The sequence below is a fragment of the Phodopus roborovskii genome, unplaced genomic scaffold (assembly GCF_943737965.1).
Source record: "Phodopus roborovskii unplaced genomic scaffold, PHOROB, whole genome shotgun sequence".
Lineage (NCBI taxonomy): Eukaryota > Metazoa > Chordata > Mammalia > Rodentia > Cricetidae > Phodopus > Phodopus roborovskii.
Window position 1 is genome coordinate 11,041,507 of NW_026126517.1, and position 144,179 is coordinate 11,185,685.

The window sequence follows — 144,179 nt, forward strand, 5'->3', positions numbered from 1 at the left end:
TCCACAGTAGCTAGAGGAGGAGTATGGGTGTAGCGGCTGGCAGGGCAGGCCATGCGAGGCAGTGCCAGACAATGAAGGCCCTGTAAAGAGCAGGAAGGGATGTACTGCCTCCTGGGTCTCTGATTCAGGTACTGGATGTATAATAATGCCACTCACATGGGCACAGAAAAAAAATCTCCTTTTATTATTTTATTTTCTGAGAAGAACGAACCTGGGGGAATTTGTGAATTAAATTTAGGATATGCTGAGTTTATGATGTGCTTTTTTCAACCACATGTCTAGCAGACAGCTGAGTTATGCTCAAAGCTATGGGTGTTCAGGAGATACTTCATGGAATAAATATGCATAATAGAGAAAAAAGATGACCCACGAGGAATCGAGAGGCGTGCAAGAATTTAATGACCTTCATAGATGATGATGAGCCTGCAAAGGAACCCAAGGAAAAGATATTGAAAGGGGAGAAAAGATGAATAAATAACATCAGAGAAACTAAAGCATGAGGAATGGCTCAAATGTGTAGAGAAGTTAAGACTCCGTCTAAAAATGATGCCCAGTTTCAGAGATAGTTAAGTGTTTACAAACTCTTTCGGTGATGTGATGAGCCAGAATTCAGACTGGAGCTAATTAAGAAGAGTGGAGGTATAGAAATTTCAATTTTGAGTCCAGGCAACTTTTCCCAGGAGGAATGGCTGGAAAATGGCATGATCCGTGGCTAGAGATAAATGTTCAAGAGGGTATTTTGTTCCTGATATTTTAATGCTAATGAACATATTTCTACTTCCACCCAAGATGGAGTAGCAGAGACCAGATCTACCCTCCTGTTTGACATAACAGCATCAACAGGCAAATGAATGTTGAATATCTCTGATCGAAAATGCTTCACATTTCAGAGATTTTGGGATTTTGGAATATACGTATATACATAATGAAATGCCTTATGAATGGAGCATAAGTATAAATGCAAACACCATTTGTGTTCATATTAATCTATATTCATAAACAGGAGGTCCTAAGTATTGTTGCAGAGTATCTTCCATATGCCTGTGTTTTGACTATGACCTTGTCCATGAGGCCCACTGAGCCTTTTCTACATCTCAGTGTCATGTGAGTATTATAAAAGGTTTAAATTTGAGAGATTTTCTGATTTTTTATTTTTAGGTTAGGGATGCTTAATGTGTTTATGGGGGTGAGGTTTTCTCAAACAGTGAACAGAAAAGAAAAGAGGACATGGAGCTCAGAATCATGAATGGCCACAATTTATGACCTTGTTCATGCTTCCAGGCTGTCGTGCATGGAAGGATGGTGCATGTGCTGGGCTTAAGGCAAATCCAAGAGCCCAGCAAGTCCAATGGATCTAAAGTTTTCATGACAGAATAGCAATAGGGACAAAACTACCTAGAAGGGGAAGCACAGAAAACTTCAGGATGTCTTCATGAATATTCAGCAGTATGCCAATAGTCTCAGAAATACAAAATATTTAAGTGATGAGTCAGACCAGTGATAGGAAAGATCTATATGCTAAAACTGAAAAACATTATTGATAGAAACAGAATAAGGACTAAGTACAATTGGATGGAGAGAAGTGATACTAAAATATCTATCTACACGTGTTAGCAACATTCAATTACTGGGACAAAATACCTTCTAGAATAGTAGCTCTTAACCTGTAGGTCACAACCCCTTTGAAGCTTGAACAATACTTTCACAGGGGTCATATATCAAATATACTATATATCAGATACTTATATTATGATTCATAATAGCATCAAAATGGCAGTTAGGAAGTAGCAAAGAAAAAAAAATATGGTTGGAGGTCACCACAACCTGAGAAAATATATTAAAGGGTTTCAGGATTAGGAAAGTTAAGACCCTCTGTTCTGGAATCAAGTTAATGAGGAAAAGGTTTATTGGGGAAAACAGAGTAGCTAGAATAGCTCTGCCCATGGTAGCAGGAGCTTCCAGAGTGGCTTGCTATACCTTGATGAAGGAGAGATCTTAGGAAAACCTGGAGTCAGGTATGTTCAAGACCTGCCCCACCAGAGACCCACTTTTGCTAGGTCCCAGCCCCCAGAGTCTACAGTTTATCAAATAGCACTCAAGCACCTGGGGACAGTGTTCAAACAAAGGAATTTATGTGCAGCATTTCACACTCAAACCTTGACATTCCACCCTTGGCCCTCACAGGCACATGGTCATCTCATAATAAAAATGCACTTAGTACAACTCCAAAAGAATTTCTACTCTTAACAATCCCAGTACTCTTCAATAGTTCAATTTTTTCCCCCTGAGATTCAAGGCAAGTTCTTAGATGTGTCTACAAAGTCAAAACAAATACATACTTCCAATATATAATATCACATAGTAAGCATTTCCATTGCAAAAGGGAAGTATAGGAGGAGAATAAGGAAAGACTGGACCAAAGCAAGCTCAAAATGCATCAAACCCAGAATCTTGTGTCCAGTGTCTCAGGCTCATAGTGGCATCATCTGTGATATGATGGGCTTGGATAACTCCAATTCTGTCCCTTGCATCACATATGGCCTCTCTCTCTTGGGCCTGCTCCACATGTTGCATGCAGTTTTCATTAGCATGTTTACCACATGTTTACCTCATTCCCGATATTTCCAACACTCTAAAGTCTCTATTGAAACTTGACATTCAAGCCCACAACTTTACATATCTGCACTGTGGGGTCTTTCTTCAGAGGATCTGACCCTATCACAAATTGCATGTCAATGTTGTCTTTTTTTCTGGAACCTTGGTGCAGCCCTCAGTACTTGCAATGTTGTATTCTGGTGCCTGCAAAACAAGCACTACATGGACAATGTATAATTCTGCTGATAGGCAGAGAAGTAGCCTTGGTAACAACAGCCTATGAAGGTCTATGTAGATAGATCAGGAAAATCACTTCCATCTGTAGCCCTGTTCAAAAAAAGTGCCTCAGAGGCTATCTTTGTTCAAGACACTCTCCTTTCTAAATTAATTCACACTTTGACACCTTGGAGAATTTATTGGGGTGGGGTCTTGCCCTAAAGTTGCCTTTGCTGTTATCTGAGGTTACTCTTTATCAGTACTAATCTCTTTAACTACTACAGCCACATTGTCTGCACCTGCTTTATCCACTCTTTTAAATGGCTTTTCCTTGCTAAACTCCACATCCATTTTTATGTTCCACTTTTTGTTTTCAATACTTACCATGAATCTGACTGGAAATAGCAACGAGAAATTTGTGCTGACTTAAAATTTCCTCTGCCAAATAAATTAGTTAATTACTTTTAAATTAATCTCAAATTTTCAGGTGCTAGACAGAATGTAATAGGACTCCTTACCAGAATGTAGCTTGAATGGTCTCCACTCATTTTCCTTTTACACTCCCTGTTTCTGCCAGACAACTCACCAACAGTCCTTGCTTCCTCTTTTCTGTAGACAGTATGTCCCTCCAAACTTCCACCAGAATGGCTCATTAAGCCACATCTCTAGTCACATCTCCAAACTCTTCCACATCCCTCCTGTAAACTGGTCCTAAAGGCTTAGGAATCACATATTGTTGTGCATTGTAGCCATAACCCCATTTCTCAGCACTGATTTTCTCTCTCAGTGAGTTATATGTCACTGTAACAAAAATGTCCGACATAGCAATTTAATAAAAATAAATTCATGTTGGATCATATTAGTCCATCATGGTAGAGGAAGTATGTGGGTTCATGTGGTTCTGTTCATGGTGGCAGGAGCTTGCAGTATGAACTGTTATATCTGTGCACATGACAAAGCAAATAGCTTGGGAGAACTAGAGCCCGGTAACATAATTCTTCTAGATATGCCATAATCCCGAGGGTTTCATGGCCTCCCAAAACAATGCCACCAGCCAGAGACCAAGTGTTCAAACACGAGTCTATGGGAGATATTTCACAATCAAACTACATGACTACTTAAATTTATCTGTATATTAAACTACAGTCCAAGTCTTACCAAGTTTGTCTGTATAAATAAAGAAAGAAATCCTAACACACATATATTCTAGTGCATATACATGTCATCCTCAGATATTTTTTTTCAGGAATCTAGATGCAACCCTCAATAATCCAGTAACTCTTGTATTCTGGTGCCAACAAAAGCAGCGCTACACGGGTAATGCCTAGCCCTGCTCACAGATTGAAAAGTAGCCTAGCATTTGGGGGGGACGCATTAGCAACAGTCTCTGAGTATCTATGTGGATGAACCACAAGTCATTTCCATAAGTGGCTGTTCAAACAAGGTCCTGCCCTGTCCTGTAGGAAAGCTGCCTATACCAAACAGAATTGCCTGGAGAGAACGTATATGCTGCAGGGAACTCTGATCATGTGTGTATGGGTGTGTGTGCCCATGTGTGCATGTACATATATGTGTATGTGCATTTGAAGGCCTAAAGTCGATGGTAGGCGCCTTCTTCAGTTACTTCCTTCATTATTCTCTGAAATAGGGTATCTCAATTGAGCCCAGAGCTCACAGATATGACTGGTCTAGGTGGCCTGCTTGATTTGGGGATCCTCTACCTTTGCCTTCTGAATGGGGGTTTTACAGGTAGACTGCTGCACTGACCTGTAGTAGCATTTGTGTGGTTGTGGTGTTCTAAAGTCAGCTCTTACAGGGCAAGCACTTTAACCTTGGGTCATCTTCCTGTTCATATGCTCAAAGATTTTAAAATAGCACCCCCAAAACTTTAAAAAGAACAAAGAGGGGTAACATTATCTTAGTTCAATACTTAATATAAAACTATAGAAATTAAGACAGTGAGGTGTTAGTACAATGACAGAAAACAGACCAGAGAAACAGAATAGACAGTGTAGACATATTTCTCTCATACTTTTAACAGAAATCTAAAAGCACTTAGTATCCACAGAATAAATTTTATAACCAACAGTTGCTGAACAATTAGATAGCAATACTCAAAAGAAAGAGACTAAAGAACAAGAACTTTGAGATCTTCTTTGTTCCTTATACAAAATCTAACTCATAAGCAGATAGAAGGCCGAGTGACCTTATGATTCCTAGAAGAAAACAGAAAAATACCTTTATGACCTTGAGTAACACAAAAGTGTCATAGATATGATATGAAAGGAACAACCCATAAAATAATGAGGCTTCTGTGTATCAAAAGATACTGAAAAAAATGAAAGAGACAAAGGTATTTATAAACCACATATCTGATTTCTAGTACAGAGAATATGGGAAACCCTCTAAAATCTTAATGATAAGGAAACAACTCAGTTAATATGGACCAAAGGTTTGGAAAAACATTTCACAAAGTAAGATATACAGATAGCAGAATATCATCTGACTAGAAGTTCAACACAACTATTCATTAAGGAAATGCTTATTAAAATCTCAGTAGGACTCCTCCAAAGATGCCAAATATAGAAAGACATGTTGTCCAGTTGGAGAACTCTGTTAATTCTCATCTATTGCAAGAAGAAGCTTCTCTAATAAGGGCTGAGCAATGGCTCTGATTTATAGGTATAACAGAATGTCATCTACCAGGAGTCATTTTATTACTGTGTTCCTTTAGCTGAACAATAGTGTTAGGTTTTACCCTAGACCAGTGACCTATCAGGTCTCAGGTTTTTGACCCCTTTAGCAGTATCAAATATGGCTTCCAACTCATGAAGTGAGCCTTAAACCCACAAAAACAATAAATAAATAAATAAATAAATAAATAAATAAATAAGGTTAGTTACTCCCACAACATGTGTGCCATTGTTGCGCCAGTATAGCTTACAGACAGGTCACTGTTTAAGTCTCAGGGTTTGTATCTGGGTGATATTGATAATTACCTTCCTCCTCCAGTAACATGCAGAGTACCCTTGAGCACCATGAGTGCTAATAATGAGGAAGAAAGCACCTAGTCAAACACCAGTTCAGCTTCTCCCTGCTAGTTGGAATAAGTAAGTGTGATCCTCAGCAGTAGGGTCTTACCATCATGTTGTAGAGAGTTCTCAGTAGCCATGACAATAACCTGTATATTTGATGTATTCCATGGGACTTCTTTGGCTGAAAACTCAATAAAAGGAAATCCACTCCTGGCACTTGAGGTTTCCCTTGGCTAGCTGAGGCATTGTCTCTCCTGTTATTTAGTGACTACTATTAGATTCCTTTCATATATGTGTATATTTTAGAAAGCTTCTAAAGTAGTAGGTTTCCATGTGGTTTTTCAAGTGTCCATTAATATTAGTTGTTTCTGCCCATATTTCCCTCCTTTACCCTTCTCTTCCGACCCTTCACCTGTTTAACCCTCCTATTCAAGTTTCTTTATCTCTCCATCACACTATGTTCTATTTCCCCTTCCTTGTGAGATTCCCCTCTTTTCCCTGCTCATTTACTAGATACCTAACTTCTGTGTATTCAGATTGTAACATACATATCAAAAGTTTAAAAGCTAACATCTACATGTGAGAGAACACATGCAATATTCATCTTTCAGGGTCTGGGTGACCTCACTGAGAATGGATTTTGTTTGGTTGGTTGTTTTATTTTTTTTTATATAGCTTCATTTATTTACCTACACATTTCACAATTTCATTATTCTTAACAGCTGGATAATATTCCATTGTGTAAATGCACCACTTTTCATTATCCATTCATCTAGGGTGTTTCCACCCTCACGGCTCAGGGACCTATGAAGAAGAAGAGGCAGAAAGAGTCAAAGGAACAGTGTCTTCTATACACAACAAGCTAATGCACATATGAACTCACATAATTATAGCACCATACACAGCTTCAACCCAGATGGGATTCTACCATGGAGAGTGGGAACCAAAAAGCTATTTGCAAGTGGCACCTGCTGACAAAGGGAAAAATCAGTTCTCCAATGAAGTGTCACTGGATATATCATCCACACTCCAGGGCAGACCACAACAAAAAAATTAATTTCATGCATTTGGGGGTACTTTTGTTTTGTTTTATCTGGGTATTTCTTGTTTTGTTTTTTGCTTGTTTGTTTTGATTTTCGTTTTTGTGGGGTTTTGTTTTATTTTATTTTTATTTATTTAGAAGAGAGAAAGACATACAATTTATACAATTCTGTGGGTAGGAAGGTGGAGAGGATCTGGAAGTAGTTGAGGGAAGGAAAAATGACCAAAATGTATTGTATGAAAAAATAAATTAAAAAGAAAAATAACAAAAATATTTATAAAGGCAAACACACAGTAAGTGGGCCGAGTATGGTGTCATATACCTTTAATCTTAGAACTCTAGAAGTAGAGCTGCTACATCAGATTGCTGCTACCTCACATCCTGCCTGGTTGTACATAACAAGTTCCAGGTCATGCTAAATAGTGAGCCCTGTCTCAAAATAAAATTAAGTTAAAACCATAGTTAAAAAATTGTACAGACCTATGCACTCCAGGCAGAAAGAGTGAGCATCCTGTGTCAGTGAGGCTATGGAGAACAGAAACTCTCTCACACTGTTGGTAGGAATCAAAACTAATACAACTGCTTTGGAAAACAGTTTGGCAGCTCTGTAAGAAGTTAAACATAAAGTTGCCCAATTACCAGCCATTTTTAGGAACTTACTTATGAGAAAAGAATGCAGGGAGTACATTAACATCGACATAAGTTGAATTTATAATGGCATGAAAATGGAAACACCCTCAGTGTCCATCAACTAGTAAATGGATAAATTAATTTTGTTTTTATATACTTTAAAATGTTACTTAGCAATAAAAATAATTTATATACACAACATGAATCTCAAAATAATTACATTGACTTAAAGAAGCCAGACAAAATGTACATAGAGCATGAATCATTTCTATAAATCTTTAGAAAGCAAACTAATCTATAATGACAGAAGGCAGATTCATGGTTGTTTGGGGATGACAGGCAGGGAGGAGATAGAGGAAGGGATTAGAAAGGAGCATGAAGAAACCTTTTGGGATGTTGGATATATTCACCATCTTGATTATGGTGATGGCTTTTACGTGTGTGTGTGTGTGTGTGTGTGTGTGTGTGTGTGTGTGTGTGTGTGTGTGTATGCCAAAGCTTGTCAAATTATACACCTGCAATATTTAAAGTCTTATATGTCAATTTTCCATCAGTAAAGCTATTTAAAATAATACTTCTGAAGTAGGCACAGAGATTAAAAAGAAGGGATATATGGTAAATTTCCAGAAGTTGAGAAAGGGGCATCCAACACAGGTGGAAGGAGCAGTTTTACAAAGATAATGGCTTGTAGGCTTTGTAACAGGAAATTGAAATTGAAGGAGTCCCATCTCTGCCTGTGTGTTTTTTTTTTTTTTTTTAATTTTAATGAAGAGTTAGAAGCAGAATACTCTGCCAAACACGAGGCAGGGACATGAACTAGTCACTGCAGACAGAACACAATGTTTTTTTAAGTAGAAAAACAGTTTCCAGGAAGTGTCAGGGCGTAGCAAAGGAGGTTCATCATGAAGAGTGACTGCTACTCTTTACGTGATTAACTCCAGAGCAGCCAGACTCCCTCTGTACACAGTGACAGCAAAAATATAAGAGGGGACACAGATCTGATACCAGCAGTATGGAGAATTTAAGGTGAAATTGAAGCAAAAATGACAAGGCTAATATTGTCTGAGAATATGCACCTATGGAATTGGGATTCTGATGATACTTGAGCATGGTTATAGAGTACATGAAATTTAAAATGGAAAGAATTAAAAGTTATTATAAGACTGTTTGTTGCTGTCTGTTCATAATGACCAGAAAATAGAAACAACCCAGACATCCCTCAACAGAAGACTGGATTTAAAAAAAAAATACAATGGAGTATTACTTGGCCATTAAAAATGGCATAAAATTTACAGGTAAATGGACAGAACTGGAAAAAAATCACTCTGAGTGAGGAACCCCAACCCCAAATCCAGAAAGGCAAATATGTTATGTATCCTCTTATACGAGATATTAGCTATTAGTTGTTAACTCAATGATAACCACGCTATAATCTGTAGAACCACAGAGGATAGGTATAGAGTAAGAGACTAGGCAGACCTTGCAAAGCAAGAGAAATAGAATAAATAGTTATGGGTGGGCCGGGGCTAAAATGGGAGGGTCCAGTGGGGAGTGGGAAGAAAGAGAGGAATGAGGGAGGGAATACAGGGAGAAATGAACAGCTAAAATTAAGGGCCATTTTGGGCTATTATGGAAATCTAATACAGTAGAAGCTTCCTAACACACACACACACATACACACACACGCACACACACAGAGTTGATCTTAATAAAATCACCTAATAATGGGGGAGACAGAGTTCCAGGTAGACATCTTCTGTCACCAAATAAAACTTCCAGCACTAGGTTTGGGTTATATCTAATTGAGTTTTTGCCAAAGGGGTCCCATAGGAATCCACAAATAACCAGGCTGTTGCCAAGACAATAGGTTGCTCTCCACACATTGATAGCAAGGCTCTATTTTGCTAAAGACATCTATGCAACTCCTTGAACACAGTAAAGTCGAGATTGTGCCTATGAAGAGCCTTCACCCCTATATTCTAGAATCATTGGTATAGGAAGATACTTGGTATGTCACCAAAGAAGACAGACCAACCCAGCCACAAACCCTTTGATCTATAGAATATCCTGCCTGCAAGTTATGCTTGGGCAGTGGTGGCACCAAACTTGTGAGAGCAATTGACCAATATCTGATTTGACTTAAGGCCCATTCCATGAGAGGGAACCCATACCCAACACTGTTTGGGTAATGAAGAAGATGCTAGATAGCCTGGGAACCTAGGGTAAAACCAAATCCTACTGTTCTACAACAGAAAACGTAGTGATGAATGATTCCTAATGCTATACTCATAGATCAGTGTCTTGCCTAACCATCATTAGGGAAACTTCCTCCTGCAGCAGATACGAACAAATGCAGAGACACACAGCCAGACATTATGCAGAGATGAGAGACCTTGCAACATTCAGCCCTGTAGGGGATGACTCCATCAAATCCCTCCCCTCAGGGTTCAGGGAATCCAATGGAAGAAAAGGTGAAAAGAATGTAAGATCCAGAGAAGATAGAGAACACCAAGAAAACATGACCCTCTAAATCAACATGATCAAAGTTCTTATGAACTCACAGAGACAGGGACGGAATACATAGGGCCTGCAGAGGTCTGCACAAGGTCCTCTGCTTATATCTTATTGCTTCCAATTGTAAGTTCAGTCCCCAGTTTGGTGGTATGGAAGTAGTTTTTAAAACTTTAAGAAGCCGGACAATGGTAGCTCACACCTGTAATCCCAGCACTTGGGAGGCAGAGGCAGGTGAATCTCTGTGAGTTCAAGGCCACCCTGGTCTACAGAATGGGTCACAGGATAGCCAGGGCTGTTACATAGAGAAACCTTGTCTTGGAGGAAGAAAATCTTTAAGAGGTACAGCCCATTATTAAGCCATTATAATAACTGGTTTCAGCCCCATGGATTTGGCTTCTGATCACTCTCTGGCTTCTTATCTGGTTATTTTCCATTCCCTGCCACCCTCAAGGAAGTGACACAGCTAGGAGCTGCTCTCAAATGAGCCTGATATTTGTATTTCAGCTCCAAAAACTGTAAATTTCATTTCATTTCTAAAAGAACATGCATTATTTTGTTACAGTGACAGAGAAGAAACCAGAACTCACATCAAGGGTGACTTGCTCTGAGAGAGTGACGTTATGAAAGTCTACATTAAATATGTCATTAGAGTGTTTAGATACTGCAGACTGTGTCTCTGGAGCATGGTTTAACACATTCCTCAGCCTTTTGGTGTATGTGTGTGTGTATGAATGTATATGCATATATATGTACATATATGCACATATATATACATTTTTGATCCAGAAGTTTGATCAGAGTCTAGTTTGATTGCTCGGACAGAGTTCGTGTCTGATTATCTCCCTGAGGTTCTAACATCAATTGGTGATTATCACTCCCATCATTTCTCATTAGCTACAGGGGAACAGTTTTCTGTCACCAGTTATTAAGATGCAGAAGAAGCATCTTTTGTAGAAAACAAATGTCTCATATTTTCTCTTAATAATTTTCAAAAGCATGAGTTTGTTTCTTACTATCCTTCTATAGGGGATGAACTCATTTTACATTTTAAATTCTGAACACATGGATTTGTGCGTATCCTATGTACTTCAGCTCATGGTTATAGCTTCCTGGTTTCAATCCACATCATCCTCTTCAGTCAATGGAAACATCTTGGATCCAGCTCCTGTGTCCTCCTTTGGCATGACCTCATAGTGTTCTACAGCCCCACTGTTTTCTGGTCTAACAAGACATTCCAAGCCAAACTTGTGAAAGTCCCACACTGGATCTGAGATGAGTCCGCCTTTGAGACTACTAGTTGTTACTTGGAGGGAAGAAAGTTTAAAGAGGATCATCTTTGCACCCAGGCTAATACCAGCTACATTTCCTTAATCCATCTTCAAAAACTGAGTTGGCTTCTTCTAAAAGTTGACAATGGTGGCATTCTTCACTAAGAATGTCTGTGTCGGATTTACTAACTTTTACTCATTACTGTTATCAATACAAATATGAACCCAATATAAAAAGTGAGGTAGAGAAAAGGAGGTAATAACCAGAAACTCCTCTGGAGGAGTTGGGTGTGGGGGGAGAACCCACAGCCACAATCAACAAGGTAAGCCAGTCTGCCCAGCTGCACACTGGCAGGACTGGCCAACAGGAGAAACCTTAAATTTAGTGGGAACAGTTAGTGTGATCACAACCTCTTTTGCATGGCAAGTTAACATTAGACAAGAATATCATTGCATTGTTTCTTGTATTTCAGAGTGTATAATAGGGTGTCGTCTTGAGAAGGGGCTTATTGTTTAACACTGAGCTACTTACTATGAGGACTTAAAAACAAGGAACTATTGAAAGCCAGAGAACCTAGGGATACATTGCCATAGTAGATGAGTGAGAAATGGGACCACTGGCCCAACTCTCAGGGATACCCAGTGAGCCCATGGCCTGTAGATTCCTGAGAAGTTGAGAGCTTGAAGTTCTTGGCTGATGAGCTGTTACAGAGCTGCCTCTCTGTCTTTTGTGTTTGCATCTAGGCAGGACTCAAAGCTCTAAGCCTGGGCCCAAGGGATCATTTGTTAGATTTCTCCAGTCTGCTTGGAAAAGTAACAGAGACTGGAAGATAGAGAGAAATTCAGCAGAGAGATAGGGATGAGAGAGAGAGAAAAGGAGAGAGAGAGGGAGAGGGAGGGAGGGAGGGAGGGAGAGAGAGAGAGAGAGAGAGAGAGAGAGAGAGAGAGAGAGAGAGAGAGAGAGAAATACTGGAAATAAAAAGCTCAGTGACGAGACTGGAGAGATTCTTCAGTGAACAAGAGCACTGGATGTTCTCCCAGAGGACCTGGGTTCAATTCCAATCACCCACATGATTGCTCACAACTGTCTGTAACTCCCATTTCAGAGGATCTGACACTTCACACAGATATGCAGGAAAAACACCAATGAACATAAAATAATAATAATAATAATAATAATAATAATAATTAAATTTAAAATAGTTTTTTAACTTAATAAATCAAATTTCAAAAACTAAATGGCTAAATCAAACCAGGTAGAAAAAAGAATACCAGGGACACAAAAGAAGGATGAGCAGTTATTGCTTTCAGCTGGCAATAAAGAAAGTGGGAGAAAGGCCATCATTACCATAACATTCAAGATGCTAGGACATGATTAATAGACAAAACTTATAAATCTGTGGTATAGGAGAGGGAGCCAGAACACAGAAAAAAGGTATAGAACAGTCTATTAAATGGAATTGTAGCAGCATTTAACTTTTAAGTATAAGAAGCATTTAGGATACCAAATAGAAATGATCATGCTATACTACAGTTAAAATGGCCACCCAAACAAAGAGATACTAAAGAACTTGCCAAACTAAATGGGGAAAAGCCCATGAAGCTTCAACACTACACAAAAACTTCAGGCAACTGAGTAAAGTTGACAATGGGAGAGGTGACCTTCCCCAGGGAAGAACACACCAATGCTAAATAGTCAACCCTAAAACCGTATGCAGAGGTATGGATTCAACAAATTATATTAGGGAGTGTGTGTGTGTGTGTGTGTGTGTGTGTGTGTGTGTGTGTGTGTACAGGAGTGCACAGGAACACATGCTTCATAGTTTAATGTCAACTTGACACAAACTAAAGTCATATGAAAGGAGGGAAACCTCAATTAAGAAAATGCTTACATAAAATTAGGCTGTAGGCAAGATTTTAGGAAATTTTTTTAGTTATTAACAGAGGAAAGCCCAGTCCATTGTGACTTGTGCTATCCCTGGCCTGTTGGTTCTTTCTATTAAAATAAGCTGGCTGAGCTAGCCATGATGAGCAAGCCAGTAAGCAGCACCGCTCCATGGCCTCTGCATCAGCTCCTGCCTCCAGGTTCCAGCCCTGTTTGAATTTCTGTCCTGACTTCCTTTCATGAGGAGCAGCAGTGTGGAAGTATAAGCCAACTTGCTTTTGGTCATGGTGTTTCATCACAGAAGTAATAACCCTAACTAAAACGACAAACAAATACATTACATGCATGTAATAACAATTAATGAAAAAAAGAGGGCATGAATCTGAAGGAGAGTGGGGATGAAGGAGTATATGGGGAGGCAATGACTCTAAACTTCAAAGGGAAAAAAGAGGAGGAAGAAATGTAATTCAATTTCAGTCTCAGAAAATAAGAAAAATTAATAAATAGATACAACCTAAAAGATAAATGCCATGGGGACACACCAAATAAAAACTGTAATAAAGAAGGCAGAAGTTACTAATAAGGCAAACATGAACAACAGAAGACCTCTTGGCAAAAACAACAAAGGCAAGGAGACAAGGAAGTGATATATTTTAAGCTCTAAAACTGATATATTCCTTTCCCCTTCTGTGAGGGACCTTGTATGAATCTCTTAGGTTCCTCCTTGTATCCTGGTTTCTCTGGAGGTGTGAATTATAGGCTGGTGATCCTTTGATTTATGTCTAAAATCCATATATGGGTGAGTACATACCAAGATCTCCTAAGCACATTGGGAGTGGGGGTGGGCAGTGAGTGGAGAGGGTTAGGAGAAAGAGAAGGGGAGGAGAGGAGAACATGTGGCACCTGGAAAGACTACCATAAATGACCTTCCATCATAATGAGATTGACAACTAACTTACATGCCATCATAGAGCTCTCATCTAGTAGCTGATGGAAACAGAAGCAGATACCAACAGCTAAGCACTGAGCCAAACTCCTGGAATCCAGTTGCAGAGAGGGAAGAGTGATAAGAAAAGGGGTCAAAACCAGGCTACAGAAACCCACAGACAGCTGACCTGAACAAGGGGGAGTTAATGCCCCCCCCCAGACTGATAGCTGGCAAATCAGCATTGAACCAACTCAGACCCCCTGAATATGGGTCTCAGCTAGAAGCTCTGGGCAGTCTAAGGGACCTCTGACAGGATGTATCCCTGGTGCACAAAAGGACTTTGGGATCACCTTCCCCATAGAGGGATACTCCCCTAACCTAGAGGCAGGAGGGGAGGGCCCAGTCCCTCCTCCAAATGACATGACAAAGTTTGTTGACCCCTCCTGAAAGGCATTACCCTCCCTGTGGAGTGGGGGGGGATTGGATGGGAGGGGGGTCAGGTGGTATGGGAGGGAGGGAGAGAGAAGGAACTGGGATTAATCCCTTGGCAACCCAGATTACTATATCTAGAAAAGTTATCCTTCAATGTCAAAGGAGAAATAATTTCAATAATTAGCATAAACTAAAGCAGTTTAGGAACAGTGACTGAGTTCTACAGGTGAAACTTAAAGGCATAAATGTGTAGAAGAGGAAGAAAGATATATACAAATAAGAGAGCTCAGAAAATAGCAACACTTACCAGTAGTATAGAAAAGCCAATGAGAATCAGCAAATAGTAAAAATCTGTTAATTTAGTAATCTAGCAACATCTAAGATGAAAAGGGGAGAAATTAATATACTTTTTCAATAATAACTACATGGAAATGGTCTTAATTATCCAATTAAAATATGCAGACTGGCTGGGTGGATGGAAAAGCAAAATCCAAATATTTATTGTCAAGAAACTCACCCTACTGACAAAGAAGAAAAGGGTAGGAATTGTATATGTATATATAGACATGCATAATCACATACAAAAGAATAAAATAAATATTTTTAATGCTTAGGATAAACTATAAATGGAAATGACTTAGTAGAACCTTTGGAATGCAGAGAAGGTGTTGTAATAGGGATGTTTTAGCTATGAATATTAGAATTAAAATGTCAGATCTCAAGTAAATGACTTAATGATGAACCTCAAAGTCTTAGGAAAATAAAAGCAAGCAGAATTCAGAACTCAGAAAGAAATAAGAAGGATCGTATCAGAAATTAAAGAACAGAAAGAATCAGTGAAACAAGGAATAGGTTCTTTGAAAAAACAAATTAGACCAATAAGCTCAAATTAATAATTAGAGACAAAAGGGGGTTTATTAGAACATGTCAATGAAATCCAGAAGTTTTTTAGGGAATACTTTGAAAACATATATTGTAATAAATTGGAATATCTGGAATAAATCGAGACATTTCTAGACACGTGTGACCACACTGAACCAAGAGAACATCACCACACAATCAGTACAGCAACAAGCAATAAGATTAAAGCACTGATAAAATTCTCCCAGCAAAGGCCAGGCAGAATGAAGACACTGTTAAATTCTACAAGACCTTTAAAATACCTACCACCAATCTCCTTAAAATAGAAAACTGAATAAAAGTGAAAGGAACACTTCCAAATTCACCCTGTGGGGCCAGGGTTACTGTGATACCAAAATAGAATAAAGATACAGGCAAGCATGGCAAGAAGAGAAGGGATGGGGAGATTTTAGACGGCCTCTCTTACGAACACAAACACAAAAATACTCAATAAAACACCAGCAAAGCTGATTCAACAACACATTTGAAACACTTGCTCAAATTGTTTTATTGTAGATACAAGGAAAGTTCAACCTTTGCAGGTTGATAAATTTAACAGAGCACACAAATAGAATCAAGGACACAAGTCACATGATCTCAACAACAGATGCAGCAAAAGTCTTTGACAAAATTAAATATCAAAAAAAGCTAAAGGTAGGAGGATCTTGCCACAAAACAATAGAGACTGCATATAACAAACCACAGTCAACATTATAACAAATGGAAAAAAATTGAAAGCATTTCCTACAAAATCAGTAATGAGACAGTTTGTACTGCACTCTATGTACTCTTGTTGAACATTAGAGTTGAATTCTTACCAAAACAAGCAACAAAAGGAAATAAGGTAATGCTAATAGGAAAGGAAGAGATTAAACCAGCCTCGTTTTCAGGCATTATGATGCTATGTTGAAATGATCCTAAAGTCTGTCAGAAAGCTTAGATCTGATAGTTTAAACAACATATTTGGATATAAAATCAAAATGTAAAAAAATTAATAGATTTTTCTACATATCACCAACAAACATTCTGGGAAAGGCACTAGAGAAATCATTTCACCCACAATAGCCTAAAAAAAAAAAAAAAAAAAAAAAAAAAAAAAAAAAAAAAAGAACTTATCCAAGGAAGCTAAAGACCCCTACAAAGGACTTATAAAACACTGAGGAAAAGAGGGGTTACTAGAAGATGGAAAGACTACTTGTGTTTAGGGGTCAAAAGAACCAATACCCTGAAAATAACTGAAAGCAATTTGCAGGTTCAATGTAATCCCCATGAAAATTCAAATGACATAACACACAGAAATGGAAAAACAATACTAAAATTCACATGGAAGCAATGGCTGATCCCAAATGATCAAAGCAATCCTGAGCAAAAGTAATGCTGGAGGCATTGCAATATCTGATATCAAATTATACTATAGAATCCTGGAAGCAAAACCAACATGATACTGGCATGAAAACAGGTATGTAGACCAACAAAATAGAACAGAGGCCCCAGGAATAACTCAGCTAAAAACAGCTATCTGATTCTCAACAATGGTGTCAGAAACACACATTGGAGAAAAAACAACTTCTTTACCAAATGATACTGGGAAAACTGGACATCCACATATAGAAACTGAAATGAATCCCTATTTCACCCTGGGTAACACTATTTTAAATGGTTCAAAGACAATAGGAAGACTTGAAAGCACTGAACCATAGTCCATGGCTTTGTAGGACTCAAAAAGTTCTGAAATAACAGAACTGACTAAGAATTGCATCTGACTAAAAAGTTTCTTCCCAGAAAAAGAAACAATCAGAAGGGAAAGACAGCCTACAAAAAAGAAACACCTCCAGCAGCTGTCATACAGCGTAGTAAAACCTAGAATATATAAAGAACACAGAAAGCTAAGCACTAAAAGAACAATCTAATCAGTGCATGAATAAAGGAACTTGAGTGTTTTTAAATTTTATTTATTTATTTTACATCCCAACCATAATTTACATCCCTCCCTCCTCTCCTCCCAGTCCACCCTCCCCCTACTGACCTCTCATTTGCCTCACCTACCTCCATCCACTCCTTCTCTGTTACTATTCAGAAAAGGGCAGGACTCCCATGGATTTCGACAAAACATGGTATATCAAATGAGTTATTGTCAGGGTGAACAAGATACTCCCAAAACACTATAACCTATTGTCATTGCCCTTGTTGCCTCCCAGAACTTTAAGGTAAAGCCCTACCATTGAAGATACCAAACATGTCAAACACACAACTTGGAGTACTTGAGCTAGAAATGATCTGAAAGCTTCCTTCCTGGAGAATAGCTCTCACAATATCAGAAGATCCTATGCAAGTTACGAAAAAAAGAAAAAAAGCAATCAATAGACCCAACCATGACAGTGACTGACCCAACAATATATCCCCAATGGTGCAATAATGGTGCTATTACCCCAGGGCTAGCAATATTGCCTAGTGAGAAGTTCATGCCTGCTAGTCTAAACTTAGCTGATAACCCATGGCTGGAGAGGTCAGAAACCCTAGAGGAGAACCTACTGTTGCCATTTTCCTAAGCCAGGATAATTTCTCATCATATTCTAAATACCTATCTTTATATCCACAAGCAAGTTTAGCTCTCACCCCTCATCAAAGCAGCTTATTTTCAGCAGACAGAGGCTATTACAGAGATCTACAGCTGGTCAAAATGCAGAGATAAATTGCCATGAGGAGCCAACATCCAACTGGCACATCTACAATATGTCCCATACACATAAAGCTCAGAGTACAACATAAAATAGGAGACAGAGAGAATATACAGGCCAGAGGACCAGGGTGACAGCTGCTAAATGCTGTCTTCTAGACACGACAACAATACCATTCCCTAAACAAGACCTGTATAATGGAACACTAGACAACCTGTCAGTGCAGACACAAAGGAATGGCTGTTGAGAAAAGAGGAAACAGTCTTCTGTAGGGATGAGTACCCTGATACATTATCCAGTCCAAAATGGTCAGCCCTAAACATATATAAATAAGAGCAATGATAAATGGAGTCAAAAGAGAAAGAGAGAGAGTGTGTGTGTTTGTAAGAATAATAATAATAGAGAGGAGATCATGAACTTAACAGGGAGTCGCTTGCAGGGGACCCAAGGATAGTTAAAGGGTGGCGGGTGGAAATTATGTAAATACTAGACTCATGTATGAAATTCTAAAAGAATAAAAAATGTATTCTTTAGAAGTAAATAAAAGCAAGGCTAAGGCTGTAGCTCAGTTGGTAGAGTGCCCCTCTAGGATACACAGAGCAGAGCTCAATTCTCAGGGTCATATAAACTGGGATGCTGGCCCATGGCTGTAATCCCACAACTTGGGAAGTAGAAACAGAAGAATCAGAAGCTCAAGTTATTTTCTGCCACATGATAAAATCTACCCAGCTGGGAAAGCATGAGACCCCAACTGAAAAACAGAAATAAACAAAGAAGAAGCCAGAGCTCATCAGTTAAGAACATTTGTTTCGATTCTCAGCACCCACGTGGTGGCTCACAGCCATCCAGAACTCCAGTTCCAGCGGATCTGATGCTTCTCTTCTGACCTCTTCAGGCACTAGGTATACACATGATGTACAGGCATGCAATCAAAACACTCACACATATAAAATAAATATGTAAAAAAAATTAAAGAAGGAAAAACAGCAAATCAAAGATGCTATGGAGGAAACACCCATTATACACTGCTGATGGCTGTAAACTGGTACAGCCACTATGGAAATCAGTTTGACTTTCCTCAAAAGCTAAACATAGGAGCTAGAGATGGCTCCGTGGTCAAGAGCTTTTACTGCCTGTCCTAATTTGTTTTCTGTTGCTATGGTAAACACCAAGACCAAAGCGAGTTAGAGAGGAAAGGGTTTATCTGGATTACACATCCTACCACAGTCCATCAGTGAGGGAGTTAAGGAGGGGCAGAGGCAGGAACCAGAGAGGAAGGCTACTTATTGGCTTGCCTTTTATGGCTTGCTCAGTTTTCCTTCTTACACAATACAGGACCCAGGGTCAGCACTGTCCACAGTAAGCTAGAGCTTGTCACATCAGTCATCAATCAAGAAAATGTTCCCATAGGCCAGTCTGATAGAGGCAGTTCCCCAACTGAGATTTTTTTCTGCACAACTGCCCCTAGTTTGTGTCAAATCGACCAATATCCAACCAACACAATGGTCTTCCAGAGGACTAGGTTTAGCTCCTAACTCATAACCACCTGTAATTCCAGTACCAAGGCATCTGATGCTGTCTGGCTTCAAGGGGCACCTGCACAAACAAGGTACACACAAACAGACACACTTACATATATATATGTGTGTGTACTCATGCATATATTTTACAAATAAATCTGTAAAGCTAAAAGTACTACTATATGTTCTCCAGCTGTAATACTCCTTGGTATACCCACAAATGAATCAGTCAGCATGCCAGAGCATACCCCTCCCCTCTGCCATATCAAACCTGCTATTGTAGCAATATCGACAATGCCAGAGCTGTGAAAGCAATCTAGAAGTCATCAACAGATGAGTGGGTGGATAAAATGTGATATACAAATAATTAACTAAATATTATACACTCACAAAAAATAAATTCTGCCCTTTATGGAAAAAATAGAAGGAACCGGTTATCCTCAGAGTAAACTGAATAAACCAAACTCAGAAAGACAATATTATATGTTTTCTCTCATATAAAAAAAATCTAGATTTTTAAGGCAAAACCATGAAAATAGAAAGAGGAAGGTTTGGGAAGAGAAAGGGGAGCAGTGAGAGAGGGGAAAGGGACAAGAGAGGGTGCTGGAGAATGAATACTGTCTTTCACACACATACATGAAGTTGTCATAACAGAATTCCTATATTGTGCCATTAAAGTTCACCAATAAAAGTAAAAATTTGTTTTCTAATTCACCTTAATTTATCTCACAGATCCTTCATTACACCATGAACATATTTTTAGTTCTCCTAATGCCAAAATCAGGCTACCTTTGGAGCACCATGCATCAGCTGGTGTTTTATGTGGGGCTTGACGATGTCTAAAACTGACCTGATTCTGGGAGTTCCTATGCCACAGCTGCCTTCATGTGACGAAGTCTTTCTAAAGAAACTCATGCACACTGAAGCCTTTGGCTCCTGTGACCACACATCAGTGTTCCAGGGTCCAGACACACACAGATGCCTTGATAACAAAAGCCAAGATTTGCCAGCCCAGAAAGCAGTCATAAAAGCCATCTCTGGCTGCTGTGTCTCTGAGCATTCTTCATATTTGCACTGGGAACAGCTGTTTTAATTGGATTCTATAGAGTGAGGAGTTCATATCTTGTACTGTATTTGCCTTGAAGACAAACTGAAAACAAAGTACACGAGAAAAGAAAGTGGTGTCTGAAATAGAAACCAAAAAAGATGAAGACGTGGACAGTCAAGAAAGGAAAAGGTGGCCTGGGGTGTTTGAAGGTCAGAAAAAAGGTGACCCTGGGAATGGGATCAGATCATGAAGGCCCCATGGGACCTCAGAGGTCACTCCAAGGACATCCAGGGAAGAGTGGCCTCTGCATCTGTAGCTGTAACAAGGAACTCTACATTTTAGTGGTCCTCAAGTCCCACATCTTCCTCACATGTCACTCCCTCCCTGGTGCAAATGGCCACATCCTTGAACACTGGAAATAGGAAGTCCTGTTTCTTTGCTTCAGATCGTACTCTTCCCTCCAAGTTCATCCAGATGTTGGCACCTGCTTCCAAGGTTATTGCAAGTCTCTTCAGTACCCCTTAAACCTCTTGAGCCTCTGGACACATTACAGAAGAGGAGAGAAAGAACCCAGATTTGTCATATTATGGTGGCTGGGGTGAGCAGATTGCACCACAACCTATGAAGAATGATGCCCTTATTTCAGCCATATATGAGCAGAGGCAAAGGAAGTTTGCAGGGAGAGTGAGGCTGCACAGGGCCTGCCAGTTCCATGCCCCTTTATACTGGAAACAATATTCTTTAAGCAAGCTGCCAAAGCCTAAGGCCCTGGGGGATGCAGCAGAGCTATGCCAAGTAGCTGTACAAACTACCTAACCATATTAGGCCTCAGTTTCCCCATCTCTAAAAATGGACATGGCAATAATGCCTACATCCTTGGTCTGTTAAGGGGATTAATCTGACAGTGGTAAAGAAAATCCCCATTCCAGAGACTAGTGTGTTGTCAGGATGCTTAAAAAAAAAAAAAAACCCAGCCCATCTGGACTTTGCTGCTTTCAGTCAAGCGATTTGTAAAAGTGGGGATCCAAGTGCTTGGGAAGGAAGGCCACCTCCACCTGAAGGAGAGAAGGAACCGAGGGAATCTGGATAAAGGGAGCTGCTTTCTGATCCCACAGGGATGAGGATTCGGCCTGGCATATCTTGAAGTTCTTGGCAGGCATTTTTGAGCAGGTGCACAGCTGCCTCTCAGCCTGCCTCAAATTGTGTGTTCTCTAGTAGGCAAAACAAAGGAATGAACTCTAGACCCCAGCATCCTGAGGGAGCGATGACACATGTCTTGATGAACAGGGTAAATCCAGGCACCTCTGAGGGCCCTTGTTACATTCTTGAGCTTCAGGAGAGGCCTCTCCTTAGGTTTCGGGTGTTCTTGGCGGCCTCACTGACCTGGGGCACTATTTCCTCCTCCTCTCTCCCGTGCCTCCCCCACCTTATTAAAAAAAATGTTTAAAGGGTTTTGTCCATGAATGAACTTATTCATGAAGCAGGCATGATGACAGTTCGCAGAGTTAAATGGGCACTTTAACTGTGTGTCCAATAAATCCGCAACAAAAATAAACACAAGGGAAGAGGGTTTGGGAAAGAAAGGAGTCATGCAGGCTGGCAGGCAGAAAAGGAGGCTGTCACACTGATTTACACAGACCCTTAGAAAGCAAAGTGTCCTGCCTCTCCCTGGCCCAGTTGACCTGCAGGCCAGTTCAAAGCAGCCAAGCAGAGGCCAATTCCAGACCACACCTGGACGGTGTGTGAATAGTGGGCAAGCCATGATGAGTCCAATGCCCATCAGACAGACAAGAGCAAAAGGCAAGGAGGCAAAACCAGACTGGTGCAGAAGCACCTTGGGATCCACACCCAGATTACAAATGGCATTACCAGGATCTTTCTGACTACCCCAAATCACCCTCCACCCAGGATTTTGGAGACAAACTGGGATTAGAGACATTCAGGTGAACTTAAACACCTGTTGCTCCAGTGTTAATCACCACTCCAGGTGTATGAGGGGCCTACATAAGAACTTAACCCTTTCTTAGCCAGCCTTGCCTGGTAAGAACATGCTTTGGGGTGTATCTGCCATGAATCACCTTCCTTGCCCAGGAAAAATGTCATGACACAGGGGAAGGGAAAATGTCTATGTAGTGAAAACACAGCTGGAATCTTTAGCCCCATCAAGCTTACAGATTATAAATTTCTCTAGGATTTGAATTCATTTGAGGGCAAAGCTACCATCCCTTTTCATCTTTGCCCACCCCTTGCCCCCTACTTAGTGTTATTTTAGGACTAGGCACACAAAAAAAATGGATGTTAAAATGCTTGCTGGTTTGTGGCTGTGGCTGCTAATGGCTCTCTGGAACTCCAGATTTCAGGTTCTGCAAGCTCCAGAACCTCTTTCAGATAACTGCCATCTCCATCAGCTTCCACTCTGCAAAATGGAAAGTATGTCTCTGACTGTTGCCCATTCCAACCTTTGGAGCTTGGCTCCATCCTAAAGCCAAGCCTATAAGCATGGTTCAGACCTTCTTGCCTTCACCTTCTAGCCACTCTACCCAATTCTAGGGCTCATCTTGCCACTCCACCTCTTTTTATCACAGGCCAAACAGCCTCATGGCTTTCCACCATCTACCCAATATGATTTTGTTCTAGACAGATTTTAATTATATATATATATATATATATATATATATATATATATATATATATGTACTCAGCAGGCATTGTCTTTCCCCTGGGCCACACAATGCTCACACCATCCAGGACTCTTGATGGAAAGCACTTTGAGGATATCTTCAAACCCTGTCCAGACAGAATCAGTGGCCTTTGCCCTTCCCCACGAGGGCCTTCAACACAGATTCCCTGTCACCCATCTTTCTGCATGGATTATCCAGGGGAAAGTGACCCAGCATTATTTCATTGGGTCTGGGAGAATTTCAGTGGGCAGTGAAGCTCTTGTCTTTGACATTCTTGACTGAAAACTTCAGACAACCACAAACCCCATGGACAGAGGTGGGGCTCTGAGGATGGCCAGGGACCAGGAGAAGTACTTTATGATGAAGGCCCTCACGTTTCATGACTGTAAGCAATGCAAATTTCTGTAGATCCAATAATAACAATAACAATAATAAACAATGATGACAATAACTTAGCAGGAAGCCAGGAAAACACAGACCCTCTAATTGCACAGTTGCAGGCCTTTGGAGACCTCAGCAGAGAAAGAGGAAATGCCAGCACACAAACTGAGAAACAGCCTCAAGGGATTTATGCTCTAAATAGGGGAACAAAAAAGAATCCGTGTCCTTCTTGGGAAAATGGCAGGACGCAGCAACACTTACAAAAGGCGCATTAAGAAGAGGCAGGTGAGGGAGGAGTGAACAGGTTGGACAGGCAAGAAGGTGGGGTTAGTTACGGAGCACTCTTAGGAGGTGACTTCACACTGTCCTGCTGAGGTGTGAGAAAAAGGAGTAGAGAAAGGACACTGTCTCTTTGGCACAGGGCACACTGGGGTCCAGCTTCTCAAAGAGAGAGTCACCTGATCCAAGGAAGAGGGATGCCTCTGTGCCTGGAAAGAGTGTAGAGAGCAGTGAGGATCTTGGGAGGGGGTCTATGAGCACCAGCTAGTCCAGGACTTAGGTAGTACATCTATGAAATGCGTAGAAACCCTGAAAGGGGAGTTTCTGTACACAGTGCATTTCATCTCTGCCCCTAACACGTTCTACCCGTCTCTGATTCCTTTCAAACAGGGTGAGGAAATGCCTACAATTTTGAGAGGATTAAGTCTTGACCTAGCCACAGACTTAGGCAGGATGGAAAATTCCAAACTGGTATACTTAAGGCTTGTTTCTGATGAATCTGTTTAGATGAATTTGGGGGTTTACGGCTCATACTGTGAGACCCAATGCATTACTGAATTCCGTGTGGTTTGGGTGTATCTTAGCAAATCTTTAAAGATAGCATGGGAGCCATCTGCCACACACAGTGACCCAAAATACAATCATGTGGTTAGATGAACATCACTGACAGCCTACCGTGAGCTCTACAGCAGGAGTCTGCTTTCTGCCAGAAAGAATGCACTGTGGGAGCAAAGCCAGAGAAATCCCATCAGAAACCCTCAATGGGACCAACAGCATGCCCACCACAGGCCCTTGTCTGGGAGGAGAGAAGTCATGTTTATGAGGAAGATTCTGCAGGGCCTGGGATCCTGGCTTGGTCCTCAGACTGGCTCCTGAGCCACTGCAGGATTCAGAAAATGGCACTGGTCTCTCTCAGGCTAATGGGTTTGTATAACACTGAAATAATCAGCCCACCTCACAACCTAATTGAGTGGCTGTTGTGGGATATGTGTACACTGTGTGGAAATATATTGTGACTGATATAATAAAAAGCCAATAACTAGGCAGGAGAGGATAGGCAGGATTTCCGGACAGAGAAAGAGAAGTAATCTAGGCAAGAGGATTTCTACACAGACTTGGAGCAAGTTGGACGTGCCATACTGAAGAGAGGTAGCTCAGCCATGTGGCAGAATGCAGATTTAAAAATGAGTTAAGTTATAAGAGCTAGTTGAAAATAAGTCCAAGCAAAAGGTCAAGCTTTCATAATTAATAGTAAATCTCCATGTTGTTATTTGGGGCCTGGTTATCCAAAGATAGTCCAACATGAAAGCTTACTACAGGCAGCAGTAGGTGAATACTGCGGTGAAAAGGGTCACTCCTAAAGAGTGAAGTCAAAGTCTCTCTCTCTGTCTCTCTCTCTCTCTCTCTCTCTCTCTCTCTGTCTCTCTCTGTCTCTCTCTCTCTCTCTCTCTCTCTCTCTCATTTGTTTGTTTTGGGACAGGGTTTCTCTGTGTCTCCCTGGCTGTCCTGGAACTCATTCTGTAGACCAGGCCAGCCTCAACCTCAGAAATCCACCAGACTCTGCCTTCCAAGTTCTAGGATTAAAGGCATATGCCACCACTGCCCAGCTCAAAATCAAAGTCTCTTGAATCAGTTACGCCAAGCAGATTCTGAAAGACTTGCCCAAGCTCTTTTTTCTTCCTCCAGAAAAGTTCAAAACTTGATCAGAGGCCACCACTTACATTGAAATCTGAACAACCCTTGGTGACCATAGTCTTGTATTCCAGAGAAGGGGGAGAACACATTCTCTTAGCAAGGCCTGCAATTGACGACAGGAAGTTAAGGGGCACTAAGAAATGATAGGGGCATGAGGGTGCTGTGGGAGTCGCTCAGTTCCAGAATTGCTTAGAACAAGCTACCTACGATAACATCCCAGAGGGAACTTGTGAAGCTGGTGTCTGGATGCCTTTCACAGGTCCTAGGAAGCATGTGAAAAGGGAAAGACAGAGATGGAGGAAGAGCAGGGCGTGATTACAGACAAGGCATACTCCCTTTCTACTGCTGGGGAAAGAGACAGTAGTATGCCTGTGTTCATGTCAGTACTACTCACAATAGCGGAGATGGCTGTCAACCCTAGGGTCCAACTGACACATAGATAAAGAAACTGGCACATAACATACTTTTGGCACAAAAGTGAAAGAAATAGTATCATTTGGGACAAAATAAATGGATAAGTGGAAAGAGGGGACAGCTATAGAAGACAGCCATGACATGTCCTCTTACTTGGTATGTAAATGCTAAGGAAGTTGAGGGTATGATAGAAGTAGAGTGTAACCATGGTAATTACCAGATGTTAGGGATGGGTAACTAAGTGTGGAGAGATGCTGGGTAAAGAATACAAGATTTCATGGGGCTGGAGAGATGACTCAATGGTTAAGGGCACTGGCAGCTCTTCCAGAGGACCTGGATTCAATTCCCAACACCCACAAGGCAGCTCACAACAGTTTGCCACTCAAATTCTAGAGGATTCAATACATTCACACAGACATACATGCATGTCAAACACCAATGCACATAAAATAAAAGTAAATAAATCATTTTAAAAAAGATTTCAGTTAGGATGGATAGGTTCAAGAATCTATTGTACAACATGGTGATGGCAAGTTTTAGTATATTGAGTAATTAAAAGTTACTGAGAGTAGATTTTCATATTCTAGCCACAAAATAATGGTATATGAGATAATGCAAATGCCAATTTGCCTAATGTAGCCATTCTACACTGTGTGCAGATTTTAAAGTATCAGGTATAGTTAAGTATGTATAATCAATATCTGTTGATTAAAAAATAATAATAAAGGACCCGCCTAGCCCATCTTTGATTCATCAGAAAAAAAGAAAAAAAATGCATTGCCCATCTGAGGCTGGAAGATAAGCCAAGAGCTTGTAAGCAGAGGTACCCTTGGGCTGGGCCTTACCAAACACAAGGAACGATAATCCCAGGTCTTAAATTCACCAGTGAAATGTCTTCAACCCCTCCAGGCAAGAAACACACCAAAGAGGACGGGCCAAGGAGTAAGCTGGAGTCAGGAGCACCTGGCACCCAGCACGTGGGAAAAGCAGCATGTATGCACACAAACAGATCCGTAGGGTTGCAGTCATAGTCAGAGCACAGTAAAGGACATTGTGAACACCCAGGGTAAGAGGCAGAAAGCTCTCAGAGGAAACGGGCATCTCTCGAGAGTGAGGTCAACAGAATGGCCTCAGAGTCTAGCCCGGCGCCCCTCCACATGCTTACTCTGGCCACTGTGTGTATTCTTTAGCTTGTTGTGACACCATCTGGTCGGCAGATTGTAAAATTGTACTGCGGGGTAGGTAGAGGTGAGCGAAACAGCTTTCTGCTCTCTTGGGCTACAAGCCACCTCACACAGGCAGCTGGGTGTGGTCTGCACAAACTGGTTCTTAGAGGCCAAGTCCTTTAACTCCTTTGTCTATTCACAGGAGGAAAAAGAAAGACTGCTTTCTCTGCTCTGCTCAGTAGCAGAAGGGTAAGGTCTGCCTTGGTGGCATCAAAGCTGCTGTTGCCCTCCAACTGTTGGTCAAAGGAGAGAGCACACAGGCAGGGTTTTTCCTGTTGGGCTCTGAAGTGTGTTACTGTTTCAGAATAGTCATTAGTTCTACCTCCTAGATGAGGCCCTGGTAACAGCTGGCTGGTATTCTCCAAGCCTACAACTTGTCAGAGTTGACAGTAATCGATGACTGGCTAGCCACTAACTAGGTGTTGAATCTCGAATGGCTCACAGGGAAAGAACCCTAAAGGTGACCCTGAAAAACTGAGCCTCCCAGTAGGAGTGCCTGAGAGTCTGACAAACCCTATGACATTCAGTGCCTGGCACTTCCCAGGCCTTATTTAAAGTGGGGCATCCCTACTGCATTTCATTTGTCTTCCTCTGATGCTAAGAGTGGAGCCTAGGGCCCTGTGCATGGAAGGAAGCACTTAACCACTGGACACCAGCCCCAGTCTGGGACATAACTTTTACATTTAACATGACTTGGCATGGCTAGGCAGTCTGTTCTTATGTTTTCTTAAAAATTGGACATGCCAATTTTTAAGCTGGGAGAACAAGTGAGAAACCACTAGCAACAATTGTGTTTAATTGTTGGCATGGATGCAAGGCTCATTTTTATAGTTTTGACCTTTTGAAACATATCACTTAATTAGTTACTCAAAATGTAAAACAGGGCCCGGTAGGCAAGACAGCTGAGCAGGTAAAGCCACACACCCCCAAGCCTGATGACCTGTGTTCAGTCACCAGAATCCACATGGTAGAAGGTCAGAGCTCCCACAGTTCGTCCTCTGGTCCCCACACACATACCATGGCATGAGCACGCACCACACACACACACACACACACACACACACACACACACACACGCAGAGAGAGAAAGAGAGAGATGCATGTTTGCAGACATTCGTAAACACATGCAAATAAAATCGGTATCTATTTTAAAAGGCCACAACTTTTAAAGGTGAAGCCCTGATGTACGATTGCTGGCTATGGAGTTGCTCCATGGGGGGCAGTCTAGCTGCTCAGGTCCTTCACCTCATGACCACAGCATCACTTCTGTGGCCCCTGTACTTAGACACTAGTGGTCTGTCCAACCTTTTGCTTTGTAGATAGGGAAAGGAAGGTCCAGGGAACCTGGATACCTCTCTTTCCATAGGACACGTCTCAAAATAAAGAAAGAAAAGAAAACAAGACAATCATCCTGAAAGATTTATTTTTAATTAAAAAATAAAAATTATCTTAATGTATCTGCATTTGCAGCTTCAGGGATGGCAACTTAATGAAGCAGGAAAACCAAGGCTCAGAAGTTCTTTTTGTCACCTGACCATCTTATAAATGTACAAAGGCACACATGTCTCCAAACAGACAAGCAGGACTCGGAGCTGTCCCTAGTAACTCGAAACTCCCTCCAACTCCCTTTTTGTCTGCCTTCAACAGTTTTCCCCACCCCACCCTCCAAAAAGAACCCCAAAACAGTCAATTCTCTTAAAACTACAGAAACAAGCGCTGAGTCAGCAAGGAGCCTGGGCAGGCTTCCCAAACATTCCCACCTGCCTTTCTCTGCTTTGCTGACTGTCTGGCTGCCCAGAGGGAAGCAGGCAGGGAGAAAAGCAGCCCTCCCTCCCTCCCTGCAGGCCAGCCCAGCTTGTCACACTGATAGTCTGCTTGCTGTACCTAACCCCACAGCCATCACCCCCGCCTGGGCAAGCAGCTCCAAGGCGCTATCTCCCTTACTCAAGGGTACCTGTGGCTAACATAGCCTTGCAAGAAGGGCAAGTCCCAATGCAAACAAGTCTTCATCAAATGCTCAAGATGAAAATGCCACTGGGAGAGGGAGACAGGTGGCGCTCCTCCACCCACTGACTAGGCCTTAGCAGTCTTTCTCTCCTGAGTCTCCTTGCCTTCTCTCTTCCCTTATTCCCAGTCTCCCCCTTCCCCCAAAGAACTTTAGTTTAGCTTAATGGTGGGGGTTCAGAAGAAGCTTCTGGCAACTCCTGGGGCTGGTGAGGTGGTTCTGCCACCTCCAGAGGGACATGGTGTGTTTTGGGATCCTGGGTATCACAGGGCTCCTCGTGTCCCTGCAAAGACTCCAGGTGCTCTTGACTCTGGGCCTGGCTGTTCATCTTCTCTTCAGCTTCAATCTCCTCTGATGTGGGAATAGAGTTCTTCTTAGGACGCCCCTTAGGTTTTGTGGGTGCTTCCTGTCCACCTTTAAGAACCTATGTGGGGAAAGGAGAGAGAGAAAGAGAGAGAGAGAGAGAGAGAGAGAGGGAGGGAGATTATTGAATCAAGAAATTGCTCCATCCTGGTCTGGTTCACCCTCACACAGCACTCTGCAGTTTCCCTCCCAGTAGCAAAGCCACATGTATTTTAAGGCCATCCCCTGTAGTCAGTCAGCTTCTGCCATGTTCAGTGGACTTTTAGTCAGCATTATATACTTTCATATTTAATACCCCGATCATAAACACAGAAAAAAGAGCCACCTGCCTCAGTAAGGGAAGAAATTAAACTTCAAATGCTAATGTGATAATTGTCAAACTGGCAGATTAAAAGGATCTGTACGAGCAAGAGGAAAAATACACTTGTGAAACTTGTGCCTGGATCACCTTTTCAAGACGATCTGACAATCTAGTTAAAACATGAACCCCTCTAAAAAAGAAATTCTTCAGGATAAATTCTCAACACCCACCCATGTCTACAAAAAGGTTGATGTGCAAAACATGGTCAGCCCAACATTGCTTATAACAGCAAACGTCAGAGTGGGTACCCTACAAGTCAGACAATTGCAGTAAATCCCAAAGAGTGACTCCTGATAACCAAAACAATTATTATAGAGGAGAGGGTTTACCTGGGAAAGATTATGAATATATTTTATATAAAAGCCAAGTCATCATACCACATACATAGTCCAACTTTGAGTCTAGAAAGCTATATGCTGCCTGTGGCAGGACCAAGATCATGGGTCATGCTTCATCTTTTATGTTATTTTCTAAATTTTCACCAAGGATCATTTATAAGAATTTCTGTTATCAGAAGAAAAGATGGTAAATAAATAAATAAACATTCTCCTGTCTTGCTGAAAGAGGGAGCTGGCCATCTTAGAAAGAGCTGTAACCACAAAGGCTAAATTCCAACTCTGGAACTTCCCAGCTTTGTCTTTGGGAAGCTCTTTAAGGAACCCACCAAGCCTCACTTTCCTATCTGTAAAACGGGGCTCAGAGCACCTTCTACCACAGGTGACTGGCAACAACTCATTGCATATGTGAGAAACCAGGATGGTTGCTGAATGACAGTTTTCTCCTGCACATCATTGGCTGGCATGTTCTGAAAGCCTGCCTGCCCTGCTCTCCACAAAAACACCACCTCGACATGTGTATATGCCAGCTCCCTGAATGCAGCAAGCATTTGACAACTATTATGGACGGAACCTTTAAACACTTCAGAAAGTTTAAGAAAGATTAAAAGCTCAGCAAAGTGACCCCAGAAGTTGGGAGGGGGAGGCAAGTGGATCAAGAGTCTAAGATCATTGTTGGTTGTATAACAAGTGCAAAGCCAGTTGAGTTACATAAGACCCTATCCACAAAAAAAAAAAAAAAAAAAAAAAAAAAAAAGGATTGAGGGGAATGGTGAGGTAGATATGATCAAAATATAATCTGTGTGTGCTTGTGTGTGTGTGTGTGTGTGTGTGTGTGTGTGTGTGTGATTCTCAAAGATAGATAGATAGATAAAACCAGGCAAAAAACCACACCCCAAATGGCCTTTGTTGGTATAAAAGATTTATATACTTATCCCATTTTGTGATTTACCCAAGAACCCCCATTAAACAGATAGAAATCATTCTTTAATTTTTTCATAGTTTGTTTAGGAAGGTAAGCTACAACCCATTCCTCCACTGTCTCCAACCCCTGTTTCTGTGTAGTTAATGTTCTGGGTAGCTGGTATGAAGACCTTTGGCAGAGCTTGAATCTAATAGAGAAGGGGTAGGGGATTTTTTTTTTTTTTTGCCACTTTCTATGATAATTAGATTTATATCTCTGGTGCATAATGCCTTAGATGAACAAACCTATCTTAAGGAAAGGTTTCTTTTCACTCACCACTGTAGTGGTTTTACTTCATGGTTGGCCCACTACTTAATGGACATGGGGTGAAGGCAGAATAGGAAGTAGCTGATTCCATGGGATCAGAAAACAAAGAGAAACAGGAGGAGCTGTGAGCCTAGTGTCCACTCCAGGACACTTCCAGATGGCCTAACTTCCTTCTGCTAGAAACCACACATCTTAAAGCCCCCATCACTCCTGTGCCCCCCCCCCTTAGCATTACAGGTTAGAGACGGAGCCTTTGGTGGTCAATCCAGATCCAAACTACAGAACATCTCCAATTTATCACACTGTCTTTTCCATTTGTACAGAAGCTCCTTAGAGCAAATCTTTCCTGATACTTCAACTGCTATGACCTTTCTATGTAGTCACTGGGTATTTATCGACCCTTTTTCTTTCTTCAAGGGCAGAAGAGGACCTTCTTGGACTGAACTTCAAGAAAGAGTACAGTCACTTACCAAACTTTAAATTCTTATTTAAACTGCTGTATTGCAATGATAGTTGCTCAAGTTGGCAATTATACTAAACACTGTTGAATTGAGCATGCATTCAAATTATATCTCAAAGCTGTTTAAATAAGAAACTTCTTTCGTTTTGTTTTGTTTTTCAAAACAGGTGTCTCTGTGTATCTTTGGAGCCTGTCCTGGAAACTCGCTCTGTACACCAGGCTAGCCTCGAACTCAGAGATTCACCTGCCTCTGCTTCTGTCTCCCAAATGCTGGGATTAAAGGCATGCACCACCACCTCGGGATCCCAATAGAAACCTTATACCCAATATCACCAAATCCCCATTGCCCCCAACCTCTTTGTCCTGCACCTCAACAATCAGTAGTCTTCCCTTTGTCCTTACAGATGAATCCATTCTGGACAGTTCATACAAACAGAGCCATAATATGTGGACTTTGCTTACTTCATTTGGCAGTGTTTTTAAGGTCCACCTATGTTGTAGCATGTATCAGGAAATAACATTCACTTTACATCTGTAGCAAAGTTTGATGGCTCACTCATCAGCTGTTGGACACTTGGATTACTTCCACCTTTGGGCTCTGCGAATAATGAATGCTCTTAGGAACATGGGTGAACAAATACCTCTGTAAGTTACTACTCTGACCTCTTTCTGGTCTATACCCAGAAATGCAATTGCTGCATCGTATGGCAACCCTATGATTAACATTCTGAGGGCTTTTTCTAAAGTAGCAGCACCACTGTGCCTTCTGCCAACAATGTGTGTGGATTTCAATTCTCCACATCCTCATCAACGCTTGTCATTACACCTTCCTGATTATAGCCATCCTCAATAGTTAGAAGTGGGATCTCATTGTGGTTTTGATTTCCATTTCCCTGGTGATTAACAAGGTTGAGCAGCATTTCCTGTGCTTATTGGCTATTGTACATCTTTTAAAAAGAAATTTTAAAAGATAATTATATTATTCTCTATTCCTTCCTTCCAACCCTTCTCATGTATCCTCTTTCAAATTCATGGCCTTCTTTTTTAATTGTTGATATTGAGATAGATAGATGGATATAGATATAGGTATAGATATGGATAGAGATACAGAGATATAGAGATAGATAGATATAGATATAGAATTTCTCTGAGTATACAAGTACAGTTTGCTCAGTCTGTATACTGCTTCCTGTGTATTTACAATCTCAGGACTGACCATGTAGTGTGGGAGAATCATTTATACATCTGTTTTGGAGGGATGTAAAAATTGTCTCCTTAGGACTTTGCAATCATATCCCCCATGGAGGGATAACTGCCTTATTCTAGAGATAGGAGAGAAGCCCTAGTCCCTACTTCACAGGACCTGTCAGATCTACATGACCCCAACTGGATGGCATTCCCCTACATATGGTATTGTGGTGGGGGGTTGGGAGGGGAGGGTGTTTAGAGTGCATGGGAGAGGGTAGAGAGGGCAAAAGGGAGGGAGGGAGGGAAGGAGGGAGGGAGAGGGAACTGGGATCGACATGTAAAATAATAAATTTAAAAAAAAAAAAAAACGCTTTGACTCCAAAATTTAAGTTGAAGAACAAGTTACTGGGGAAAAGTATTTCTATTTTTGTTTCCACAAAAAATGAAAAGATGTGGATTCCTTCCAGACTAATGTGGTTTGATCACACCAGACCGCCTGAAACAGAGTACAAGCTGATCCTACATTCCAAACAGCTGGACAAAACAGCCCTACAGACTACAGCTAGGATATCTGAATCTTCTTCGAATCCCCCAAGACAGCGCCCCTTACCAGCAGGAAGTAGTTTGGAAAGAACGACGCCCAAATTCCCAAATATTGTGTATAAATGTTTGTTTTCATTTAATTGGACTTTGTTATATAAAATTAAATAAAAAAATAAAAAATATTATTTTAAAAAAATTGTCTCCTTAGAATACATCATAAGAGATATAAATAAAAAAACAATCTAGATATATATTCCTTATCAGATAAAACATTTGAAAATATTTGTTCCCGTTCTAAGGGCTCTCTCTTTTCACTTTTTTCTCTCTTTTTACTGTTTTTACTTTGAGAGCATAGGTCTCATTTAATCCCACTTATGTTTTCTTCTAAGGCTTTTATGGTTTTAGCTCTTTTTTTTTTTTTTTATCCATTTTGAGTTAATTTTTTTACATGAGGGCCAGGAAAACGATGTGTTCTCAACAAACACTGCTTTCCAGCTGCAATTCTTCTTGACTTACTTGAACCCGACTAGATAGCTCACACACGGAGATATGAAGTAATCTTCAACAAGGTATAGATGTTAACAGAAATCGCCTCTCGAGAGATGACATCCCTGAATTCTTTTTTGGATAAGCCAATATCTGATTTTTATGTCAGTGCTTTTGAAAGTGCCTGGCTGGGCCAGGTCAGAATCTACATGTTGAAAGCAGCTCCACCGGGTATGAAAGAAGTTATACAGAAAGCAGTTGCCCCATGCAGTAACCAAGTTAGAAAAGGGCAGGTCTAAGGAAGCCACCTAATTGGCAAAGGAAAGCCCAGCAATTAGAGAACACCACCCACATGGCTTGGATTTACCCCACCTGGCTGTTTTCCTACAGCATGAAAAAAAAAGAAAAAGTCAAAACAATCAAACCATTTTCTAAATGGAATAAAACATTCCAGTGCAAGCAATAATTAGAAGACAACTACCCTCCTGGCTGCTTTCCGAATCGACCTCTGGCCCCTGCCTCTCAGCACCTGAGATGTGCAATTATCCCAGCACCCTTCCTGCACCAGGACTACACTCTCACGTGCACGCTGAGGCCCTCTCAGGGGACTTGCTTCCTCACTAATTCCCAGAGAGGAATTAGTGTTTAGAGGCCAGGCAACCCACTGGACACGAGGTTACAAGCTTCTTGTCTCTCACAAAAGCACTTGGCTTCCCTCCTCTGAACTCTAAATTGAGGCATGTGACTGTCCTGTATCTGAGGATGTCCAGATGGGTCCTTTTGCTTTCTTTGTGAGGTACTTAAGTGAGGTTCAGGCAGTCACCTCAGAGAGAACAGAATGGCAGCATAGAAGGGTGAATCTGCCTTCCTTCACCTTCCAGACAAGAAACAGTTCCAGAAAGGGCCTTCAGTGTCAAAGTAAGCCAACAACAGAGCTGGGCTTGAACCTAAAACCCCTAACCACTTGAATCTAACATTCTTAGCAGCAATTTATTCTGTTTACTGTGCAATGAACTCAGAACATACTGCTGTGTTTTCTGTTTCGCATTCAACTGCACTTACCCAACAGATGCTTATGAACTTAGAGTTTTGTTTCTCTCTCCCCTCCTCCCTCCAGCACTGTGAGGACCACAAAATTGATGATAACTTCAGTGATGCAAGGGGGAAAACGTCTGGTCTGGGTTCTCCTGCCTGAATCTTTCCCATACCATTACTGCTTTCATTAGTTATTTGTCCCAGCCTGACAACCTAGTGTCACACAAGGCCTCAAAGTGTGTCCAGTGCCAAAACTCTGAACAGGGGCCAACAACCCAGGACTCCTCTCAACCAAAAAAGCCACTGGAGGGGTCCTCAAAACCTGTAGAATTCACTTTGACTTTACCTATTGTGGCCTCCAAAGGTTTAAATTATCTAGAAACATGGATTTTGTAGATAACAAACAGTAATAATAATGGCAGCTAATATCCCTTGTCTGTATCCTTTGTGGCAAGAGCTGTCCTAAGTATTTTATAGATGTTACCTCAGTTAATAGCACAACTGTGTGAAGTGGATATGAGGTTTTACCAAGGAGACAAAGTTACCTATATAGGGTCATATAGGTAACAAAGGTTAAAAATTCCACTGAACTGTTGACTCTCTAGAGACAATGCAAAAGCTAGGCAAAATAAACAAATAAAAACATAAAAAATTAAAAAAAGAGAAAGAAGTAGAATAACAGTATTTAGTCCACCCACATTCTGGTGTGGGATCAGATCCTCTTTCAGAGGAAAACTGTGTTTTAAAACTGCAGACCACTGAATAAAGAGACATTTTCACCCTGATACAAATTGCTGCAGATACAAAAAAAAAAAAAAAATGAATTTAGGATAAGCACCCTGTCTAATGTGCAAGATTACATTTATTCAACCCGCTATAGGTTACAGATGCTGACCAGTCAAAACTCGTCAGAGATCCTATCTCGCTCTTGGCAGCTTTGTCCTTGGCAGCCTCGGGAGTGAGTCTGAGAATCAAATACTAATCTTTTTCCAGTTCCAATTAGGTTACTAGCCTTGAGACATCTTTATTACCCAATTACCTTTTTCTTTCCTTCTCAGTACCTGAAGAGATAGCCTTGAAAGAGTTTTTAGCAGGAAAATATGTGAGGCAATCTGGAGCTCAACAATGCCTTGCTGTTCTGAAGGAGTCAGAACTCAACCCTCACAACTGAATGCCAAGCCTTTGTTGCTCCCGCCATTTTGAAGTTCCTCAGCACCCCCAAGCTTTCTGCCCAAAGTCCATTCCCCACCATCACGGGACCCGTTTCCATTTATTCACTGCAAACAGCCTAATGGTGCCTCTTCCATAAGGCCTTGCCTTCTCTTCTGAATCCTGTCAATCCCTACTCTACTGCTCTGGTTACTTTGTGTAACTTAGTTTTCAGGTCTGTGACCCTGACTTGACAGAAAATATTTTTATATTTTTGTATGCTTTGATTAATGTTTTAATTAGCATGCAAAGCATTAGATTTCATGAAGTATTTTGAAACATCATTTGTTTGTAATGACCTTCCCCCACCTTCTTCCCATCCTCTACCTCCTCACCTCATCTTTCCTGTCCCTTCAACAACTTTTTCTCCTGTCCTTTTGTGTTTCATGACTTACACCCACACTCACAGCCACCATATGGAAACACAAAGGGTCATAAAACGTTCTTAAGGTTTTAAGAGACAGATTCAGCTCATCAATTCAGCTCTATTACCTGTTATGAATTAATGGGTCCATATGCTATTGCTAACAAGAACTAAAAGCTTTGTTCTCTTCTCTCCTGAAGGGTCCTGAGCTTGATGTGCCTAGAATGCTCTCTCAGGTTAAATCTGCAGAGTTACTTCCATTTTGATGTGTAGGGTTGATAATCACCATCAAACTACTCCACACCTGTGCCAGCAGTAGGGTGGCTGATAAAAGACAAGTGATGTCAGAGCCCAAGGTGCACTCATTGTCCCACGGGGACTGGGCGGTTCTGGCCCAGAGGACCGGCTGTCAGTTCGTTATTCAAATGACTCATGAGAAGAGCTGATAACCAATTTGAACAATACTCTGCTACTCGGGAGACACTGATTTCCATGATGATGACTGATGAGGAAAGAGGTAGGTGGTGGAACTTAAAAAGGAAAAGAACCAAAGGGACGTGCCCCAAACAGGCAGGGAGGGGCATGCATGGGAATAGAGCCCAGCACCTCTCACTCCCAAACTTGGTTCCTTCACAGAACTACAACGCTCCCTCCGGTTTCTACCGTAGTTCCATGTATGTAGTAAAGCCTTACAGAGTTTTTAGAATGACTCTATTGATCTGAATTTCTTTGTCTCCACTACCTCATCTGAACCGTTCGGGGGTCTTATCAACTCAAAGGAAATAACCGAAATAACCAGCACTGAATCATTCTGCACTCCCTTGTTGCTTCCTGGGCCTTCATTCTCCAGCTACATAACAAATTCTGCTGGAAGCAGAAGTTATATTTCATTGTCTTTTCTATGGTTCCCAGGACAAGGATGGCTCGCAGAGGAACAGCAATGTTTGAATGTGAAGTGTGTTCACAGCAGGATCCCTATGGCAAATGTTCAGAGGTGGAACTTCAAGACCACATCACAAGAGCACTGACCTCACAACTGGTTTGAAGTGAGATATTTACTTTGTCCTCACCTGTGACACAGACCACACCCATTGGGGTGGAGACAGGGGCTGATGTTACCTGGGGGAACTAAGTCTGAGGAGGAGGCTCTGAGAACTCTCTTGCTTGCAGCACGGGGACAGGAGTGCATTCAGGGGCATCCTTGGGACCAGGAACCTGCTGGTGTTCATCTGTATATGTTGTAAGTTATTTCTCCCTGAATAAACATCTTTTTGGCCTATTTGTTTCTCCTGATCCTTATTAAACATCAATACGGGTTCATAAACTGGAAGGTGGGAACTGGCTGAAGGAAGCATGCTTTAAAATAACCTGGCCTGTCTCCAGCCCTGACATAGGGCTCTGAAGTCAGAATCCCCGGGAGAAGAGCTTATCCTGCTTCCTAGGTGATTACGACAGCCACCAATTTTAAAGATCCCTGCATTCATGGACAAAGGCACAGAAACATGTGTCTTTTTTATGACTATCACTACTGCTGGGAGGGAAACAGAGTTTTTTGGAAGCTCCAGCAGGTGGGATTCAGAATAGCAGCTGAGACACATGCAGACTTTCTTTGATTTCTAAGGAAACTGAAAAAAAAAAAAAAAAAAAAAAAAAAAAAAGAATATTCTCTGGTTAAGAGATGAGGTCAAGTTCAAGCATCCTCCCTCCCAGCAAGTACAAAGGAAGACCTTCGAAGCTCAAACTACCCACGGTCCTTCCTACCTCCCCACTGTCCCATGGTAGGAATTCTCCCTGTAAGGATAGGCTCAGGGTTACACTCCTTGTCCTTTCTTACCATCTTCTTCCATTTCATCCTGCGGTTCTGATACCAAGTCTTCACTTGCAGCTGAGTAAGTCCCAGAGACTGGGCCAAGTCCAATCTAGAAGGCATGAGACACAAAGGAAGGGTGAGGAACAGAGGTAAGAACAAGAGACCTGAGGTCATGCTGGCTAGCATCAGGCACTTGCTCCTAATTCTCAGACTATCATAATTAAACCAGTCCATCCCCAAGAGGAAGGATGCCTCCCCTCTAAGAACCTGGAAGCTTAGAAATAGTGGCCATGTTCAAGAACACAGGTGAGAGCCCTCTCTGAAATAAACCTGGACATCTCAGCCTTCAGTTGTCACCCTGATCCCCTGTAGAATGCATATTCCAGTCCCTAAATACTGGAAATAAAAAGTGCAGCTACACTTCTATGGGAATTCCAGCCATAGGCTCCAATCCACCTCCAGAAGTTCCCATGACCCCTCTTACTCGGCAGTTGCCCAATGGACCATGTTGTCAGCTATCTTCAGAGCACATGTTACTTCAGCCTTCCCAGCTCAAGAGCAAGTTTTTTCACTTAATTTATGTCCACAAAAATACCTACTACTATATTGCTAAATCCAGAAGCAGGGTTCAGAAATAGTTTTGCCACTGTGTATGTTTAGGAGCATGCATGTTTCTATGTGATGGGTGGACACCCAATGTTGATGTCAGGAATTGTCTCCCATCTCACTCCACTTTATATTTTGAGACAGGGTACCTTGCTGAAGCCAGAGTTCTCCCATTGCCCTGGACATCCTCTGTCTGTGCAAACTAAGTGCTGTCATTACAGGGAGCAGACACACCTGTCAGACTTTCATGTGGGTTCTGGGGATCTGAACTTCAGTCCTCACAATTGTGAAGCAAGTGACTCATCCGCTAAGCCATCTCTTCAGCCCCAGGAATTTACTGTAGCTGCCCTAAATTATTATAATGATTGGAATGCAAACCCATAAAGAGTCCAATGAAGCATTAAATCCATAGTCCCTCCTGCTTTCTATGCTCCTCGAGTTTCTACTTTTCTCTATGGCCTTCTGAAAGGCCCTAACGTCAAAACCATTATCATAGAGGATACAGTGGGAGGTAATTCCAACAACACAGCAACCATTTTCAGAGCGTGACAGCATCCCAGAGAGATCAGGATTTCTCAACCATATAGCCAAACCCTTCCTAACACCTGATTTTCTTTTAAATAAAGTTTATTGGAATACAGACAGGTTTGTTTGCTTTCATATTGCTCATGGCTACCTCTGTGCTACTTCAGCAGATTCAATCGAGTAGCTGTGACAGGCCATGTGTCCCAAAAGCCTGAAATAAACAGTCTTCTGGCTCTATTTTTGCTGACTCCTGGATCCTGGAGTGAGAGTGATATCCACCATGGCTGACTCGTATGCCACCTTCTGTGTGAGGGCTCACCTCATAGCACTTCTGTACAAAGCAGAACTGTCAAAGGGACACAGAGATGCCACAGCCTGAGGTCATAGCCAACCCTCCAAATGGAGCACATGGGGAAAGGGGCAATTAGTCAGGTTTCTACCCTTGGTTCTCGAGGCTGCATCCAGGGACCTGTGTGCCTGCCTGCGAACCATGTGGAGGGACATGAGATCTGAGAGAACATGAGCTGCCTGCCTACAACCTCTCTGGAGCACCCACCCTGCTCAGTGCAGCAGTTCAGATTTGTATATCAGCTTGAGCAGTGGCCACTGCTGCTTGAAGGTTCCCAGGTTTCTGAGAATTGCCACTTGCAGATCTAGGGCCCGCTATGTCTTCTTGCAAGTCTGCACACGCTTGAACCTAAGCCACAGGCAGTCCAGGTGTGAGGCCTCCGCTGCAGCTTTCTCTACCTGAGGAGATGGAGCATTGGCAGGAACACTGAGCTCTGACCCTGGTATCAGCCAATTCTTAGTGCTCACAGGCACAGCTGCCCAGGACTCCTGATCAGGGTATATTAGAGGCCTCTAATAATAATTTTAAAAATAGAATCTGCCTTTAAAGGAATGTTGAGCTTGTCTTAAAGCTACTTCCACACATACCTGATCAATCATCCCTGTAGAGGGGCTACTGGCAGCTGAGCATTTGATAACCAACCAAAGCAATAAACTCCCAGTGCTAATAGCACTTTCCATTAATGCCCAAAGCAGTCATTCATATGAGTCAGGAACCCAGAGGGATCCCACAGTTCTGGTCCCAGGGCCATTCTGGGCTCTGGTAGTCCTAAGGGTCCTCTCAGGCTCCTGCAGGGTTTTCCTGAGCCTGGTTCACCTGAGGCCATCAGGTGCATTAGTCAGTGGAAGGTTCATAGTTCTGCCATGGCATTAGCAAATGCTGTTAGCTCACTTGGGAAAAATGCATCCCTGACTCACACTGGCTGCAGAAACATCTCACTGTCATCAGCTTTCTCTCATTACCTGCCACCGTTACAAATTCTCACTTCCCTGCATATTCACTCAAACAGAGTCACCTAGGAAACTGGGGAAACAAACACGGAGGAGGAGGGCAGGAGCTGTGGGAGGAGGGAGTGCTCATGGCTCTGGTCACGTAGGGAGTTAGGGAACATCAGAAAGGGCGGGGTCAGCTTCAATGCCAGCCAGATGGTGTCCTCCCTAGGCAAGTGAATCAGTTCTGTGTGGGTCACCTGAGAGATGCCTGGGCAAGTATCAGGAAGCCCCAACAGATTTATTAAAAACTAGCATTTCTAAGTTTTTAAAAAGTTCTCTAGCTTCTGAGAAATAAACCCAACTTTTACCCATCCTTTCTGAAGCCTCTTAGATACACAACTGGACAGCTAACAATGATGGCTGCCCCACCTGGTTACACAAGTCCACAAAGCTTACTTACCTGCTATCTGAGGATCAAATGTATTAATTCCCAATTCATAGGCCCAAATGTCACCCCACCCCACCCCCATGTGAATGTTCAAAGCAATGCTCACTTTTCCCCCATCAATCCCAGCCTGCCCTGGTCTTATGGTTTCTGTGAATAGCATCCTTGTTCCTGGTGGCCTCATGCAGCAACCACAGGACACTCAACTCTCACCCCTCTCCCTCATCCAGTGTCAATGCTGCCAATTCCACTTCTAAGCATCCTCTTCTCCTCTCTATTCTCTGTGTAACATCCTACAAGCTATCTCTAGATTCTTTCATAACTGCTTCTCCCCTCCATCACTTGCCAGTCGTGGTGCTACCAAAGTTATGATCCAAACATGTAAATCTGGCTCTTATGGTCAGTCACTGCCTCAACAGCAAGACCCTGTTCTTCAGCCAGGCACCTGAGGTCTTTCTTAACCTATTCACATCCTGAGTGGAAACACCGTGCTTGTAGTTCCTACAGTGTGCCCAGTGAGACAAGTCTATGTCTTTTGGGGTATCTCCTCTATGTAGGATACTCTATCTCTTCTGGAACCAAAGCTCTTCTTAAACCAAGGCTCTTCCCTGCCACGCTTAGCAGTATCTGTGGGTTTCTGCCACAACAAAAGGCACTGGCACTGGCTCACTATGCTATAGCAGTTGTAGTCATTCTTACCCTATCCTTCAAAGCAGGGCTTTGTTTACTGAGCAGCTAGCTTATCGGACCAGTAGACAAATTCTCCCTGAAGTGGTGATTTGCAGATTTCTCTTTAACTTTCATCTTGTTTTCTAGACAGCTACTAAACAGCTCAGGCATTCATCTGCATTTACTTCATGTTCTCTTTCATAGGACTGGGGTCAACCAAATATAGACAAAGCAGTTTTAGCAAAAGAAAACAAACAAACAATGATCTTAGGAAAGACCTGGAAAAGTCCCCCAATAAAGAGTCTCATCCCTGAGCTTAGCCATCTCGGGGTGAGATAAGGCAACAAGACAAAACACTCAGTGTATTTTGTAGTTAAGATATTAAAGACAGGGGGGAGGTATTAGGCCCATACATAAAGCAAGGGTTACAATCACTCTGTCTGCTTCATGAACTGCAAAGGAGTCTACAGAGGAAATTTCCTCTCAATTTGCAGGAGTCTCTGCCAGGTGGCTCTGCTTCAATCCTGATCAGACTGTACTCACTACTTCAGAATCAGAAACCTCCTCCCCTGGATAAATCCAGGCCTTTCTCAGCCAAAACCAGCAAACTGAGTCCACTGAATGTTCAAGGTGGGATGGGAGGGCTGAAATCATAGCTCAGGTGTTGAGGTTTAGACCCATTGTACACAATGCTAAATATTGGGGGCTTTAAAAGCCCAGCTACAAGCTGGGCAGTGGTAGCAAACACCTTTAATACCAGCCAGAGGCAGGCAGATCTCTGTGAGTTTGAGGCCAGCCTGGTCCATAGAGTAAGTGACAGGATAGATCCCAAAGCTACAAAGAGAAACCCTGTCTCAAAACAAAAACAAAAGCAAAAACTCAGCTAGACTTGCTGGACTTTCCCTTGCTTGTCTGAAGAGATTTATCTAATACATAGAAGAGACAGAGGAGGGCATACATTCAGGCTCTGGGCTGATGTACTAGATTCAAGTGGGCTCCCTTTTCTAACCCAATTTTGACAGGAATTGAGCAAAGGAATAAAAATCTGGACCAAGAGTCTAAGCCAGCACTGAGAGTGTCCTCCATAAATTCACACCCCACAGAGAGCAAAACACTTCTCCAGGGTGGTACCTACAGAGAGTGCCTTCCTTATGCCCTCACCTGTCTGGGGTAGACAGGTACTTCTGTTTTTGAAATTTCTTCTCCAGGCCCATGAGCTGTAGCTCAGTGAAGATGGTGCGACTCCTACGTGGTTTCTTCTGCCGCTGTGTGGGTTGCTCTGTCTCAGATTCGCTGCTGGCTAAAGCCTCGCCTCCAGGGGTCTCGGCTGCAGCAGCCTCAGTGACTGGATGTCGGGATAACACTGGGGTGATTCCTGGGCCGGTGGGAACCAGGTGGGAGATGACTGTGGGCTGCCGGGTGATCACAGAGAGGAGAGGATATGCCCTTAAGGAAGCAGAGCCTGGAAAACAAAGAGTCAAGTCACCACAATGCACAGGACAGACCAGGGACCAGGAGTCCGAAGAGAACCCCTTGCAAAGACCTGCATGAATGCTGGGCCTCTTGCTCATCAGAAGGTTCAAGTGGAGCCAGCAAAATAAAAACAACTTGAGAACCTGAACTACAAGGTGGGCCAAGTATATGGATCCTTGAACCGGCTTGGTGAGTGAGGCCATTTGTGCTCCCACTTAGCCAAGAAAGCCAAGCCAAAATGTAAGTCCTCTTATTTTAATTCCTTTTCCTCCTGTGAACACCTCATTTCTGGCTTCAGTGATATAGGTCACTGGAACCTTGCAAATAAAAAGCAGTAGCCAAGAGGCTAGAAACATGTACTTCTGCATTCCAATAACAAATCTGTAATATACAAATTTCCTAAACAAACAAGAAACTTCTATGGTCTTCATCAAAGACCTGCTTATAGAATCATAGACTCCAAACCGCTGTACCTTGACTCATAGTTATGTTCAGAGCAGCAGGATGCTTAATGATTATTGCACTCAATGCCCTCATGTCAAAGCAAAGTAGTCTAGAAGAGTCAAATGACTAGCCTAAGACAATATAACCAGGAAATGCAGGTCAAGGGGTCAAACCACAACCTCCTGGCTTGAGGTCCAGGGTTCTTAGCATCAGTTTGAAGCACACATTTACTGGGGGGGAGGTGAGGGCATGGACAGGACAGGACCAACAGATATTTAATTCACATAAAAATGGCTCAATTATGACTAGTTACCAGCAGCACTGTTTAAGGAGGGTTCTCAGGCTGGGTTGGAACGTTCTAGGATCGATTAACAGTGTCTGCCACGGGCAGGTGGTAGGTACAAAGGTTCAGGGATATATGTACTAGTTTAACACTACTTCTTATGAATTCAAAGCAAAGTGCACATAAAAGTGTCTGCTTTTCTTTCACTGTTTAATTGTATCAGGTTTAAAGTGTCTGGACTATGGCCTATGAATCTCACTCTGTCTCTTTAGTCTGTTTTGTCATCCAGATAATAAGAGTAGCTAACTTAAGAGAATGCTTCAAATTCTGACATACTGATGCCACCAACGTATCTCTCACCTCACATTCAACAGCTGATAGAAACTGGGGGACTGCCCTTTGAAGCTCGGTGCACCCCTGCCAGCAGCCACAGAGGCAGAACAAGACAAAGTCAATCAACATTCACACTAGTCCTGGGCTGAAACCAGCTACACCGCAGAAGCCCCCAGGTGCTGCTGTGAACCTGCTGTTCTCTAGCTTGGCATTGCTCTTTTTATTCATTCCTGTGCCTGTGTTCTGGAGGCCAGGCCTAGTCATTAAAACAGATAGCTGCTCTTGTTCTTTGAGTATGGTCTAGTGAGGCCTGGCAGAAACCGCAGAGTTGTTAAGTAACAATAAATCAGCAAGTACAACAACTTCCACCAACCCTAAAGCCAGCTCTAACGCTTGAGGTTTTGTGCTGTTGATTCATTGTAAGAAAAAATAAAAATGAGGGCTGGAGCGATGGATGGCTCAGTGGTTAAGAGCACCTCTGTTCTTCCTGAGGGCCTGAATTTGGTTCCCTGCACCTGTGATAGACAGAACACATCTGTCTGTAGCAGGGGATCCCAGGCCTCTGAACTCCAAGGATATGGCACTCACTTGCACACATCCATACACTGGCACATAAAAATAATAGAAGTTAATTTAAGAAAAAAATTCATCTAGAAATAGTACTTTATAGAAAGAAAACCAAGGTCTTAGGTATGGACTTTCAATCTCTTGGCACACATCAGAAATGACTCTACATAACAAAGTCTCTAGAAGCTTCTACAAAGACAAAGTTTCTCATCTCAAATCACTTTCCTTCACAATGTATTCTGTCTTTGTGAAACAAATCTCTGATCTAGGAATTCATGAGTTTACCAGCTAGGAAATGGAAAATATCTACTTGTCTAGGTTTTTGTTACTGTTCCCATTTGTAAAGGAGCTGAACTTTTTTTTTTTTTTTTTTTGCTAAAAGTGGTATAATATATTGCGTTGACAGAGATGTGGAGTAATAGGCACTCATATACTGTTGATGGGAATATAAAAGACGGAAAAAAAAAACATTTTTATCTGTCCACCATCAACATCTACCAAGTCACTAACATAAAACCTAGTATGAGTTCTGCTGTCTGTGTATACAGGGTTGTGTGTGCCAGCATATCCACTACAAACCTGTTGACATTAGTGAAAGGGAACACAATCCACAGACCAATTAACAGGACAGTGAATTGAGGTCTACTTGTAGTGTTAACTATCTGTATAATCTGATAAATACATAGATGAATGGATAAACTAACTATTCAAATATATATTAAGTGAGAGAATACAGCATAAGATTGTGTCCTCAGAAAAGCTATGTGACCACTGTTACAAATGCATTTTTTTGTTTTCTTTTTTCTTTTTTTAAACCAAAAGGCTATTCCCTCATGAATAACAACCTCCAGGGGAACCGTGGATGTAAAATAGAATAGAAAGGAATCACTGGTGTTGATCTCATCCAGTATGTAACCCTCCCAGAATACTCTGAGCATGGACAGTGGACTACACCTGCTCTGGAAGTTGAGGTTACAGCTATGAATCAAGAAAAGTTCCATCTTTGGGGATTTACATTTCGGTAGAGCAGGCAAGCAGAAAGCAAGTAATAGAACCATAGGTAGTGGTGAATTCTACAAAGAAAGGTACGGCAAAATGAGAAGACAAACAGAGAAGGTGGGAGGAGGTACCTGGGAAAGGAGTGGGAGAAGGCCTTTGAGGAAAGGTGGCCTGTCAGAGAATGAGTGTGTCTTGGTGTGCTAGAGTCTGGAGAAGACACAGGGTTGAGCTCCAAGGCACAGAACCAGTGTGTGCAAACTCATTCATGGGAACAAGCTTTGACTCAATATTACTAAATGGTCAGAAGTGAGAAGAGCAAAAAAGTTCAGAGAGACCTGCTGGTGTCAGATCACAAGGAGACGCAATTCAGAATGATGAAAAGCCATCCATAGAGATTCCAGCTGGGCCAGGACATGATCTGGCCTAGTCATTAATGAGCTGTATAGCTACTGTGGAGAGCAGGCTTTAGGAGCAGGTAGGGAAGCTACAAAACCAGCTAGAAGTAGAGGCTAAATCCCAGGTCCCTGAGCATTGATTATCAACCTGTGGGCCATGACCTTTTTGGGACCAACCCTTTCACAGAGGTCAAATATCAGATATCCTGCATATCATACATTTATATTACGATTCATAACAGTAGCAAATTTATGCTTATGAAGCAGCAATGAAAATAATTTTATGGTGGGAAGTCACCACAGGGGATGGAGGGGATCACTCCTGGATGAGGGTCTGTATTAAAGGGTCATAGCATTAGGAGGGTTGAGAACCACCACCATAGAGGCAACATTTGTGGCTATAGTACTGCCCAATTCTGGGTGTATTTCACCAATGGTGTAAAAGGGTCTGGTGGACAGTTTCTGGTAACAGCCAGGTGTTTTGTCTTAGCAATGGAGGAATGTCACCACAATGGAAAGCCTGGACAAAGAGCAAGGGTGGGTGGGGAAGCAGACTGCTATGGTAGATGAGCAGCTGTTAGACATCTCTTAAGTATTGAGGAGGTGGCTGGGTGAACCAGTCTGGAGTTCCAGGAAGCACAAGGCTGGAGCTTTGACTTGTGAAGGGTATATGGCATTTTGAGCCATGAACAGAATGAGATCACCCAGGGAGTGAGTAGAAGAAATAAGAGCTCAAAGGACAGAGCCTGGGGCATACCAACATCTGAGGTCATGAGGAGGGAGAGATGCCAGCCCCGGACAGCAAGGAAAGGACAAAGAGATAGAAAGCCAGCATCCCCTGGTGTTCTAACACCCAAATAATACTTCTGCTGTGTGTGTACACTCTGTCACATGCTTGAATTGTTTTTGTAACTTTTTAAAAGGCAGAATTCAGTTAAATGAGTCTTAAGTTCCATTCCCATTCTAAAGTTTTGGTATGTTTCCAGTCTTTCATGAGCTCCTAAGAAGCTGGGCAAAGAGAACTGATGCGTAAAGTATGTTTGGTTCTGTGACACTATTGGAAAGCAAACTAGGTGTCCTCTTAGACTAAAGGGACTCTCTTCATCACGTGAGGGGTCAACAGAATGTTTTTTTTATGCTGGAAGATGTTTAGCGTTCATAATTCATATTCTAGGTTGAACCATGTTCTTTCCTTTAGGATAAATTCCATTAAATGTGGAAAAATAAAAGATTTTTCTACAAGTGAAAAATAAAACAGCATTGGGGGGGGACTATGCTTCCTAAATTATTTAAATGTTTACTCAAAATAGATCATAGATTCTAAACACACAGAGAAAAATCTCACAGCTTTGGAGTATGGTGAGAATTCTTAGTAGTGTCACCAAAAATACAATGCATTTTTAAAATGGGAAAAGAAAAGATGATCCTTGTCAAAATTAAATCTTTCATATACAGCACGTTTTCTCATATGTGGAATCCAGATTGTGTGTGTGTGTGTGTTTAAAAAAATAGAAAGAGGGAAAAAAACCTTAAGGGATTTTAAGATGGGTGGTGGAACATATTGACACAGAAGTGGGAACTACGTGGGGGCAGGAAGAGGGGAGAAGGATGGAGAGTGCAATGGAGGAGTGGGACGACAAAGAACAAAGCATAGTGACATATATACGTGAATATTTCACAGTGACATGCCTTATTTTGGGCTCTAACTTTTGCCATGCAAAATATAATGTTGAGGAAAGGAAAAAGCATGCCACAGGTTAGTAGTAGTGGGGGGGTATGTATCTAAATTGATAAATAATTTGCATAGAGAGTATATTAAATATTTCAATTTAAAAAATGAGCAAAAGTAGGCAAGGTGTGGTGATACATATCTAATCCCAACACTAGGGATGCTGAGGTAAGAGAGATGCAAATTAGAGACAGCTGGGCTAGATAGTGACAACTAGTCATACATATTTTAAATTTATTTTTTAAAGACGCAGTTTTAAAGTTTTATGTAAAAGCAAATCACCAAAGTGATTAGGATGATCAGTCACTATGAAAATGCAAAATAAAATCTGAAATTCCAGCCAGGTGGTGGTAGCACATACCTTTAGTCCCAGCACTCCGGAGGCAGAGGCAGGTGGATCTCTATGAGTTCTGGGCCAGCCTAGTCTATAGAGTGAGTCCCAAAACAGGCAGGGATACACAGAGAAACCCTGTTGAGAAAAAAAAAATCCACTATGCAGAGCCAGCAATGTCCACAGCTTTTTATAAGCTGATAGAATTGAGCATGGACAAGGAAGAGCAGCAACTGGAATTCTTATATAGTACTGAATGGCCCATCTTCTTTGGAAATAAGGCTGGAAGTTCCTTACAAAAGTAAACACACAGATACCAAATGACCCAGCAGAGCAAGTTGCTAGGTGTTGATCCAAGTGAGAAGGGCACACAAAACCCACAAGTCAATGCTTACCAACAACAGCTTATTAGCAATTGCCCAACACTGGACACAATCCAAGTGCCCCTTGGCTGAAGGGGTAGATAAAATGGTATTCACAATACTCTATTCTACTCATAAGTAAAAAGAGAAAACTTCAGGTGCACAGAACACAGGGAAGTCTTGAATGCACTGTTCTAAGCAAAGCACTAAATGCTGCCTGATTCCACTTCCTTGACACTCTGGACACAGCATCACTATGGGTGAAGAAGACACTACCAGAAGTGGGAACAGGGTGGTGCCAACTACCGAGGGAGCACAGGGCAAGGGAGCTGAGCGGTGCTGAAACTGTTTTGTATCTTGAATATGACAGTAGTTATACAGCTTTTGTTTTCACCAAAACTCATATCCATATAATAATGACTAAAAGAAATAGAAAACAGCTCAGTTTTTGCTTTGTTGTTTTTTTTTGGGGGGGGGAGGGGACTTTCACTTCCATACATTCTAAGCTGCCATGGATCTGTATATAGGGTTGTCCCCACCCCCTGCCCTGGTCCTGGGGATTGAGCCTGGGGCCTCACATATGCTAGGCAAGCATTCTGTCACTAATTTACATGCTTATATTTTAATAAGCTTTTGTTTGGTCTGTGGAGATAGCTCGGCTGTTAAAGGCTAGGCTCACAACCAAAATATTTAAATATTTTTTGTATTTGGTGGTTGTTTATGTAGCTAAAGATGACCTTGAACAACTCATCATCCCCCCTCTGTCTCTGTCTTTCTCTCTCTCTCCTTCCTTCCCTTCTTCCCTCCCTCCCCAATCTTCTGGGCAGGACTTTAAGGCACATCAAAATCAACAAAATCTATAGTATCAAGAATCTTAACTGCATATTCTAATGCAAATTCAGTGACAAAAATCCCATCCAGCTGCCCCCGAGAGTACAACTGAGCTTGGAACACACGCAGATGGAGGACCACCACCATGACCAAATATTGTTACAATGAGATTCCGGGTTCTAGGTGTTTGCTGTATATCTCTGAGGTTTAGAAGGGACTAGCATGACCAGACTAAGAGCTGGTGGGTAATATGTGTGGATCAAAGCCCTGAGCCTCCTGAAGGATAAATCCATACACACAGAAAACTGAGGCAAGATATGTTCAAGTCAGCTGCTCCTGTCTTTTCTTGTATGACCTGATTTTCATCAAAATAGCTCTGCTCAGAGCTTTAACTTCACAAGTTGGTTGCATCAACATTCCATATTCCCATCAAATTGCTGAGATGCATTAGTCATGTGCCTACATTTTACCTAAAAGTAGAGAGGAATTTACAAATTAATGCATAATTCTTAGAAACTATCACTAAGAATGTTGACTGAAGACAGCTGCCAGAATAGCCTGGACCACTCACAGACACTTGGGAAACTCAGGCAGTTATCTGCCCAAGAGAGAGTGATGACTGTAATAAACACTCTATTTAAACAAACGCATCTTTAGTTGACAAAGGGAGTGTAAACATAACCAAACTGGACACATTTTTTTAATAGTTGTTCTTCTTCAACTTAAATTCTGTTTTCCCATAGGAAGAATAGAGTGTGTATGCTGTATCTAGAAATACTTCCCTTGCCGAATGTTTGGCCTTTCTGAGAATCTGCCTTTGGTTTTTCTTCCCACAGGCTAGAAGAATTACTTATTTAAATGTCATGCAAAGTGACCCACAGTTTTAATGCAATCCAATTTTCATGGCCTTTTTCGACCTCAACCAATCCTGAAATTTAAAGGAATAGTCTAGTAAGTTCACAAATAAATGACAGCATGTACTGGTAACTGGTCTTCAACAAGGATCCAAGAAAATGCAGTAGAAATGGAAGGGATAATTACTTTTAAATTTCTGCCTTTGAATTTTAAGACCTGGGGAGTTTGAGGAGATAGCCTAATCACAGTAGTCATAACTCTAGATCCATGAGTTCTGTCTGCATCCATAGATTTACCCAATTTCAGATTGAAAGTATTTTTTAAACAATTGAGTCTGTGCTGAACTTGCATACTTTTTTTCATTGTCCCCTAAACAATGAAATGTAACAACCATTTCCATAGTGTTTTCATCATGTCTGGCATTAAGATAATCTGGATAAGGTTTATATTACCTGGAAGAAAGTGTGCCATTTTATACAAGGAATCTGTCCATCCTGTGTTTGCTTATCCAGAGGCAGGGTGACCTAGAACCAGTGTCCGTGATTACTGAAGGATGACAGTTCTTCCAGATTCCTCATGCTGTATGTGAGCTCATATGTATACATGCCTGAGCTAGGCAAGGACACTTTCCAGAGCTTCCAACACCTATCATACCTCACCTCTAGCCATGGCTGTACTAGGACTATAGGGCAGAAACCCCAGACAATAGTACCTTCTTCTACAATTCTCCTTTGGCCTTCTCCTCCATTTTTTTAACATACCAGTTCCCAAGAGGCCTCTCCACACCCACATTTCTGGCTGACACAAGCAAGGGCCAAAGGTCAGAATGAAGAAGAATCTCTAAGCTGCTGATTGACTCATTTATGTTCCAGGAATGTATGACCTATATATGTGTAGAATACTTCAGAGCGGCACACACAAGGAGACAAGACAGATGTGCTCAGTCAGCCTGAAAGAGACTTGATGGAACACTTGGGTAGCAATAGCTGAGCTCCTGGGGGTGGGGGAGGAGGAGAGAGCACATAATCACTCACATCGAATGATTCCGATAGAATTTCATTTCTCCCAACTGGCTAGTAAATTTGGAGGCATGCTGGGCATAGGTTCTCTATTTCTCACTCTCAGAGTGATCTGGACCAGATGGATGTTAAATATTCCTTTGTTTTAGTGTCACCATCTATAAAGCAAACAAATACCAGTTCTTTCTCTTGTGTGACTGTGAGAATTAAAGGAATTAAAATATGGGAAGCACTCAGTGGGCGCCAAGTTGTTCTTAGTCCCCTATCTGTCGTATTTGACTCATTTATTTGTGATTGAGCCATAAAGGGCGTAGGGCTGACTTTCTTACCAAGAGAGAGTGAACTTAAATTTGGCTTGGTGGTACAGGTCTGTAATCCGAGATAGTCAGGAGACTGAGATGGGGGGGGGGGGTTGCAAATTCAAGGCCTGATTGGTCTGAGAAATGTAGTCAGACAGCTGTTAACTATCTCAGAGAGGTAGGGAGACAGCTTAGTGGTAGAGCACTTGCCTAGTACTCATGAGGTTCTGTATTCAAACCTCACAATCAAAATTAAGGAAAGAAAAAGCAAGCCTACTTAAGAACCAAAAAAGGCATATTGTCCTCTGGTTATTCATATGTGATGAAAAAAAACATCAACCCAGATCAACCCAGACAGAGGCTGGTGAAAGACTGAACCCATGTGCTGAGACTGACCACAGCCAAAGATCAAAGACATCAGTGTAAGATGGACAGAAATTCTCCTAAAACCACCAGGAGTCAGGAAAGAGTTGATCTTACAAATCTATAAAGGGAAAAAGAGAGCTGGAGATGCAGCTCAATGGCAAAATAGCTGCTTAGCATGAAAGAAGTCCTGGAATTCATCCCTAGTCTCTCTCTCTCTCTCTCTCTCTCTCTCTCTCTCTCTCTCTCTCTCTCTCTCTCTCTCTCTCTCTCTCTCTCTCACACACACACACACACACACACACACAATCACACTTCATTGAACAGCCTGAGCATTCCAAATACATAGCCCATGTCAAAGTAATGGGGAAGGAAAGATGAATTTCAGGACACAACAGATAAAACCAAAGTCAGTGTGTCTATGAACAACAGAGAAACAAGCATACAGTTGTTCAAATTACTTGGTGCTGAGTGAACTGGGGGTAAACAAGAACTGGACATGAAGTTCAGTGGCTGTAAGTGTTGAGCAAAGGGATATAAGGAGGAAAGAAATGCAAGGAGGTGCTGGACAGCCCTTTAACTCCTAAGGCCCTAGCTTTGCAGTCCAGCACAGTAAATAAAATCGGCTGTGATCCTGGGTCACAACTTTGTATGACTAAAAAAAAAAAGAATCTTTTTTGGGAAGCCAACTCAAAAGCCAACAAAACCTCTTAGCTGTTAACTCCCTCATTATTGGGGGTGTTGGCATTTAATGAGGTAAGTGTAGATGAATCTGAAACGTGGAAGAAATGGACTTAAAAATACACATTAAATGGCCAGGATGTGGACTATTACAACCACCTATGTGGTTATAAAGCAAGCAAACAAACAAAAAATGCTAACAAAGATTCATAAAGGCTCAAAACGGAAGGCAAGAGGTGCACCGGAGAAGAGAAGTCAAGGAGATGTGGGAAGATGAAGGGAGACTGGGAGGTAAACAGAGACCCAGAGAAACCCAAGGAGGCTGGTTGCATCACGCTCCTCATCGTTATGCATACAAGCTCAGTCTTGTCACCTGCAATTTTATCAGATCTGTAGATAGCCACAGAATGCCAGGCTGTGCTGGGAGCTGAGATCAATCAAGATAGCTGAGAAGATGGATCCCTGGACCTTCCTGTGCTGCTGAAATGCAGACTGCTCCATTCAGTCCTCCACCACTGTGAGTCTTCAGCAGTCCTTAGCTCCCTCAGCCAAGGACAATGGGCAATGTCCTGGTGTTTATTCTCCCTCCCCTCCATGCTATAGTCTATGTAGAGTCAGCCACACCTGCTCTCATCCACTCCTTGCAAGCCAGCGCTGACAGAGCGCTGCCCAGAACAGCTGTTGTTTATTACAAAGACAGAATTAATTACTCCTACCTTCATGTACCCACACCTTTTGTTTGTGGCCTTGTTCACCCTTACTTAATTCAAACCTTAAATTGCAAGATAATTTATTACCCACCTGCTTCTCATCAACTTGCAAATTTCTTTATCAGAAGACAAAATCAAAAAGCCTATCTTCATAGAATTTGGATCACCATTGTACTGATTTTACCAGAGCCAAGAGATTAAGGACAGAGACAATAGTACTGACCCACTGGGCTCTGTGGCTTTGGTCAACTCATGCTTCACAGCTTCTGTGAATGGAAATGGCAATTTTCCCCACATATGTCATAGGACAACATTGGATAGTCCCAAAAAGGTTCTCTGTCTCTCTTTTTTTCCAAACACCCATTTGGCAGGCCCAACTGAAGCATCCTATTTTACAGATGCCATATTCACTAGGAAATAACAACTCCTCTCAAGTGTCTTATTAAAAGTTAGGCAGCTACTGTGGTCAGGAGACAAAACAGATGCAAAAACATCTCAAGCGTGATGTGAGGAAGAAAGGGAAGAAGCCCTGTGTAATGGTGGGATCTTTTAAAACTTTATTTTATTTTTATTTTATTTAGGCACACATATGTGGGTGAGCACAGTAGAATAGAAAGTAAATTAGGTACAAGACTTTGGACTCATCAAGAAAGGATAATGAAGTTTTTTGGTTTTTGGGTTTTTGTTTTTGTTTTGTTTTGTTTTTGTCATATGCTTAAGGACTAGACATTGTTAATGTACTTACTGCCATGTATATATTGCATATAGTTATTGTAATTATTATACATAGTTTTTCTTATATTAGTTATAATCTTTTTAAAATTTTTAACAAAAAAAAAAGGGGGGGGATATGTGGTGATATCTTTCTTGCACAAATTAAGCCTGTCTGGGGATCAGAGAATGGAGCTTGCCACTAGCTAACCATAGATGTCTAGAGGTCTGTACAGACAGACAGAAAGTGACATAGCTGGGTAGAAACAGGAAATCACTCTCTTCTCTGCTTAAGACGCTTAGGAGGTAAGGTGTGCTGTGGCTTTTTCCTTCTCTTTGGTCTCTCAGCATTTCCATCTATATCTGACTCAAGCTTTTTATTATCTAGACCAATTAAGAACTCCATTTACAAGAAGAGGGTGTAGGGTCCCCAGTAGCTAGAATTACAATGTATGGTCTGGGAACTGAACTTGGGTCCTCTGTGAGAGTCACGAGCATTCTTAACCACTGAGACATCTCTCCAGACCCCATTGACAGGATCTTAATGAAAAGAATGAAAGTTTTCCTTTCCCTTTCTCTCTTATTCAAGCAAAGGTACCCCAATTGTGAAAACTGTGTGTCACATACAAATATTTGCTTACGTTTGATGCCTACTCTTAAAGGTGCATATCATGCTAAGATAACAGCAATAGGATGTTACAACACCATGAACAGCAACTGTGCAGACCACAGTATACAAACAGGACCAAAGCCAGTTTCTCCCTTCAGCAAAATGGCTTTGGGCTTACCCTACACTGAACCAAATCTTATATATTAAGGTTCATCTCTACCTGCAGCAACTCCATTCAGTTTTCTCAGTCTTCCAACCACAGTGAGGTCTCTGAAATTTTGTCATCTGCAAATAGGAAAGTGGATAATTTTGTGGCCCTTTTGGCAGCAAAATGCACTGGTTTTATTGGTATGTTATACTGACAAACAAGAGTCTGTCTATATTTCTCAATCTAATTTAAAGTCTTTGCTTTGTATTTCTACCCACCCTTATATTTCTCATAAGATATCAACTAAACAAACACTCTCTGAATTAATCAAGCAACCAAAGACCATGAATATTAATACATGCAGATAAACTTCTACAGCTCTACTTGGTTCACAGGAAGTGGGAGTGATAGCTGTTTACTTATCTGATATCCCCATAGGTGATCCCGATTAACTACTGGAGGCAAATGACTCCATCTGCATAATTCTCCACTTGCTCAATTAATACTTTGAGGCTCTGTGATTTATACCTAATGACACACTGAAAACAAAACATGAGTTTATTGTTTTCTAAGCCAGCCTTTGATGGATGGAGCAGCAAGCCTTGAACACAGCCACACAGATAGTCTCTGTCTGAACTCAGGGACCTCTGGAGGGCAGAACTGTTCATTTCACTGGACTGACTTTGTAGACATGAGCCACCAAATACTTTGTACTGACATCCCTTACTCTGCTTCATGTAGTCTATCAAAAGCTTGTGTACTCTAGAACATAGCTAATAATTGCATCTATTACCAGCCGCTGTAAAACATTCTGCTTAGAAATTTTTCCTAAAGATCAATACATATGCAGGAATAGGGTCGGGAAGAAAGGGTAAGCTTTTGATTGGTTGACAACACAGAAATACTGATGCTGGCATTGCTTTGTTCACTAAAAATTAACAGTGATAGTAACAATCTCTTGTAGTGAGATAGTCCTTCTGTGGCACTGACCACGCCCGTTGGGCGGTGTGACCTGGGGAAGGAGGTCGGAGGGAGAGCGAAGAAAAGCTCTCTTGCTGGCGTGACTCGGACAAGAGAGGATCGGACAGGAGAGGATCGGGTTGAATTTCCTGGTGTTCATCTGTCTAGGTTGTAAGTTATTTCTCCCTGAATAAACATCTGTTCGGCCTATTTGTTTATCCTGATCCTTATTTAACCGCGTTAGTCTCTTGACGAGTCAATCTCTCCAAAAGAAAGCTTAGCAAGCCATCCAACCAACTTCATATTTCTTAAATAACACCCGTAATCTAAAGGCAATGCGCACAGAACAAAAGGGAGGAAGTGAAGTTCATTGAGTCCCACCATATGTATCTCATCCCCTCCTCCTCACAAACACCACTCAATAACTAGAGCATATGTCTGGGACCTGAACACAGCCATTTTGACTAGTCGACATCCTCTTCTAATTATATAATACCACCTTACAACATTCCAAAACACAGCTCACCAAGAACTCTGCTTTCTGACACTTGCATTCCCTAAACACTCAATGTGCCTTCAGACACTGTTAAGACCTCCTGCTTCTTCCAAAGTGTGCTTGGTAGTTAGGTGTTAGCTTACATTGCTTAAAACTGGTCGATGCTTGTCTCAAGGCATTCAAGGTTTTTCTGACACATCGCCCAATTCCCCAAAGAGAGAGAGAGTCAAAGGATGCATTTCATTTCTTCTAGATGACAATTGTTCCACAATGGTAATAACAGATCTCAGTGTAGAGAAACACAGAAATGTGTACCCCCCAAAACAGACATATGTATTCCCACATACAGAAAAGATACCAAAGTTCATGGGTTTCTAAAAGATAAAGGGGGCCCAATGTAGAGAGGGTCTTCATTGCTGAGAATGATAGCCCTTGGGTTCCAGTCCAGATAGTAAAAGGACAAACAGTGTGTTTCCCAGGGAACAGCTTGGGTTGGAATAATATGACACTCTAAGACCCATTTAACACAGAAATAATGACCCCATAAACAAAACCAAAGAACTGAGCCAAGACACACATGGATGATGAACTCAAATTGGCAGCCAGATACTCAGGTATCTTCTCATTTCCCATGAGCTGTTTGCCCACTGACCATGTGAGAATATACATTGCTTGAGGTTTCCTTTAATAAGTCAAATTTACTTCTTAGACTGGTCATGATATAAGTGTTTTAAGAACACAAGTACAAAAGCCGAAGCTAAAAGAAGTGTAACCTGCTCCAAAGATTGACTCGGGATTATAGGCTCAAGAATTGTGTCCCCAGCAGAAAAGAGATAAGATGAATTCACCGCAGTGGCTGGAGAGATGGCTCAGCAGTGAAGAGCTCTGGCTGCTCTCCAAAAGGACCTGAGTTGGATTCCAAGCACCCACATGGCCACTCCCAACCATCCCTGATTCTAGTTCCAGGGGATCTGATGCCTCTTCTAGCCTCTGTGGGCACCAGGCACACATGTGGTACACAAACATACATAAAGATAATGCACCCACACACAATAAAAATAAGTAAATCTTTAAAAGGAAAGTAATCCACATACACCTGTAATCCCAGCACTCAGGCATCTAAGGCAGAACTATCACAGATTTTAGCTCAGCCTGTCTATACGGGAGCCTGTCTTGATATACATTTTGGAGCTCTTCTGTTCTCTGTGTAAAATGGGTGTTAGAATAATTCTGAAATTCTGTTATAAAGAGAAAATTATTAAAATGATAATTTGGTAAATTTCCTTCAGAGGCATCTCTGCAGCTGTGCTGGAGTTGTGGGGGAGGAGTAAATCTGATTAAGAAAAGCCCAAAAAGGAAAGAGCGGCACGAATGTAAATCATCATTGTCATCTGTCAAGGACCCCTTTGTGAGTCCAGTCCTCCCCAGAACATCGATCTTCTTGCTTCTGGCATCAGAGAGCCCAGTTCCCACCAAATGTGTAGATATATCCTGAAATAGATGCATAGGCCTCCAAAAATTGCTGTATCTATTCATTTTTTAAGGCAAAAAAATCTCTTCACTGAACCCCAAAAGGAGAATTTAAGTAGGCAGCTGGCACTGCAGGGATGAGCCACCACTTTCCTTTAGGTGCTAAGTGATCACTGGACCTTTGAGAACAGAACCTACCTTTTCTCTCTCATTGCACATCTGAGAACAGGAATGGAGAGTTATCCCAAGGGGTGTCTTTCTCTGTCTTGGGGAACAGATTTGAGAGGGAGTTGGGGCAGAATGTGGTTTCCCTTTCACTGGGCTTTGCCCATGTTTTATATCCCATGACTCAGCCAAGGACTGGTAGAGGCAGGAGTGCTACAACATCCCTTAAGATGAAACAAAGACACTGGATAGATGCACTCCTAGGGTATCCCAAAAGTCTCCAACAAATAGCCTCAAACAGCCTCTGAAGTATAGCACATCAAAATCCAGGTAGATACTGCCCATCCCCGAAGAGAGGAAGAACCAGTTGGTCTCTCACATTTTTATGCCTATAATGAAGCTAAGTGAAGTCCGGTTCCAGTTGCCAACATGTTAATTAAACAGAAACTGCCACTGTCAACTTGTCAACCCACCCACTCACTGGTTAGGACTTCTATCTGGTTAGAGTTCAAAGGGGGAAACAAGCAGCCTCTGAGTATCAGCCCCAAGTGTTTTTGACAGACCACACAATTTCTTAATAGTCTGAACTGATGAGACACCATACAATTCTTGGTTTGAAAATCCTTGGGGCATTGCAGATGAAGGGAAGTGGCCAGAGATGCAAAGCTAAGTCACTTCAGAGAACTCTTAAGAAAGTTTCTGTAGGAAGAACCACCTAGTTATCTTCTCTATATACCCAGGCCTGGTCCTCTTCCTTCTCAGCATGAGAGTATCTGCTAGTCTTTCTTAACCTTTCCACCTCCATCACTAACCACACCCTACTTTCTTGATAACCACCCCCAAATGTCACCTGTGGGTGATAAAAAACCCCAGGTTCAGAAATACCAAAACCCAGTAAGATGCAATGATGGCCTCAATTGTCAGAGTATGGAAACTCAAAAAGTCTACTCAGATGTGTCCTGAGTCCCAGCCTCAGCTACAAAACTACCTACAGATTGGATGCGAAGGTACCATTTTCCAGATCTCAGGTGAGAACAGCCCGCCCACCCAATCAATCTTTACTGTGAGAGACAAAAAATGAACAGGTGACCAGAGCTTTATAAAGAAATCCCCAACTCTGATCTGAGGTGAGTCTTAGTGGGGATGATCATGTGTAGCCTAAGAAGGAACACAAAAGCCCAGCCCATGTCAGAGCCAATAAAAAGACATGGAAATATTGCCATTTCTGAGCCCTAAGCTACAGCTAACTTAAAAAATTTCTAGGGTTACCCATGACTCCGGGATAAGATTCACCAAAGGATTTCAACATGCTTTCCTTCTGGAGGAGAGACATGAGGAAAAGGTGGAGGGAAAGTTAGAGATTGTTATGAAAAGAGATTTTATTTACATAATTTTATAGACATATTTAATTTAATTTACATAGACATAAAATCATACTTATTTATCTGTGCACATTTTATGTTTCCTTGCATATATGCATGCATTATACATACAATATGTAATACTCAAATTGGAGTAGACCTTTCTATTTCCTCAAATAGTTATTTCCTTATGATAAAAAATATTCAAAATCCTTTCTTTTAGCCTTTTGAAATATATACCCTATCACTGTCTTTTGTTACCCTTTTGTGCAATGGCACAGCAGCTTTTACTCCTGCCTTAGCACTACTGTTAATCAACTTCTCCTCATCCCCCACTCCTAGTCTCCCAGCCTATGTTAAACACCATTCTATTCTCAACATGTTATAATAATCCAAGGTCTATATGGCAAAAACAGGCAGATAACCTGTAAATTCAAAGCCAGTCTTACTGACACAGAGGCTTCCAGGACATCTAAGGCTACATAGAAAGCCCCCATCTCAAAATACCAAAAGTAAAGGAGGCTGGAGACATCTGTACTCTCGTATTCACTGTAATTCTTCTCTTCATGATGTAAAGTGCATCATGCAAACTATCCATCAACTAACTGATGACTGGATAAAGAAAGTGTAGAATGTCTGTGTAATAGAATATTATTCAGCCATAAAAACAGGAAAGAGCTGGGCAGTGGTGGTGCTCACTTTTAATCCAAGCACTGGGGAGGCAGAGGCAGGTGGATCTCTAAGTTCAAGGCCAGCCTGTTCCAGAACAGCCAGGAATACACAGAGAAAGCCTATCTCGGGAGAAAAGTAAGGGGGTGGGGAGACTAAGGTTTTAGATCAGTGGTAAATGTTTGCCTAACATGCATAAGGTTCTGGGTTTGAACACCAGCACCACAGAAAAAAATAACAAATAAAACCCTGTCGTTCTCAACAATATAGATATAAGACAATTTGGTGTCTTTTCTAAATCCATCATGCACACTAAGAATGTGTTCATTCCCCAGCTTATTAACAATTTAGACCTAAAAAAGAGCCACAAGTTCCCAGATCTCAGTGGTTTGGAAATGTGAACAGGCACCTAACTTTTCCTGGGGATAAAGGAAAGAGGTTGAAATTGGCAACAGAACAGGCATTCTTGCCATCTCTTAAGTGTTTGTCCAGCTAAAGGGAAGCAAGTTTACTGCCTGGGACAGTTCAGAAGGCTCCTTCCCATGATTCCTGCAGTCTTCGCTGAGGAGGCAGGAGGAAGCATTTTCTGATGTCTTTTGAGCTGGGCTGGCAGGGGGAGGTCACCAAGAAGAGAGCAACTTGCCAGCAGAGCCCACATAACAAAGTCAGAAAAGACATCAAAGAGGCTGGCCTATTAGGCAACAGACATACACTTAAAACTCATCATTATCATCAATAGCACCACCAAACCAGCTATTAAGAACTTAATTATGGGGCCTATCACAGGGAGTGAACTGAGGAAGTTCCACAGTAGGGAAACCATAGTTACTGCAAAGCTTATAATGGGGGGGGGGGTGTCATCTTCTGTATAAAATGGACAACTAAATAAAAACAAGGGAAAGTTAAACAGATCAAAATTAAAAGAGCCGTAGAAAGTAAAGGTTTCAGTGAGCACCAGCTATCATGAGATGTTTGCTGCCCGGAGCCAAAAAGGACAATGAGCTCACTCATTCAATAATTGCTATCTCATTATTTGGGAGTGTTGTTGACAGTGCTATTGTTCACATTAATTATTTTTGGCCTAAACTCTTTAGCCCTTATGAAAATCATTAGTAAGAATGCATCTGAATTTCTCACACCTAGCTCAGGTAGTACCTCCACATACTTTTGATAGGAGTAATCAAGGCCCAGGGTCTTTCTCAAGCTAACACATGACTACAATCACAGCAAAGGTATAAACACACCCTGATTCACTGGCTGCCTCTCCCCACTCAGGTCATGTGCATGCCATGCTAACTCCATTTAAAAGCACCAGGGAGATACAGAAATGCAGCACCAAAGAAGCCCAGGGAAGGACTAGATTTGCCCTAGACTCAGAGAAAATGGAGTCAATGGTTAGGAGTTCTTAAAGAAAGAGGTGTATTTAACGTGGTAGATATAATTAACAGAAAAGAAAACAAGGAAATAAGAAAACAATTTACTAGCCTGTTGAGAAATATTGTCAGAGTCCGGCATCAGAATCTGATTGCATTTAATTAATGTAATCCCTTTATCTCAGAACTTGTTAGATAAGACAAATGAAATAGCTTAGTCACAGAGGCCAAAATGCAATTACATACAACACTGAGCTGAATCAAAGGTCATATAGTCCTGATAAGCCCAGAACTAAGGCAGAACTTATACCAGCTATGAAAAACCACTTAGCTTTTTTTCTTAAAAACTGTGAAAACCTAAACTCTAAAACCTCCCTTCTTACTAGACTAGCACGGGTACCAACCTCATACCTGCTGTCTATGAACCATTCCAATTTTTTCCTGCCCTCCCATTCCCTACCTACTGGATACTTTCCATCCTTGTGACCCCAACTCTCCCCCCGCAAAAAAAAACCTTTAAGTAATCCACAGTATCCAAAACTTAAAATTAAGTTCTGGGAAATGGTAGTAGAAGCCCTTGTCAATTGTCAGCTTGCAAAATGGCTTTATGGATTGAGTGCTTGCCATACAAGCATGAGGATCTGAGTTCAGATCCCCAGCACCTATGTAAAAAGTCAGGAGTGGTACATATCTGTAACTCCAGCATTGGGGAGGTATACAATCCAGCCAACTCTGGGTTCAGTGAGAAACTGGTCTCAAAAACCAAAAGGGAGGCATCTACTTAAACTAAGCTGTCACTGAGTCATGTTTCAGAAAGCATGTGGTCCACACCAGCCTCTCCTGCTTACTCTGGTTTGGTGGACGATGCTGATGAGCCCAGCAAAGAGCCACACAGCCCCACTTTAGTTAGAGCAAAACCCCAACTGATAAGCCTTGGCTTTTCCACCTGCAAAGCAGTGATAATAACAACGCATGCCTCTTGAGGACAGCATGGAATGTAAGAGGCGCCCTGTGTAAATGTTTAGAGCAGTGCTCACTGGGAAACCGCAATGCTCACTGGTTCCTGCTTCAATTACTAAGCTATTCTCTGGAGTTCTTCATGACAAAACTCAAATTAGATGTGCAACTAGGAACTTTCTCCAAACATAGCCCAACTGTCTTCAAATTCTTATTGCCCTTAAATTCCCAAACATAATTTAGCATCAAATAGCTCCATTTCCTCAAGCTTGTTATTCTGACTGTCCTCAATCTAAAATAGAAATTTCTTTAGAATCCAGACTGTTGTATCTACTTCAGAACATATTTCAGACCAGGCACAAAACTAGCCCTCTGTTAAGAGACACTATCCAACCATCCCAACTGTGAAGACAGCTCCCTCATCTAAGCTCGTCCATGTGAATCTATTTTTTCATCCTTAAAATAATTTCATTTTGTTGATTCCTTTTTGTGTATGAAGGAGTGTGTGCCACAGTGTGTGCCTGCAAGCCAGAGGACAACTTGCTGGACTCAGCTCTTCCCTTCCACCATACGGGTTCCAGGGATCAAACTCAGGTCCTCAGGCTGGATGAGCAAGAACCTTTACCAGCCAAGCCATCTTGCCAACTCTATATTACATTCCATAAGCTACCTATTTGTGATTTGTAGACATCTCATTCTATAACAAATTCTAAGTGCTGAGTTATGAGCTCCAAATGATCACCTTAAAAGCAGAGTCTCTATCTGATTCTTTTCCATAATACTCTTCCACTCGTTCTAGTTTATTCTAGTTCTAAATCCAAAGGGCCTGGAGAACTTTTAACAAATAATGATCCCTAGGCCTCATACCCAGGACTTTCCGATTGACTGCCATGTGGTGGGACCTAGTGAATGTGCTGTGCAGCCAGAGCTGAGAAGTGATGGGGCTCAAATCACACATTTCTTGTGGAGAGACTTATGATAAACAAGCTGGAGGACTGCAGTGAAGCCTCTTGGTCCCTCCCTATCTTAGTGTTAATGAGCTTACTCTCTCCAAACATACACTTGTGTGGACTTCAGCTCAGCTCTTCCTGTTCTTGTCCTGATCCCATCGAACACACGAGCCCTTGCTCAATCACAGACTTGCTACCTAAGCAAGCTCCCTGAAGACTTCAGTGCAAATGCTGCCCGTGACTCACCATCTACATTATCCCCTGTGCACATTCTTATACCCCCTCTCCGTACAGCATATTATATGCTGCACTGAGAGCCTGGATCTATCCAGCACAGATAAACTTCAAGGCTGTCCATGAACTAACTTGGAAAGATAATGTAAACACATCTATTATACTGTGAAGAAAGCATGGTTTCCACATTCCAGGATCCATAAGGACTCTGAACTCCACAGAGCAAGGTGGAGCATAGAGCAGGCAGGTTTGTTGGGTGTCTGAGAGAAGAGCATTAATATGAACCCTGCTGGTGTTCAGCTGACCAGTTAGCCATATCTCAAGCCACCTTCCAACAGAAACTGGAGGGGGTCCTTCTCCAGAGGGGAGAAAACAGCTTGGGCAAGAGATGGACTAGCACTGATAATGCTGTGTGTCCCCCAGTTGGGCTGCCTTCCCCCCTTTGGACACCCCACAGGGGAGCACACCTGTTGAGGGGGTGTACACACAGCCATTCTTGTACACACACCCTTCCCACTCAGTGGCTTAGAGTTCCATTCTGGTATAAAAAGACACAACCCAAGTCATTAAACATTGAAGCAAGCCTTGAACATGAAAGTCAAAAATAAAATAGGGAGAAAAAGGGAAATTGGTGCAATTAAAGACAATTCAGGGAAGTAGGAGAAAAACTTAAAAGAAAACTCATTAACATCCTCAAAGAGATGAGAAAAAAATTCATATTCATGAAATAGAATGCATTTTATTTATAGACGGAACTATTAGAGGACAAGAACAAACTTTTAGAACACAAAAATATGATAGCTGGGGGCCAGTGAGCTGGCTCAGCAGGAAAAAGACACTTGCTGCCAAGCCTAACACCCTAAATTCACTCTCCAGACCCACAGAGTAAAAGGAGAGAACCAATTCCCACAAATTAACCTCTGACTTTTTCTCATGTGCCATGCATATGCATGTCTTCACATAGGTAAAAGATAGATGATAGATAAGATTGATAGATGACAGGTAATGTTTTAATATTACTTCCAGGAACAACATAAAAAGCAGTAACTCAGAAGGTAGTTGAGAAAGTAATGTTGCAGTAAACTGGGCATGCTGGTGTATGCCTCTAAGCCAAGCACTCAAGAGAAGGAAGCAGGAAGATCACAAGTTCAGGACCAGCCTGGACTAGACAGACAGCAGGACTCCATCTTAAAAATAAATGAATAGAGAAATAAAAAAGAAATAAATTAAAAGCATACAGCTATCAAATACACTAAAAAGAGTAAAGCAAAAAGCAAACACTGGGGATTATCAACAGCACTGAGATTTTCTAAACATTTTATAGTCATTTGTAAACACGCTGCAGGTCACCAACTTGTGGCAATGTTGAGACGTATGGAATGTTGAGGAAACAGGGTGCTGGTGGAAGCTTTGGCATGCCAAGTTCCAACCAAGGTACCAGACTCAGAAATAAATGATTCTCTGGCCCTCTTCCATTGCAAGCGAGAAACAAGGGCTTTCCTCTGTAGTCAGGAAGCAGGTTTCGTGCCTTTTCATCATAGCTTTCAACATGAAATTTTGATAATTTATGTTTGCCTTTCCTATTGGACTCAACTAGAATCTAAAAACGTATCTTAGTCCAGGGTTGTATCTTAGAATAATAGTATATAGGAGGAAGAGTAATAGTTCATAAATACCCATGGCTTGTCAGATAAATGTATCTAATAAATAAGTGAAACATGGAAAACATCTTAGCAGCTGCCTGTGAAGTAGGGCTGGGTGAAAGGTAAAGATTTGAGATGATTATAGTTCAAGAAAGCCACAGAGTAGATGAGGCTTAGCCTTATCAAATGTGTTCTATGAAGATGCCGGGGAACTACACAGGCAGAGAAATTGGAGTCCTTCTCCACACCCGCTGTGCACAAGCATGCCACCCAGCATGGTGACCTGAGAAAAAAGGCCCTACAGTATACAGAATACTGAACCAAGAGACTTCTTAGGCCCCATGGCACAGGCTCTAGGACTCAGAGAGTCTATAACGGAGACCATATGAAAAACACATGTGTACAGAGCAAATTCAAACATGCTTCCTAAAGAAACTGTCAGATTTCTCATTAGATGCCCCCTCAGTGCTTCCCTGGTTTTTCTCCACAGCATGTTATGATAAACATACCATGGAAAATGCTGTAGCAGCGGCCTATGGAGTGTAAATGAGTGGAGGGTAGGCTTTGACTATAGTTCAAGACAGCCAAATCAAGGCTTCATTAACAGCAGGGAAGATTCATAGTACATTTTCAATCCAATTTTAATTAGAACATATTCTATTTATCCTTTAGCAATTTCAAACTTAACCTATTTTTTAATGTCTGAGGGTTTTGCCTGCAGGTACATATTACATCGCATGTGTGCCTAGTGCCCACAGAACCCAGAAATGGTTGCCAGGTCCCCTAGAACTGAATTTACAGACATTTGGGAGCTTCCATGTGGGAGATGAGAAGCAAACTCAGGTCCTCTGCAAGAGCAGCAAATACTCTTAACCACTGAGCCATCTCTCCAGCTCCTTAACCTAATTTTATTTTTTAATTTACAAAATCTATAGACATATTTCTTTAGCCTTTCACATGGTCTCTCTCGGCCTATCATCATCTTCCATCCTTACCCCCACACCCTCTATTTTATACCAATGCTAAAACTGAAGGTCAGTGTCACAGTTGACTGTAAAAGCAGGTTTCCTGTTCCAAATGATATGACAGACTTTGAAGATCCCCCATGGAAGGCCTCACCCTCCCTAGGGAGCAGAAAGGGGATGAGATAGGGGTTGGGGAGGCAGGGGGAGGAGGGGGGAGGGAACTAGAATTGACATGTAAAACAAGCTTGTTTCAAATTTAAATTAAAAATATTATACATACATACATACATATAAAACAGGTTTCCCTCTGCTAAGACCATGAAAAGGGATGGTGATAGATGGATCCATGTTGAGAATGAACAGCACAGTACAGAGAAGAAGTGTGTGTCTGTCCTACACAGTCCCTTCTCCTCTCACTGGTGAAATGTCTTGTAGTGTCCTAGTACCCATGCTTCCCTGGGTTCATTTACAGCAGGTGCCTCTCTTACAGAGGCTATCACTGCAGTGGAACTTGTAGATCCACCCTCCCCCACTAGCCTGGAGGCTTCTTAGAATCACTGGATGGGTTTATCTCCAGTTCACCAGTCCAAACATGGTTTTGGAGTTAGACAGACCTGAATTTGAGCTCAGACTCAGGTACGAACAAGTTGGATAGCTCTGAAGGAATTGATGTCTTTGAGGCCTGTTTTTCTAAAATGAAATGAGGGAAAAGTTTAAAAAAGCAAAACAAAACACCTATGCCATGGGATTATCATGATGATTAAATGGTATTTATATAAGTCTTATTAATGAGGATCTCTTTATATCTTCGCTTAAGAGTTTTTGGTCACAGGTGATATTAGTGGTTATCATAGGTTAATGCCATCCCTTTACTTTTTGGGTTATTACTATTATTATTATTATTATTATTATTATTATTATTATTTGAGACAGTGAATCACTCTGTAGCCCAGGATTGACTGAAACTAACTATGTAGCACAGGCTGACCTTGAACTCATGACATTTCCCCAGCTTCTGGCTCTCATATTGAGGGAGTAAGTCAAGCAAGCAGAATCAGGAATGTTAAGTGTTCTAGATAGTCAACAGAAAGAGTGAAACCAAATGCCTGGGGTGTCCTGATAGAAGACAGCAAGTCAGCTGGACCATGAAAAGATTTTGACGAGCAGACAAGGCATGAAAGCATTCAAGGCAGAGGGGACCTCACAGTGGAGGCTAAAATACAAAAATGTCCATAGTAGATTAGAGAGGAAAGGTCAGGGAAAGTAAGCAGAGACTTGTGTCAACATACAAAATCTAATTTCTAAGTTTTCAAATCATGTGACCTTTTGAAAGTCACAGCTTCTTGTATGACCTCCTGGGGGCATTCCTGAGCTTGCCATCCTATCACATGCATTATCCCAAAATTCAATTCTGTCTGTCATCATTTGGTGTGAGGATAGATCATCCATTAGGATACCAAGCCTGGTAATAATGGCCTGGACTGAATGTAAAGATCTGAAGAAGCATATTTTTAAAAAGAGGGAATTTAAAAAAGAAAGGAAGGAAGGAAGGAAGGAAGGAAGGAAGGAAGGAAGGAAGGAAGGAAGGAAGGAAAGAAGGACGGAAGGAAGGAAGAGGCAAAACTGAAAAAAAAAAAAAATAGAGGGAAGTCTGCATAGCCTCTGGAGACTTGTGAGAGAGAAAAGAGAGGCTTCTCCAGAACTCAGTGTCTGTGTAAGGAAGCAAATGGCAAGCCCATTAAACCAAAAGAAAGAGCCCCTTGGGAGAGAAGGAGAGAAAAAAGGAAGAAGGGAAGGAGGAAAAGAGGGAGGGAATGGGGAGACTAAAGGAAACTTTAGGATCAGCCTTGCAAACCCCAACATCCAAGTTTAAACTCACCACACCCAGAAAAGCTCCTTGGGCTTCTGCCCCAAGTATGGGTAGCCTCTGGCATATTAAAGAGGGTCTTCTTGAGAGGCTCCTCAACTTAGGGGGTTCTGTCCCAATAAAACCATTGTGAGTTGTAATAATGAAGGCCAAAAATGCATTTCACAACTGCCTCCACTGTATGTATGCTCAGAGTGCATACATTAGCTTACACTTGTGCAAAACCATCTAAAGCCTATTTGTCATAAAAGGTCAATTAAAGAAATCAAAGTAGAAGCACTGACAGTCATGGTCCTGATGTAGCTGTAACATCTCAGACATGATGCACGCCCCAATGTTCTGAGACTTTAAACCCCTCAGATCATCAAAGAGGCTCCATTTCCCTGCATTAGATCGAAATCTCCCTCAGATCAAGCTATGACTCCAAGGACACAAAAGACTGACTGAGAGCATCCATGCACAAATGTATATACAACCCACATACTCTTTGCATGCTTCCAAACTGTGCTGTTTATGCAGCTGTCCACAAACCCAGCTTGTCTGTTTATTTTTGTCCTTAGAGGAAACAGAGAAGAGAGGTCTGCCTATTAGGCACAGGCAGATCAAAGAGTCCCTAGCAAGCTTGGGAGAGTGCTCCACTCCAGCCTTCCATCTAAGCAAGATCAAAACTAGGCTGCAGCCCTGGCCTGGCTCCCCAGCAGCAGACTTGTGGTGGCACCTGTTGGGATCCTCCTTTCACTGCTCACACAGATGGACGTGCCTCTGCTCTCCTGGGAGTGAGCCATGGAATAACAGTGAAACTCTCAAAAGTGAAAGCATTTCACACCAGGTTTATTGAGGCCATATTACTATCTCACTGCACACGGCACCATACTGCTTTATAAACCAAAAAGATCAGGGTTTAAAGAACGAAAAAGGCCTGCAAAGTTCAGTTGGCAAACTAAAGGTTATCCAGCCATTTGTAGGTAGACTCAAAGGTGGCAAACACTTGCTTTCTCTTCTGGGCCAAAAGGAAAAAGCTGGCACCTTCTCTGTTTTCACTCTGTTTTCACTATGTCATCCTCGTAATTGGTTCTAATCACCGAAAGCAAGACTGTAGGGTGACATTTACATCCATCACCATTTTGGTTGGCTGCAGAGACAGGCATGCCCTTGTGAGCTATGAATGGAGCATTGTTCATCTCATCAGCCTGCGGAATACCTACTTCCCTCTCCAGGCTACCTAGGGTCTGCTTGGAGTTATGGTAATAGCCATAGCAATCAGCACCATAACCAAAAAGGCTGTGTGACAGCAGGTGTGACTTTGGGTCTTAACAGTTCTTTTCCTTTGGAAAATTTCAGGATGAGATGGGTAAGAATTGTGTCATAGAATCTCCGATCCATTCACTATGTAGAACAGGTTTCCAGGCCAGGCCCCTGACCCTTGTTTTAATGTTGTCCTTACACACATTGCCCTTTCCATGTAGGAAAGGACAAGTTGCATTTTAATGCAACTCCTTAGCCATGGAAATGACCAAGGGCTATATCAGCAAAAAGCAGGGTGACCACCAGGGTTCTGGTAATTCCACCTGCAGCGGACAGCTGGAAATGCCAGTTGGCAACATGGTAACCAGAAAATAGCCTCACAGTGTGAAAGCAGTGTACAGCGCACCTGCTACAACCCAGACTAGCAGGGAAGTTCTCCCAGAGTGCTAAGTGGGGACTGTGGCCAAAACTGGAAGGACATAATGAAATGGTCCAAGAGCATATGCTGAAAAACCAGAGCTTCCTGTTGAGCAAGCCTGGGGTGACAACAAAAGCAGAGAAATCCACATGTCACACAACCCTTTTGATGTGATCCAACACAGGAACCCCAAATTCCCACAATAAAATCAAGCTTGCCACACTGCCCTCCTACACCCATGATGTTCTACCCACCACTTATTCTGTAGGGAAGAAGTAGAAGACACTTCAAGTAAATGACCAATGACAATTCCAACTAGGAAACCTAGAAGCTAAGCAAGCCAGGTCTGTATGACAGCAGAATGGAGGGAAGTGGCTTCAGCTCCAGAACTACACACCGCATGTCCTCCCTTCCAAGGTTTTTCTGAAGATGCACTTGCTCAAGAAGTACTTTGCAGCAGTGGCCCCCTCCTCCTCTGAGCAGCCCCCTTGCTTGCCTCTCACTTAACCTAAACCTCCTTCCTAGCCTCTCTTCCCTTCGGTAGACCTTCTGCCCTTTGCTGTTTATTTTGGTTCTTTCTGATGAATTGTAGTGACTTATATATGCTAGGGATTTAATTAGCAAACTGTTGACTGACAGGCCTATTGCTCATATAGAGAACCTACTAGGAACCCGAGGGGGGAGGGAGTTAAACATCCACGTGACCCCCACCACCAACATCTACTCATTCACCAATTCTTGGTAAATGTATTCCTTCAGCTTCCAAAACATTTCCTTTCACAAAGAGCATCTCATAAATAGCTCATTGGGGGGGGGTCGTAAAATCTTATAAATAGAAGAATGCTACAAAGAACCCCCTTTTCAGAGCTGGAGAAGTTGTGACATTCCAGTGTAAGTGGCTGCCTCGTGATTTTTGCATTCACTCACACATCATTCGAACAGCTGTTGGGCATCGTGTTTGGTTTATGGGTACTCATGTGGCAAGCCTGACAGTCTGCACACACACACTTGCGCATTTGATCACTGTGGCCATCCTGTGTAGTGGGTATTAGGATGCCTTTTTTTAGAAATGAAGAAACAAGTGCTCAAAGTGTCTAAGTCTTTTGCCCACTTTATTACATTGAGAGCTGCGTGAGGGCTGTCCCTCTAGAGCTACAAGTTGTTATTAATGTACACCGATGTCTCTCAACACAACACAAGACAGAGGCAGGCCTCAAAGTCAAGCATCAGTCCTGTACAGCAGCAGTTACTTCATGTCAGACCACACCTCAGTGATTCATACTTGTTCACACACTTGTATGTAAAGACACTGGTCTTCTGTATGTTTGGTGTGCTTCAATCAACAAACAAATACACTGCCAACCTGTGTGCTAGAAATTGTCCATTATTTCTTTAAGTGCTGATTAACTCAGTACAAACGTTTACATACAAGGTGTACTGGGTAATTTAGGTCAAATCCATCAAGCTTGCATTCCCTACTACAATATAAACTTCTGGCTGGAGTTAGTTGCTGTTTCTTGTTTTGTCTCCACCTGTTGTATGTCAATCTATAAATAATGCAACCATTTCTTAACTACAGAAAGTCCAGGGTCGAACTATGGAAGGCTGAAATATCTTTAATATAAGTAAAGATATTTTTATTATTACCTTGATCTTGATCCCTTGGCCATTCATCATCCAAATTCTTCATAAGCCTCAAATTCTCTGTTTTCCTAACAACTAAAGGCGTTTGATCTACTATCATAATTAAAATGTGTTTCTTGACATAGCCAACTCTAACAACAGTCTCTTTTTCCTACTATAACTGAGTTTCTTAAGAACATATTTTCTCTACTTTTGCATTTCTAATGAGTTTTCAGTAATGCTGCCTTTGCCCCAACCATTCCAATTAGATGGTATGTTAAGGTCATCATTACCATTTCTATTTTCAAGTAACACCCCCAAGTATGGAACATGAGTTTGCAGTCAATAGAAGGTGCTGGTGCTGCTCAACCCTGAACCACAGTTAGGTAGCACCATCAGACTTTACCCAGCTGGGCCCTGACTGATTGTATTTTCATCCTCTAGCTGGGTTTGCTCTGGCTCCTGGCCTCTCTCCTTCCTGTTAAGTGGTAGAATGCTACTACCACCACCCTAGCTCCTCATCTCTTGCCTATAAGTTGGTAGGAACCTCTAAATGGGTTCTCCATTCATCCTTGGCAAGGTCTTCTTTCAAAAACATTTCCTAAAAATCCAATGCTAGTCATATGTTTCCCTTTCTTAAATCAATTACATGATTCTCCGGAGCCTATACAACATGGCCTGGGCCCCTCCTCTCTAATCTCACCCCGCAACATTTTCTCTTTATACTTCAAATTCCATGCACTTGTCCAGAGTTCCAAATGTATATAGATGCTGCTTCAAGCCATGTCACCTTTGGTGACATTTTCTCTTTTCTCAGAGTGTTTCCTGCTTCACTTCATAATCTCATCCCCTTGGCCAATTCTTATTTATCTTTTATTATTCAGCTCTGGTTTGCTCATCCAGAAAACATTCTAAAGTCTTTCCCCCTCCTTTCTATACACTCTGGACCAATCTGTTCCCTCTGTACATCCATGGTGCCACCATACTTATTGCCTCTCAGGCGATAAACTTGCTAATAGAGAAGAGCAACAAGGAAAGAGATAACTTAATAGAGGGAGCTGTTAGGAGCTTAATAAGAAATCTGGCACTAGGGAAATCTCCAGGGATCCACAAGTATAACCCCAAATAAATCTAATCAGTAGTGGAGAGGCTACCTTAAATGCCCTTCCCCTATAATGAGGTTGATGACTACCTTAAATGCCATCCTACAGCCCTCATCTAGTAGCTGATGGGAGCAGAAGCAGACACTGAGCCAAACTCCTGGAATCCAGTTGCAGAGAGGAAGGAGTGATGAGCAAAGGGGTCAAGTCCAGGTTGGAGAGACCCAGAGAAACAGCTGGCCTAAACAATGGGGAGCTCATGGACCCCAGTCTGACAGCTGGGGAACTACATAGGACCAACTCAGACCCCCCTGAACATGGGTGTCAGTTGGGGTGCCTGGGCAGTCTATGGTGCCTCTGGCTGTGAAATCAGTATTTATCCTGAGTACAGGAATGGACTTTGGGAGCCCATTCCCCCATAGAGGGATACTCCCTTAGCCTAGATACACAGGCGAGGGCATAGGCCCTACCCTAAATGATGTGACAAACTTTGATGATCCCCCATGGGCAGTCTCACCTTCCCTGAGGAGCGGATGGTGGGGGGGGGGGATGGAAGGAGAGGAGGGAGAGGGAATTGAGATTGGTATGTAAAATAAGATTGTTTTTAATTTAAACAAAAAATTAATTTAAATAAAACAGAAAAAAAGAAAACTCTTTAAGGGGGTAATTCATCCTTATGGCTGCTTCTCCAACACTGTGGAGAGTAGGCTCTTGATGAATGTTTTGGGAACTGACCTCGACTTCTATTTCTCCTCTACTACATCAAAATGTATATGAGAGGAATCCTAAATGTCTTTCTGCTGTAAGGTAGCTAGCTGAGTCAAACTTGTCTTGTTGGCTCTCCTGGCTATTTGCCAGTTTGACCTCTGATCAACCTGAATGTCTTCCTATGAGGAACGTTCTCCAAATAATAACAGATCATGAAGTACACCTCTGGAGAGCTCCAGAGCCTGGGAAAGCTACAGAAGCAACATTAGTGGGCTAGTGTGGACAGGAATGAGCTGATGGACAAGGTCTGTCACGATGTTCTTTAAAACTACAGAGTACCAGTCATGCTTTTCTCTTTGACAGCATCTCTGGGAGACAATGGTAGCTTAGGGAGATAAAGTAGCACACGATGTCTTCTCTGAGCCATCATGCTATAGAAAAACAAGTTCCCTGCTTTCACCTCATCTCAGCTAGGTAGTTTCCTGTGCAAACAGTATAGTGTGCAAAGACAGCTATAATGTCACTAGGAAAAATATAATCATGCAGTAGCACAACTGTATATGGACTCAGGCATTAGCAGAAATGTCATTATGTGGCCCATGATTTAAGGGAATGGAATTCACACTCGGCTCTTATCAATGGCTCTAAACTGTACTCTATACAAGGTGAACTAACACATATTCAAATGATATGTGATTCAAAATAAAAAACACTCAAACATGAAACTCTCAAATTCCAATGGGAACAGCAATGATATAGATTTTTTTTTTTTTTAATCCATCAGCTTCAACAAAGATTCTGCTTTGCTTTGGTTTTGTTGTTGTTGTTGTTGCTGTTGAAACAGGGATTCTCTGTGTAGTCCATGCTATCCTGAAACTCACTTTGTAGACTTGGGTGGCCCCAAACTCAGAGATCTGCCTGCCTCTGCCTCTCACATGCTGACCATCAAGGCTTGTGTTGCCACATCAAGCTGGCCACTGGAGTTCTGATGCTTTGTTAGAAGCTGTGGATGTTTAAACTCTGAAATTTAAATCAGAAAACATTTCCTGAGACTATTCAGAACACCTAAAAATCTGTAGACTCTTATTTTGGATTTTCTGTTTAGCTGATGTGTAGGAGTCCTAAGGGCTTCTGGAATGAGGCTGATGGCTCTGTACAGAAGAGGGAAAGAGGTCAAGAGAGAAACAATCTAGCCATGTCACTCTAGGGGTTTATCACAAAGGTCAAGTGAGCCTCTCTGCTCCTGGTAAAACACAGAGCCACGTTTCATCATCAAAACATCAAATACTATCATGACCCTCCAAGGCATTTGTGTCAAAAAGAAAACAAAAGTTTGAAATTCATGAAGTAGCAACAAGTAAGGTACATGACTCACTGTGCCATCTTGTGCCCACAAGCACTGATAGAATTTTACAAACAAACAATGGAAATACACATTTGCAACTACAGTATCACTCAGACTCTACTTATATTTTTATATGGGACATTTATGACACTGTGTAAAGACTAGTGCTAACAAACAAAAAGTGAACACCCTAAAAGTTTTGAGATCCTCAGCCACCATGTGCATTCCTTATATTAGTTATTCCACTCATAAAAACAAGGCCTGCATTTACAAAGCTTCTGCCTCTCCTGGAGCTCAGCTTCAAGGCTGCCTTCCCTAACTGTTAAGTGCCCCTCAGCACACCCATCTCCCAACACTGGATCTGTCAGATGGCATTGACATGGTCCCTGGAGACCCACTCACCTGCATTTCCCATGAGAGAAAGGACAGGACTTAGATGCTAATGTCCCATCTCCACTTCTTGCACAGTGCGGGTAGGGAGCAAGCACATTTTTTTTTTAAAGCTTTAGTTGAAACAATAAAGGCCATTAGCTTTTCACTGACTTAGTCAAAAAGTATGATTGCTCTATCATTTTTGGAGTTGGATTCAATTCACTAAGGGTTTTTGGTTTGTTTTGTTTTTGTTTTTGTTTTGTTTTGTTTTTTCACATAGATATGGATTGAATTTCCCCTATCCAGAATGCTTGGGATCTTAGGTACTTCAGATTTAATATTTTCATAGAATTTACTCAAAAATCTAAAATACCTATGCCTTGTTATTATATTATCATCATTGTTATTATTAATTATGTGTATATTTGTGGTCTATGTACCTGCACATTACATGAGTGTGGGTGCCATGGAGGCCAGAAGATGGTGTTGGAGCAGCTGGTGCTCCTCTGAGCTGAAGCCACCTGATGTGAGTGCTGGTAACCAAACCCAAGTCCTCCAGAACAAGTGTTCTCAAGCTCAAAGCTATTTCTCCAGCCCCGTTACTACTCTCTAATCTTAAAGTTCTTGGATGTTTTGTTGCCTCTTAAACTTGTGAGGATTTGTGCTTTTTGGAGTAGAAAAGCCAGTCTGTACTGTAACTTCTTTATTAAGTTATTTAAAATTTGATTTTGAATAAATGTTTTTTAAACCCTGAAATGTTTAGACAATTTCCTGTGAGTTAAAAGAGGCAAATGAGCTCAGTAATAATTTTATTTCCAAGTGGGTTAGCACTCTTAAATGCTATGAATTTCCCAGGGAGTTTCCCGATATCTGCCAGCAAAGGCCAGACTCTCTCATAAAAACCTGTTTAATTGCAGTTATGCATATTAGGTGATGAGGGTTTTATTTTCCCTGTTTCATGGTATATCTTATCTCTCAAGGATTTAAAGGGCTCTGTGATTCTTCTTTATAGGATACTAACTAAGGGACACCAACTCTGCTGCCCTTACCATAGAAGTTTAATTTAAGAAGGAAAAAGCTGTATATACAGTTTCATAACCAAATGTGCCTGCTGACAACCACCACCACCACCCCCTCATCTCCACCACCCCACCCACCCCCTCCCACCCCCACCCCACACCCCTGCCTTTCTCCCAGGACATCCGAGGGCAAAGGTTCAAGAGTTCCTGTTTGAGACATAGCTATTGTCTACAACTGTAAGTTCAAATCCTGCATCCCACAGCTCTCATTGTCCAAATCAAATTCCAGAATATTCTATTACTCCGATCTCTTTTTCATGTTTAAGCTGTTGTGAAGAGTTGCTATGCACCCTTAACAGCTGCCATTTCACTGCTATTCCCCCACATGCACCCAAAGAGGCTACACTTTAGTCCTGTAGATTAACTTGAAATGAACCATTATCCCTCAGGATGAAATACAATCAAAATGAACTTAGAGAATTTAAACACACACACACACACACACACACACACATAGCCAGCAGACACTTTAATGTCTATAAATAAGGCCTTAAATATTAAGCAGAACATTCCAGACAACAACTCCAGCTGCATATTTTTAAGCACTTAGTCCAAAAGGAAAAAAATAAACCAGTTGGGAGCAGCGGCATATAAAAACTGCACTCATAGAGGAGAAGACAGGAAAAGGTTCATGTGGACAGAAGAAGTAGGGAAAGAAGGAGAAATAATGAATTGTTCATAGTAAGAAAGAGAAGGCCAAGAACAGAACAGCAGACAAAGATCATTCTCAGCAGGTTACCAAGGCTCAAATCCACACTGTTAGGACTGGGGACAGAGCCCTGACAGAGTGCTTGTCTAGCCAAGGCCAGCTCTTCCCTGGGTTCCCAGTACTACAAAACAAACAACAGCAAGAAAAAGAGTTTTTAGCAGCTAGGTGCCAAAATGCATCCCACGTGCTGGAGATAAAAGATGAAGAAGGTAGGTCTTTGCCCAAAGGGAGATCAGCTCTCCTAGCAGGGTGGAGCCAACGAGAGCCACTAGCAAGAGGAGTGAGGAAGCTAGCTGGTGACAGCAGATCTCAAGCTGCAGGAGTGTGGGTCTAGCAGTCAGTAGGGCCCTAGCCTCTTGTCCATTTGATTCTCTGGCTTTCTAAAGAGGTTCATGCTCATTTTTTCTTTAAGTTATTTCAGAAGTGAAATGTCTTGTCCTCAGCTGAGTCCCAGGTAGTGAGCTCCAACCTGGCTGCATTCTTCTAACGTTCCCATTAAATAGATTTTTAGTGCATCCCTGGCAAACATGGAGTGCACTAGCTTCTGAGGGGTTAAGGGACTACATTTCCTCCTTGCTGAACCGTGGCTATTTCAGGATGCGGACCCAGGCAGAGGGTGGGAGGTGGCTTAGGGGTGTGACAGGGAGGGCTAGGGGATGTCAACATGAAAAGCTTCACACCTGGCCCTAAATGGAGGCCCTCACTTCCCACTAACCCAGGCTAATCCAAATGGCCTCCTGGAGATCTCCCTTGCAAAGCTGCCGCTTCCTTAAGAAGGAAACCTCACTCACTCCCACCCCATCCCTCCACGCACACCCCCAGCACAGCACAGCAGGGGTGGGGTGGACAAGTGTCTAGAGAGGCTTGTGGCTCGGTTGACACAACAGGCTCCTCATGCTCAGTGCTAGTCTGCAGTGCAGTTGGTAGAGAGCTCTTTGTAAGACAATGGAAACATTGTCACCACCAGGAAGCAGGGCAGGGTGAGACCCCTGCAGGCTCAGCACAGAGAAAACTTGGTGTAATAGTCACACCTCCAAGTGTCACAGACTGTATGAGAGACTTGGTGTTTTAAGATAATGTTAAATATTCGGACGAAGTTGAATTGAGGCAAATGCTTATATATGGAAAAACAAAACAAAACAAAACAAAATCCCTGCTGCTTCAAAATTAGAAAAAGTGACCAATTCACAGAATGGTTGTAGGGGCACCACATTGAAAGGACGCCCAGCAGGGCACCGGGGATCCGGGTTAAAGGACTTCATTGCTCTGTGTAACCCTTTTCTTCTCCAGTCAGAGCAGAACGGTGGGTGGATAGGTCATCTGCCCCAACTTGGCAGTTCTGCATAATTCTGTGGGTTATTCCAGAATGGTTCAGGGTCTATTTTTTTTTTACTGAAAAAAAATATGGAAAAATAAGAATTCTTTTCCAGTTTTGTAATAAACGAGTGGTGCAGAGATCATCTCAAGAGTGCACAGTGATATTGTTGGTTCTTGCTCTGCACAGAAAAGCTCACTGAATGTTCAGTTTTCAGAAGGAAAGTGTTTCACATTCCACCACGATTTAATATTTTAAGTTTATTCATTTATGCAATGTAAACATCTTAACTATTAAATACACACCTTTTGGTGTTGTTTTGTAAGCCTTAAATACTTTGATTTACTTTTGAAAATTAAACAAGTCATTGTTCAATTCTGGAAAAAAAAATGAACCCATAAACCAACTAAAAATAAATTTATTTGACTGGTAAATCTGAGCCCCAAATTAAAACTACATCTTTGTGTATAGGGAACAGATATAAACTGCCACTGACAACTATGAACTGTAGGAAAATATTTTATTTAAAACACTCTTCAAGTTAATGAGCTGGGGGAAATTTTAACAAGAAGTTTCAAGCAACAATATGTATAACAGTAAGAACAGCAATAAGGTGAAGAAATATAATGTGGTATATTTATGCTCTATATGCTGTAATAAAAATGCATGAACTACTGCCATAAACAACAGCAAGGAGGAATCTTGGGAATGCAATACTATGGGAAAAGGTGAGCCACATGAAATATGCTCAGTTACACTGATATGATACCCAAAAGTGAACAAGGCAAAGCAGTACACGACAGGGACAAAGACATGTCAAAACTAGAGAGAAAAGCAGTCATAGCAGAGAGCTGAGACATGGGTGACCTCTCATGGGGACAGGTATCAGGCAAAGATGCTCTTTTCCAAGGAGGTTTGATGGGCATATTGTTGCTCGTTTTATTGTTATTCTTGTATTTAATTGATAATTTTACATGGTGTGTATGTGTGTGTGTGTGTGTGTGTGTGTGTGTGTGTGTGTGTGTGTGTGTGCTCAGACTTGGGATTGAACCCAATGTCTATGCATGCCATGCCAAGCACATACTCTCCCATTGAACCACACCCTCCACCCAACTTTAAAGCAGATTGACAGTGATATGAAATGTATTTAATCATCAGCATCCTTGAACAGCACAATGGGTAAGAGTGGAACAACTTCCCTGTCACTAAGTTGCTTTGCACATGTGGCATAAAACACATTTCTAGGACTTCAGCTCTATGAGATTTGAATGGCTCTAAAACAAGAAGAAAAACAAAAAGACATCCTAATCCTTTTGGGGAATAGTTTGGTATATCCTAAATTTTTCAAAACAAATCAGTAACAATTAAGAGCAGGAGGGCCTCCAAGATCACTCAGGAGGAAAATGTGCCTGGCAACCTGAGATCAGTTCCCAGCATCCACATGATAGGAGAGAACAAGCCATCCTCTGGCCATCACACCTTCACTATTGCACTCAAGAGAGAGCATACACACACACAGAGAGAGAGAGAGGGGGGGAGGAGGGGGGAGAACGAGAGAGAGAGAGAGAGAGAGAGAGAGAGAGAGAATGTTCCTCTCAAAAAGAGAGAATTTCAAAATACATGTATGTACTGCTAAGGATCCCCTACTACACAGTACTTTACATTTTAAAAATAAAATTTTCAGATAACCAAGATCTAAATTGGGCAGCAGTGCCCTCAGTGTCCCAAGGTTTGCACTGCTTGGCTTTCCTGTATTATCATGGCAGAAACTCAAGATTGCCTTCAACACAAGTAAACCCTGTCCAAACTGGAGAGGTCACTTCACCTTCTCCTCCATCCCGTTCTTTTCAGGTGAGGGAGGTCTCTGCAATCCCTTCTCTATCATTTGAGGTGAATTACCCTGTGTCCACCATGATCATGGTAGGAGTTACATAAGTGAGCTCATGTAAAACATTCAGGTGTCAGAAGGTAGGCATATGCAAGTGTTTGTTATGATGTATGTTTTGACAAACACACATTATGAACTAAGTATTATTATTTTATGAACTTCACTTAAGATTGAATAAGAAAATCTGTACTTAGTGGAATTCTACCCACCAAAATCAACACTTGATTCCTCTGAGGTTAAATGACCTCATGACTCTCCAACTCCCATTTAGTGGTCAGAGTTAAATCTAGAAGCTTCTCAGCCTAGAGTATGGGTTAACCCTTTAATGCAGAGGCAGCTACAGAAAACCAGCTTATTGTCACATACCTTGCTCCCTAAAGGGTTTTGCTAAAAGGCTGCCTCACCATGAGTTAGCATTTTAAATGGAAGCAAGGGAGCCATAGAAGAGCTAGAGGCTCATACTTTGTCCTTCCTGGAAGGATTTGGGAGCTCCTGATGCAGGCATTTGGGAACTCAGAGGCAGAGAGACATCCACTCCACAACAGGACAGACAACCACAGTCAACTGCCTCATCCTGTTCTGCATTCTCTTTCCAGCCAGGGCTGTGGTAAATGGTCACATAACTTTTATTTATACTTAATATTATATCTAGGGATGGGTGACAAGTTAAAGCCAATTAAGAAGCATATGAACTGTCACCAAATCTCAAGCCATCAGTCATGCTGATTCTCCAGTCTGTCCTCACTTGTCATCCACAGATTCCCCCCAGGAAAAACAGTGTATGTTGAAACAGCAAAGAGGGAACCCTAAAATTATTTTATTGTATTCTAACCACTTCGCTCAGCCATTTTATTGGAAGTATTTTTGACCACTCTCTTGGTACAGAATTATTTTGAGAAAAACTTGGGATGTCAGCCTAAGAGCCCAAGCCTGATGTCAATTTTGAGGGTCTTTGCAAAGACCCCCACTACACTCTAACCCTCAGCCCTTCACACATCAAAACATGACAGCAGCACCGGGGGCCTTGATGGATGAAGAGAGTTATTTGTGTAGCTTGGGATGATATCACATGCTGTGGATCAGTAACCGCCTTATTTCACAACTAGGAACTCCTCTTCCAATAGCCTCTGTCAAGGGTTGGCAAAATTTTCTGGAAAATAAATGTTTAAGGCTTTTGTGAGCCATACTATCTCTGTCACATCTCCTTGCCTCTACTGATCATCGTAAGATATGCACAATATATAAACCAGAGTGTATGGTTAAGTTTTTATGTATGGGCACCAGTTGAATTTCATAAAATTTTCACAGATCGTGAAATATTCTCTTGATGTCTCTGTGACTATTTATAAATACAAAAACTATTCTTAGCTCACAGTAACAAAAAAAAAAAAAAAAAAAAAAAAAAAAAAAAAGAAAGAAAGAAAGAAAGAAAGAAAGAAAGAAAGAGAAAAAAAAAAGATGGTAAACCAGATTTGGCCAGCCCCTACACCCACTTGCCTACAGAACACAGTAATGTCTATAATTACAAAGACCACTTAGCTTCCCATATGCTTATCATGTTTTTGTCCTTTCAGAGCTAAGTTAATAGTCCTTAATCAGTCATTCCTCCCTAGCACAATGGGGAGGTGGGGCCTGTTTTATCAGTAATAGAATGTAAAGCATTCAAACATTGTAGTCAGGGAAGGTCCACAGTCATCAGGCTTGGAGGTTGGAACCCAGGACTTCACAAATGCTAGGCAAGCACTCTGACACTGAATTACATCCCCAGCCCAGGAAGAAGGGTGTTTTTAGCAGGATTTCCACCTTGATCTCTGCTTGCTCCTGTCTGTGTTCATCCACTACACAGTTTCCTGTGTGGCACTGCATGAATACTGTGGCTGTATTAAAATATAGTCATAAGGCTCTTTCGTGGTCCAAGATGATGACCCTTTTTAATGCATCGTTAACGTGCACGATAATTAGGCTACATGGGTGGCTGGGCAGGCTATTGCCCCATCAGAAATCAGTGGCTGCTGTGAGTTAGCAGGCACGCTTCTGAGAGGAGCACATATTCACAACGCTGTCTTCAAATACAGTATTCTAGCCTTATTTTTAACATTTGTTTTGCTTCTGAGGACAGCAGGTGCTGAGCAAGCATCCCAGGACCTGCTGCAGTGGCCTGGCTAGTGCCTCATGCCTGACTTTTCATTCCCATTTGCCAGCATTCCTCTTCCACCCCCACCCCATTCCTGCCTACTGTCCTCCCAGGAGAACACCACACACACACACACATACACACACACACACACGCGCGCGCGTGCTTTGTCTAGATCCACAAGTCTCACAGAATATTTTTAACAAGATACAGACAATCCCTACATTCAACTGAATTCTGTCTCGCTAATCAATACTCAGATTATGGCTGAAGGTCAGCCAGAGATTTGACCACCCTCCTCACAAACACCGCCCTACCTTGCCATGGTGGCACACCCATGTTATCTTATCCTCTGGCTTCCTCCCACCTGGCCCCTGCCACCATGAACATGGAAGAGGACACTAGATCTTGTTTATAGGACTCAACATTTGAGCAGTTGGACAGATGCACTACCCTGTGCGTGGCATTTCCTTTATGCCACCGGAGTGAAAACTACTTGTCACAGAACTTTTCTCACACCGAAGAGAATCACCAAATACAGTACCACCAGCAGACACTAAACTTTTTAAGGTACTCCTGGCTTCTCTGAAACCCAGTTCCAGAAAGATCCATGCAGAACTCACATTTAGGCAATCCTTCCACACAATGACCATCCACCATTGCCACTTAGAAGACCACCAAAATATTCACCAACAGTAGAATGCTCCCCAAATCCAGACCTAAAAATAAACCAGGAAAGCAAGATACCCTCAAACTGCTTTCTTCCATCCTATCCAATCAGCAAAAAATTGTCTATTGTCAAGTTATTTCCTCCTCAGTGTTCTGAAATAAAAGAACATGAACACTTACACTCCTCTAAAAGATGATCCCTAAACTCTGCTCCTACAGAAGAAAAGAAATCCAACTCCGTGAGTTCTTCTCCTTTTCTAATACAGTTCTGCAGTCCCTAACATCCAATGATGAAACACTTCCTATGGGTAATTAATCCTAAGCAACCCCAATGGAAAAGAAAGCAACAGAGCTCATTTTGTGAGGTTGCAGTGTTGACCTGTTTGTGTCACTCACTTAAATTCACAGAACTCTGAGCTCCCATTGTAAAACAGAATGGTGGGAGGAATGAACATACCCATCCAGGAAGACCTGAACTCAAACACTTCACACAGACCACCCACATTGCCCTAAAAGTCAGCCAGCACAATGATGCAATCCAGAAGGGTGCCTAGAGTAAAGTGGAGGTTTTTGAGAGACAGCTAATTTTGCTTGAGTTTAATTCATAAATAATGGTAATCATTCCCTAAAGGGCTGTGCCTCAATCAACTGAGAAGACATTCTTATTATGAGATAATTATTTTTAATACAAGCTATCAATTACTGAGTGCTTTGTTTCCAGGAACTATGCTTAATAGCTTTATAAACACTATTTTATTAAACTTGAACAACAACCCTATTGTGTAGTCATTATTAGCTCCATTTTATAGATGAGGAAATCAAGTGTCAGAGAGGTTAAGTGTTTGCCTAAGGTCACACAGACAATAAAATACAAACCCAGAAGTGTCTAACTAAAAACCTATACACAGAATTCCTCCACTAAACACCTTCAGGTATCTGTAAACACAGAACACAAATTACACCAAATTTATTCTTACATAGTTATCCACAATCCAGTGATCCCTAATTTGCAGTTCCAAGAAATCTTTTAAAAACAAAGATTGTGCCAGGTGGTGCATGCCTTTAATCTCAGGACGTGGGAGACAGAGGCAGGAGGATCTCTGTGAGTTTGAAGCCAACCTGGTCTACTACACAGTGAGTTCCAGGACAGCCAAGGCTACACAGAGAAACCTGTACTGGAAAAACAAACAAAGATTGTGACCATCTTTTTAATGAAATCTTGTCATTTACAGCAAAATTAATGGAACCAGAGAGCAATATAGTAAGTGAAATAAGCCAGGCAAAGAAAGACAAATAATGCCTGTTGATTAGAAACTAAAACAGTTGGTCTCTAAGAAGCTAAAAAGGGGTAGAGGATAGAGGGAAAATGGGCAATGGGTATCAAAAAAAAAAATGGTTAGATGGAAGGTTAAACATTTTATTCTAAAGCATAGTGGGGTAACTAGATGGAGCTCAAAACACAGAGAAGTGAGAAATGTTCAAGGACATGGGAATGATAATTACAGGCTTTGATCACTACACACTGCATGATGTATTAAACTATCACATTATACCCCACAAGCACGTACCAATTAAAGTGGAAGTGAGTGGAGACTGGCTCTGAATTGTCAAGTGTTTCCCATCCAGTTCACGACAATGAAGGAATGCAGATTCAACCCTTGGTTGTTCCGGGAGAAGCTTTACTCAGTGAATCACAGCTCAATGCTGCCCAAGAGAGACTCAGCCAGTGTCACCCAGCAACAAGTGAGTCACAGAAGAAGATGACAGCAGATCTGAAACCTCCTGATGACCAGACAACTTCATTTTCCACCCAAAATCCCACTGCCTCCTGGAATTTTCTGGAATTACTAAAACCTCAATCACAGGGGCGGGGGTGGGGGGGAGAATGGACTTTGTTGTGTGTAAGTACACATATACACAAATATATATTATGAAGCCTGCCTAAATGGGGGCATATTTGAATTCTGATTTACATGCCTAATAATCCCGTGAACTTTACATTGAAAGAGATGCATGGTCTAATTTCAACTTTGCCATTTGCTGGTCATTTTCTATGAACAGTGGTAATGGGAACTACTTCACACAGGGTCTCCATTTAGTTTTGACTGCCCTTATGTGTACAAGTTCTCAGCACAGAACCTGGGATACAGCTGACCCCCACCCCCAACAACATCCTAAACAGCCAACCACATTCTGCTTAGGCAAATTGTTCCAAGCATCAAAAGCAGAATATTCCAGTAGACAAACATAGCCAACCCTGTGACAAGGTGGTCTGTCCTGCTATGATCTCAACAGGCAACTTGGAAAATAAACTTTCAGTAGTCACAGCTGTCTAATGTGCTAAGAACACTTGTAATTTACCATGATATCCAGGAAAAACAAAATTAGTGACACCCTCCAAATAAAATCTCCTCAGGGATGACACACCAATTTTTTTCAATAAAAAAAAAAAAACATTTTTAATATTGAAAAAGAAGTAACTTATATAGAATGCCTTTTCTCCCTGCAGTTTGCCAATGCATCCCTCATTGTCTGAATACCCTACATCTTAACTCTTCTTGTCTCTAGTAGTTTCCTTTTTTTGTTTGATAATTTGTTTTTGTCTTTGTTTTGAGACAAAGTAGCCTTGAGTAGGCTAGATCTTGCTGTGTAGACCAGGCTAGCCTAAAACTCACAGAGATCCCCCTGCCTATGCTTACTGGGTGCTGGGATTAGAGGCATTTGCCACCATTCCTAGCTTAAGTAGCACCTTCTTAAAGATTTATTTTGTTTTTATTTATATAAATTATGTGGGGTGGGAGGGCCTAAGGATGCCAGGAGAGGACATTGGATCTCCTGGAGCTGGAGTAATAAGAAGTCGAGGGTGGATGGATGGGCATACTGAACAGAATTACGGTCCTCTGAAAGAGGGACAAGTACTCTTAACCCCTGGGCCATCCCTCTAGCCCCTGTCCCAAGTAGTTTCAACGTGAAGATTTAAAAGTAGACCTAACAGATGTGATGCCGGTGTGCAGACTTTCATAGACTGCAGAATAATGGCCCCTGCGTTCTTCTCATAGACTTTCACATGGCTCTGTGGAAACTCTTTGGGATTCAATCAATCTCTTACCCTTATCCAAAGATGTGTTTCTGCACCCTCCATGAATATGTGAAAGTGTAGCTAGTATCAATCCCTGTGTGTTCTGCTGGCTTCCTTCCATATATATCATAAAGCTTGATTTATTAACACTGTAGATAACTAATAACAATAAAACAACTGTAGCAACATACTATATTTATGTAAAGAGCCCCTGCCAACATCTTATTGAAGTGTTCTCACCCTTCTTGCCATCTTGTGAGATGTTAACTGTATCTTTACTCATACATTTATTTGGGCATAAAGGGAATAGTCTGGGGAATGGGGGGGATGTTTTTAGCAAATTTAGTTGTACCAACTATTTCACATAAAGGAGGGCAAAGCTCACAAAGGGCTATGTTTTTGCCAAAATGCCTAAAAGTAGTATTTCTAAATTAGACCAACCATGAAATGATAATTAAAATGTCTGGACTGCTAAAATAGCTGGATAAAGCATCTGCCACTATAGTTGTCATTATAGAATAATGTGATTGAGTTTAGCACCACCAAACAACAAGATGACCACTTATTACTGGTAACAGACATCTCTCTGGAGATTGCCATGGTAACATTCATTCCTTCCAACAATCCCTGACACCACACATTGAACAGCTTTTAAATTAAATCATGGTTACAAAATATAAAGAAAACTTAAGATAACATATCACTAGTCTTATCCTATATTGTCAAAGAAACTACAGTTTAACATCATATTCTTTGATATTTTATCTCAGCTATCCTAGACAATTTTCCTTTATTAAAATACCACTACCAATGAATGACTGGCCAAAAGCCAAGGGTAGCATATCACCATATCAGCAAATATTTATAAAAAGTAGGATGCAAAGCAAAGGCAGTTTGTTATGACTTTAAGTATTGTTAATAATAATAATTCCCAATAACTCGGACTTACATAATTATTGACACACACTAGCAGGAAACAACAATTAAGAGCTAAGAGTTCTAATAATTTCTTTACAAGTTCAAAATTTCTTTACTCGCATGCCAAAGCATGGATGGAGTACAGCATTACGCTGAAAAGAAATAACACTGTCAGCCAGGCTAGGAAAGTGGGCAAGACCCTAAATCCAGCTTCCGAAGCCACAGTGACGGTTTAGTATGAGCTGTTCATGTATCTAATTATAAAGTGACCTTGTGTCCCTACTGTGAAACTGTCGACATGCTCAGTATTTAAAAGCTTTTGTCTTGGGAAGGAAAAGCAATTGAGAAAGCCATGAAAAGTTCCACAAGATTAAGAGTGTCATGGGTATGTGTGGTCCCATAGCCTATCGATTTTCAATGTTTACGTTATGGAAAGTTTCAACTCTACACAGAAGTCCAAAGAGCAATATCATGAACACCTGTGTACCCACAACCAAGTGACAGATTTGTAATGCTTAGACTGAGTCACAGAAGGCCTTTTTAAATGGTAAACAATTACATAGGAAAATAAAAATCTGTGGGTCGTTCTCCTCACTGCCATCCTCCTATCCAATAATATCCTGTACTTCCCCAAATGTTTCCAGTCACTCTATAAATAGTACCGGACTATACACAAATCCACAGCTTGTTCATCCCCTTCATCTTAATCCTAAAAATGATCCATGTTGACACAAACACATTTAGATCATTTATTTTAATTACTACATAAAGTTTATTGCATGATTACAGCACATGTTAGTTTAGTTCCCGAAAAGCCAGTTAGGTTGTTTGCTTGTCTTTAATTTTCCCTAATCAAAAAAAAAAAAAAAAAAAAAAAAAAAAAAAAAACAGGAATAAACATACTTATCCACGTCCGGGCACACATCTACCATGACTCCTCAAGGCACAACTTCTCAAGGCGCTGCACTACAGGGTGCATACCAGGAGTTGCCAACTATTTATGGTATGTTTGTTTGTTTGTTTCTTCTTCAGTCATCTAACAGACTGGTGTCCTGACTCAGCCTGCACAAAGCCCCAGGTTTGATCCCAACACACACACACACACACACACACACACACACACACATTTGTAAACCCCCCAAAGTAATCAAACTAAATAACACCTTAATCACCAGTGTCTGGGGTTTGAGAAGGTCTACTTCTATACATTTCCATCTTCAACTAAGGCGGCCAGACCCTCTGATTTGCCTACAGCATCTCTGTAAGTTTTCCTGACCACAGGAAGGCTGAGCATCCACCTTGCATGTACTGACCATCTAGACCATTAATGTGATTTCACTTCTCAGGTTCCTCACTAGCAAATGGAGATAACAGTGCTCCTTCTCAGGGATGTTTTAGAACTGATTTTAAAAGCATTTATGTTTTGGTTGTGAGCCTAGCCTTTAAGGGTGGTGGCACACACCTTTAATCCCAGCACTCAGGAGGCAGAGGCAGGTGGATCTCTGTGAGTTCCAGGCCAGCTTGGTCTACAGAGTGAGTTCCAGTACAGGCTTCAAAGCTACAGAGAAACTCCGTCTCGAAAAACCAAAAATAAATAAATAATAAAATAAAAAGCATTTATGCCAGTGCTATAACATGTCAATAGATTAGAAAAAAAAAATTACTGGACCAGCTAGATGACTTAGTAAGTAAAGGTGCTTGCCACCAAACCTTACAACACTGAGTTTCATCTCTTGGACCCAAAGAATGGAAGGAGAAAGCAGACACATACTATTCATATGATTATGATTATGTATGTGAAAAAAGGCACTCAAAACATCGAATGTTTCTGCCATTCCTACCAAGTTTATAGTCTCCTCTAGAAGATGACTGCAAGGCTCAGAGAGCAGATTCTTTGCAACCCCTCTTGTTCAATCATGGTAGCTCACCAAGATAAGAAATTACACTGTTTCTAGTGTCCATTCAAGAAAAGTGCAGTCAGCAACACAAGGTATTATGTAAACTAAACTTCAATCAATACACTTGTGACTGCCACCTTGTTTGTGACAGGATCATTATCTTGAATCTCAGCAATTGTCTTGTCACAGAGTAAAGGGAACTCTTAAAAAAAAAAAAAAAAAAAAAAAAAACAGGGTGGTGGAGACTGACAGGAACTTCCCATGCCCAAGTATTTCCTGGAGTGGAAATACAGCCAGGCCTTCATAAATTTCACTATTCCCAAGACCACTCCATTTTCCCACAGAGCCACAGTGGTCTTACATATGCAAAGGGAAAGGGCAATCATAGCACTTATGGAAAAACTAAGTCATGTGTAATAAAAGTCATAATCAAAAGTATATTGAACCTGGGCATGGTAGTATTCACCTTTAATATCAGCACCCTAGAAGCAGAGGCAGGCAGATCTCTGTGAGTTTAAGTTTGAGGTCAGCCTGATCCACAAATAGAGTTCCCGTCTAGCCAGGGCTGAGTGAGACCCTATAAAGTAAATTGAGCTGAAACAGCAACATTTCGAATGTGATGCCTTGGACTACACAGTGAATTCCCATCTAGCATAGAATACATAGTGAGACTTAATCTTAAATAAGTAAACAAACAAACAAACAAACAGAAGATATGTGTACTCTGCCTGGACTCAGGACTTACTGGATGTCCTATGATCTTTCGCCTCTGGACTCTCTTCACTTGCATCTGACCTTTCCTTTGTGGATGGCTGTCTTTGCAATCTTAGCTGGTAGAATCAGGCAACATACACAGATGCATGCTAGACCCATGGCATAGCCCTGACATCGGCACCACTGGCGACTGGCAGGGCCTCCTCAGATGTGCTTCCATGTCATGTGAAATTCATGATCACTGTCCCCCACAGTCAATTTCAACTGGCACGCAGACACCAGAAACTCCTCAGTAACCACACTCAGGGGTTCTCTGTCCTCTCCAGAGTTGACTCGACTCAGCTGCAACCCAAATATAATTAGACAGCCTTCTGAAACTCTCTAGGTGCAAGGCTTTCTTCCGCACATGAGTGCCAAGTTTCCACTTTCAAGAACTTAAACTACCTACATATAAAATGCTCTAGCAAGGATGAGTAATTAGACACTGTAATGGAAAATTAACTGTGTTTTTATTTAGAGCACTTATTTTAACAAGACTTTTTTTTCTAACCATTATTAAATTGCAATAAAAATAAATTAAATCCTGATAATTTACAAAGACATTCTGTTTTGAAAAAATAATAATAACAAATGAACACTCTCCTGAAGAGACTTTATTTTGTTAATGCCATGAAGTTAGTGTAAGGTCCAGATCAGAACCTCATTATTAATGAGTTCTAATGCTGGGTCTGTATCTGCCACACTTGCTGTGGGGAGAAACACGGTTTGCAGCTCTCTGGCAGCTAAAATAGCAGGCACTGAATAGGCCCCCTGCAAATTCCCTCAGCCCTTGGTCCTCTTTTTCACCTGTGAATATTCTATGCTTTGTGGATATTCTACGAATGCCTGCAGCTTTAGCAAATTCCTGGGGTAGGAAGGAGGATGCTGGCTAATCCAGATGTGAGTCTATCTCAAGAGAAACACTGGAAATAGCCCTTCCACCCAACAGAAGTGCCAAGTAAGGACTTTCTAAAAGAAAATGGGCACATCTCACAGCACCCAAATCCTTGCAGCAGCCCTTCGATCATAATCCAGTTAAGAGTTGGTAAGCTAGCTCAGTCAGCAAGCCACAAAATTAACTACAAGACAGGAAAAAAAAAAAAAATGGCAAAATGGGAGAGCTGGCTTCTTCACTTCCCCATGAGGTGACAAGCACAGTACAGCGAGTGAAGCTTGGGCCATCTGAGCTGCTTTGCTTTCCATGTGTCCCTTTTCCTGCAGCTCTCCAACCTCCCAAGCTCCAAGCCCTCCTCCTCCAAGGAAGAAAAAAAGCCCCAAAATGCTTTGGATATGACATTTCTTCAGCCACTTACCCCTGCCATGAATGTTAAATGATAGGCAGTACCAGGTTCCAGGGGACTTCACTGAAGGTGCCTAGCATGAATCTAAGTAGAAGAATCAATGGTACCTGCTTAATTGACTGTGGACAGTGATTTCAGAAGCCACCTTATTTGGTCTGTACAACAAAAGGCTCTAAGATACCCTATGATATAAGGCTGAACCTGAGTGGCCTCAAGATTTCACAGAAATCCATTCTTTCTCTTTATCGTCTTTTTTTTTCTTTCTTTCTAATCTCTCTTTACAATTTAAACAACTGTATTCAATTCTTACTGCCTCTCATATAGACTGCTGGGAACTCTACAATGTGCTAAAATTAACTTTTACTATCTATACTTGAATTACAAATCCTGTCTTCCATTTCAAAGAATAAATAGCCTGCATACGTGTAACTGGCCATGTGTGTGCGTGTGTGTGTGTTCTAATATTAAAAAATATTTGTTTAATTAAACCACTGAATTAAGTATATAAAGGATTGTAGCATTAGAAGAACCATTTTAACTCTGAACAGAATTTCTTATCTTTTTTCCATCTGCAATTAGGAAAATCAGCAGTAGCAGAGACTCTGTTAGTAAACAATTCATAAGCTCTTATATCCAATTCCTAAGGAGCCCCTCAGTGTCTCAATTTAATTTTTTACAGAGAAATTATAAAACTTAAGGTATTAAGTTAACACCACCTCTCCAGAAATATTCTGACCCTGAGCAAGTCCTGGATGCTATATGTCCCTCAATGTGTTCACCCTTCAAATGGGAATAGGAGAAACTGGTGTGAGTAATTGCTAATAAAAGCCTGCTTGCCTCTGGCAGCATTGATAATGATCATTTTCCCAGACCCTGGTTTCTTTTTCTCCATTAACATTCCAGGGTTCAATTCTCAAGTTCCTTATATGCTTCAGGATTTGGTGTCTAACTGAAAGAGCAGAGGTTTGGGGAACTTCATAAAGCACTTGCTGGCTCTCTAACAGGGCAACAGAGTCGTGCATGTCTGGGCCTCAGTTAACTTTACAGCGTGACACCCGGTCTTTGTGATAAATGTGCCCAAGGACACCACCCCAAAGAACTTGTTTCCCATGGACCCACCAGAGGATAAAATGTTCTCAATGCCACCTCCTAAGATAATCACTCTGTCCCAAATGCCCCTTTTAATTGGTTGACTGTCCCCTGGGTGTGACTGCACAAGTTTATCCAGGGTGTGTAACTAAGATACAACAGTCTTCCTGATTTCTGAGAATCCTGACAAGGGCAACGGTGTAAAGAGTGGATTGAGCTATGTCGAAACCCAAGGTGATGCTATGACTCTGCACAAGATTGATAGATAGATAGATAGATAGATAGATAGATAGATAGATAGATAGATAGAAATTTATCCTCCACTTGGGCAGATTGACCTCTCAACCCCTGCCTGCCAGCTCTATAGCCAGGGCCAGACCTAAAGGACTAACACTGAAGGTCAGCAGAAACATCCTGCTCAAGAAGGGGGAAAGGAACTAGACTACAGATTGTACTAGAATAATAGAAAGTCACAGGTCATAAAGTGCCCAAATATTTGTATTCTCCCTGAGATAAGCAAGTGGAAATGTAAGATGATTCTAAATAGCAACAATAAATTATAAGTAATTAATACCATAGGTATGTTTATCAATAACCTTGCAGGAAAATCCTTAGGTTGAGCTGTTGCATGTTTGCATTTGTGGAACAAGTTTCCCTGAGCATTCCCAAATTCAAAAACTCTGACTACCTCTAAAGATTTAAATGCAGAGGCAAAACTTTCAAAGAATTCCAGTGCCAACGGCTTTACAATCTGGTCTGTGAGAGGGGCCATTTCTATTCAAGCAACTTTCCATCGAAAACAGTTAACGATGATCCAAAATGGATAACTACTACATACCCCAAAAGTTATATTGTATTCATAAACTCATAAAGTATAACTTTCAATGACCTTTTCCATTCTAATATTTGAGAGATGATTACTCCCTTCCAACTGGCAATATTTTTGGTTCTGTTACCGGATTTAAAGAGAAGATCTACAGGTCACATGCACAAGTAAGTCAAAAAATAGTCTCTACTTCACTGACAGTACACACAGAAAACTGTTTAAATGAAGGCTTTTTTTTTTTTTTTAGATTAATAATAAACTTATCTTTGGCTTAAAGAGAAGGATTCTCCTCAGTATCTATTAAGGTGGTTTGAAGGAACTACTGGGAAACATCTAAAGACCACTCTCAAAGAGTAAAATAATCGTGTTTTCAATAAAGGGCCTGTTGAAAAACAATACTTTTTGATGATAAGTATTCCATCAAGGGGAAAATGTTTAGTAATAAATGACTTCCAGGTGATTATCTGCCTAATGAAAAAGATTTCCATTCCTCTGTTTACTTAAACACAGACTCATCAGCCTGAGGAGATTTGATATCCTGCATTGCTACCTGGATTACTAAATCTAGCAACAAGGACTGCTTAATTAGGTAGAAGTCTTTTAAATGTGGGTTTTGTTCTGCCCCTATCCTGTGTGTTTTTATACATACTGGTAAGTCAATTGGGAAGAACTTTTTAGTCTTAGTTTTCAATGTTTTGCCTGGCAAAGTTCGCTTCTGTTGCAGTTATTTAAGCTGGTGGACTTGGGCAAACTAAAAGATGAGAAAAATTGGTAACTTTAATCCTAGTATATACTAATTCTCACTTACTTTGAATTTCTTGTACATTACTCCTGCCACATATGCTAAATATCCCTCTCTATTCAGAAAAAATAAATAAATTACTGTTTTGTTATAGATAACAACTTATGATTTTTATTTATAATTAATTTTTAAAAGATTGTGCTTACCCTAGCTAAGACTTTTTGAGCCTGCATTTGACACTTAAAAAGTACAAAAAGGCTTTGAAGGAATGAAACCCCAGAGAAGTCACTAATGGGCTTCCCGTGATCTTACATGTAAGGCTTCCACTGAAACTGTAAACCCACTGAAGGCTTAGGATCTGAAAGTATGAACTGTGGTTGCCAGTTTTTATGAGTTTAATTCCACTAGCAAATCCTACTTTCTCTATTTTAAGTCTCAACTAGAGGAAAATCAAGACGAATTTTGAAAGGAACAATCCAAAGGAAGAATGGAAAAAGAAGGCAAGAAAACCACTGCCAGTAACCCCTCCTGGTACAAATCATCAAGGAACTCCGGGGAACATAGGACTGGTCTGCAATGTCTGTCAGCACAATTTTAACACTCACAAAATTGCCTTTGAATCCTTAGATTTCCTGTTTTATTTCCCACACAAGGTTGTGTAAATCATGGAACTCACTCAGCCTAGAATAACTACATGACAGTTTTCTGGGCCTCCCCGAACCCTTTTTCCAGCATTTTTTAATGACCCAATTCTGTAACTCCTATGAGCCAGCCCTGAAAAGCTGCCTCAGAATCATGACAGAGGCCCTGAAAGTCAGCAGGTACTAACCCACCCCTAGGTCTTCAGGAACTGTGTTTTCTTCCTGGAGCCTCTACCCTGGGCAGTGACTGAATGGGGTGCACTGGGATTTGCCTCAGACTCAAATCCTCTGTAGGATTTGCATTATTGTAGCAACTAGATGTTCTCAGAAAATTTAGCCTGCTTCTCCCAGCCCAGCATATTCACAGACTACTCATGTGAGGCACCTCTTAGAGCAAACACACAAAAGTAAAAATGGCATCATGATGGATATCTCTTGTGTTTCTAAAATCTCCTTTATGTATCTTATTTAGCTCCTTCTTTGTAAGTTTGTTATGGGATATCAGATGTAATTCCACCTTGCTGACAAGACATGTAATATTCATTGGATAGCCAAACAAATGTAGGAATATCTTGCTTTTGCAAAGTCCTTGGTATATTTATTACCAAGGTAGATTTAGTGATAGGTTTAGCAGGACCGTCAATAGAAGCAAGGGAGAAATAGGATTCTGTGCATTATACTTAGTAGCTTTTCATTCCAAATCGTTCTCATAATAAGTAGTCATGAACCACTGCTAGCACATGTTTCCATTTTTCAAAATATAATTTCATAAACTTGCTTCATGGAAGCTATACAACAAGTATAAGGCTAAAGACGCTAAAGGCTCCCCTACATGTTTGCTTTTAATGAGAAGTATGGTCAAGAACTTCTTTGGAAAAAAAAATTGTCTTCAACTCTTTTTTTTTTTTTTTTTTTTTTTTTTTTTTGTAGCCTGAGTCCCCACCACACCAGGGAACTTTGGAACCCGGAGCTTCTCTCATGGCGATCAAATGTGTTTTAGACATCTTTGGATGGCTTTCCTGCACAGCTACTCTTTCAGTATTATTACTAAATTCGATCATTTTCTTACTGGTGGAAAGAGGAAGCCAGGTTGGAGGGATGCTTTACTGTTACTGGTGTTGGTTTTAGTCACTTAAAACAAACAAGGTTGATCCTCTGCTTGTGTCAAAAGGCAGCATAGTCCAAAACTACCTCCAGAGAGAGAGACAGACAGACACACACACACACACACACACAGAGAGAGAGAGAGAGAGAGAGAGAGAGAGAGAGAGAGAGAGAGAGAGAGAGAGAGAGAGAGAGTCATTTTAAATACAGTTCGGTGAATTCAATGGTTTGTTTTGAAGCCCAGGAAACCGGTTTACTTGTAAAATTACAAAGGAGATGTAACAAGTAGAGCGTTATGGGTAAGACCACCAGGCTCAAGTTGAAACAGACAAACTCACTGCGCGAAGTCACCTAGGCACTGAATCTGGTCAAGTGTTTTGAAGTTTCTCATTGGAACTCCATAGCGCCAAGAAGGAGGGGGTTTTCTCCAAGAAGCAAGACAGGGCGGGCGCTACAGAGGAGTCCCACTCCAAGGGCCGCTTGGTCTTAACTTATCACCCATCCAGGGAGCGGTACCTGCCCCGGCGGGTTGTAAACGCTTCGCTTTTGAATGTCCGCCGCTAGCTAGTCCGTTTTCCTCGCAAGGACGCAGAAAAAGAATCGTTTGGTCCCTCACGCTCTCGGATTGGAAAGCAGAGGCGACCGCACACGGGCTAAAGTACCACAGCCCACTATCTCCCAGCGATTGCCTTACCCGTACAAGAGTGCAGGGGCTTGGGTCGCACCACCAGCGAAGGGCACACAGAGTAGAGGGAAAGTTTCTCAAAGTAGTCGCAGGTCTCCTTGGAGAGTATCTCATCGATCATGAAAGTCTTGTAGCGCCGCCTGGCTGCTTTGAGCTGGCCGGGTGAGCTCAGCCTCAGTTCCGCGTGGCAGTGCATGGTGAGCCGGGACTAGAGCCTGGCGACCTGAGTGCTGCGAGCGCCGGCTCGTCCGGGAGCGCGGGGGTTGGCACTCGGGCTGGGGCCTGAGCCCCGCTCTTCCGCAGCCAGAGGGGCGGCGGGGCCGGGGAGGCGCGCGGACGGACCTGAGCGGGCACGGGCGCGCCTGCAGCGTCTACACCCACCCGCTGAACAGCATCTTTGACTACAGCCTTTTTGGGACACCGCAGCTGTCAATCAGCGCGCACTTCCTGCAGGGCCAGGTGCGGAGCGCGAGCCGAGGGGCGTCGGCCGCCACCCCGCCCCTGCGCGTCCGTGCAGCCCGGGCTCTGACTTGCTCACCCACGGTCGAGCTGCTCTAGATCCCGGCCTCCCGCCGGTCCGAAGCGAGCGCTCCCCACGATGGCTCTCTATTTTAAGACACTCGCTACGGCTCTACTCTCCCCCTCCCCCAAGCTCCAGGTGTGTGTACTGGGGTGCGCGCGCGCGCGCGTGTGTTTGTGCACGCGCAGTCCGGCCGGTGCGCGCCTCCTCCTCCTGCCTCCCAGCCGTCCCGCCGCCGCTCTTCCGAGCTGCATAGTACTCTGTCCTGCCAAAAGGCCGCCGCTCCCAGCCTCCGCAGCCGTGCAGGTAGCTAGGTCTGCGTCTTTTGCCACAAAGTAGTAGAATCATTCGTCCAGACTCCCGAGGATCCGGGCCCCAGAGCACCACTGTGCCTCTCTTGTCCCCGCGTGGGCCATTTCCCGGGACCGTGACGTCCCCTTCTCAGCCCGCAGCTCCCAAGCCCACGATGCACCCGTGCACTCCCGGCGTGGGGCGTTTGCACCGAGGTTGTAAACTTGATTGCCTCACAATCCCAAACTACAAATGACTTTAGAATAGTCAGTTACCCCCCAATATTAAATCGGGGAAATAATGTGCATTTGTGTGTGTTTATATTCTGGTCATAAAACGGTTTGCTTGGCTGGAAAGTACCAAAACAGAGGGATCACGACGTGTCTACGGCCCTTCTATAGTCAGCCCAAATTCTGGCTTTTCCTAGTGCCAGATCCCGGCTTTCATTCCCAGAAATGACAGACTTCAAGTGTTTGGAGATTGTTTGCCTCTTTTTCCTTAGCGTCTTGGTCTCAGAGTCTGTCCCTATCAATGTCTGTACGAAATTTTGTTTTCAACCACAATCTTTGCATGAGAGGGACCGACCGGTCCGGCACTTGTGCGCCTGGGACAGCTCCTACTGTCTGTCGGCAACAGCGCACCGCCGCCCTGGAAAGCGACCTCCTGGTGCACTGTTGGCCCCAAGAGTGTGTCCCTAAAGCGGTGTAAGAGAGCTGGGAAGGAAACCGACAGTGGGAACACAGAATTTTGGACACGAACAGCTGGTGATTCCTCCTGGATGCTCGTACCCTGGGGGTGATCATGAGTCTCTGGGGTGTTCTGCCGGGTTGCGCGCTACGAGCGTGACTAGCTACAGAAGCAAGTCGGGACGCGCACCTCGGCCGGTGTTTCACCCCGGGAAGGGACAAACTTGTTGAACTAATGATTAAGCACTTAAGGAAAATAGACAGTAATAGACGGAATCATAATCAAGCGTTTGCTATGGCCCGCAGCCGGTGGTGACGATCTTTATTCCCCACGCGGCTGTGTCCGTCTGATTCCGCTTCCTTCCTCGCCATTTGGAATTGCTTTTATTTCTTCTCCAGGCGCAGGCAGCCCAGTAGAACAGCAGCTAGGAAACCCGGTGGCGGCGCGTTTCTTGCTTTCATCCCTAGAAGACCCTGTGGCTTATCTGTTGTGGGGGATCGAGGGCCTAAGACCTGTCCCTGATCTGTCTGTGCCCTGCCACCGTCGCCGCGGCCCGCTGAGAGAGGAGATGGGCCAGGGACCGGGATGCAACGCTGGCTGCCAGGGCAATCCTGGGGAGCTCTCTTCACCCCCACTACAGTGTCTCACTACAGTGTCTCTGCGGCCGCAGAGAAGCTGAATGCTTGGTGTGATCCTCGTCTAACCTAGGCGACAGCAAGGCGGGCTTACAGCCTGGAGCCCGGTACCGAAGTGGCCTCAAGGACATAGCATGAGAACGCTGAGGCGCTTAGGCTAGCAGCCTCCGCTACAGTCACAGGCTCATACGGAAAGCTGGAGCTCTGGGTTGCTCTGGGAGAACCCTGTCCATGTACTGCACTCCCTTTCTTCAACCTTTTTCTTTGCTCTTTTCACTCCTTCTCCCACTAACCCCCGCCCCCCCCCATTTCTCCTTTTCCCTCACTGGTCCTCGCATTTGGAGCCTCTCGGTTTAGCCTCCCTCTTCTCTTTCCTTGCTTCTGCCCTTCGTTCTGTTCTCCACCTTAGTGCATCCTTGTTTCTTTTTCTTTCTTCTCCACATTCTCTGTTTCCAAAACTCGGGTCAGGAGTGATATTTGTGTACCCCGTGTCGGGGGAAACTCATTGGCAGACACAGGGCTTTGAACCTCTAGCCCAGCCCGCAGGAATAAGCCCTTGGACTGGCCTCCTGACATATATCCACAAGGCCATCTTCTCTAAGCCCTCTTACTCCCTACTTCCACACAGCTGCAAGCACAAAATTCACTTATGCCCTTATGTAAATTTGGTTTGAACTCTACTGAACTTTGATAGATGAAGAAGTAGAGCACCCTCCATCAGTGCCTTAGATTTGTTGTTGTTGTTGGTTGGTTGGTTGGTTTTTTGTTTTGTTTTGTTTTTGTTCCAACTTTCTACTAGGAAGGCCAGAAAGCTGAGGAATCTGTAGGAAAGAATTTCCACTGGAGGGAGTGGTTCTGGATCTTGGAATCTGGAGTTTTGGTGCTCTGGCATTCATTTCCTAAACTGGCATTGGCTTTTCATTTCCAAATGCTAATCCTAATTTCTATTTCACAAGGTTGGCCTTTTACAAGCCTTGCCTTTAATTGGAATGCCCTGCCACCTCTCCCCTCCCTCCTTCTCTGCCAGAAAAACTAGAGACCCATCTCAAATACAACCTCCCTCTGAGAAGCCCTTTCTTGTTCCCAGGCTGTCCCTTGCTGTTACTGCCTCTATGCTGTGCTAGCATTTCCTTCACTGTGTTGTCCCTTGCATGTTTTCCCCCCACTGAACAATTCATCCCTGGTGGTCAACGCTTTGTTCAGCATTATTCATCTCCTACCATCAATATCCACATAGCACCTAGCAATGCTCTCTCGGTAAATGTGTCCTGAATAAGTGATTGTATGAAAACTCTAGAAGCAGACTTATATAATGTGTTCGACGGGATGTCAAGTCTTAATTAGCTGTACTAAATCTGTCTTTCTCTTTAAATGAGTTTCTACTTTCCTTGTTCACTTTGAGTTTTGAGCAATGGCATGCAGCCCAATTTCTCCTTCTTTCCTTTTCTTCCCCGCCCCCTTCAAGCTCCTTCCCAGACCCTTTCAGCCATTCTCAGACTGTAATGCATTTCCATGGAGGATGCATACCCCAGCTGTCAATCACAGAGTGGAACTTTGTTCAAAATAGTCAGGGGTTTTGTTTCCAAAGTTAATGAAGTGGCTGGAACAACAAACATCTGCCAAAGGGGCTCAAACCTTTTCCAGCTGCCGGAGACTGGCAGACACTCTTCAGCATCCCTGTCACCATACCCAGGCAGTGTCTGCCCTTGCAGCCACAGAGGAACACACAGGGAGAGGGACAGACTGTTTACACTGAATGGTGAGCATACAGGGTGAGAAAAATTCACACCCTGGTTTCAGAGGCTCACACCCCCTCCCCAATTTGACCCCTAATTCCTGAGACAGCCCAGGATGAGAGAAGGGTACAAGGATGAAAGTTGGACTGGGTGGTCAGAAAACCAAAGATTCCATTCCCCTTTACATCTTACACTCAACATCTCCATTCATCAAGAACTCTTGAAGTTTAATGAAAGAATTTTTCTAATCCCAAACATGGCACTTAAATTACATATAGAACCTACCATAGGTGCTATTACCTTACCTCTTAGTTAACCACCCCTTTAGAATCTTGATTATAATGCAATCAGGTGTAATTATGACATGCACACCAGTTCATTTCCCATCTATCATTTCTTCAAAGAGGACACAGAGAGCAGAAAACATTTCTTATAGTCTGGTCACATGTATTTAATAACTTGTATTTCAGCCACTAAGTTTTGAAATAGTTTCAGACATGTAAAAGCAAAATAGGGAAAGTCTTGTAAGTTAATATTCCCCTGAGCCCTAGGTCCATGCCAAAACTGCTTGCTGTCTGAGCAGTCCAACCAGGCAGCCTCAAATAACAAGTAAAAAGAGGTATACAAGGAGGCCAGCTTATTTTCAATGATGATATTAATTTACAAAATTGCTCTCATTCACTGTAAGTCACCTTTTGAAGAGAGGCCACAAATGCAATCAACTTGACCAATGAGATTAGAAAGGATGGAGTAGAGCCACCTAGCCTTTCCCAAAAGCCAAATTCAAACTGGAAAATAAAATAAATAAATAAATAAATAAAAACATAAGACAATAGCTATATATCTATAAAGCATTGAGCCTTAATACAAATATGAAAAGGTTCAGCAAATGATCCAGGTAGTTCCAAATTTGAGAAGCTTAGTATACAGATGAAGATTCATAGATTCTCTCTCTCTCTCTTTCCCTCTCTCTCACATACACACATACACACACACACACACATACACACACACACACAAACACACAAACACACACGACCACACTAAAATGTTTTGTTTGCTTTTTTGAGAAAATGTTTCATGTATCCAGGCTTCCCTTGTACTTACTATGTAGCCAAGGCCGACCTTGAACTCCAGAACCTCCCATGTCCATCTCCCAAATGCTAAGATTATAGAACTACCTGGCTGTGTTTCTCCTTTTTAGCTATATTATGTTGATATCATTTAAACATGTTTCTGCAAATGGCCTGTGTGCCTCAGTTATTCCAACTTGTGTAGTCAGGGAACTAAAATTTGGCGTTATGAAGTTTATCATAATGTTGTGCAAAACCCATGGGAAGCCTGGAGCATTACTGACAATGCTTACACACACACACACACACACACACACACACACACACACACACACACCTGTTATCCCTTCTCTAAGGAGAAAGCTCCAGCAAGAAAGCAGTATCCTTTTGATGCTGTGGAACTATGTCTGGGGTAAGCAAAATAGACCTTCAAGTCAAGCCAATCTGGGTTCCATTCCTAGCTGCCCTGCTGAGCTATTCTCTGACCTCTGATCTTCAGCCACTTGTGTATAAGTAGTACAGATGCAAGTTTTGAGGAAGATCCTTTGGGACTCCATGTACCCAACATTAGCTCAAGAATTGCTAGTATCCCTGATACCTTCACTGTTTCAATAAAATAAATGATTTCACAAAACAACACTATCCCTTAAAAGGCATGAGGGCCTGCCTTTCCTGCTTCATATGCTCAATGTTAGATTTTCTCAATGTTCTGAGTCCAGAATCTTCCATGGAAATATGAGTGGGAAGACAGAAATAGACTGTAGCACAGCTTGTAAAATACTTGCGTGGATTCAATCCTCAGCACCACATTAAACCAAATATGACAGCATGTGTCTGCACTGAGAAAATAAATATAGGAGAATCAGGGGTTCAAGCTCATCCTTGGTTACAAAGCAATTTCAAGGTCAGCCTGGAATGCACTAAACCTTCACTCAAAAAGGAAAAATAAATTGTTTGTTTGTTAATGAACAGAGGGCTTGACTAAAGTAAAGAAACAGCCTTGGCTACCTAGGGCCCCTAAAAGCATCTGTCCCTGCAACAGCAGGATCTGCAGGTTTACCCAGGACTTTGCATTTTACTAACCGGTTTAGCCAGCACTTTACAGGAGCCTGGGTCACTTATGATGTTTATGATTGATCATGCATCCACTAGGAGACATCTCATTCAAATCACGTCATAAAATATGTTTTTCTCTTCTTGCTCTCAAGTAGTTTTGAACTGGATTTTGTGTGTATTCTCTGTAGAATCCCCCAAATCAGGGCCAAGAGAGATGGGTTTCAAAGACAGCCTGCAGCCCCTGGGTCATTAGCATTGGCTGTTATGCTAATAAGTACAGAAGGCTCCTTGTCAGCCTGTACTGGAAAGGACTTGTGGAGCCAGTCTGCCTTCTGAGCACACGAAAAACAACACTCACCGGAGAGCCTTGGGTGATTAAGGGGATCTGCTGGCAGGATTATTACTCTGCTAATACAGAACAATATTTACCAAGAACACTGGGTGCAATATGCCAATCAAAGAGTGTAATGATCTCTGCACTCCAGGCCCTTAAGACAGAGGAAGTTTGTACAGAGTCCTGGACACAGGTACTAATCACCTACCTAGGTCTGTATGCAGAGGGTGTGTGGGAGTCTGTCTGTGTGCCCACATATGGTCTTTTTCCATATTGTCTATCTTCTCTCCTCCTGTCTCTCTGTGTCTCTCGTTGTCTCTCTCTCTCTCATCACTATGGCTTTGGTTTTTGTTGGTTTTGTTTTGTTTTTTTATGGTTTGTTTTGTTTTGTTTTTGAGACAGGGTTTCTCTGTAGCTTTGGAGCCTGTCCCGGAACTAGCTCTGTAGACCAGGCTGGCCTTGAACTCACAGAGATCTGCCTGCCTCTGCCTCCCAAGTGCTGGAATTAAAGGCGTGGGCCACTAACACCCGCTGTGTTTTCTTTCTTTCTTTCTTTTTCTTTTTCTTTCTTTCTTTTTTTTTTTTTTTTTTTTTTTTTGCCTTTTTCTTCAATGAAGAGAGGAGAAGGGGGAAGAAGAAACATTTTTAAATTGTATTTATTAATCAAATTCAAGAGAACTATCCCATACTACAGGAAGAAACAAAACATGCTGGGCAGGCTCACCAACACAAAGTTTCACATTTGGAGCACAGGTCTGTCCTATCTCAACCAGTCTTTGCTGCATGTACAGAGAAGTATTATTTCTGTTTCTAAGATCTATGTATAAGAAATATTCTTCATCACTGTGGAGATGATAATACAGCAAATGTGCTGATGGCAAAATAGAGAAACAAAAAGAATGAAAAATTCTGATGTAACACAATACCACATAAAATAATCCAAAACTAATATTGCTAAAGTATCCTTTCCTAGAAAATCAGTCAAAGGGATCTCTCTTGCTGTCTTTTCTTTTTTTAATCAGGGTTTTTTTCTGCAGAGAAACATTTTACTTAACTTCCAACAGACAACCTCGGGACGACTTTTCCATTTCTCTGATGTTATGGATATTCTTTCGTGTCTTTCAACAGTTATAGGAATGCACAGACCGCTAAGGCTGTAAACTACCTAAGTGAACTAGTTGGTGAGAATCTCCATTCATTTCAATTATGTGAGCTGAGCAGACTGACTTTTTCTTTTCTTTTCTTTTTTTTTAAATTCAAAGTCATCACTGAACAGAGAATCCCTGAATCCACTGCCAGTCCACATTCTGATACGTTTACTTAAATCAATTATTGAGTTACTTAGATTATGTCTCCAGGAGCTGCCAAAACATCTGGTGGTTTCAATCAGGTCACTGGGAGATTGTGCCAAGTCAGGGGGAAAAAATTAGTCCAATTACTCATTTATATAGGCAGAACAAGGCTTGTTTTCTTTGAGCAGACACTAAGTAGATATAGCTCCAACAGGTTTTGGTTTTCTCGTCGGAAACCAGAGTACAGTTCATAATTCCTGAAAGAGGTTGTGATTTTTATCACTTAATGCTTGCAAAGTATTCTGACAGATCTTGAGTCCACGATGTAATGGGTGTGAAGCTGACTTATTGATGTTTGTGAGACACTTTCTGTGTTCATTTGAATTCTGTGTTCTGGAATTTGAAACCAAGCCAACAGACCGAAGCTGTTTGGTATTCCCTGAATGCTGAAAAATAAGAGTAACCATGCCAGCAATCACAGGATGGTGTCCTGGCTGTAACAAAACCCCACGCGTGGTTGTTTATCCACAGCTTTCCACTGGAACATTCGTGCACAGAGTGCTTCTCTATATGATCTAGTGTAATCTAGAATCAATAAGAGTACTTTGATTTCTTCACCTTCTCATAGGACACCCTCAACTGATATCAGCAATTTCAAATCATTACCTTTATGAATCATATGGCCACAGCCCCAAGAGAATGAGGAGAATGAAAGCCCAGAGAGCCCGGCATTCTAAGGACATTGTCCTGATTTCCCTCCCATGGGTTACTTGGGGAGTAAATGTCCTATGATTAATAACATTCTATTGAATAATTCTGTTCAGAAACCTGCCCTAGAATAGATTCTCCCTTGAAGAAACACATTAGGAAAAGAAAACTTTTTCATGTTGATTTGTGACATTAGGGACAGATTACCTAGCTAGTTCTAATTTTTATAACTTTCTTATCTGCATATAGTTTTAAACTGAAAAGGAAAGCCAGAGACAATTAGAAAAAATTATTGTCATACCATACAATATAAACTTCGTGTGAAGGTCGGGGGTGACTCACTCATTCATGCTGATGTCTGTGTAGAACTTGTTAGGTGTCTATAGCTTAATGGTTCAGAGTTAATTGTTAATGAACTAGTTTTTTTTTTTTTTTTTTTTTTTTTTTTTTTTTTTTGTTTAAAGTGTTTCTTTCTCCTAAAGGAGAAGGTAGTTCTTTGCTTCAAGGACAATGAAATTTAAAGGAACTCATTTTCTCAGTAGGAGCAAGATTTTTTTTTAATGGGAATAATATTTTATTTGGAATCTCAGTATGAGAATCTTGCTTCATTAAAAAAATAAGTAAGGGCTGGAGAGATAGATGCCTCAGTGATTAGTATCTCTGACTGCTCTTCCAGAGGACCCAGAATTGATTCCTAGCAACCACATGGTGACTCACAACTATCTGTAACTCCCATTCAAGGGGATGCATCATTCTCTTCTTGCCTCTAAGGGCACTAAGCTAGCATGTGATATACATCCATGCAAATATAGCACCTGTCTACATAAAAAAATTAATACAAACAAATTTTACTCATTGCTCAGACTAACAGTGAAATTCTGGAGTTCACACTACTTGAGCAGAGTAGATGCTGGGATGGAGCCCAGCCCCATGTGTGAATTCTGCCTGAGCATTGCCTATGCTGTTTGCACCTTCTTAGGAAAAGTGGGCGCTGAAGAGAGTGGCTTGGAGAACAAAAAGGGAGCAGAGCACGAAAGAGCACTGAAGAGTATATTCTTGCACGGGCTGTGTGACAACCAAGTCCTGAAAGCCTCGGAATTACTGACAAGCAACATGAAAATGCCAGACCTGCAGTTACAACTTTAGAATGACATACCTGCCTGCAGACACATGGAGGCTAGCAGCCTACAAGTGAGCTACTGTCCTAATGAAAAACTGAGAAGTCGTTTATAAGGTCATCGTCTGAAGCACAGTTAGACACACAGAAAAGAAGCTAAGTGACTCACACCCTGTTTGTGGGCATGTGGCCTGGCATGACACTTCTGGAGGGCAGCTTGGCATCAGATCAAATTCAGAAGCAATCTAGCAATCCCAATCTAGCAACTGAAACCAAAGCTGTGGTTCTCTGGTGCAATAGAAACCAAAGCTGTGGATCTCCAATGATCTATGCACATAACACTCTAGGTCCTGGAGTCCTCAACTTCTCCAAGAGTTTAGGACAGCTTGTCTGAAAACTATCGACACCTAGGGTGTGAGAATTGATCAGTCTTTACTTTTTAAGGTTTTGGGTTTTTGTTTGTTTGTTTGGTTGGTTTTTGTTGTTCTAGTTGTTGCTTTATTTTTTGGTTTGTTCTTGTTTGGGTTGTTTTTGTGTCGTTGTTGTTGTTGGTGGTGTTTCTTGAAACAGGGTCTCTCTATGTAGCTTTGGTTGTCCAACAACTCACGATGTAGACGAGCTGGACTCAAATTCACAGAGATCCACCCGCCTCTGCCTCCCAAATGCTGGGATTAAAGGCAAGTGCCACCATACCAGGCAAGAATTGACATTTTTAAACAAGCAGTCTGCTCTTGGTTTTATAATAAAAGTGGGAAGGTTATAAGCAGAAAGAGGTAAGTTAATTGTAAGATCCATTAAAATTGCAGAAGCCAGAGATTGTTATTTCACATTTCTGAGCCTCAGTTTCCTTGTGTTTGATACACACACACACACACACACACACACACACACACACACACACACACCTCTTGAAGCTCTTATAGGACTTAAAAAGATACACAATTAAACAATGCCTGACATAAAAGTGAACAACTATTATTTATGAAAACCAAATTAAATGGAAAAAGTCCATTTCAAAAAGAAGGAAAAAGTTTATTTAAATAATACAACATAAAATACAATACAATATTGTCCATGGACTTGCATGTACATGAAGACATGTCCCAAAACATGTTCAAATGTTAGCTGATAATCTCTTGCTGGTGGGTATTTTCAGGATTTATCTGAAGTCTTAAACAAATGTTCCTATTATTTTACTTTATATTATTTATATAAAGTAAATAAATATATACTGCACATATATATTAAAATGTATAATTGCCCCAAAAGCTATAATTTTTAAGCTCGAAAATTATATACTTACAGCTGGGCACACTCCTTTAATCTCATCACTCTAGAGGTAGAGGTGGGCAGGTCAGTGTGAATTTGGAGCCAGCCTGCCCCACATAGTGAGTTCTAGGTCTGTCAGAACTACACAGTGAAACTTTGTCTAAAAATTGAAAATAAAATTTAAAGAAGTAAAAGTTGTATACTTAAGTCTAACAATGTAAAGTGTACTTTTTTAAAAAAAAATCTTACATTTGAAGAAGTCTTTTGTATGTGTTGCTCCCTAGAAGCCTCAAGAAATCCCATGTGTAGAAAACTAAAGTATCTGCTACTCCTGTTTTACATCGAGGAAAACACAATCACCTGCTTCCCTTCGGCTTTCCAAAGACAGCTCAAGTTTTAGAGCTGAATGCCAAGTCCAAGTTGTTGGAGTTTTTTGTTTTGTTTTGTTTTTGTCTGAGTTCAGAATACCCAAGATTCCACAATGCTTTCTTATTGATCTCAGTCATGTTTTTTAAAAAGAAATCTAATTTCTACTGTTCGTTTGTCTGCCCCATAGTTTTGTTGTCTTTTTATATGTCAGGCCGTTGATAACATTGAAATTATTTGAATATTAAGAAGACTGACAGGAGAACATAGTTACAGAAACCTCAGTCATCTCATGGGCCATGAAGCTTTGGTTATGAAGTAATATAAATATAAGTAGTTCCAATTGCCTTCTAGATTAACAGAAATTTCATGAGCAAGAAAGTTAGTTGACTACGTATGCCATGTAAAAACTGCCCTGAGATTGCTGCGAGCTCTCCGCAGCGTTCTCAGGCCAGCACTCCAGCAAGGAGCCTGGTGGAGATTTATCAGCAAGCAAATGGAGCTGCTGACTCTGCCTGGAGTCCCCAGGAACCCTAGGCAGAGGCAGTATCTCAGAGATGCAGTTTGGTCGTTACTGCCCTCTATTAGAGGACAAGGATATCGTCTGCGCGGTGGAATCATGGCTCCCTCTGTTGGTAAGATATGGGAATGTCCCTGAAGACAGGGCCCTGGAGGTACCAAGTTAGATAGATACTCGTGTTCTATAGGGACCCTTAGGGGCTGACTTCAATATTGTGTCTGAAGCATCACTAACAACTATTCTTTCCAGATCTGGATCCAGTTTCAGATGTGACAAGGATGACTCTTTGTTGATCTTACCTCCATTTAGGTCCTGGTAAATCATCAAGGACTTGAGTATGCATCTAAAATAATTTAAATGACTTAACTGTGTAGCAAGGGTATTGAAAGAAAGATATGGGAGCAGATCAGAACACAAGAAAAATGTGTATAATACCCCACCCAACAACCTGATGCTACAGTGTGAGCCCAAATTCAAGCTCCATTTGTGGACCTTAAACAATGCTGAAAGCCCACAGGCCTGAGAGAGTTAGCCTCAGAGACCTCATTAGTACACTCAGAAAATCTCCAATGTGAGCTACACTGTATACTTACAGCGTAATTATTGTATGTGTGCCAATTCTAGGACACCTCCAGCTGCTGAGGATTGGGTGCATTTAACATCACCCTGAAGTTACAGGTATACCTGGTCTCCTCTAACTAGGGCTGTAAACCTTCTGGGAAAAGGAGTAGAGAGCATGGCTGAAATGGACAAATGTAAGGCACAAAATGTTAGTAACAGGATGACATAAAAGAAAATGAACTGAAAGCATCCCTTCTTTCCCACTATGGAGGAAAAGCCCTGACCTTAGAAATGACTGGGTTGCTGTTGACTCGACAGCAGTGACATTGATGTTTTCATAAGAAATGCCTGTTTCCTTATTCTCCCCTCCTCTGCAATAGGACATACCAAGCTAACCAGTCTGGCTAGGCATGAATAGCAAGTTCGTATGTCACCACAACCATCCATCCCTGCCTAACCTTTCAGAGCAGAGCTCCAGTTCATGTGGCTGGCTGAAACCAACACAAACTACAAAGCACTGTGGATAATCATTAAGAAGCTGGCTTGGGTACTGCATTCCCTGTGACCATTTAACCAATCAGATAACGGAGCTTGGGAACAGGACATTGTTGTTTCTTGATATTTAATACCACATTGTTCAATAGCATCATTTTTCCTTTGCACTGGATTGCCTTCTCACAGTCATGGCTGTGTATTATAATTCTGTGTGGTAGAGAAAATGCACATGAATTAAATATAGAGATAATTTATCTAATTATTTGTTGAATGTCATTTCTGCCCAGAAGCCCTGACGGGAAGGCATTTTTGGAGAAACATAGGTAAAAAGTAGACAGTCCTTTCTCAGAATAGCAGACAAATGAATCAACAATCAGCTACCTATGCCCAAGAGGTGGGTTTGGAACTAGCCCAGTAGGCCAGTCAAGAGATCATGGAAGAATTTCAGAAACAGAAGAGGTGGGACAGGGAAAGCCCATTTCCATGTAAGTTAAGGTCTGAAGGAAGATCATAAATTAGCAAGAATGGAAGGGAATGTAAAAGTCATTCAAGATCGACAAGAGAAGCATCCAAAGTCTAGAACCAAGTGAAAGAGTCTGGTGGTCTGGAGGTGACAAGTTTAGCTAGCGTGCAGTTATAGAGAGGGCAAGGTCAGTAAGAGGGGAAGGTGAGAAGATGGGCAAGACCATAAAGCATCTTCTAAGCTGCCATTGATTTAATCTTATCCTGAAAACCTTCCTGTCATCTCCATGGCAGGAGAGTGATGTACAGACCTGTGCAGATGGGAAGCCACTTAAGAAGTTACTGTGTTAAGGTCAGTGGTAGTAGCTGTTTTCTGAAGTGATAGAGATGAAGTGAATGGAGAGATGGAAGTTGTTTTGAGAAACTTGAATCTATGAAACACGAGGATAACTTTTGATGTGAAAAAATCTAAGAAGTCAAAGCCAGGAACAGCTACATTTGGCCATGCATGGTGATCGTTCCTACATTCCCGGTCTTTGGGAGGCTGTGGCGAGATGGTCATGAGTTTAAGCCTAGCTTACTACATAGCAATTTCAGGCAAGTCCAGGCTATTATATGGAAAGGCATTGCCTCAAAAAATAGAATGAGGGCAGGCCATTGTGGCACATGACTTTAATCCTACACAGGAAGATCTCTGACAGCCTGCCTGGTCTACAGAGTTCTAGGAGAGTCAGGGATACACAGAGAAACCCTGTCTTAATCCCCCCCACACACAAGAAAGAAATGATACAATTTAATATTTAAAATATTTAAATCTCCTAACAGCTCCATTCAGAAGGGAGCCAGTGTACTGATTCATACCTATATTCCCAACACATGGGAGGCTAAAGCAGAAGTGTGGCCAGAAATTTGAGCCCAGCCTGGGATAGACAGTAAATTCAGTCCAACTTGATCCTGTCTCAAAAAAATGGCTTGAATAAATTTTTTTCCAGCAAAGGTATAGAAATGTCAAACACAGACAAAGATGCTCAATATTATTCATCACTACAAAAAATAAATGAATAAATCAAAACCATAATGATATAATCCTTCACACCTATTACCACCAAAAAGAAACAAAAAAAGTATTATTGGTTTGGATGTAGAGAAATTAGAACCCTTGCCTTGATATAACTAGTAGTTAAATGGTACAATTGATATAAAAAGTAGTTTAGCAGTGCCTCAGAAATCTAAACATAAAATCACTATACTGTCTTAGTTACTTTTCAATTGCTGTGCTAAGACACCATGACCAAGGCAACTTACAGAAGAACGAATTTATTGACTATCTTAGTCAGGGCTTCTATTGCTGTGAATAGACACCATGACCACGGCAACTCTTATGAAAACATTTAATTGGAGCATCTCTCTTACAGATTCAGATGTTCAGCCAATTATCATCATGGCAGGTTGACATGGTACTGGAGTAGTAACAGAAAGTCCTACATCTTGCACTCAACAGGAAGTCAACTGACACATTGGGTGGTATCCTCAAATCATAGGACACCTCACCTACAACAAGGCTATACCCACTCTGACAAAGCCACACCTCCTAATAGTGCCACTCCCTATGAGATTATGGGGCTCAATACATTCAAACTACCATATTCTACTCCCTGACCCCCATAAACACATTTAGTTCAATTTCAAAAGTCCTCATAGTCTATCAAAGTCTCTTCTGAGATTCATGCAATCACTTAACTGTAATCACCTATAAGTTTCAAAATCAAAAAGCAGATCACATACTTTCAACATATAATGCACAGGATACACATTACCTTTTCAAAATGTGGGGAAGGGAATATTGGACCAAAGCAAGACCCAAAACCAGCTAAGCAAAGTCCAAAGTCTGCATCTCCATGTCTGATGTCAAAACACCATTCAGATCTCCAGCTCTATTCAGCTTGGTTGACTGCAACACACATCTTTCTCTTGGGCTTGTTCCACTCCCTGTTAGCAGCTCTCCTCACCAGGTATCCCATGGCTCTGGCATCTCTGGTTCTCCAAGGCAATCCAGGCTTCAACTACACAACTTCATGCAATGGCCTCTCTAGGCCTCTACTCAGGCATACCACTGACACATGCCTGGTCTCAGCAGGTTTCCTTAGGCATGGAGGCAAATTCCATAACATGTTTCTTCTATCCTAAATCCAGAACCACATGACTGGAGCTGCAAAGTTCTGCTGATTGCTGGGGCTGGAACATGACCCCTTCATTCCATTCCATTTTCACCATCTTTCTGTTTTTGATTGTTACCTTCACTGCCTAAATTTGGCTGTCCTGGAACTTGTTCTGTAGACCAGGCTGTCCTCAAACTTGGAGATCTGTCAGCTTCTGCCTTCCCAGTGCTGGGATCAAAGATGTGTACTACCACACTTGGCTCTAAGACTTTCTTTAGTTCCTTGTCACAAGTTGCAAATTTAGCTGGGTAGAATCTTGCCCTGAGGTCACCACTCCCTTTATTCAATTTATTAATCCATTTATCTCCTTGAACACAGGATTAAGCTCCATTACACTTCCTAGTGAACTTTTTCTCCTTAAACTTTACATTTTGTGATTTACCCTGCTCATCTTGCTTCTTTGCATTATAAATCTTCATAAGAGTTATTACTAATAACCACATGACAGGGTTCTAGAGTAAGCTGTTTTGAGATTTTTCCATGCCGATGGAATTAATCCAAAGCTCTTCACTTTAGCATTAGGCAGAATCTTTGGACAAGGACAAAAGGCAGCTCCTTTCTTCACCAAAATATCACAAGACCATTCTCTAGGCCACATACTAACATTCTTCTCCTCTGAGACCTCTTGAACCCCATAGTTCATCATCAAATCACATTCAGCCCCTCTGTCTTCCATGCTTCTATTAGTATGGCCCATTAAGCAATACTTAAAACATTCTACTTAAAGCAGTACTTAAACCCTCAATGTCCATATTACTTTAAATAAAATCATGATCAGGCCTATCACAGCAATACCCCAGATCCTGATTCCAACTTCTGCCTTAGTTAGGGTTTCTATTGCTGTGAAGAGGGCACCATGACCATGGCAATGCTTATAAATGGAAATATTTTGGGTGATTTGCTTCCAGTTTTAGAGGTCTAGTCTATTATCATTATGGCAAGAAGCATGATAGTATTCAGACAGATGTGGTGCTGGAATAGTAGTTAAGAGATCTATATCTTGCAAGCAACAGGAAGTTGACTGACACACTGGGCAGTATCCTGAGCATAGGAAACCTCAAAGCCCACCCCAACAGTGACACACTTCCTCCAACAATGCCATACCCACTCCAACAAAGCCACACCTCCTACTTATATCACTCCCTGTGAGACAAATACATTCAAACTACCACATTGGCCTTACAGTTTCAGAAGCCCACAACCATTATGGCAGGGAGCACAGCAACAGGCAGGCAGACATGGTGTTGGAGCAATAGTTAAGAGCTTGCATCCTGATACACAAAGACAAAGCAGAAAGAGCTAACTAGGAATGCTACGGGCTTTGAAAACCTCTAAACCTGCCCCCACTAACACACCTTTCCCAACAAGGCCTCTCACTTCATAATCCTCTGTGCATGCCTGTGAGGGAATTGCATTAGCCTGCAGGCAAGACTGTGAGGGAATATTTAGATTATATTAGCCTCAGTGCATGCCTGTGGGTGAATATTTAGATTAGATTTAATTTAGATGGGAAGAAACAACCTAATGATGAGAGCACCACTTCATAACTTGGACTATATAAAGAAATCTAGCTGAACAAAGCATCCATTGGTCTCTGCAACCCAACTACAGATGCAATGGGAACAACTACCCCAAGCTCCTGCTACCAGGATTTCCCCACTGGAATAGACTCTGTCCTTTTAACCATGAACCAAAATAAGTCCTTTCTCTCTCAAGTGGTTTTTGTTGTTTTACCAAAGCAACAGAAGAAGTAACTAAAATACCAACTCTCTGCTCAATCTCCTTTACTTGGGTCTTGTTCTAGTTTGCTTTCTGTTGCTGTGATAAACTCCATGATCAAAAGCACAGGTTTTATTTTGGCTTACAGGTTACAGTCCATCATCTGGATAACCTGGAGGCAGGAACTAAAGCAAAAACCATGGAGGAATGCTTCTGACAGTCTTGCTTCCTCTGGCTTGCTTAGTGTCTTAGTTAGAGTTTCTAATGCTGTGAAGAGACATCATGACACAGAAAGTCCTAATGTAAAACATTTATTTGGAGCTGGCTTACAGTTTCAGAGGTTTAGTTCATTATTGTCATATCAGGACTCGGTGGAGAAGTCCTGCATCTCAGAAGGAATTGAGAATCCTACATCTAGATCTGCAAGCAGCAGGAAGAGAATACCACACTGGGTGTGGCTTGAGCATCTGAGACCTTAAAGCCCACCCCCAGTGACACATTTCCTCCAACAAGGCCACACCTACTCCAACCAGGCCTCGCCTCCCAATAGTGCCAGTCCCTATGAGCCTATGGGACCATTTTCATTCAAATTACCACACTCAGCTACTTCTCTTATATAGCACAGATCCTCCAGCCAAGAGATGCCTCCACCCACAGTGGGGTGACCCTCCCACATCAATCATCAATCAAGAAAATGCCTCACAGGCATTCTCATAGATGGATCTATGGAGGAAATTCCTCAAATGAAGTTTCCTCTTCCCAGAATAGGAACTCAAGAAGGGAATCTTGTATTATTTTAAGTTACTCTGAAACAGAAGTTTAAACTTTAACTTTTCCTGGGGATAAGGTTTCCCATGCCCTATTATCTGTAGGAGTGCCATGTGTCCTTTAACCTTTTAAAATTGAGAATGTCATATTCACATTACATGCAATGCTTTGATTCTCTTCCCTACAGTTCCTCTACTGTTTCCCCACCACCTGTCCCCTCCTAACTTCACATGCTATCCTTCTTATTTTTTAAATTTACTGATTTCATTTAGTGCTGTCTATATGTACACGGACGTAGGACTATCTGCTAAAACATGGGTAGCTTTTCAGTGGTCGCATTCCTGAAGAAAACACTCTCACTTTCCCAGCAGACATCAGTTGCTAATAGCTTCTTAGCTTGGGGCTTCATGAACACCTCCCTCATCCATGCTGGAATTTTGGTTTGCTTAATCTTGTGTCAGTCTTGTACATTCAGCCACAATTGCTATAAGTACCTGTGTGTAACAGCCCTGTTGTATCAAACAAATACATTCCCCTTAAACTTCTTTTCAGATTGTAAGGGTTTTCATGGGATTAAATCCTGATATTCAAGATATAAATTACAACAGATTTCCAGCAAGAAAGTAAATGTTTAAATTGCTCTACATTCACAAAATAGAATATTATACAGCAGTTAGAAAAATTTTAAAGAGGGCTAGAGAACTGAGTGGTTAAGGTTATATACTGTTCTTCAAGAAGACCTAAGTTCAATTTCCAACACCCACATCAGGTATTTCACAACTTCCTGCAACTCCAGCTCTAAGGCCTGACACAGTTTTCTGGCCTCTTGAGCACCTGTACACACACACACACACACACACACACACACACACACACACACACACACCACATGCACACACACTAAAATAAATCTTTTTTAAAAAGAAATAATTAGCAACAACACACATTAAGTCCACAAACAAAATTTTGTATGTGGAATCTGTACTAAACAGATTACAATACATTCACATTATTTTTAAGAATAAAGTGGTCGATCATTTACCAGACTTCTCAGGGCTTGGAGCCACAAAAGTAGAACTGAGTAACTATCCCAAGATTCCCTGATGTGTGGATATTATACTTTGGGGTTTTTCAAAATTCTTTCTAAATACCCTTGAAACTTCATCATGAAGTCCTAGATTGTATCAACCACAAAGAAAACAACAATGTCCTATTTGTTTGCTTGTTTGTTTAACCTACTAGTCTTATGATTGAGGAACTGAGACCCCTGGCATTCAGTTATTAATGGAAGATATTTATTAATTCATAGTATTTGGAGTTTTCCTATTCATCAATTGCCTGCTATCCTAGCATGTTTCATCTTTCCTCTGTCTTTCTCTTCTGTGCATAAAATTCCTTCCAGTGTATTCTGCAGTATTGGTAACCATGCATTCCTCTAGTTTATGCTCCCTGAGTCCGTAAGGCATTTCTGTCTCCAGATTTGAGAAAGAATTGTTGTTGTCATGATATAAAACGCCATTGTTCTGAAATTCATTTCCTATCCCCATGATACATAAATTTAGTCTTTAATGGTAGCCTGTAAAGTTCATGGGCTGAGCTGGCTAGTTTGTTGTTGTTGTTCTTTTGTGGATTTGTTTGTTTGGTTGTTTTGCTATTTTGATTTGGTTTTCAAGACAGGGAGGGTTTCTGGCTGTCCTAGAACTCACTCTGTATACCAGGCTGGCCTCAAACTCACAGAGATCTGCCTACTTCTTGCCTCCTGAGTGCTGGGAGTAAAAGCATGCACTACCACAACTGGCATTCTGGCTAGTTTTATGTCATCTTGACACAGCTAGACATCTGGGAGGAGGGAACCTCAAGTGAGAAAACGCCTCCATACAATTGAGTTATAGGCAGGTCTGTAGGGCATCTTCTTAATTAGTGATTGATGGGGAAGGGCCTAGTCAATTGTGGGTGGGGTCACCCTTGGGCAGGTGGTCCAGGGTTCTGTAACAAAGCAGTCTGTGCAAGCCAAGGGAAGCAAGTCAGTAAGCAGCTCTCCTCCATGGCCTCTGCATCAGCTCCTGCCTCTAGGTTCCTACGTTGAGTTCCTGTACTGACTTCCTTGAATGATAAACAGTGATGAGGAAGTATAATCCTAAAACCCTTTCCTCCCCAAGTTGTCTTAGTCATGGTGTTCCTTATAGCAATAGTAACACTAATTAAGATACATGCCCTTCATATTCTGTTAGCATATACTTGTTAGTGTCTGAATGTAGTTAATTCATCTATCTAGTCTTCTATCATTGATATTCTGTCTCCCATTAGGTCTAGTTGATTTGTGAAGTTTTATCCTGATTTTTATGTGCGTTAATGAACATTTTTTTCTGAAATTTCAATTTTATTTCTTCAATTTCTCTTTATTGAATTAATTTTTTAAATCTTGTATTGACTCCTTTACTGCATGCAGCTTATTATTTGTACTCTTTTTTAATTTGTTTCGGAGTTTTTTTGAATCCTCTTTGATTCCATTAAACATTTTGAATCCTTTTGGATTTAATCACTCTTTTTAGAATTCTGCATTGTTGAATTAGTATTGAATTAGTATTGTTCAGAGGAGTCATACTGCCTTGATTTTTTTTATTGTTTCTTAAATTTCTGCACTGGGACTTGTTCATCTGGGGTTGTTTCATTAGCTGGATTGTGTATTTCAGCTATTTTCTTTCAGTATTTACTCTTTTGTTGTTTTATTGAAAATAATGTTTTCATACAATATACGCCATCAAGCTGAAGTACTTACAACGTTCAGAGGGAACTAGATTAAGGTGTTCTTCCTCCCCAGGGGACAGGGTACTGTGTTCTGCTGTTAAACCCTCAGTCCATGTGCTCAGTGCTAGGTGAGAGCCTCAACACCACTCTGAGGTTCAAATATCAACTGAAAATGCAGCCACAGCCATCTCAAACATCAGTAATGACTGTGGAATGAAGTGACAAGGATAGACTGCATATATTTAGTGTCTAAGGTTAGTGATGGAACAGAAATAGACTAAGGTAGGCATGAGTCCATCAGTCTTCTATTCCTCCAAGTTCCTCAGTCCAGGGATCTTCAAACTCATTAGGTAGTCATTATGAACTCATGATTCCCCTTTTCTCTACCTCCAAGGGTCAGAATTAGAGGAATGCACCACCACACTCAGGTCAGGGATTGCTATTAGACCAACTGAAAAAACATCCAGAAGGGAAAGTAGGTGGAAAGAGGAGGTTGGGATGGTGTTAAGATTCACAGAGTTTAAGTATAATTAAAGTGGTGGTGGCCCATGGCTTCAATGGAAGTGATCAGGGAGGCAGAGGCAGGCAGATCTCTGAGTCTGAGGTCAGCCTGGTCTACAAAGGGAGTTCCAGGACAGCCAGAGCTGCACAGACAAATCCTGCCTCAAAAAAAGAGGAAGTAAGGGAGGGAGGGAGGGAGGGAGGAAAGGAGGAAGAAAGAAAAGAAAGGAAGGAAGGAAAGAATAAAAAGGTAATTAAAGCCACTGAAAGTTAAGATATAAAAAGGGGAAGGGATGGGGAAGACAAAGACAGACAATGAGGTAAGAATGGGAAGGATAATGCACAGATGTACTACACAGGTGTGTAGGCAGGGTAATAGATGACAGGATGAGTGTAGAAAATATAGAATAAGCATAGACAATAATGAACAATAAAAACTAATGCAAAGCCGTGAAGAGGGATCAAATTTTCAAATAAAACAAAATAGATTTTGAGAATTAGTAATAGTGGGCAGGTAAGATGGCCAAGAAGGCTAAAGAGCTGTCTGAGCAAGCCTAGAACCTACGTAAGGTGGAAAGAGAGAATAGGTTTCACAAAGTTGTACAAACGTGCGTGCATACCCACCACCACCACACACACACACACCAGAGTAATAAATAAATACATTTTAAGATCGTATCTTTTAAATTATAGCACTATTTCCTTTATGGATTTTGTTTTGAATTATGCAGAAGCAGGAGGTACAGTTTACAGCTCCAGTTCAAACTTGTAAAACACATTTGCTGGTGTACCAAATGCTGAGTCCAGTGGCGTTCAAACATCTTTTGAGTTGAGCTTCTGCTCAATAACCAGTAGGTGTCAGCCTCAGACACCTTTTTTGGGGTGGAGGGTGATTTGGTTCCACCACCACCACTACCCCCAAGCCTTCAGTGTGAACTGTTATTGTGGGAAATCTTCACCAGTTTTTGTTGCACAAGTCTTGGGTTTCTAAGTTAGGTTCTGATGTGACCATGCACCTTTGTTGGGCATATATAGAGCTGGAAATGTTTGCCTTACCAGTGCTCCCCTGTGTTTCTTGGTGTCTGCTCTGGAGTTTTCTCTAGCTTCAGATCAAGCCCATTCTCGTATGATGAATTCATGGCTCTGTTGCCACGTGTTGAATTCCCCAGCACAGTTCTCAGTTCCCGTATCCTCGGCTTGCCCAGGCAGTGGACCATCTATGAAGGGTTTATGTCTCACACTTCAGCTGCCATCTCAAGACACTTTCCTTCATATATCCAGCTTGTTTCTTTCTTTTTTTTATTTCCTTTTAAAACAATGCTTTATTACTTTGTGTGTATATGTGTGTTTGCCTGCAATGTGTCTGTGTACCATACTCACATACTGCCCAGAGGTCAGAAGAGGGTGTTGGATCCCCTGGATCTGGACCTGGATTTACAGATTGTTGTGAACTGTCATGTTGGTGCTGGAGATGGAAACCCAGGTTTTCTTACTAGACATGTCATTACAAATATTTTTTTTTCACTTTTAAAAATTTCTTTGAAGCACAAATGTTTACATTATGTTGGGGCTTTTTTTTTTCTTAAGTTTTCTTTTGTAGATTATGCCTTTAGTGTGGTATCAAACAAGGCTTTGCCAAACACAAAATCAAAAGAGCTACTCCTAAAAGGTACTAGCAGGAGTCATCATTTCTGCTCTTAAAATTTTCTTCATGATATGAAGAAAGAACCCATTTATTCTCTTTCTTGTGGATAACCAGTAGTCCTAGAAGCATTTGATAAAGTTTACTTTCTCAACCATGCTCTTGGGCACTGTTGGGAGGAAAAAACCCAACAGTTTTGGGATAAAAGATAGTTGTTTATTAAGAGCTGAATTTGAGTGCACATGACCTGGGAACACGGACTTTGGTCGCATCAAATGACATACTGAATCTGGAAATGGTTACCTGCACTTTTACGGTTACAGAACAAAAGACAGTCACAAATCACTACATTGTCACAGCACACTGGGAGGGTAGTCAGGAGACAGGATGACAGAGCAGACACTGCGGTGGGCAGCCAGTGGATGGCTATTCCTGGACTTTAGATGTCCCAAGATAATTTAGGCTCTGGACTCCAGCACATTCTCTACACAGCTAACTCTACAATCATGAAATTCTACTCAGTCCTTAGACTCTTCAATACAGGTGGGATTTTTTTCCCTCTATAGAACCATAACTGCAGGATCTCCATGACTTAGGGCAACAGCAGGATATCTGCTGTGTTTCGGTGAAGATCCAGTATTGAGGGTGTATCAGAAGCCAGAGGCCTTGAACTAGACCAACAGTTCATTGCAATGAACATTTGCAAGTAAAGATGTTTAGGTAAAAGGGTATACTGCGTGACACCACAGTCCCCAAGGCCACTATTACTAATGGATGATATGTGAAGAGGCAGGAAAGAAGGGAGGAGCTAAATGGTTTTTTGGTTTGTTTTTATTTTTGAGGGGTGGGGGAAGTGGAGAGACTGCAGTGGTGAGAGTGGAATGAAAGGACTGGGAAGGAGTGGGACTGGGGTGAATGATGTGAAATTCCCAAAGAATCAATACAAGCATAAATTACCAAAAAAGAAGAGAAAATTTCAAGTGACCCAGTTCTAAGCCAATTTTGTCATGAAGACAACAAAACGAATGAGCTATTTTATTAAAAAGAAAAGAAAAGAAAAGAAATCAATTGACTAAAAAGCTGAAGTTTTAATTTGGATGTCCGGATCCTCTTATAATTGACCTATATGTCTACCTTTATGCCTGCATCCAACTTTTTTATCCCTATAACTTTGTAGTGAGCTTAAAATCAGGTGGGGATTCCCCACTAGTGGAGTGACACACAGTAACCACTCTACTAGAATTAAAAACTAGAGAACTTCCTGCCAGTTTGTCCAGTTTGGGTTGCCATGTACACTCCTGTAAAACTAAAAATCCCCTTGCCTGGTTACTTTCACTTTGTACCGGTGTATCACCAACAGTATAACATAAGATGTGTAAAAAATAGGTAAAATAACAGTATTTGTGTTATGAGATATTAAGAAGAGAGATTTTGATCTTTTAGAGAACTATTTAGTGTATTTTAGCTGTGTGCAGGAGGAATGTATCACATTAAGTGGAAATATTTCTTATTTTTATTTTTAGATGTTTCTTACATTTTATTGGTTTAAAGATGTGCAGGGTTACCAAGTTGACTTCGGGACATCTATGATGGTTAGTTTTATGAATGGACTTAGCTGGACTATTATATCCGTTACTTTTGTTGCTATGATAAACTAGCACACTCCAAAAAGCAACTTCTGACAGAAAGGGTGTGTCTTTGCTTGAGTGTGAAGGGAGGCACAGCAGCAAACAGCAGGCAGCAGATGTGCCTGCCAGAGCACTGGGGAAACAGAAGAAACTGGAAGCAGGCTAAGCCTATGAACTCTTAAAACTCACTCCAGCCAGGTTAAACATCCTAAAGTTTCCATAATCTCCCCCAAAACAATACTGCAAACAGGGCACCAAAATATTCAGATCTGTGAGTCAATGGGGGGTGTTTCATTCCTTTTTGTTTTCGAGACATGGTTGTTTTTATCAAAATCTCAATTGTTCCATTTTACCAGCAAGGACTCAGGAGCCAGATGCTGGGATGAAAATCTGCTACAGAGGCAGAGAAAGCACCAACCCATATCCTGAAGCCTCTCTCTTCTCCTGTGCCTTCTAGAACAAGACCCTCAAACTTTATGTCCCTCTCTTCTACCTCCTGTGCATCACTCTAGCCATCCTCCTGACTCCCTCTTACTCTGTTTCTTTTCTATGTTTACTTCCTGTCAGCTGGTTGCTTGCCCCACCTCTTGCCCTAGGGCTGCCTTTATTTAATTCTGTTTACAATATTCAAGGAGAAAGCTCTTGGATTAAAGGTGTATAGAGGGCTGACCCACACCTCAGCTAGAAGCAGGGTTTGCAATAAATATCGAAATCTTGAGGCTCACAATGTGATCAAATATCCTGCAACACAGAGTTTCTTTGTGCAGCCTTGGCTGTTCTAGAACTTGCTCTGGTTGACCAGACTGGGCTCAGACTCACAGAGATCTGCCTCCTAAGTGTGGGAATTAAAGGTGTTTACCACCACCTCCTGGCTCGGGGACATTTCTTTTTCAACCGCCAGCCAGCTATGGTTCTTTAAAAGGGTTATGAAGGGCTGTTAGATGGAGATAATTCCAGTGTCCTGGATTCTTACGTAAGTGAAATGAAAATTAAGTCTCACTTTCTGCAAGCAGCAAACCAAAAGACAAAAAGAGATGATCCAAAAGAATATATTAGAGATGAAAAGGGGGCATTGCAACAGATACTGAGAAATTCAGAGAATCATGAGAACACATACTTTAAAAAAAAATCTGTATTTGGGAAGGCACCATTATGTATTTGGGTAGGCCCCCATTATGACAAGCAAATGTGTGGTGGAGAAAGAGGAGAGAAAGAGAAGTGGACCAATTCATGTGCTGTGGAAAGAGACAGATCTGACACCGAAGGATGGTGGTGGGCGCTGTGGGTGACCTGTCTCAGGCCATGGAGACATCCCCAGTCCCAGGCTGTTGCCAAAGGCCGTGTCTAGGCCTGTGGCCCTACAGCAGCCAGGGTCTGTGTTGCTATTCATGGCTTCAGTTGCCACTGAAGGTCAAGTGTGGGATTTCCACGGATCTGGTCAGCCACCTGTGTCTATGTTGATGTCTGAGATCCATGCTTCTGATGGAGCCAGGCTGATCTCAGTGGTCTGGGCTGCTACTTAGGACTATGGTGGTGTCTGAGCCCAAGCTGAAGCTGAGGGCCATGTCTAGATCTGTGGCCCTACAGCAGTCAGAGCCTGTGTTTATATTCATGGTTTCTATTACTGCCAACGGCTGCATGGTTGCCTGGGGCCTGGGCTGCCACCTGGACCCATGATGGTGTCTAAGAGCCATGCTGCCTCTGGCCATGCTGACCTGAGTGGCCTGCACTGCCACCTGGGGCCATGGTGTTGTCCAGGCCCCAGTTGCTGCCAAGGACTGTATCTGGGTCCATGGTCCTGTGGCAGAGCGGGTCTGTGTTGATCTTTGTGTCTCATGTTATTACAGAGGGCCATAGGAACCATGCATGTTGAAATCTGAGAGCCGTGGTGAGCAGGCACAGCCCTTGGCTAGCTCTGGGAGAGCTGGCTGCCCAGCTCTGGCCACTGCAGCTGAAGAGCTGGCCCCACATGGGAGAGATGGCTCCACCCCTCATCATGGGTATGGGAGAGCTGGCTCCACTCCACTGTCCCCCTAAGAGGGGACAGTGCTAGCAGCCCAGAGTGACCAAATCAGCTACCACCCAGAGCCATATCTAGGGCTTTGAGTTGGCACACCCCAACATCTACCCCACCTATGACCTTGGAAGCACATGAAGGAACTGACCCTGCAGAATCACAGCTGCAAGATCTCCATGACTCAGGGCAACTGCAGGGTATCCAAGAGGAGTCTCGGTGAAGGTCCAGCATTCTGGTGTACAGACGCCAGAGACCTTGAACCTGACCAACAATACATAACACAATGAGTATTTGCAAGTAAAGATAAGTGAACTAAGGGGTCTACTATGCAACCTACCACAGTTTCCAGTGCCATTAAGATGAAGAGACGATGGAGAGGTGGGAAGGATGGAGGAGAGAAATGGGTTTTTGTTTTGGGTTTTCTTTTTGCTTTGTTTTGTTTTTAATTGCAATTTTTAATTTTTCCTTGGGAGGAAGGGATGGATATGGAGGGAATGGGAAATGAGCAGGATTTGGGGCATGATGTTAAATTCCCAAAGAATCAATAAACTATGTTTAAAAAAATCTGTATTTTACTAAATTGGAAAACCTAAAAGAAATAGATGAATTTCTTGTTATATTTAACCTCCTAAAGTTAATCAAAATGAAATAAGAAATTTAAACAGACCCATAGCCACTAAGGAATAGAATCAGTAATTAAACATTTTCCATCCATACAACTGGGTGGTGATGGCACAGGCCTTTAATTGCAGCATTTGAAAGGCAAAGGCAGGTGAATCTCTGTGAGTTCAAGGCCAGCCTGGTCTACAAAGTGAGTTCCAGGACAGCCAGGGCTACACAGAGAAACCCTGTCTTGAAAAGTCAAATAATAAATGAATATTTTTTAACTCCCCCATCCCCAATCCCAGGGCCAGATGAATTTAATGTAGAATTCTACCATACCTTTTTAAAAAATTAATGCCAATATTCTTCAAATTTTTCCACAAAACAGAAGCTGGCCTCTAACTCAGAGACCCACTTGCCTCTGGTCCCTGGGTGTTGGGATTAAAGGCATACATCATCATCTCTTGGCTGAAAAAAAGACAATCTTAAACTTCGTATGGAGACACAAACAACCAGAAGAGCTCAGTCAGTCCCAAATAATAGACTAATTACTGGAAGTATCACCATCTCAGATTTAAATAATGCTACACAGCTATAATAAGAAAAAGATCATAGTACAGACATGTTGGACAGTGGAATTGAATTGAAGATGCAGGAGTAAGTCTATACACCAAAGAAACCTGATGTTTGACAAATAAATCAAAACACACACTGGAGAAATGACAATGAAAGGTAATAGTCAAACTGGATGGTTTCATGCAGAAGAATGAAAATTGATCCATATCTATCACTCTGAACAAAATTAAACTCCAAGTGGATTAAGTACCTCAGTATACAACCAGATACTCTGAATCTGATAGAACAAAAAGTGGCTAGGAGTCTTGAACGCATTGGCACAGGAAAGCACTTTCTGAACAGGACTAAGACTAAAAATTAATAAACAGACCTCATAATGTGGAAAAACTTCTGTATGGCAGAGGACATCACCATTCAAGCAAAGCAGCAGCCTATAGAATGGGCAAATAACTGTACTAGTTATATACCTGATAGGAAGTTAGTATCTAGAATATATAAAGAACAGTAACAATAAAAAAAGAACCATGAATATTAAAAAAACAAATAAACCAGTTTTAAAATGCAATACAGAACTAAACAGAGAATTCTCAAAAGATGGAATGGAAATATTTAATTAGAGACTTGCTTAGAGTTTCAGAGGTTTAGTCTATTATCGCCATTGTAACACACATGGCACTAAAGAAGCAAATGAGATCCATATCCTGATGCACAGGCTAAGAGGGGGTGGGAAGGGGGGAACAAAGGAGGGATTGAGCCTGACATGGGCTTTTGAAACTGCAAAGCCCAGTGACACCGTTCCTCCAACAAGGCCACACTTGCTAATCCTTGCAATTCTTTCAAACAGTTCCACTCTCTGATGACCAAGCATTCAACCGTATGAGTGTACAGGAGCTATTTTCATTCAAGCCACCACATCTAGCTACCGATATCACTCTTGGGCATATATGATGGGAGATGCGATTCTGTATATGTTTCTCATACTGGTTAATGAATAAAGCACTGTCGGCCAATAGGAAAGCTAGATAGGCGGGACTAGGAGACTAGGAAAAAAAGAGAAAGTAGTAAGAGGGGGTCAAGATGGAGAGTCTGGAGAAGCTCGGTAAGACCACGTGGAAATACATAGAAATGGGTTAATAATTAAGACAGAGCTAGCGGATAAGAAACAAGTAACTGGCCAACAGAATTGTATCAAATACAGAGTCTCAGTGTGTTAATTGGGGCTGGCGGCAGCAGGACAAGACCAGGCGGTGGGCGGAAAAACCGTACTCCTTACACATATACCCAAAGTCTACATCCCACCACAGAGATCTTGCTTACCCATGTTCATTGCTGCTCTATTCAAAAATAGCCAGAAATTGTAAGTGGCTTAGGTGTCCACTAACTGATAAATAGATAAAGAAAATATGGTACCTTTACACAGTAGAATATTATTCAGTCATTAAGAAAAATGAAGTTCACCCATTGCCTGGCCTCTGCCCGAGGACCCCCCCCCCCGCCCCGAGTTCCTGCCTGCCTGATCTTTGACCCCCATCACCAAGCCTCTGCTGGAAAACCTGCCCTCCCCCCACCCTGCTGGACCTGCTGCTCCACTGCTCTGGTTGAGCACTGAGCAAGAGTGCATGTTCAACAACCCCTCCACCTCCAGAGAATTTCCTGGATTTATTCTGAGCACATTAGACCTGCCTGTCCACATGGGATCACTATGAGTCCCCACCTTCCTGATCTTTGACCCCACTGCCAGGCCTCTGCTGGAGGAGAGACCTCCTAGAGAGGTTGGACCATCCACAGTTACAGACATGGAACTCCTGACCCACCTATGCCCACTGGGAGAGGAGAGGAGAGGAGAGAGAGAGAGAGAGAGAGAGAGAGAGAGAGAGAGAGAGAGAGAGAGAGAGAGAGAGTCTCCACCTGTACCCACTGGAAGAAGTGATGGGAAGATGGCAATACAAGAAAACAACCAACAATAGAAAAGCAAGCATGGCACCACCAGAATCTAGGGACTCTACACCAACTAGACCCGAACACAACAAAGCAGACAAAGCAGAAAAGAACAACTTAAAAAATAACTTCATAAAAATGATAGAGGCCCTCAAAGATGCTATGAGAAAATCCCTTAAAGAAATGGAAGAAAAAAAACAAACAAAAAGTAAGGAAAGCTAAGGGGGGGGGGGGGAATCGAACAGGTAAAGGAAACAGTTCAAGACTTGAAAACTGAAACAGAGAGAATAAAGAAACACAAACTGAAGAAATGCTGGAAAAAGAAAAACTGGGCAAACGATCAAGCATAACCAACAGAATATAAGCGATGAAAGAGAGAATCTCAGGAAATGAAGATAAACTAGAGGAAATAGATTCATCTACCAAAGAAAATCTTAAATTCAGCAAATTCTTAACACAAAATATCCAGGAAATGTGGGACACCATGAATTAGAATAATAGGCATAGAAGAAGGCGAAGAAGCCCAGCTCAAAGGTGCAGAAAACATATTCAACAAAATCATTGAAGGAAACTTTCCCAATCTGAAGAAGGACATGCCTATAAAAGTACAAGAAGCATACCGAACACCAAATAGACTGGAGCAAAGACAAAAGACCGCTCGACATATAATAATCAAAACACCTATCATACAGAATATAGAAAGAATATTAAGAGCAGCAAAGGAAAAAGGCCAGATAACATATAAAAGCAGACCTATCAAAATTACCCCTTGAGGAAACCCTCAAGGCCAGAAGGTCCTGGATAGATGTTCTACAAGTCCTAAGAGTCCATGGATGCCAGCCCAGGCTACTATACCCAGCAAAACTCTCAATCACTATAGTCAGAGAAAACAAGATATTCAATGACAAAGCCAGATTTTTATAATACCTATCTACAAATCCAGCCCTACAGAAAGTTCTGGAAGGACAACTCCAACCCAAGGAAGTTAACTATGCTCACAAAGACATAGGCAATAGATAATCCCACTTCACCAGAACCCAAAGGATAAAGCAGGGCAAATATATTCACAGTACCACCAACAACAACAAGCCTAAAAAAAACAAGCATTAACAATCAATGGTCCTTACTTTCCCTTAACATTAATGGCCTTAACTCACCTATAAAAAGACACAAGCTAACAGAATGGATATGAAAGACAGAATCCATCCTTCTGCTGCATACAAGAAACCCATCTAAGCTTCAAAGACAGACATTACCTCAGGGTAAAGGGTTGGGAAAAGATCTTCCAATCAAATGGACCCAAGAAACAAGCAGGTATAGCTATCCTAATATCTAACAAGTTAGACTTCAAACCAAAATTAATAAAAAGAAATGAAGAAAGTCATTTCATATTCATCACAGGAGAAATCCATCAGCACAAAGTCTCAATTCTGAACATCTATGCCCCCAATACAAAGGCACCCACATTTGTAAAAGAAACACTACTAACACTCAAAGCTCACATAAAACCTCAACACTCCACTCTTACCACTAGACAGGACCACCAGACAGAAACTTAACAAAGAAACAAAAGAACTAACAAACGTTATGTCCTAATTGGATTTAACAGACATCTATAGATCATTCCATTCAAACACAAAAGAATATACCTTCTTCTCATCTCCACATGGAACCTTCTCTAAAATCGACCACATACTAAGCAACATAACAAACCTCCAACAGATTAAAAAAAAAAAATTGGAATAGTCCCCTGTATCTTATCAGACCACCATGTTTTAAAGTTGGAATTCAACAACAACACAAATCACAGAAACACTACAAACTCATGGAAACTGAACAATGCACAATTGCACCATACCTGGGTAAAAGAAGAAATAAAGAAAGAAATTAAAGACTTCCTAGAATTCAATGAGAATGAAGACACAACATACATAACATACCTGAACTTATGGGACACCTTGAAAGCAGTGCTACGAGGGAAGTTCATTGCACTAAGTACCCATATGAAGAAAACAAAGGATAGTCACATAGAGAGCTAACAGCACAATTGAAAGCCTTAGAACAAAAGGAAGCAAACTCACCGCAGAGGAGTAGATGCCAGGAAATAATCAATTTGAGGGCTGAAATCAATAAAGTAGAAACCAGGAAAGCAATACCAAAAAAAAAAAAAAAAAAAAAATCAATGTAACAAAGAGTTGTTTTGAGAAAATCAACAAGATAAACAAACCTTTATCCAAACTAATCAAAAAATGGAGAGAGAACATGCAAGTTAACAAAATTAGAAATGAAAAGGGGGACATAACAACGGACACTGAGGAAATCTAGACAATTTTCAGGTCATACTTTGAAAACATGTGCTCCACAAAAATTTAAAATTCAAAGGAAATGGACAAATTTCTGGATAACTATCACTTGCCAAAATTATATCAAGAACAGATAAGCAACTTAAATAGACCTATAACTCCTAATTAAATAGAAGAAGTCACCAAAAGCCTCCCAACCAAAAAAGCCCAGGGCCAGATGGCTTCAATGCAGAATTCTATCAGAAATTCAAAGAAGAGCTAATACCAATATTCCTCAAATTGTTCCACACAATAGAAGCAGAAGGTTCATTACCAAACTCTTTTTACGAGGCCACAATTATCTTGGTACCCAAGTCACACAAAGACACAACTAAGAAATAAAACTACAGGCCAGTATCCCTCATGAACATTGATGCAAAAATACTCAATACTGGCAAGTTGAATCCAAGAGCACATCAGAGAAATCATCCACCATGACCAAGTTAGGCATCATCCCTGGGTTGCAGGGATGATCCGCTCAACATACGAAAATCTATCAATGTGATCCACCATATAAACAAACTGAAAAAGAAAAGCCACATGATCATCTCACTAGATGCTGAAAAAGCCTTTGACAACATTCAACACCCTTTCATGATAAAGGTCTTGGAGAGATCATGGATAACAGGAACATACCTAAACATAATAAAAGCAATATACAGTAAACCAACAGCCAACATCAAACTGAATGGAGAGAAGCTTAAGGTGATTCCTTTAAAATCAGGAACAAAACAAGTCTGCCCACTGTCTCCATATTGTACTTGAAGTTCTAGTTAAAGCAATAAGACAACAAAAGGAGATCAAGGGAATACAAATTGGAAAGGAAGAAGTCTAACTGTCACTATTTACAGATGATATGATAGTTTACATAAGTGACCTAAAAACTCTACCAGGGAACTCCTATAGCCAACAAACACCTTTAGCAAACTAGCAAGATACAAGATAAACTCAAAAAATCAGTAGCCCTACTATATACAGACAACAAAGAGGCTGAGAAAGAAATCACCCTTTACAATAGCCACAAACAACATAAAGTATCTTAGGGTAATGCTTACCAAACAAGAGACAGACCTATATAGCAAGAACTTTGTGTCTTTAAAGAAAGAAATTAAAGAAGATACCAGAAAATGGAAAGGCCTCCCATGATCTTGGATAGATAGGATAAACATAGCAATCTTGCCAAAAACAATCTACAGATGGAATCTTGAAATTCTCAGACAAGAGGATGGAACTTGAAGAAACCATCCTGAATGAGGTAACCCAGTCACAAAAAGAGGAACATGGTATGTACTCACTCAGATATGGATTTTAGACATAGAGCAAAGGATCACCAGCCTATAATTCACACCACCAGAGAAACTAGGTTACAAGGAAGAACCTAAGAGATTCATACAAGATCCCTCACAGAAGGGGAAAGGAACAAGATCTCCTGAGCACATTGGGAGTGTGGAGGCAGTGAGTGGAGAGGGAGCTAGGAGACAAAGAAGGGGAGGAAAGGAAGCATGTGGGACTAGGAAGATTGAGTCAGGGAAGGAATAGATGAGAGAGAGAGATCATAAAAGAAGGAGCCATTATAGGTTTGAAGAGAAAACTGACTCTAAAGAAATGTCCAGAGACCTACAAGACTGACACCCAACTAACAATTTGAGCAACAGTGGAAAGGCTTCCATAAATGCCCTTCCCTGATAAAGATGTTGATGACTAACTTATCTACCACCATAAAGCCCTCATCTAGTAACTGATGAAAACAGAAGCAGACACCCACAGCTAAACACTAAAATGAACTGGAATCCAGATGCACAGAGGAAGGACAAGACCAGGCTACAGAAACCCACAGAGGCAGCAGACCTGAACTAATGGTTCCCAGACTGATGGCCTGATAGCTGGGAAACCAGCATTGGACTGACGCAGACTCCCTGAACATGGGTCTCAGTTAAAAGCCCTGGGCAGTCTAAGAGACCTCTAACAGTGGAACCAGGATGTATCCCTGGTGCACCAAAGGACTTTGGGAAGACATTCCCCATGGAGGGATACTCACTTACCCTAGAGGCAGGAGGGAAGGCCTAGTCCCTACTCCAAATGACTTGATAGGTTTTGTTGATCCCTCCTGGAAGGCATCACCCTCCCTGTGGAGTGGGGGTGGGGGTGGGAGGTGAGGGTGGTCAGATGCATGGGAGGGAGGGAGAAGAGAAGGAGGGAAGGAGAGGAAACTAGGATCGATATATAAAATAAGAAAAAAATAAATATAAAAAATAAAAGAAAAATGAAGTTTACAGGTAAATGGATAGAGCTAGGAAAAAAAAAATCATCCCGAATGAGGTAATCCAAACTCCAAATGACAAATAGTTTATGTTTTCTCTTATATGTGGATGGTAACTTTAAGATTTTAGTATGTGGCTTTTTTTTTTTTTCTAGCTCCTGTGCCATCTTGGGGGCTGCTCTTGGGGCTGCTCTTGGTTGGGGGCTGTCCCGCACCTAAGGCAGGAAGATGGTGGCCGCAAAGAAAACAAAAAAGTCCCTCGAGTCCATCAACTCTAGGCTCCAGCTTGCTATGAAAAGTGGGAAGTATGTGCTGGGATACAGATTCTCAAGATGATCAGACAGGGCAAAGCGAAGTTGGTTATCCTCGCTAACAACTGCCCGGCTTTCAGGAAATCTGAAATAGAATACTATGCCATGTTGGCTAAAACCGGTGTCCATCACTATAGTGGCAATAACATTGAATTGGGCACAGCATGTGGAAAATACTACAGAGTATGCACACTGCCTATCATTGACCCAGGTGACTCTGACATTATTAGAAGCATGCCAGAACAGACTGCTGAGAAGTAGTGAACCAGAAAAGCCTTCCTTTAATAAAACCACCAGAGCTCTTAAAAAAAAAAAAAGATTTTAGTATGTGTACTACAATCTGAATAACCACAGAAATTCAGTATCTAGTAAGGAATGGGGGCAACACTAAGGAATGGGAAATAGAATGCAGCATTATGGAGAGATAAGGGGGAAATGAGAGAGAGGGATGGGAGAGAAGGTGGATGGGAATATATGGGGCAACAATTAGCACTTAAGGCCATTGGAAGAACCATATGGAGACCTAGTACTGTAAAATATCCATAATTTCCTGAAATGTATACATATATGAAAGAAATCTAAATGGAGTCACCAAATAACAGAAGTGACAGTGCCTCAAGTACACATCTTAAGCCACCAAGTAAAACCCCCAGTGCCATGACATAGGTTATATCTTGTTGAGTCATTGACCAAACGGGTCCCAGGGAACCCCCAAATGTCACAAGATGTTGCCAAGACTATTGGCTGCTCTCCACAACTTGATGAAAGATAGTACTTGTATGTGTCATCACACTGGAAAAAGTGGAGCTGGTTCCCAACTAGAAGCTTCACCTGCACGGACTAGTGTTTGTGGTACCGGAAGATAGTTTGTTTGCGTTCTGCTGGAGGAGAAAGGTAATTATCAACATCACCCAGCTGCAGACCCTGTCACCTACAACAGTGGCTGGCCTGCACAATATATTGGCACAATGGTGGCACAAATGCTATGGCAGTAAGAAACCACTTTGAATGAATTTTAGGCCCACTCCATGAGCTGGAACCCATACCTGAAACCTGATACATGGAGTGAGAGGGTTTGCAACACTCAGTCCTAAATGGGATGTTTTGGTCAAACTTCTCTCAGGGGTCTGGGATCTGATGTGTGGTGTCCTTTTGTATTCTGGGAAGATATATTGCTTTTATTGGCTGATGAATAAAGCTGTTTAAGCTGTTTTGGCCTATGGCAGGGCAGCTATGGGGGAAATCTAAGCAGAAATATAGGGAGAAAGATGAGTCAAGGAGATGTCATCCAGATGCCCAAGGAACATGTCTACAGACCAGTAAAAGTCAGGAGCCACATGGCAGAACATAGATTAATATAAATGGGTTAATTTAAGTTGTAAAAGACAGCTAATAAGAAGCCTGAGCTAGTAGCCCAAACAGTTTATAATTAATAGTACGCCTCGGGAACTGGTGGGCAGGAGAGAAATGTCTGCTTACAGGGATCTATGTGGAAGAGGAGGCAGAAAGGTTGTAACAGCCAGATGTAGTGGATGGCGCCAGATGTGGTAGGTGGCGCCAAAGGAACAGTGTTTTCCAGACACAACCGGACCAATGTATGTGAACTCACAGATACTGTGGCAACATGCACAGGGCCTGCACAGGTTTGAGCTAGATGGGGTCCTAACCCTGGGAGGAGGAAGTGGACAACTCCTACCCAAGAAGCCATCTACAATTGATACACACTGACAAAGGAAAGGTCAGTTTTCCCTAGTGGGAGATCACTGGGCATATCAACTACACTCCAGGACAGGTCTCTTGCCCAGAAGTAGCTAGCCAACAACACAAAACAAGGTTAATGGAATGGTATGTTTGTGAACTTTTTGCTTTGCTGTGTTTTGACACTTTTTGTCTTATTGATCTTTTGTCTGTTTTGATATTCATTTTTATGGGGGTAGTGTTTGCTCTCCTTTTTTGTTCCTTTAAAAAAAAAAAAAACAGGAGAGGGGAAAGAATACAAAGCTGGATAGGTCGGAGATAGGGAGGATCTAGGAGGAGTTGGGAGAGGGAGAAAAACATGATCAAAGTATTTTGTATGGCACTGGTCAGTGGTGGCACACACCTTTAATCCCAGCATTTGGAAGGTCAAGACAGATGTCAATGTGAGTTTGAGGCCAGCATTGTTTACAGAGTAAGTTCCAGGACAGACGGAGCTACACAGATAAATCCTGTCTCAAAAAACTGACCAAACAAACTAAGAAAGCATATTTATTGTATGGGAAAAAAGAAAATTTGAAATAAAATAAGATAAAACAAAATTTTTTGTAAATCTGTAGACAAAGATAAATATTATTGTAATAAGATTGACAAACCTTAGCTAAATTAACTAAAAGGCAGAGAGAGAAGATCAAAATGGACACAATTAGAAAGGAAAAGAGAGCTGTAACAACACCGAGGGAATTCTAACCCTGTACTCTGCCAAACTGGAAAATCTAAAAGAAATGAATAATTTTCTTAATGTACCACCTAACAAAGCTAAATCAAGATCAGCCAAGCAATTTAAACAGGCCTACAACCCCTAGTAAAATAGAAGTAATTAAAAATCTTTGAACCAAAAAAAAGCCCTGGGCCGGATGATTTTACCTTAGAAGTTTACCACATATTCAAAGAAGAGTTAACACCAATGATCTACAAATTATTCCATGAAATGGAAACAGAAAGAACATTGCCAAATTCTTTTCACAAGGCCACAGTTACTCTGCTGATATCTAAACCACACAAACACCCAACAATAAAAGGGAATTACAGACCAAATTCCCTTATGAACATAGATGTATAAATTCTCAATAAATTATTTCAAAACAAATTCTAAGAACACATCAAAAAGATTATCCAGCATCATCAAGTAGGCTTCTTCACAGAAATATATGAATAGTTCAGCATCTGTAAATCAATAAATGTAATCCACTATATAAACAAACTGAAAGACAAAAAAAAACGTGTATTCATCTCATTAGATACAGAAAAGGACTTTGACAAAATCCAACACCCTTCATAATAAAAGTCCTGGGGAGATTAAGGATACAAGAGATGTAACTCAATATAAAGCAGTTTATGCCAAGCTTGTAGCCAACATGAACTAAATTAAAAAAAAAAAAAAAAACAAAAAAAAAAAACAAAAAACTCAAAGCGTTTCCACTAAAATCAGGAACAAGAGAATATTTTCCATTCTCTCCATACCTATCCAGTATAGTACTTGAAATATTAACTAGAGCAATAAGACAACAGAAGGAGCTCAAGGGAATAAAAATAGAAAAAGAAGTCAAAGTATCTTTACTTGCAGATCTGATAGTATTCATAAGTGACCCTAAAAATTCCATCAAGAAACCCCTACAGCTGATAAACACTTTCAGCAATGTGGCAGAAACACAACACTCAAAAATCAGTAGACCTCCTATATACAAATGACAAACAGACTGAGGAGGAAAAAAAAAAAAAACAGGAAAACAACACCTTTCACAATAGCCTCAAAAATATAGAATATCTTAGAGTGAAAGTGGAAGACTTATCTGATAAAAACTTTAAGACATTGAAGAAAGAAATTGAAAAAGATACAAGAAGTTGAAAGGATCTCCTGTGTTCATGGATCAGTAGGATTAAAATAGTAAAAATGACTGTCTTACCAAAAGCAATCTACATACTTGATGTAATCCCCATTAAAATTTCAATATAATTCTTTACAGAACTTCAAAGTACAATTTAAGCTTTATATGGAAAAACAAAAGTCCCAGGGTAACTAAAACATTTCTAAATATAAAAGAGCTGCTGGAAGTATCATCATTCCCAATTTCAAATGGTACTACAGATCTATAGTAATAAAAACAGCATGATATTGTCACAAAAAGAAGTATGTTGGTGAAAGGAATAGAATTGAAAACTCAGACATAAGTAACTCCACCTGCTTATGGACACCTGAATTTGGATAAAGAAACCAGAAACACACACTGTATAAGTGACAGCATCTTCAACAAATGGTGCAGGTCAATGTGGATGGCTGAATGTGAAGAACACAAATAGATCCATTCTTATCACCCTGCACAAAACTAAACTCCAAATGGATCAAAGACCTTACCATAAGTCCAGACACACAGAGTCTGGTAGAAGAGAAAGTGGGGAATAGCCTTGAGCACTGACAAAGAAAAAGACTTTCTGAACAGAACACTGATAGCACAGGCATTAAGAGCAACAATTAATAAACAGAACCTCATGAAACTAAGAGTTTCTATAAGGCAAATGACACTGTTGCTTAAACAAAGCATCAGGCTTCAGAATGGGAAAAAGATTTCCAAATCCACATCTGATAGAGGACTAATACACATTATAAAGTACTCAAAAATTGGGTATCAAAACAAATAACTCAATTAAAAAGTGGAGTGCAAATACAAACAGAAAATTCTCAAATGAGGAAATTCAAATAGCCAAGAAGCACTTAAAGAATGTTCAATATCCTTAGTCACCAGCGAAATGTAAACCAAAACTCTTTTGAGATTTCATCTTACACCAATCAGAATAGCCAAACTCAATAAAACAAGGGACAGCTCATGCTGGCTAGAATGTGGAGTAAGGAGAACACTCATTCACTGCTGGTGAGAGTGCATACTGGAACAGCCTTTATGGAAATCAGTGTGTTGATTCATCAGAAAGATGGGAATCTACCTACTTCAAGATTCAGCTTTACCACTCTTGGGTACATACTCAAAGGGTGCTTCTTCATCCTACTACAGAGACAATTTCATAACCATATTCATTGCTGCTCTGACCATAATATCCAAAAATTGGAAACAACTTAAGTAACTGTAAACAGATGAACAGATAACAAAAATATGGTACATTTATACAATGAACCATTACTCATCCATTGAAACAAATGAAGTCATGAAATTTGCAGAAGTACATGGAACAAAAAAAAATTATTTTAAGTAAGGTAACTCAGATCCAGAAAGACAAATATGGTATTTATTCACTTATATGGGGGGGGGGCCTAGCTGCTAAGTTGTTGATAAGCTACAATCTATTTAGCTACAGAGGTTAAGTAGAGAGTAAAGGGCCAGGGGAGAGGGATGGATCTTCCTAAGAAGGGGAAATGGAATAGATAGCTATGGATGGACATGGGGGAGGACTGGAATGGAAGAACCAAACAGGGAGGGAAGAGGGGGAAGAAAGGAGTACTTCAGACAGAGACAGGTAAAACAAAGGGCCATCTGTGGGGACCTAATACAGTAGAAAGAAGCTTCTGATGATATATACATATATGAAGGGATTCTAAATGAAATCTCCAAATAATAGGAAAGACAAAGCCCCAGCTGGCCATCTCATCACCAATTGAAGTTTCCAGTACAGTAATGGGTTACATCTAATCAAGTTGTTGGCTAAAGGGGTCCCATGGGAAACCCCAAATAACCCAGGCTTTTGCCAAGGCTAGTTATAACTCTCCACAAACTGATGCCAAGGCCCCATTGCTGAAGACACCTACACAATTCATTGAACACAGAAAGGTTGAGCTGGTGCCTTCAGTCCTAGAAGGTACTCTGCACACTACCGAAGGAAAGAGGCACACAACAAGCACTTACATCTTCAGGAGTGACCAGTCTGCAACATATACTGGTACAATAGTGGCACAAAACTTGTGGGAATAACCAACCAATATCTGAATTTAGTTAAGGACCCCACCATGAGGTGGAACCCATATCCTACGCTGCTTGGACAGCCAAGAACCAGAGACTGAATAACCCAAGGATCTAGGGGAAAGCTAAATATTACTGTTCTGCTAAAGGAATGTAGCAATAAAATGACTCCAATGACACCCTGCTATATTCATAGATTAATGCATTACTTAACCATTGTAAGAGACAATTTCTCCTGCAACAAATGAAAACAAATACAGAGACCCACAGCCAGACAAAAGACAGAGAATGAGAGACTTCAGAATATTAAGCCCTAAATGGGATATCTCCATCAATTCTCTCCCCTCTGGGCTCAGAGAACTCTGTGGAAGAGTAGGCAGAAAAAGTGTAAAATGCCAGAGGGGATGGAAAACAATATCTTCCAGACACAACAGGACTGGCAACATATGAACTCAGAGACTGAGGCAGCGTGCATGGGGCTTGCACAGGTCTTCACCAAATGGGGTCTGACAGCTGAAAGAAGTGGGCACACACCCCATCCCTAACCCAAAAGCTATCTCTAATTGTTAACTACTTGCAAATGAAAACTTAGTTTTCACCAAGGGAATTTCTTTATTCCAAAAGTAGATAGTCAACACAAAACAAACTCAAAGGCATTTTTGGAGGTTCTTTGTCTCATAATGTTGTCATAATGTTAAGTCATAAGCCTCAAAATATTTATTTTTCCCACCTTCAGGCCCATTGTGTCTATATTAAGTCTTCCAGTTTGGGGTTTAATTGGATTCTTCAGTGTGTGCATGTGTGTGTCTGTCTGCATCAATTTATGTTTCTTGTGTTTTTCTCTTTGGCTCTTTTATTTGGTTGTTTTGTCATATTCCAATTGTTTTTGTTATTAATTACTTTATTTTATTATTATTCCTTAGGTTTTATTTATTTATCTATCTATTTATTTACATTTTTGAGGCAAGATTTCCCTGTGTCTTTCTAACTATCCTGGAACTCACTCTGTAGACCAGGCTGGCCTAGAACTCACAGAGATTCACCTGCCTCTGCCTCCTGAGTGCTGGGATTAAAGGAATGTGCCATCACCTTCTTTTGTTTTCTAAGGAGAGAGGGAAAGGGGGTGGATACAGATGGGAAAGGAGGTATAAGACCCAAACAGGAACAATACACCTTGAAAGTTTAGGGTTCTGTTTGCAGTTAAGACAGTTAAGAATAAGTTCTCATTTATCCTCTTTGTTTAACCCACCTAAACCGGATGTGCTTGATCACATGTATGTGAGGTACATGGGCAGCAAGTAAATTAGGACTGGATGTAGGTGGGAGGTACATGGACAGGAAATACGTCAGGATGTATACTTGCCCCTGATTGGACCTGATGGGAAATGGGGTGAATTATGGGTTTTTCCTTTTTAAGCCCCTGCAAAATGTGACTCATGGTCATTTCCTGGAAACCCAGTTGTGGATCAGGCCAGAATCCATCCACCTGGCCAGTATTTAATCAAAGCTAGCTTCAGATTTGGCTTTATGTAGGGGTCTTATTCTTGACCAACAGGATTAACAGTGGTAGGATTAACTGGAAGAAGTGGCATGGGGGGGCCACAATTAGAATATATTGTACGGAAAAGCTACCTCCAGTGGAAGAAAAAAGCATTCGGCAGGCAGCAGTACACAAAGGAGGCTAGCAGTGAATATCTCTTTGAAGAAAGTATGAAGCAAAGAAAGTATTAGCTCTGAGTTTTGGGTTTCAGCACAGATCATGATGAGCAGCCCTGCCCAACTCTCCAGTGGAACTCATGTAAACTATTATTAGAGAATGAACTCTTAGGTTTCCTAGAAATAGTCCTAAGGGCAAATGGAAGAAACAGCAAATCAAGAGAGTCTATTGCCAAAGGTGGAGTCTGTGGTTTAAACACAGCCAGCTCCCTGTAATCACCCTAAGAAGAGTGTGCTCACTCTAAAGCCCCTCCTTTTGGTTATCAGAACATTGAAACAATGGATTGGAGAACATTGGAATTTCCTTAGGAGTTTCTTGCTTTGGAGAAGCAAAAGGCTGGTGCAGACAGAGGAGGAATTTGTCTCCCTGAAAGAGACTCCCAGCCTGTCAGCATGTCAGACTAGCAGTAGGAGAGACTGGACCCAAGACAATGATGAATCAGTGGTGGGCAGACCTGGGCCTTGACCAGGTCTGCTTAGCTATACATAACATATCTAGTGTCCTTTTCTTAAACCTAAGTCTTGTGAAAGGACTGCAAAGATGGATTTGGGGGTCACTGGACTCCTTTATCGCTTCTCAGTGTGGCCACAGTGAATAAGTCTCCTCTCTCTGCTTCTCACCATTATTTGTTTCTTTAATTGGCCTATTGAGAATGGAAGAACAAGCCTAGCTTGTGCACTGCCAGGGCCCAGGCTCTGATACGAACAACCTTGGCAACACGCCCTCTGTCATCACACCACACCAACGGAGTGTACAAGATCCCCTCCTCCTCCATCCCCAGTAGAAACAGTTTCTTCTCTGGAGGATCAGGATAGCAGAGGTTGTTGTTGTTGTTTCTTACAACCATGTGCACTTTTTTGAATTTGCTGTGAACAAATGCATGAAAGTAGCATTTGCATATATGTAGGGTAAAAGGGTCAAAGCTTCAGTCTAGGGGGAGGGCCAGCTGAGGACTATGGAGCGCAGGGCAGAACTATAATCCCAAATGTGACATCTTTAGTGAAAAGGCTTGAGAGCTTGCTGCAGCTGTGATGAAGACAATGATGGTGCAGTTAAGGACCATTGGATTCGGATGATCAGGGAGTTGATGTTCAGACATCTGGCAGTGGAGGCTTAGGCCTGGGCTCCGATCACATCGTCCACCATCTTCCTGCCCTGAACGTCACAGACTAGGCACAGGCAATGAAGCTCAAGCAGCAGATGTTCTAGAGGAGAGCTGAACAGGAACCAGATGGTCATCAGACACAGAGACCTCTCTGGGCATGTGACCACAGTGGTTCTCACAACAGCTGAGTTGTGGGGTCCCCCCAGCTCAGACACTGAATACTCCTCTTTGATTGTCTTCTAGTTTTGGGGAAGTCATTGGCATTGGTGGCCAAAAACACTTGGGGATTTCCACTCATGGTATTGACTCGGAACAATCACCCTGTCTCCGTGACTTCTCATTAGAGCCAAATCCTGTGGGAACGCACTAAAGACATGGCTCCAGTCTGCTGCTCAGGCCACTTATGAAAGGAAGGTCCATCCTTGGGTTTGGCATGTGAAAAAGACTGGTGCCCTGTCACTTTAGCAATGGCCAATGCAGTAATAGATCTGTGCCAGATGAGGCAAAATGGGAGGACCCTGGGAAGCTGTCCTTACCCCTCTACTGAGGACTCTAGAGCAGCAATATCCTTTACAGCAAAGCTTGCTGTGGCCAGCCCTCACCCAGAAGCACCAGATTGGCCAAGAGGATTCTTCTGGAGAAAAAAAAATGGGTCATGAAAGAGGGAATTCCTAATGTCACCCAAAGAGTTCACTCATTTGCAACAGAGCTTGGGGAAGTAAGTCCTAAAGAGAAGCTGTAGGTGACAGGGACAGATCAAGGTCCAAGCTAAACCACAAACTGGCTGCTGTGTGGGACAGGAGCTCAGACAGACTACAACAGTTATGAGGAGCCCTCTTGGGCAAATACTAAGTGCTCACTTCAGAAACCATTTCTTTAAAGGAGCCATGATTTTATTACATTTGCCCATAGAGTGATTTATGCACCAGAAAATTCTTAAAAACAGAGAAGCAATCACTTGGTATTTGTGGTCAGAAGAAAGGAAGAAAGCCCTGCAGAACCATTGATTTCCAAGAATGGCTGTTTGTTAGGCAACAGAAGCTGGGCTCCCGGATTCTTCCTGCTGTGAGGTGGAGACAGGGAGGTGGTATCACTGATCCAGAGTTCCCAAACAAGGAAGCTGCTGAGGCAGAGGAGTGGAAGGGAGATGAGGAAGAAGGTAAACACTTAGAATCATTATACCTTTTTTAATATTTCTTTTTTATTTTTTAAATTATGTATATTGGGGTGTTATGGATACGAGTGCAGGTGCCCCCTGGAGCTGGAGTTACTGGTGGTGGTCATATACCACCCCATGTGGATGCTTAGACTTGAACTATGGTCCTTGGTGAGGACAATGTTGGAAAAGAATTTTCTTGATGTCCTCCTATAAAGCAGCACAGTAACAGAGACAAAGAAATTCTGTATAATAAGCTATTTTGTGAGACCTTGTCTCAAAAGAATAATAATAATAACAGAGAAAAACCAGCTTAATGTATCATTTTCTCTTGTGCTTAATTGTCATGTCCTTTAAGTGTCCAAAATTCACTATTAACACTGACAGTAAAAGGCTAAGCTGAGCGACTGACCTGGAAACAAAATTTGAAATGGTTAAGGACTCTGAAAGCAGAAGGTCAGCTGGTGATGGCTATTCTTCATGAGTCAGGCATGCCCAATCCACGACAACTCTAGTCTTGAAGATCAAGAAGGAAGTGATGGCAACCATTAAGAGATTGGCTTTATTAAAGACATCAGGACCAACAGAGAATCTAAAACAGAGAATCTTGTAATGACAAGTGTAAATTCATGTCACTAATGCCCTTAACTGTGAATAAACACCCAAATGAAAAGACAGAGATTCTGATCATTGAGATTCCAATCCTATTCAAATCGACCTATAGTTCCATTTGTAATCTCCATTTGAGTGCCCACTGATTTCTTTGTAAAAGAGCAAGCTTCTTTTAAAGTTCTAATGGAACTGCAAGACACCCAAAAAGAAGGTGTTCTTGAAAAGGAAAAATTAAGTGATAGGGCTCATTTTTCCCAAGGGACTAAGGATATGACTTAGTCAACAAAATGCCTGCCATGAAATTGTGAAGACTTGGGTTCCAATCCCTTGTACCCACCTTTAAAAGACAGGCATAGTCTCTTGTGCCTTAAACACAAGCAATGTGGCAGATCCTTGGCACTAGAAGTCCAGCCAGTTTTTGAAAAATGAAAGGTAGAAAAGAATATAAGAGATAACTGACATTGACCTCTGATCTATACGCAGGTACATGCAAGGCACACACACACACACACACACACACACACACACACACACACACACACACGTTTACTGAAAATTAAGAGTGATTAAGAAAGTGCAGTACAGAAAAGGATGAACATATAGATCAGTATGGTAGTATTGAAACCCATATAACCTATGAGCAGCAAAATCACCAAGATCATTCCAAGGCAGAAGAACAGCCATTTTGAGAACAATCCTGGAAGAAGCAATGATTCCAAGACAATTGGATGGCTACATTCAAATGAATGAAGCTGGAACCTTACCTCCCAACATATACAAGAAGTAACTCAAAACAAATGGAAATCCTAAATGTAGTGAGATAGTCCTTCTGTGGCACTGACCACGCCCATTGGGGGGTGGAGCGATGGGCGGAGATGACCTGTGGAAGGAGGTCGGAAGGGGCCAGGAAAGGCGCTCTCTTTCTGGCGTGACTCGGACAGGAGAGGATCGGGTTGAATTTCCTGGTGTTCATCTGTCTAGGTTGTAAGTTATTTCTCCCTGAATAAACATCTATTCGGCCTATTTGTTTATCCTGATCCTTATTTACCGCGATACCTAAATACTAGAGCAAAACCATAAAGTTCTTAGCAGTAAACACAAGGCTAAATCTGGATGATTTTGTGTGTATCAAAACTGAAAAAAATTTTGTCAAACTAAAGTCATGAAGGTTTATCATCACATTTTCTCCTAAGAATCTTGTGGGTATTCACACAAACAATTTTTATCTTTTCAGTCAAAGGAGCTAAGTAGTCATTTCTCAAAAAAAGTTACTAAGAATGGCAAATGAGTTTTTGAAAAGACACTCAACATCACTAGTTGACAGTGACAAGCAAACTAAAACCACAATAAAGGCTAGATGTAGTTGTCTGTAATCCAAGCACTCAGAAGGCTGAAGCAGGATGATTACAAATTCAAGGCCAGCATGTACAACTCCATCCCCCCAAAAAATAAATCATCAAATAATAACAATGAAACCTATTGTTAGGTGTCACTTCACACAGCCAGACTGGCAGCCCTGCCTACAAGCTCTCCTCTATTTAAAAATAATAAACAAACAAACACAAGTGATGGGCATCCTATAAGTCATTTTCCCTGAGAAAGAATGGGGCTTTCTCATATAATTAAGTGTATTCCAACTGTTTTCTTCCTCCTCAGAATAGCTTCTCTCCCTCAATACTCTTTATTAATCCCAAGCATGGGGACCCTGGAGGAATGAATTGATACGGGGTCTTGATAGAACACCATCAGACTCTTCTAGCCCTCAGGTCCAAACCCTCATGCAATTACTTTCAGCTTTCCTGATGTGATCAATCAAACATCATTTCAATCCCATTTAGAAACAAACAAACAAAAAAGTCCCCCTCTGTCTATGGTCCTATGTTGTTTCTCATGCATAACTGATTTCTATAAAGAATCTCTTTTTTGGACCTGGATCCTGGGTTCAATTCCCAAAACCTACATGGCAGCTCACAACCATTTATAACTCCAGTTCCAGGGGATCCTACACAATGCAAACTACTGATACACATAAAATAAATTTTTTTTAAAAAAAGAGACTCTATTTTATAAGGTTGCAATTTAGTGTTTTCTGGTCATGGGCAATTTGGCATTATGAACTTCTCCATGAAAATGCTGGATCCTGAAGAGCTAGGTCAGCAGTTGAGAGTGCTTGCTTCTCTCCCAAAGGACGCAAGTTCAGTTCCCAGCACCACCCACATTGGATGGCTCTAGTTGATACAGTACCCTCTTCTGGCTTCTGCAGATACTTGAATGTGCATGAATGTGTGCACGCGCGTGCACACGCACGAAATGTTGTGAGGTATCAATAAAATATTTTTATTAGCCCGCTAGTGACACACCCGAATGTAGTCCAGAGCTTTCCTCAAGGTTGACTTTCAACACCCCAGTTAGCAAGAACAGCCAGAAGCAGAACTACAGAAGCCAAAAAGAAAGGTCACTACATTTAGCACTTGGATAAATTAGGTCTTTCACCTCCTTAAGCTCTGGAGAGCTGGCATTGTAGGCATGTACCACTATGTTCAGCTGAAAGTTATTGTTTAAACTATTAAACATTGGCCTAAGTATAAAGGCTTATTTTCTACCACCTAAAATTGGAGAGGGTATGTTTATTTTAATATAAGTGAAAGTATTCCAAGGGTCCCTAAAAATATGGTGAGATCTAAGTCCTGGACTTTTGAGTCCAACTTATTAAGTTGGCCCTGGTCTCTCTGTCTTTGTTTCCTTAGTTCCCAATCTATTCACAACTGGTATTCAAGATGCTTATTTTTAATGAAATTAAAACTTCTAGACCCACCTACTCAAAGAAAAAAAAAGTTATTTACAAATCAAATGAGAAGCCAGACAGTGGTATCACATACCTTAATCCCAGCACTTGGGAGGCAGAGGCAAGGGGATCTCTGAGTGTGAGGCCAGCCTGATCTACAGAGTGAGTTCCAGGACAGCCAGGGGTACATAGAGGAATAAAAATAAGAATTAAATATCAAATGGAAGAGGAGTTTCAGAAGCCATTTATAAACTGAGAGTTCTAACTGGATGTGACCATATAGAGGCAGGTGGATTTTTGTGAGTTCAAGGCCAGCCTGGTCCACATAGCAAGTTCCAGGACAGCCAGGATTACGTTAAGAGAACTTGTCTCAAGAGCAACAACAAAAAATACCTGAGAGTCTAGACAAAAAAAAAGGGGGGGCGGGGTGAGGAAAGAGATGTTCACTGGGGGCCTGTAATTAGCATTTCTTCCACAGAAGGAAGGGCACCCAGCTGATGACATCATTAAATTAGGAAGCAGAGAAAAGCTTTGTCTTCTTCAGCATTTTATGGAGGCTCAAGTCTGTGT

General features: G+C 41.6%; 1 protein-coding gene across 1 annotated transcript; it reads right to left on the reverse strand.

The window, feature by feature from the left end:
• Nucleotides 1–29,204: 29,204 nt before the first annotated feature.
• On the reverse strand, nucleotides 29,205–96,619 carry Barx2 (BARX homeobox 2). Its single transcript, XM_051197024.1, has 4 exons — nucleotides 96,187–96,619; nucleotides 43,445–43,745; nucleotides 38,782–38,866; nucleotides 29,205–29,796 (listed from the first exon to the last, which is right to left on the reverse strand). The coding sequence occupies exons 1-4, from the start codon at nucleotides 96,371–96,373 to the stop codon at nucleotides 29,530–29,532; spliced, it is 840 nt and encodes a 279-aa protein (XP_051052981.1). The 5' UTR covers nucleotides 96,374–96,619; the 3' UTR covers nucleotides 29,205–29,529.
• Between the last annotated feature and the right edge of the window lie 47,560 nt (nucleotides 96,620–144,179).

Bases quoted from the DNA above. Each gene is read 5' to 3' on its own strand.
- Barx2 (XM_051197024.1), bottom strand. From the start codon at position 96,373: ATGCACTGCCACGCGGAACTGAGGCTGAGCTCACCCGGCCAGCTCAAA. The intron at 43,746-96,186 runs GTAAGGCAATCG...TTTGTTTTCCAG, and splicing joins GCCCCTGCACTCTTGTACGG to GCTCTGCTTCCTTAAGGGCA. The intron at 29,797-38,781 runs GTAAGAAAGGAC...TTCCCCACATAG, and splicing joins GGATGAAATGGAAGAAGATG to GTTCTTAAAGGTGGACAGGA.